The sequence below is a fragment of the Carassius auratus genome, unplaced genomic scaffold (genome assembly GCF_003368295.1).
Source record: "Carassius auratus strain Wakin unplaced genomic scaffold, ASM336829v1 scaf_tig00214282, whole genome shotgun sequence".
Lineage (NCBI taxonomy): Eukaryota > Metazoa > Chordata > Actinopteri > Cypriniformes > Cyprinidae > Carassius > Carassius auratus.
In genome coordinates, this window is record NW_020527593.1 from 1,235,281 (window position 1) to 1,379,459 (window position 144,179).

The 144,179-nt window shown below is 36.7% G+C and overlaps 2 protein-coding genes and 1 long non-coding RNA gene across 7 annotated transcripts in view; 1 reads left to right on the forward strand and 2 right to left on the reverse strand.

Annotated features, from left to right (window-relative positions):
• Positions 1-24,346: 24,346 nt before the first annotated feature.
• LOC113091757 (uncharacterized) lies at positions 24,347-25,128 on the reverse strand. Its single transcript, XR_003287431.1, has 3 exons — positions 25,001-25,128; positions 24,688-24,807; positions 24,347-24,538 (listed from the first exon to the last, which is right to left on the reverse strand). It is a non-coding gene; the product is annotated as an uncharacterized LOC113091757 (long non-coding RNA).
• Positions 25,129-25,227: 99 nt separating this feature from the next.
• On the forward strand, positions 25,228-109,445 carry LOC113091751 (PHD finger protein 14-like). 2 transcript variants are annotated; one of them, XM_026257380.1, is made up of 18 exons: positions 25,228-25,315; positions 25,922-26,032; positions 27,423-28,063; positions 29,293-29,434; positions 40,727-40,886; positions 41,661-41,772; positions 43,165-43,302; positions 46,639-46,785; positions 46,885-47,155; positions 48,188-48,294; positions 51,911-52,006; positions 57,987-58,093; positions 58,284-58,415; positions 59,414-59,576; positions 64,178-64,234; positions 64,422-64,543; positions 90,354-90,471; positions 109,139-109,445. In XM_026257380.1, coding segments are annotated over exons 1-18 (2,697 nt in total). In that variant the 5' UTR covers positions 25,228-25,314; the 3' UTR covers positions 109,211-109,445. The 2 variants fall into 2 exon arrangements, with proteins under 2 accessions (XP_026113165.1, XP_026113166.1); XM_026257381.1 differs by lacking the exons at positions 90,354-90,471; positions 109,139-109,445 and adding an exon at positions 65,217-66,112.
• Positions 109,446-133,816: 24,371 nt separating this feature from the next.
• LOC113091750 (stromal membrane-associated protein 2-like) overlaps positions 133,817-144,179 on the reverse strand; it is an 18,737-nt gene continuing 8,374 nt past the window's right edge. For 3 of the 4 annotated variants that reach the window (XM_026257377.1, XM_026257376.1, XM_026257378.1), the window contains exons 3-11: positions 140,791-140,924; positions 140,634-140,719; positions 140,460-140,538; positions 140,300-140,359; positions 137,623-137,695; positions 137,423-137,544; positions 137,125-137,296; positions 136,757-137,025; positions 135,201-135,336 (exon numbers count right to left, since the gene is read on the reverse strand). In XM_026257377.1, the coding sequence (XP_026113162.1) occupies positions 135,211-135,336; positions 136,757-137,025; positions 137,125-137,296; positions 137,423-137,544; positions 137,623-137,695; positions 140,300-140,359; positions 140,460-140,538; positions 140,634-140,719; positions 140,791-140,924 (1,121 nt within the window). In that variant the 3' untranslated portion in view covers positions 135,201-135,210. Of the gene's footprint in view, positions 135,337-136,756; positions 137,026-137,124; positions 137,297-137,422; positions 137,545-137,622; positions 137,696-140,299; positions 140,360-140,459; positions 140,539-140,633; positions 140,720-140,790; positions 140,925-144,179 lie in introns of all 4 variants that reach the window. The other variant, XM_026257379.1, reaches the window with a different exon arrangement.

Below are 144,179 nucleotides of genomic sequence, written 5' to 3' on the forward strand. Positions count from 1 at the left end.
TGTTTGTGTACGTATAAAAATACATATACATAGTATCAAAAATGCAGGGTTGTTTCTATCTATCTATCTATCTATCTATCTATCTATCTATCTATCTATCTATCTATCTATCTATCTATCTATCTATCTATCTATCTATTTAACCGTCTGTCTGTCTGTCTGTCTGTCTGTCTATAAATTATGTTTAGTTTACTAAAATTATTAATTTATTTTTTCTAGCGTACGGTTCAAAAGTTCAAGATCAGAAAGATTGTTTAGAAATGATTGTTTATTCATCAAGAATGCATTAAATTGATTAAAAGTTATGGCATAATTGTACAAAAGATTCCTATTTCAGGAAAAAAAAACATATTTCCACAAAATATTAAGCAGCACAGCTGGTTTCAACATAGCAACAAATCATCATATTTAAACCATTTCGGAAGGGTCATCTGATGCAATATGTGTCATTTTTATTTGAACTGTAATTTATATAAAAATGAATACAATTATTAAATAACAGAAAGGACCAATGGTTCAAGATAAAAAAAAGAAAAGTCGATGAAAAGTTGCTACTGGTCAAAAAAGGTGTGGCACTTTTTGCAAGAAAAAAAAAGAAAGAAAGAAAAAAAAACTTTCACTTACACATTCAACTTTTTTTTATGGAGTCACAATAATGTTACATGTTCTCTTTAAAATTAATGTTTCCCAACACTGTTATCTCTATGATCCCTGTTTATTCCTTTTAAAAAAAGTTATAATGCATGTCAATGCCTTGAGCTTTCCATTTAAGATGAAGGCTGAATTAACTTTGAACATATTCCTGGTGGAGTAAGACTCTGGAACGGGATCCGGCTCAAAATGGAAGCTCAGCAAATGGAGGCACCAAAGCAGCATTACTCGCCAATTAATCACTGCTAATGAGATACGGGCCCTGAGGAATACAAGGAAAATCCAAATAAATGAATAGGAAGCAATGGAGAAGATTGTAAAATACTCATTTGCACCCCACCCACAAAAGACAACAATTCCCCTATCCAATCAGTGCCTGGGCTTTAAGAAATCAAACTCGCTTATCTAGGGAGGGATGCTCCTCTGACAAGCCTGTGATTGACTGAATGAATGCATTATCCATTGCTCAAAGAGATGCTCTGTTTCGTTCAACTTTTCCCAGGGTTGCTTGCCTGGGTCTGTGCATGTTTATGGCTGCCGAGGTTGTCCTGTTATGGATGACTTGGGCGTACGGTGGAGAAAGACTCCTTCAAACTGATGGAGGGTGTGCTGCTTATTTCAGCACAAATGTTCACCCCAAGAGCAGGCGTTTAGTATCTTAAACACAGGCCACGGTGTAGAGCATGTCAGCAGGGCACCTCTGATAGATCAATCTGGCTTTGCAAGATGAATTCAGTTCAGAATCTTTTTTGAGCGGCATGGTGAACCTTTCACCGCCCAGCAAGTGTATAAATAAAAATTATTGAGGCGTTCAAAGGGAGCACACTTGGGTGTGGTGTGTATATAAGTGTACTTATAAGCTAACTGAGACTTGTTATAGCACTTATATATCATTGCTCTTCTTGTTGTTTTTGATTGCTTCCACTGTCTTCATATGTAAGTCGCTTTGGATAAAAGCGTCTGCTAAATGAATAAATGTAAATGTAATGTAATGTAAGTGTACGACAAGTTGTATGTGCAACCTCTAGAATGAAAAAAAAAAAGAAAAAAAAGATTATTTACATACTATGAAAGCTTTTTATTAGCTTTTATAACAAGTTTTCAGGTTTTCATTTAGTTTACGTTTTAATACTTTAGTTATGCTATTATATTATATTAATTATATTATATTATATTATATTATATTATTAATTTATATTTATTTAAGTTAAAAAAATTTATATTAGTATTTCAATTTCTTTTATTTCAGTCAGATTCTCTGTCTAATATAACTTTTTCTGGAAAAAAATATATGTAATAGTTAACAATAAGGCTGAAAATATTTTTATACAATATAATATAATCATAATTTGATTATTGAAAGTTTCTAGAAAAAGTAGTAAATTGTATAAAATTTATTTACCTTTTATTTTATTTCCATATCGTTGCATCTCACTGTTTTTTGTGCCTTGTAGGGAGCATTTTCCATTGCACACCATCTAGCTATTTTTGAGAACAATGTATTTGTCCCTCATATATGGCTGCTTACTCATTATGTGTTGCTTGCTTAAATTCTTTTGACATTATTTGTAACATAATTAATCGCATCAAATGAAAGTGTTAAAATGACAGCCATAGTTGAATTGTAATTATATTTTTTTGATTTATAGAGTATTTGTGTTTCCTTCTAAATCTGCCCTTGTCGCTATCACACAATGTCTGCATGAGCAACATGTAAATCTTCCATACAGTGTCACTTCAGATTCAGTTCACGCACAGAGGGAAAAAAAAAACTCACAGCAGAGAGACGCTCTGATTACTACTCAGCCATAATCCTTTTTCTCTGATCTCTGCTGATTTTAGTTTAATATTTTATCAGGGGAATTATTCAAATACAAGGTGGAAATCACTTCTCTGCCTGCAGGCATTTGAAGTGAAGTTTGGAGGGAACGAGGGTGGGTGGGAGATAAATCGGAGCAAAGTGCTTATATGGCCCCCGAGGTTTTTCCTCCCTGATGTTTCCTTCCACGTCAGCCGGACATCTCGGACACTCGAGGTTATTTCCCCTCCTGCCCTGTTAATTTACTTGTGGGTGGCGTGTGTTTTGCCATGGCTAAAATCTCGCTTTTGAGCTTCAGCAACCCGCCCCTCAGGCCACCCAGTCTCTCCCCCCGATCCGGGGTGTTTGCTGATAGCGGCATGATAGCTGCCATGCCTTGAATTTCATTCCAGGATCACATCTTTCCAGCAGAGGAACAGGGGCTGTTAAATCATCTCTGATAATCAGCTAAAGCAGTCTAGCATGCCAACCATTCACAGAATAGTTCCTTATTCTATAAAGCTTCCTGCATGTGTGATGGGATGTTGGTTGTTGTTGGTCTATGTATCTTGTTAATTTATACACAAAGTCATAAAGGCAATATGAAATAATAAAAGTTAAGCTCAATCGACAGCATTTCTGGAACAATGTTGATTACCAAAAACTAGAATTTATAATTAGACTAGAATTTAGTTACAACTGGGGCCAGTTTTTGGAGGATTCTAAAGCATAAATGTAAAGTTTATAATTTTATAAAAGCACATCCATGCTTCTGTAAAAAAAAAAAATGTGTGTATTATTTAATTGTTTTAATTATTTTTTATGGTAATTTTAGGGTTTTGATGGTCATTATCATGGGAAGAAAGTTAAGCTTACACAGAAAAGGTTAGTAATTCATTTATTTATTTTTATTTATTTATTTATTTATTTTTTACTAAAATCACATTTATATCTTGTGGCTATACTACTGGAGCAGATCAAATTTCAATGTGTACAGCCCTTTTCAATTCCATTGTGTACCACAATTTATTTCCTTATTTTGAATGCAACATCATGCCATAAGGGTTTAATTTATGCACCATTAGTGTCACCAAATTTGTCCTATTTCCTTTTTAATGCCACTATATGACTTCAGACAAGAAGAAATAACAAAGAAATGTAATGCATGTATTGTATGGATCACTTTTATAATATGTGAGTTTGCATCTTTTTTAAAAGTGCGGGATCTTTATTTCTCCTTTTCTTATCGGCAGAACATTCTACAAAACATATCCTTTTGTGTTCCACTGGAGAAAGAAACCCATACAGGTTTGAAACAACATGATGGTGAGTAAATAAGGACTGAATCTTCATTTGTGGGTGAACAAGTCATTAAAAACATTGAAATCATTACACTTTCGGCATCAAATTTGTGTACATACACCTGATAAACACCTTAAAGAATTAGATGTACTGTGTTTATCATAAATGTTGCACAAGTGATGTGTTAAAGAGAATAAAAATGCCATCTCCCTGATAAAAATGCATATAAATAGGCAAGTAACGTGCGTATGACATCAAGACACATGATGACTCAGATAACTCTTCCACCCATAATGCTATGGTGAATCTGTATTGGGGAATGTTTGGCTGGAAATCAAGGTCCAGAATACAACCTCAGCCTTTCATCCAGGACTAGCTTTGTGTAAGTGCCAGCCTGCGGGTTCACACTCTGGGAACAGTCACTTGGAGACCCGCTGTCAACACAAACACAACACAAAGACTCTCAAACCGCCTTCAGTCTGACAATGTGCAGCTTTAAGCTCTCTGCCAGCTACCTGACTGGGGTGGTGGATGCCAGCAGAAGAGCTTAAGTACAGGCTTCAGAATAGGTTTACCACCAATATCTGTATTTACCCCAGTTTTCCAGATGCTGGCATAAACAAATAACAACTTTTTTATAATGGAAGATACATATTCTCTTTATATAAAAGCTGTGTACAACGTTTGTTCTGCAGCAGTATTGAGAAAACAATAAATGATATCACACAGGTTTCCCAAATACTCATACTCCCATCTGTTGGTTGAGCCAGTGTTGTTATACTGTCCTATACGGTGCAAAAACGATGCATCAGTTTAATTACTATTCTATATTAAAGGGTTAGTTCACCCAATAACCAAATTATGTCATTAATAACTCACCCTCATGTCATTCCAAACCAGTAAGACCTCCGTTCATCTTCGGGACACAGTTAAGATATTTTAGATTTGGTCAGAGAGCTCTCAGTCCCTCCATTGAAACTGTGTGCATGGTATACTGTCCATGTCCAGAAAGGTAATAAAAACATCTTTAATGAAGTCCATGTGACATCAGAGGGTCAGTTAGAATTTTTTGAAGCACCGAAAATACATTTTGGTCCAAAAATAGCAAAAACTATGACATTTTTCAGCATTATCTTCCGGGTCTGTTGTGAGCGCGTTCACTGCAGTGTAGTGATATCCAGTTCACGAACGAATCATTCGATGTAACCGGATCTTCTTGAACCAGTTCACCAAATCGAACTGAATCGTTTGAAACAGTTCGCATCTCCAATAAGCAATAATCCACAAATGACTTAAGCGGTTAACTTTTTTTAATGTGGCTGACTCTCAGTTCAAACAAACCAATATCCCGGAGTAATTCATGCACTCAAACAGTACACTGACTGAACTGCTGTGAAGAGAGAACTGAAGATGAACACAGAGCCGAGACAGATAATGAACAAAAGACTGACTCGTTCTTGATTTGATTCAAATCAAATTCATTCAAATAAATGCTATAATAATTAATTCAAATAAATTCATTCAAAAAGAATGCTAGAGCTGCGAGCTGCTACTGACAATTGTTTTTTGTTTTTGTTTTTTTACCCTTCCAGTCAAATATTTCACTATAAACTTCATAAACCGCTTTAAAGGGATAGTTCAACTTCATTAGCTGGTCCCCATTGATTTGCATAGTGTGCTTTTTTTCCATACTATGGAAGTCATTGGGGACCAGCAACTGAAGGTGAACTATCCCTTTAAGTTGTCAATGATGGCAATGGTATAAGCGGGATTATTCAAGACTAATTGTGCAATGAACAATTTTAATGCATCCTACTTCACGTTCTCCCTTACTTTTTTTTAAGCTTTTCCTACTTTGCTTTTTATATATATATATATATATATATATATATATATATATATATATATATATATATATATATATATATATATATATATATATATATAAACAACAATTGAGATCTTTTATTTATTTATTTATTTTTATTTTTTAATTACAAATATTACAAATGTATTTAATATTTTACATCTATATACATCTATAACATCTTTATATTTGCACTCTGCCATTTGGTGTAGGATTTGTTTTTTTTTTAAGTATGGGATAGTGGGTAGTGTTGTCTCAAATAGAACATTTAATACTTTTTACTGCAGTACACCAAATCATTTGCCATCTTCCATTTCATGAAAATGGTATTCAAAAATCAAAACACACCCGGTTTGTTGTTACTAGCTGTAGCATGATTAGCCCCTTCCACTACACAGGAGAGCAGTGACTTCTGAGTAAAAGAAAAAAAAAAAATCAGGACAGTACATTGCACATTTTCAGTGTGAAATAGTACAGAATAATACATATTAGGATGCTTTTGATGGAGCGAAATCTGTTCACTTCATCTCAAAGACAGTATGCATGCATTTAAAATGGTGTTTCTAGTCAACCAGAAGAGGCTAGCTGGGCCAGGCTAACCAGCTAAATCTTATCACTGGGTTAAAAAATTAATATAAAAAAACATAATATACTATTGTCTTACTCATGGTTATCTCTGTATACTTAGCTAGGAAAATAACTTATTTAACATCCACAAAATTACACACATCACCTTTAATTTGAACATTGTCTGATACATTCACTTTTTTATCGTTAGCTTTGGTTAAAGGAGCTACAATTACATATCAGAGCTTCGGCTGAACTATTCTTATGAGTTTGTGTTTTGATCGCAGCAGTCCCCATTTCTTTGCTCTAATGTACAGTGCCCTCTGCAGGCAATTTGTAACCCTCAAATTTGACGGAACTGGCAACATTTTCAATTCCTTTTGAACACAGTATGCACATAATAGCCCCTCAACACACACACACACACATAGAAATACATGTATAAACATAATGAACATGGATTAATGCTTTTTGTATTGTACATTTGACATGACAGACACTAACACAAACACACAGACTCGCGCATCCACTCCTCCTAAAAATGTAAACGCCACTCAGAACGCGCAGAGCCTGAATTTTAAGCAGACAGATGCATGCTAATTAATCATACAAACGAATGTCTCGTACACCAACAAGATGTTTTCCCTGTGCCTTTTCTCTTGGTATGGCAAATAACAGGCCTGCTTGCCATGCAGCTAGACACTTTGTCAAACAAATATGATGAAACAAAACTAATGACGTGTAAATTGTTTATGATGTTCTGTGCAATGAGCAGCCCTAGCATGTGTGTGTGTGTAAGAGAGGGTAATCACTGCCATCAGCTTGACATAATCAGGAGGAAATGAATATGAGTATATTTCACAGCACACTTTGAGCCAAACAGCGATCTGGGGGCCTGTGATGGATGCAGGGCAATTCGAATGATGTGAGTTATTGTTCGTGTATATTTTCCCCTGTGAAGTATAGACCAAATGTGGACGTATGAAATGTATTGGAGTGAAACATGTACGTAATGTACTGGCATGTGTAAATGAAACATGTTCTCTGATTTTACTATAACAGTGCAGTTTAAGAAATGATGAATGCTTTGACAACATTGTATGTAGGCGTATAAATTACAGTCAAAGTGAAATACTGGAAATTAACATCTACAATAAAAACAATTTGAAGAATTTCATTGAAAAATCATTGGAAAATACTATATAATCACTTACGCTTATGCTTATGCTTCAAATGTACTTTAAATATAAACGTATTTTGGGTACACTTTGTTTTACGATGTCCTTGTTACAGTGTAATTATACAGTACTTACTTCTGAGTAATATTAATTAACTGCATGTACTTACAATATATAGTAGTTAGGGTTAAAATGAGGTTTTGGTTTAGGATTATTTGCATGTAATTATGCCTAATTTATTATTAGTATGATATGCACATGCAATGTGTAACAAGGACACTGAAAAATAGATTACCTAAATGTTTCATGCCACCAACTTGTCACATATATATTCATCTATTCAATACAAAAGTAAAACAGTCATTGCAACTCATTTCTCAGATGATTGAGATTATTGTTCAGTGCTGTAAGTAATGCATGCTAACTACATCATTGGCAGGTGTGTGTAAAAGGAGATTTTCATGCATCAAATTGAAAACGCACACTTCAGCTCTCCAGCAGACAGACAGTGGCACAGCCAGCAGTTCAGGCAGTCTGCAGTGTCTTCTGTATAAGGGGAATGCAGTGTGCCTGCTGGGCTGTCACACACCAGCCAAACCGAGGCAGAACCAACCCTAATTCAACACACTGAAGCAATGCATCGTTCTGCTGAATCCTCTGTTAGATGCGTGCAGGTGCAACACAAATCCATATACATATAATATTTATTTTATGATGTACATCATTTAAAATAATTGTATAATATTTAATAATCATATAAATGTTTAATATATAGGATATTATTATATATAATCAGTTTATTTATTTTGTTCAAGATTCAAGTTTGAAAATCTCCCATTTGACTCAACATTCACCATACAAGATTTAAATGACAGTGATTGTCTGTATACAGAATTGCGGTTGATCCTCTTTCTTGCGTCTATTTCCATACTGACTTTTGATTGCGGTATTCTTAATAAACCATTTAGAGCTGCCCAAATGGCTCTGTTATTTCATTTGTGTAGAATTAAAGCCAGAACCTAAAAGAACCTAAAACATCAACTCTGTTGTAGTGCTTCCTTATGAGAACTTTTAGTTCCCTCAGGTAAAGTTAAAATAGTATTATTACTGAAACAGACAAAACTGCAGTCTGATTCTTATGATTTGTGGCAAAATCATTGCCTTTTGGGAATAATGGGGATATACATATTTATAACCAAATAAACTACAACAGATACATACATCAAAACAAACAAAGACTACTAATACAAATTTTATCCATTTGTGATATGGCTGTTTATTGCCCATTTTAGTCCACTTTGCACTATGCATAATGTAGAGCATTGAAATCATAAATAAAATAACTATGTTAATTTAATGTAAGGTAATGTATGGTAATTTCACTGTAAATCAGGTTTCAGCTCTACTTGGCTCTGATAGTACATGCAACGTTTGAACCAGAAAAAAAAATACAAATAAAATTCTTGACACAATCTCACCATGCAAAAGATGGATTTCGCTCTCTAGGAAACAAATGAACAAAAGAGAGCATTCAATATGTAATTACCTGTCAGACACCATTGAAGGGAATTCAATATGCACCTGTGACACTTCCGGCGTAATGTGATGGAAATAAGTGTTTGTTTTGGTAGGTGGAGGGGGAGGTATGGGTTTGTGTATGTGTGCATGAAGTTTAGTGATTTGTTGGTGCCAGAGAAACTGCATCTAGTTGTTCATTATGACCAACCATAGAAGGAAATGAAGGCATGGGGAGATGTTTCGTTTCATGGACCAAAGGCATTGTTTGTGACACTTAAATTTATCTCAGACATTTCAAAATATCTCTCTCTCTCTCCCTCTCTCTCTCTCTCTCTCTCTCTCTCTCCTTGTAATGGTTGTGTGAGTCTCACTCAGTATTTCTCATTCTTATTAACTGCATGGGTGCAATTTATTTTCCTCTCAGGCAACAGAGGTGGTTGGGAATGTGGGAGACTCTGGTCGACGCTGATAAGCCCACGCTTACATACAGGCCTGCAGGAGAGACCAGATTTACCAGGAAGACAATGTCCACTAGGTCACATATGTGAGCTTACACATGGACACATGAATGGAGTAATTTACTGCACCAACACAGATAAACTTAAGTAAACAGATAAACAGACTAACACATGCTTACTGTATATAGGAGCCAAACGTTATTCAACATATCACCTACACATGCAAATAACATCATATAATACATACAAGCAATTGAACTTGCCACCAGACCCACAAAACAGTTGACCAAAAAATAATTTACTTGTTCTATAAGGTGGCCATATGTGCATATGTTCATTAGATAGTTGGGAAGAAACTTAAAAAAAGCCATTATTTATTAATATAAAATCCTGTCCAGGGGTGCGTTTCCCAAAACCATAGTTACTAACTAAGTTAGCAACTTTGTTGGTTGCAATGCAATTTCCCATTGCTAGTTAGCAACAGGTTAGCAACTATGATTTTGGGAAACACACCCCTGGACAGGATTTTATATTGCCTAAATAAAACATCAAAAGTAGATTGACCAATAACATGCAGGTATTGTTTATAATCGACCCATCGTGGAACGTGAGAACGTGAGCTCTCCAGAGAACGGTTAAAGCAATGCAAATATTCGCACGTGTTCGTTTGTTCGTTCGTTTGACTTGAAGTGTCACTGCGAGCAGATCGTTCATACAGTATTGTTCAAAATAATAGCAGTACAATGTGACTAACCAGAATATTCAAGGTTTTTCGTATATTTTTTATTGCTACGTGGCAAACAAGTTACCAGTAGGTTCAGTAGATTCTCAGAAAACAAATGAGACCCAGCATTCATGATATGCACGCTCTTAAGGCTGTGTAATTGGGCAATTAGTTGAATTAGTTGAAAGGGGTGTGTTCAAAAAAATAGCAGTGTGGCATTCAATCACTGAGGTCATCAATTTTGTGAAGAAACAGGTGTGAATCAAGTGGCCCCTATTTAAGGATGAAGCCAACACTTGTTGAACATGCATTTGAAAGCTGAGGAAAATGGGTCGTTCAAGACATTGTTCAGAAGAACAGCGTACTTTGATTAAAAAGTTGATTAGAGAGGGGAAAACCTATAAAGAGGTGCAAAAAATGATAGGCTGTTCAGCTAAAATGATCTCCAATGCCTTAAAATGGAGAGCAAAACCAGAGAGACGTGGAAGAAAACGGAAGACAACCATCAAAATGGATAGAAGAATAACCAGAATGGCAAAGGCTCAGCCAATGATCACCTCCAGGATGATCAAAGACAGTCTGGAGTTACCTGTAAGTACTGTGACAGTTAGAAGACGTCTGTGTGAAGCTAATCTATTTTCAAGAATCCCCCGCAAAGTCCCTCTGTTAAAAAAAGGCATGTGCAGAAGAGGTTACAATTTGCCAAAGAACACATCAACTGGCCTAAAGAGAAATGGAGGAACATTTTGTGGACTGATGAGAGTAAAATTGTTCTTTTTGGGTCCAAGGGCCACAGGCAGTTTGTGAGACGACCCCCAAACTCTGAATTCAAGCCACAGTACACCGTGAAGACAGTGAAGCATGGAGGTGCAAGCATCATGATATGGGCATGTTTCTCCTACTATGGTGTTGGGCCTATTTATCGCATACCAGGGATCATGGATCAGTTTGCATATGTTAAAATACTTGAAGAGGTCATGTTGCCCTATGCTGAAGAGGACATGCCCTTGAAATGGTTATTTCAACAAGACAATGACCCAAAACACACTAGTAAACGGGCAAAGTCTTGGTTCCAAACCAACAAAATTAATGTTATGGAGTGGCCAGCCCAATCTCCAGACCTTAATCCAATTGAGAACTTGTGGGGTGATATCAAAAATGCTGTTTCTGAAGCAAAACCAAGAAATGTGAATGAATTGTGGAATGTTGTTAAAGAATCATGGAGTGGAATAACAGCTGAGAGGTGCCACAAGTTGGTTGACTCCATGCCACACAGATGTCAAGCAGTTTTAAAAAACTGTGGTCATACAACTAAATATTAGTTTAGTGATTCACAGGATTGCTAAATCCCAGAAAAAAAAAATGTTTGTACAAAATAGTTTTGAGTTTGTACAGTCAAAGGTAGACACTGCTATTTTTTTGAACACACCCCTTTCAACTAATTGCCCAATTGCACAGCCTTAAGAGCGTGCATATCATGAATGCTGGGTCTTGTTTGTTTTCTGAGAATCTACTGAACCTACTGGTAACTTGTTTGCCACGTAGCAATAAAAAATATACTAAAAACCTTGATTATTCTGGTTAGTCACATTGTACTGCTATTATTTTGAACAATACTGTATAACTAGATAGTAAAGTTTGTTTTCAAACTTTAAGTTGGCTTGAAAAAGCCTGGCCAGAAAGTTAGAAAAATGTAGAAAGTTTGAAAAGCTTAAAAAGTTTTAAAAATGTAAAAGTTTGAAAAGTTAAGAAGTTTAAAAAAGAAAGTGATTAACATATTACTAGCATTATAAGCAAGTGACTACCATGTCGTTAGCATGATTAGTAAAGTTGTTAACATGTTTCTAGCATGTTGAGAGCATGATTTTAGCATGATTAGCATTTTGCTAGCATGTTTCTAGCATGTGACTAGCATGTTTCTAGCATGATTAGCATGTTGCTAGCATGTCGCTAACATTTTGCTAGCATGATTAGCATGTTGCTAGCATGTTTGTAGCATGATTAGCATGTTGATAACATGTTTCTAGCATGATTAGCATGTGGCTAGCATGTTGTTAGCATGTTTCGAGCATGATTAGCATGTTGCTAGTATGTCGCTAACATTTTGCTAGCATGATTAGCATGTTGCTAGCATGTTTGTAGCATGATTAGCATGTTGTTAACATTTTAGTAGCATGATTAGCATGTGGCTAGCATGTCTCTAGCATGATTTTCATGTTGCTAGCATTTTATTAACATGATTAGCAAGTGACTAGCATGTCGTTAGCATGTTTGTAGCATGATTAGCATTTTGCTAGCATTTTGCTAGCATGATTAGCATGTTGTTAGCATTCCACTAGCATGTTTGTAGAATGATTAGCATGTTGTTAACATTTCGTTAGCATTTTGTTAGCATGATTAGCATGTTGCTAATATGTTTGTAGCATGATTAGCATGTTGCTAGCATGTCGCTAGCATGTTTGTAGCATTATTAGCATTTTGCTAACATGTTTCTAGTATGATTAGCATGTTGCTAGCATGTTGCTAGCATTTTTGTAGCATGATTAGCATGTTGTTAGCATGTAACTAACATTTTGCTAGCATGATTAGCATGTTGCTAGCATGTTTCTAGCATGATTAGCATGTTGCTAGCATGTTTCTAGCATGATTAGCATGTGGCTAGCATGTTGTTAGCATGTTTCTAGCATGATTAGCATGTTGCTAGCATGTCGCTAACATTTTGCTAGCATGATTAGCATGTTGCTAGCATGTTTGTAGCATGATTAGCATGTTGCTAACATGTTTCTAGCATGATTAGCATGTGGCTAGCATGTCTCTAGCATGTTGTTAGCATGTTTCTAGCATGATTAACATGTTGCTAGCATGTCGCTAACATTTTGCTAGCATGATTAGCATTTTGCTAGCATGTAACTAACATTTTGCTAGCATGATTAGCATGTTGCTAGCATGTTTCTAGCATGATTAGCATGTTGCTAGCATGTTTCTAGCATGATTAGCATGTGGCTAGCATGTTGTTAGCATGTTTCTAGCATGATTAGCATGTTGCTAGCATGTCGCTAACATTTTGCTAGCATGATTAGCATGTTGCTAGCATGTTTGTAGCATGATTAGCATGTTGCTAACATGTTTCTAGCATGATTAGCATGTGGCTAGCATGTCTCTAGCATGTTGTTAGCATGTTTCTAGCATGATTAGCATGTTGCTAGCATGTCGCTAACATTTTGCTAGCATGATTAGCATGTTGCTAGCATGTTTGTAGCATGATTAGCATGTTGCTAACATGTTTCTAGCATGATTAGCATGTGGCTAGCATGTCTCTAGCATGTTGTTAGCATGTTTCTAGCATGATTAGCATGTTGCTAGCATGTCGCTAACATTTTGCTAGCATGATTAGCATGTTGCTAGCATGTTTGTAGCATGATTAGCATGTTGTAAACATTTTAGTAGCATGATTAGCATGTGGCTAGCATGTCTCTAGCATGATTTTCATGTTGCTAGCATTTTATTAACATGATTAGCAAGTGACTAGCATGTCGTTAGCATGTTTGTAGCATGATTAGCATGTTGCTAGTATGTCTCTAGCATGTTTTTAGAATGATTAGTATACAACTAGCATGTTGCTAGCATGATTAAAATGTGACTAGCATGTGGCTAGCATGGCTAGCAAGTGACTAACATGTTTCTATGCTAATCCAGGTAAAACCAGTTGATTAAGTTAGAAACCAGCTAAGACCAGCGTGACAGTGGCCAAAACTACTTTAAAACCATGTTAAAAGCATGTTTTTGACATGATTATCAAGTTACTAACATGTTGTTAACATGTTTCTATGATAATCGAGCTAAAACCAGTTGATTCAGTTAGAAACCAGCTAAGACCAGCTTGACAGTGGCCAAAACCACTTTAAACCATGTTAGAAGTATGTTTCTAGTCTGATTAGCAAGTTACTAGCATGTTATTAACATGTTTCTATGATAATCTAGTTAAAACCAGTTGATTCAGTAAAGAAAACCACCTAAAACCAGCTAAGACCAGCTAAAGCCAGCTTGACAGTGGCCAAAACCACTTTAAACCATGTTAGAAGTATGTTTCTAGTCTGATTATCAAGTTACTAACATGTTGTTAACATGTTTCTATGATAATCTAGCTAAAACCAGTTGATTCAGTAAAGAAAACCACCTAAAACCAGCTAAGACCAGCTAAAGCCAGCTTGACAGTGGCCAAAACCACTTTAAACCATGTTAGAAGTATGTTTCTAGACTGATTAGCAAATTACTAACATGTTGTTAATATGTTTTTATGATAATCTAGCTAAAACCAGTTGATTCATTAAAGAAAACCACCTAAAACCAGCTAAGACCAGCTAAAGCCAGCTTGACAGTGGCCAAAACCACTTTAAACCATGTTAGAAGTATGTTTCTAGTCTGATTAGCAAGTTACTAACATGGTATTAACATGTTTCTATGATAATCTAGCTAAAACCAGTTGATTCAGTAAAGAAAACCACCTAAAACCAGCTAAGACCAGCTAAGGCCAGCGTGACAGTGGCCAAAACCACTTTAAAACTTGTTAGAAGTATGTTTCTAGTCTGATTAGTGAGTAACTAGCATGTTGTTAGCATGTTTCTATAAGAATCTGGCAAAAACCAGCTAAAAACAGTGGATTCAGTAAAAACCAGCTAAAACCCAGCTAAGACCAGCGTGAGAGTGGTCAAAACCACTTAAAAACCAGTTTGGGAGACTAGCCAAAACAACTGATCAGCTTAGGCTGGTTTTAGCTGTATTCTCAGTAGAGAGTTTTTAAGGTTTGCCCTGGTAGTAGACAGCTTAAATATATTATAAGCCTTATTTTTCAAAAGTTTGTACCCCCGCAATGAAAGTCTATGGGATTTAAGGTGGTTTTGGTAGTCTGGTTTACGAAAACCATAAGCAGAATCAGTTAGAAAAGATATAGCAACCCGAGTCAGACCAGTCTGAAGGTCTGACCCGAGTTTGGTGGTTCTAGCTTGAAAGCTCTAGGAGGAGATAGTGTTTAAAATTTGGCTCAGAAGAATAATAATAATAATAAGATTAAATAGTAGATCAGTAAGTTGGCTTTTTCAAGCCAACTTAATGAAGTAATAAATAATGACATATGTTTAATAAATAATGGCTTTTTTTAAGTTTCTTCCCAACTATCAAAAGCTGTATTAAATGAGATATAATCAGGGGATAGTAATTAAATATGTGCTGCTTGGTGAGCAACTAGCATTAAAGAGAAAGTTTCAGAGCTGTAAAAATATGTAATGATATTCCTGCCTAGTTGCTTGTTTGTGTTTATGTCTAGGAGCCGAGCAAAGCAGCAGGACGATAAGGGAGAAAAACGACAGTGCACACTGTGGAGTCAAGAGCACAGAGACGTCTATAAACTAAAAGAAGCACTGCACTGTCGGAATATGACAGCCAATCCATCAGGGAAATGGAAGCTCTGTCTACTGCACCAAGGAGAGAGTGGCCAGGACTTTTATATTAATAGTCACACATTTTTAAGGGGAAATTGAAAGTTGTCAGACATATGCTTTTCAGTCTCTCTGTTGATCATCCAAGCCGAATATGATTGAAACATCAAAGCATACAAAGTAGGAAGGTTGTAGGCTAATGTATGGAAGAGCATAAATGGATGATTTTGTAAAATGTAACATTAATACAAACAAATTGGGCTACACAATTAATTGAAATAAAACGGAATCAGCTATATTAAAAATTATTCAGTCAAAGGTTATATAATTAAAGAAGTATAGTTTGTACTGCATGTTTCAGAGTAAAGAAGCTCATAATGCTGTGTTTTCAGAACGTTTCAATTCACAGTGAATGCTGCTTCTCACAAACTCCATCTCTGTGAGTTTAACATGTTTGGGAACGTAATAGGTTCGCTTTATTTACATTTGTATAATATCTGACATTTTGGTGGCCATTATGTTATAGAAGTTCACCAATATTCCATCAAAATTACAGCTGTAGGGTTTGACATGTTCAAAGCTTGAGGGTTTAAACGTTTGAAAAGGAATTGATTATAATGCATTATTAATATAATATTTTATCTGTTTACTTGCATGTTGTGTTACCATTAACAAACATCAGAGAACCTTGAACATGCAAATGTGTCAGTAAATTATTGAAACATTAACACTAGGATCTCTGATGGCACTTCAAGTGAATAATTTATCTCTAAATGGTTTGCCTGACACACAATTTTTGGAACCCCTCACTTAGAGATAATGAAGGGATGATACTAATTGAATATAATGGAATAATGTGGAACAGTTTTTTTTTTTGGTTATAGCATTAGAGTTGTTTCTTTGATCTAGCCAGGGACAACGTGGTCCCAGGATACAACTGTTAAAGATAAAATGCATGGGAACGTGTTGATTATGGTCTAGACAGGGTCAGTAAGAAATAAGAATGTCAGGATGTTTTCTTAATTTTGTCAAGAGACACCCACCATGGTAAATGGTTGCTACCTCAGATATGAATCATCAAATTGAATCAAAACTTCCATAAAGAACATGAGGGTTTTGAATTTTTACATTTGCGAAGAAGAAAATGGAAATGATCATTGAGGATACAAAAATTGAATATAAAATGTAACTTCAAAGAGGGAACACAGTGTATCTAATTCAAAGAATAGCAGAGGGAAATAGGCAGGAGAGGCAGTTGATTAAAGCAGAATATCTCCTCGTGTGGAAATGTTTGGCAGACTTTTGAGAATGCACGTTAAAGAGAAGTACCCCGAGGCTCGGGACAAAATATGTTACATGGACGTGTGGTCATCCTTTCATCTGTGCATGGCCAGCGAGACCTACGCTATTAACCTCATCAAATCTAGCATGGCCTGCAAGTCAAATATTATGCCATGTCCTGAGGAATGTTTCCCACTCTTCTTTTTGGACAATAACTGATCCCACATGAAAAGGGAGTTTAACTTTGAAGTAACTGCTAGCAATTGTAAAAGCTGTTGCAAAGAAGAGTCACATTAAGCTGACTGCCAATTAGCAGAAGGAGGCCTGAAAATTTGCATCATGGCATGGGAGCCATTAGGTCCAGTGACTGCCTCGTGTAATCTCATAAAAAGGAATATGTGATTACATTTTGCACATTTAGGTGCAGACAAAACACATATATTTTCTGTTTCAAATGTCAAATTCAAACGGCACGACCAATGAAGTCCAGTTTCCAAATGAATAACTCCTATAAGGCAGTTCTTTTATATTGAATCAAAAACATACAGCGTGAACCAAGAACATTTCTAGCCTTTCATAAGTACTTGGGCACAGGCCCCCCCATCAAAAGGGCTGTTTTAGATACACTGTATAGATATAAATGGTCATTAACTGGAGTACAGACTGTGTTGTTCACAAACTGAATGGTGCAATAAAGAGTAGCATACCATTGCAAATGATTCAGTGTGTCAATGATTCACTGTCTGCATTAATCAAACTGAATTGCAAAGCATTTTAGACCTTTTTACAAACTTTTCACCAGTCATTAGTTCTGATCCTAAAAAGCTGATAGAAAACACAAGAAGAGTAGAAAAACACAACATGACTGCTTAATCATTATCAAGGAAAATAATCAGGTCGCTATATGGTAAACTTCACCATCAAGGATTTATCAATAACATTTCTAGGCCCTTAACATGAAAAGTTAAGTCCAATTCCAGAGTGGATGTATCTTATCAGTCAGTTCTTTTAAGTGAATCAAAACCTGTGGTGCAAGCAGTGAAGTCTGAATCCAGAGCGAATGACTCCTATGAGTCGGTTCTTTCTGTGGATCACAGACACTTATGAATCAGCTAGTTTAACTGTGACACATACTGCAAATCAATGAAATTACTGACTGTTCAATGAAAGTGGATGCAAATGTGTTTTGTCATTGATATTTTTTTAAATGCAATGTCAACACATTTAGTTCTTCATGCTGCTTTAAATGTAATACATTTGAACAATCCAAATTTCAACACTTTTACTTTTGCTTTCCAAATATTAATTCCTCAAGAGCTTCTTAAAAGAACCATTGAAGAACTGATCCTCAAACATCATTAAACTTTATGGCTTTTTTGAATGATAGCTCTACACCTTAATAAGCTCTTCATATATTGCTAAAGATTTCAGTTATTTTGTCCATCTTTTGTAGTAATGTGCAATTGCAAAATAGCATAAATACAATCATACTTCTGCAAAAGAGGTTTTTGAAAGTAGTTAAGATATCCTGCTATTAATTCAAAAATATTCTGCTGTCAGATGCCAGAGCAGAAATTTACCAGACTGCATGAGCTGCTCTAATCCATACAGAGAAAGTGAATGAGGATCAGAGGGTTTCAAGCTCGAAAAAGGCATGATAAATGTACCTTATGACTCATTCACCATTTTCCACATCTTCTGAAGCCACATGGTAGCTCAGTGTGAGAAACAAAAGGTGAGTTAATGATGACAGAATTGTCATTTTCGGGTGATCTATTCTTCTAATGGCTTTGTTTTGCTTGGATGAGCTCCACGCTAATCATTTCAACAGCTTTCATAAGAATATTTCATAACTTCTTTTTGTCAATTAATTTCAAGCATTTCAGTTTCCAATTGAATAAAGGATTGTGCATTGCCATAGATTGTCTCTTTCAAAAGGAGTAAATAATCATATCTAAAATGACAATTAAATTAGCGCAGCACTGCACAAGGAGGGTGACATTAAGATAACACAGAGATAACATCTCCACATGGGAGCAATGTGTTTGTAATCAAATTCACTCAATTTCAGCCACACGCTCCAGCAGAAGAGTTCGCGAGGAAAAGCAATGGGCACCTCAGCAAGATAAACGGTGGCCAAGGTTGTATGATTTACACCATATGAATGGATAAATATTTCAATTTAAATGCAAAACATTAAACTGGCAGAGGCAGTCGATCAATGAAGGCATTCTGTAACATACTTCTTTAGGGTTCATAAATAATAGCCCATGCAATTACTCCTATTCAAATGAGGTTTTAAAGCTGGTGTGGCACAGCACGTCTTTATAGTAATGTTTTGATTTCCTAAACCTTGTGTTATTCTTGGATTTTAGTGTATTTGCTTCTGTCTTTTGCCTCATCAAGCTGACAGATATCTCCAGCAAGATAGTTTCTCAAGATCTTCATGCGGCTCTTCTGTGAGTTTCTCCATTTACGGCCTCTCGGTCCATCACCGATATCGTCTCTACATACTGAAAAATGCTGTATGCAAACTCTGTAATGAAGGTATATTTTCTGATAAAAGATGTTCTGTCATGTTAAATGTATATTTATCATTTGAAAGAGTCTCTCGAGTCCCCATCTAGCTAAAAAAAAACATTCTCAGAACATTTGGTTTTTAGTAACATTCTCTAAACGTTAGTACACAAACTTTGTTTATACATTGTTTATGGAACATTTTTCTGAAACATGATATTTTTAATTGCTACTATTTACCAGTTTCAGAGGGTTCTGAAAAAGTAGCATTTTGATAATCTTTGCAAAATAATAAAATGGAATGTTCCCCTTAATGTTGTCTTTTACATTAACATAACATTTAAAAGAAAACTGGATGTTTCGAACGTTCAGAGAACATTCTGAAATAAAGTTTTCATTCAATTCGATTCAATTTTAAGTTTATTTGTTTAGCGCTTTTTTATGATACAAAGCAACTTTACAGAAAATTACGTTTCTACAATATTCAGTAGTAGGTTATAAATGGTGACTGTCTATTTGTGTGCATATGACATGATTTTTCTGAAAAATGAATACAAGACTTAGTCAGCCAGACAATGAACATTATCAACAGCAATTATTATATGATGCAATCACACTTGTAGCAATATTTGTTAGTTCTGTTTGTTGATTCAGGGTTAGCATCATCTGAGGTCCTCTGAGGGTCAGCATCATCTCTTCTCAGGTGTTCTGGATCCAGACTGGAGCTTGTGTAAATCCTAGTTACCATAGGATGTAAATCCTGTGGCAAAACAGAGAAACAAATAGAGACATAATTAGCATAGCTGCTGTTCCAACAAAGTAAATTAATCAGTTTAACTCAAGCCAAAGAATAAGAAAGCGCATTTGATCAGCTGCAAGTGCAGTCACAATTTAAGAGATGCATTATTCGGATGCTTGGCGAAAGAGATGCGTTTTTAATCTAGATTTAAACAGAGAGAGTGTGTGTCTGAACCTCAAACATTATCAGGAAGGGTATTTCAGAGTTTGGGAGCCACATGTGAAAAAGCTCTACCTCCTTTAGTGGACTTTGCTGTCATAGGAATTACCAAAATTCCAGTGTTTTCAAATTCAAATTCAAAAAAATTCTAAAAAGCTTTATTGTCTATCCCCACAGGGGTAGAAAATTGTCTTTAGACAAGAGGCTCAACAAACAATATACAACTATCAATACACAGCTAACAACAATACAATACAACAGACAACCACACAATTTAAGATAACCTTATTTCCTATTTAAAATGTCAACGGCCGTTGGTATAAAAGACTTCTTATATTTGGCCTTTTTCGCCAAAGGTACTTTAAATCGTCTACCAGACGGAAGTAAATCAAATGAGCTGTGCAGAGGATGGGCAGAGTCTGTCACAAAAGCAGATGCTTTCCTTTTTACTGCCACAATATAAAGATTAGACAGGGTTACTTGTTTCTCATTTTTGCATTTAACAGAAAGAGAGTTATACCAGGATACAATGTTGAAAGTAAGCACAGATTCGATAAAGGATTTATACACCACAATCAGAATATCTTTTTCCACATTAAAGCTCCTCAATTTCCTCAATAAGCCTAGATGTTGATATGCCTTCTTAAAGACACTTTCTGAGTGCTTGTCAAATTTAAACTGGGAGTCAATTTCTGTACCCAGATATTTAAAAGATATCTGTTTTGAGACCTTAGGGAGTATAAGGCTAGTTAGGTACGCAGGAGATAAACCATTTAGGGCCTTATAGGTAAGTAATGATAATTTGTAACTGATACGGAACTTAATAGGCAGGCAATGCAGATTAAAGATTGGGGTAATATGATCATATTTTATTGACCTGGTAAGGATTCTAGCTGCAGCATTTTGGACTACCTATAGCTTGTTTATTGAAGATTCAGGACAACCACCTAGAAGTGCATTACAATAGTCCAGTCTAGAGGTCATGAATTCATGAACTAGCTTTTCTGCATCAGAAAAAGGTAACATGTTTCGTAGCTTGGCAATGTTTCTAAGATGGAATAATGCAGTTTTTGTAACATGGGAAAGATTCGAAATAGGCCTATAATTTGCTAGTTCACTAGGATCTAGTTTTGGTTTCTTAATAAGAGGCTTAATAACCGCCAGCTTAAATTGTTTTGAGACGTGACCTAAAGATAACGCCGAGTTAATGATATTGAGAAGCGGTTCTTCGGCTACAGGTAACAACTCTTTCAGTAATTTAGTGGGTACAGAATCTAATAAACATGTTGTTGGTTTATATACAGTGATAAGTTTATTTAGCTCTTCCTGTCCTATAGTTGTGAAACACTGCAGTTTATCTTTGGGTGCGATGGATGAAACTGAAATGTTAGACGCTGTAGAATCTCCATTCGCTATTGTATTTCTAATGTTATCTATTTTATCAGTGAAGAAATTCATGAAGTCATTACTATTAAACCTTGGTGGAATATTTGAATCAGGTGGCGTCTGGTAATTTGTTAATTTAGCCACTGTGCTAAATAAAAAAATTGGATTGTTTTGGTTATTTTCTATGAGTTTGTGGATATGCTCTGCCCTGTTAGTTTTAAGAGCCTGTCTATGGCTGGACATTTCCACGCATTTCTAAAACCCTCCAAGTTAGTTTTTCTCCATTTGCATTCAAGACTACGATTTTCTTTATTGAGGGAGTGAGTATTACTGTTATACCATGGCACAGTATGTTTTTCTGTAACCTATTTCAATTTGATGGGGGCAACAGCTTCTAATGTATTACTGCGTGCCTTGCTGCTAAGGAAGTAGCAGAAGTAGCGTGTTGGTCCCGTAGGCGGCTTTAGCAGATGTTAGCTGTACAAAAAGTTAATTTTATTTAGTTTTTTTAGTATGTATGCTGTCCAGTGATGCCGGGAAGAGCATGTTGTGTGGTTGGCTGTTTTAACAACAACACAAAACTACAGGCCTGGAATAAAACCGTTTGTGAAATTCACGAACCTTTGTTGCACATTGACTGCCCATGTTTACGGCCATATGGATTACACAGAGTTCCTGGTCGAGCGGAGGAGTATTTATTGTTTGAATTTCGTAATACAATTGACAGAATCTGAGAGCCGAGATTTAAGTATATATATAAGTAACCTGCTCTGTCTAATCTGTCGTTCTCCGTGTCCTCTTTGCTTTGCGATTTTTCTGTCCGTGAGAAAATGGATGTGTGGCACGAGAGCATGTGAAAAGTGTCGACTGCATGTGTCTCACATTTTATTACATTTGTATTAGTTGTTTGAAGAGTTAAAAAAAAAAAAAATCTGTTTGTCTTAACGCAATTACAATCGGCAAGTCGGTCGGACTAAAATGGGAAAAAAATTATTAATTGGGTCGGGTTGGGTTATTGGCAAACAAGAATATTTTTAAGGATGGCCTAATAGTTATTTGAAACTTGTGAAGCTTGTGAACATATTAGCAACACAGCTACTAATGACAGCATTTGGTTTTACTGTTGTCATCAATTAATACACTTCTTAATTACATTACATATTTTTACATTATTCCATTATGTTGTCAATAAATTACCTTTATCAGTAAGTTTTGGTCACTGCCTGACATCTACCCAATGTTCCCTTTCACCAGACATTTTCTTTAATGAGCAGGATCCGCTTTCATTGAAATGTCATTAGAGGGCACCGGCAAGTGTCACATCGTCACACTTCGCAGTAATGGCGGCAGGCAAGATGGCGGCGCCCATAGAGTTTGCAGCGGATTTGTGTATAGAAACGGAAATGATGGTGTATAAAATTTATTTTTTTTAGATAAAAAAAATAGTCAATAAAAAGATTATAGTGTCAATTTTGGAGTTTGTGCTCAAGAAACATTTCTGATTATTATCAATGTCGAAAACGCTGCTGAATATTTTTGTTGAAACCAATTTTAGGATTTTTCTTTCTTTCTTTTTATTTTTTTTGGATTTTATGTTTTATGTTATGTTTTATGTATATATATATATATATATATATATATATATATATATATATATATATATATATATATATATATATATATATATATATATATATATATATATATACACAGTATATGCTTACTGACAGATATGTGCTGCTGCACAATCATACCCCTTGGCTAATATGAAGCATTCATTTCATTTTTGGCAGTATCACATGTCATCTACAATGGAAAAGGCTGGCAATAAAATGGTGACAGTGATGATGATGCTTATAATGATATCCGAAAAGTGTTTTGATGCCAAGGGATAAAAACTGTGGCTTTCCAGCACAATACAGTGCTATTTGTCATCGGCAAGGACAGTCGTAATCATCCTTTGCGCGTGCCTTTCCCCATCAGTCTTCCCCTCGCTGTGTATCAGGATCAATCTAGGCTCATTTATTTTAATCGTCTCCTGTTTGCTAAAATGGCAAAGTCAACAGAGGACGACAGAAACAAGTCTCACTCTCAAAACAAGCCAAAAACAGACATTCATGGTCTTGTGACCTTGTTCTTATAATTCTGTAAACATGAGAGTTTTAATACTTGTTAACCTTCAGTGTGCCCTTATGTATATAAATAAAATTTAGTTTGTTTGTTTGTTTTAGAAAAAGTTGAAGATAATTCACAAGAACTTAATTTAATAAATATAATATTTGAACTACAAGACAGACTCAACACTCTCAGAAAATAAAGTACATAATTGTACCTTTAGATGCACAATGGCTTGTCACTGGGGATGTTCCCTCAAGGGTACAGCTTTTGTACCCTTGGCATTTGGGCTTGGCTTCGGAACTTATATGTACATTTTTGACCCTCAAAAAGGTACATACATGTACCTTGAGTTCCAATAATAAGGCCTATATGGGTTACATTAGTGTAGATTGTACCTTGGGGGACAGAAATGGACTCCTACTGTACCCCTATTTCTGACAGTGTACCATAATTATTTAATAAAGACACATCTTACATTGAAAACCAGAGTGACCCATCAAAAGGTTACATACAAGTGTAACATTTGTCAAAAAAGAAATCCAATAAATTGAACTCTGAAACACTGAACACTTAGTGTCAAGTAATTTTAATTCAAAGCAAGCTCATGAAATAGCATACAGATTTGTATGGCAACAGTAAAATAGAGGAAACAGTGAAATAGATAAATAAACAAACAAAATCTGATAGAGAGAGATGAAACTCTATTTACTTGATTTTGTGGTAGTGGTTCTTGGTGTAAAAAACAGTCAATATCCAGGGTAGCATCAACATTGTATGGACCTGAAGGGATTGTGAATTACAGGAAATCTAAATGATAATCATCAGTGTTACCTCTGTGATGCCTTTTACAACCGTTACAGTATATAAACATCACAGTGACTGAAGAAATAGCTCAGCCAAAAGTGAAAATTTGTTGAAAATGTACTCACACATCCAAGATGTAGTTGCGTTTGTTTCTCCAATCGGAACAAAATTGGAGAAATGTATCATTCCATCACTGGCTCACCATTGGATTTTCTGTAGTGAATGGGTGCCGTCAGATTGAGAGTCTAAACAGTTTATAAAAACACTGACAATATATAAACAAGCACTGTTTACAAGAAAAAAATAAATAAAATAAAAACCTTTTTGGAAGACTCATTATGGATTATGGACTCTAGATATGTAACGTAAATGTAAACATTCACTATGATGGCTTTGTCCATTATTTTTAGCGTTATTTTTTATTACAAATAAATATACCTTTAAAATGTGTTCAATGACAAGCTACGACGCCAAATGTAAACAACACGATCATGGAAATTCATTTGGTGAAAAAAAGGCAATGGCTATGTCTTCAAACTCTTTGCTCTGGCGTCGGTAAATTTATGCGTCTCACTGCTCATCTCACTGATGCGGCGGTTGCTATGGCTTCCAACTCCTACTCTGCGTGCGCTCAACGTCAGTACAATGTGTACACGTCATACACAAAACCGTATACGTACTACGTAGAAGATGAGTTGAAGCAGCGTTCGCCGTACCTTTGTCCAAGCTATCCAAACGCGAAAATCCCATAAAGTGAGTAAACCTCGCAATAATGTTGTACATTTTGAAAGAGGAAAGATAACGCAACAGAATCGCCATTAGATATGACAGCGTGTGGTGTGAAATGAAAGAAATAGGCGTTAATAGGTAGAATGAGGCTACTGCTGCTTTAGCTCACTGGCTAACCGATGTGAAGTTCCACTCTCCATCATCCAGCTGTACAAACACATAATCTCACACACATTCAAATAAATATCTGCAGTTTTACACATTTTCCACCTCATGTTTTTATATAGCACAGTGCGTCTTCGTAATTGTAGGAAATCTCGTAGCTTCTGTAACGTTAGCCAGCTTAATAAAATAAACTGACACTCATACTTTGTGTGCCGCATGTGAGTTTTTGTTTTTTGTTTGTATTTATGCAGTGCAGCTCTGTGACAGTTAACTAGATAAATACACTTTTGTTGCAAAAATGGCTCATTTTCAACTCATTCTGCACTGCGAAGGATACTTGCAGATGTGAAGACAAGTATTTACAATCATTTAGTAATTTTTAATTGTTTTAGATGATAGTATTGTACTTTTATATGTGTTATTTTAGTGTTGCATTTATTTCAGTGGTGTTCTTTCTTTATCTAGTGGATCGGGGGTCGAAGCGGCGTCAGGTGAAGCCTTTGGCTGACTCTTTGCTGGATGCTCTGGATTATGACAGCTCAGATGACAGTGATTTTGAAGTTGGAGATGCTTCGGGTAAAAAAAAATACAAATCTCAAAACCTCTTTTTGCCACATTGATGTAAGTGTTTGTTATGCTGAAAATGTCCAAAATTGGTACTGTGGATTAAGTGGATCTGTAAAATAATGGCAAGTCTCCTACAGTTGAAATATTCAAAACATGACTGATGGTTTACATTTATATTTATACTGTAGACGGCCATTTTAGACTTGGCCTCTGCATTGGTTTTCTCACCTGTCATGAAAACAGCTGCTGAGGTGGAGATGAGACCTTCATCACCACGTGCGTCACTGTTTTTTTTCCCTGGCTGTTGATTAGAACTCACATAGGCAATGGCTCCATATCACCATGACAGACTGGAGGTTAACGCAAAAAGCTACCCTATCAAGCTGCTGTCAACAAAAGTGCAGACATATCTGCAACCTGATAATGAAATTCTAACACTTTGACCCCTTTGGCTCTTGACGTTTTGCTGCATATATACATTTCTGGTAGGAAATGGCATGCAGTGTCAAATTATTTTATAGACAATATATCATTATCATAGGCTGTATAAAATTATACAGATGTATTAATTTCTAACCAAACATACATAGTTCATGATGGTGTTAAATGCATGGCGCTTCACAAAGCCTTCTGTTAACGTTACATTGAATTATGAGTTTTCATGGTTATTCACTTAAATTTAAGAAGATTAAACCCTCAGATTAATATTCCCTCAGATGTGTTCAAGATTAATTTGCAATTCAACATTCAGCAAAGTTATAGTGATATCTCCTGGCAATAAATATGAGCTGAATGTAAATGAGAAGTTTAGATTTTTACTATAAATTTAATATTTATATTAAATATTATATTAATATTTAATATAATATAATTATATTTATATACATATACACATACAAATTAAAGAAAACAATTTACAACAAATAATCATTGAGTGAAATTTAAAGCTGTGACAGTCTTTTCTTTAAATAAATAATTTATATATATATATATATATATATATATATATATATATATATATATATATATATTCATTTTAAGTGTTACTTTATCGACTTGCATGTATCTCTTTCATTTTCATCTTTATCTGCCAGCTAAAAATACATAATCTTGCTTATGATGTACTGAAAGGATATAGTACATTTTAATTTAAGAATATGTTTCAAACTTTTGGGTTTTGGAAATAGAAATGTTTTTCTTTTCTTTTCTTTTTAAATACCATTAATTTTAAACCATTCATAAATTGTCGATCCATTGTACATGAAACACTTGAATTGAAACTTGAGCTTCCACTGTCAGAAAAGTCTATTTTTGGCATCACATCTGAAGTATGTTATATTCTGCCCCCCCACCCCAAAAAAACATAAATGTAAAATAATCTCACATACTTTTGTATCAGGTTCAGAAGGCACTGGCAATGGAAGTGATGAGGAGGGTTCAAAGGACAGCGCTGCAGGTTCTGAGAGTGACTTTGACGGTGTTGGCTCAGCCGATGAAGAGGGCGTAGATGATGAAGAGGCCAAAGAATTTAATGAAGACACTGAAGAAGAAGAGAAACCCAAGGATCCGTCTTTTTCAGAGGAGACCAGCAGCAAAGAAGCGGGTGGAACCTCCAAGAATCGCAAAAAAGGAGACAAATCATCAGATACAGAACCAAATGGTACTGGCACCGCAGAGGAAGGCTCAGCAGAGCCAAAAAAATGGAACCTACGGCGGAACCGGCCCATGCTGGACTTCACTACAATGGAAGAGCTAAACGAAATGGATGATTATGACAGTGAGGATGACAATGACTGGAGGCCCACACAAGGAAAAAAGAAAGGCAAGGCATCATCTGGGAAGGAGAAAGAAGGGAGTCAGGAAGAGGAGGACGGGGGTAGTGATGAAGAGGACAATGAGGATGATGAGAACGAGACCAGTAGTAGTGATAGTGAGGAAGAAGGGAATAAATCAAAGAGGAAAGAAGGCAAGAGCACAGGGGCGTTTGATGAGGAGGAGACCAATGACAGCCACAGCACATCCCATGGGAAGGGCAATGAGGTACATTCTCCTCTGACATTGCACTACAGTTTACATTTTTGGATTCAACAAGAAATGTTTTTGAAAGGAATTCATACTTCCATTCAGCAACGGTGCATTAAATTGATACAAAGTGACAGTAAAGATATTTATAATGTTGCAAAATATGTATATCTTTCTTTTGATCAAAGAATCAATAAAAAAATGTCACTGTTTTCACAAACTAATTAAGCAGCACAATAATTGTAATGTATGTTACTTGAGCAGCGAATCAGCTTATCAGAATGTTTTCAGAAGGACATGTGACACTAAAGACAGGAGTAATGGCTTTGCTATCACATGAATAGCATAATATATATATATATAGTTTTTTTATGTATAAAATAGAAAACAGAAAAAAGTAGTGCAATATTTTTCCATAATATTACTGTTTTAATGAAGTAATTACATTTGTTTTCAATGAAGAATCCTACCAACCCTAAACTTTTGAAATTAAAACTATTATCTTTACTCATTCATTCTCAAAACATACATTTTATATTCTTCAGAATGCTCAATTTAATCTACTTTCTACACACTACATGGACTTTATCTTATGTATTTATTAAATATATTTTTGCTGGAGTCTTCCAAGTATTTTCTCATTCATGTTTGTTCAAATATTTACTCATACTGTAATTGTCATAACTCATACTTCATGCTTATTGTTAAGATTTTAATACATTCCACCTTTCAACTTATTCAAACAACTTCACAAAGTACAATTCAGATTTGATTCAGTAATAAACAAGCCCTCTGTCTCCATCACTTACTGAAAACTGGTATGCGTGTGCCCTATTTTTCACATTGAGTGCAGACAAAATCAAATAGCTGATCTATCCACTTGTTGAAATTTGTCCAAAAGTTCAGTTGTATGAAATCAATTTGAATTTAGGAATACACAAGCAATCAGATAATCCAGTCATTGGCTCACATTCCATCAGACTGTTGATACAAAAGAACAATTCTTGTGAACGGGCTTATCTGAGAACTTCAGTTTATAGGATTGGATAATCTTCCAATCTCAGAGTTGGATTAGAACAGAAGCTTTTTAGTGGCTTTACTTGTTGGTTATTCCACACTGGTCCAAATATATTATTTTTTTTTTTCCCCAGAGGAAGATATTTGGACTGTGTTAGTGGACACTAGACTTAACAGTTGTAGTATTCCTAACTGGAGTTGGATTGCTAAATTATCCATTGCTTCCTCAGGACTCTCTGTTGGAACGGCCCCAGACCTGGAGCTCCCAGCGGATGGAGCATATCCTTATCTGCTGTGTGTGTCTGGGAGACAACAGCGAAGATGCGGATGAGATCATCCAGTGTGACAACTGTGGCGTGACCGTGCATGAAGGTAAAATCCCAAACTCTGCAGCCTGCCACCAAAAAAAAAAACAAAAAAAAAAAAACTCAGCTCAAATATTGATCTCAAATGTTTGCAGAAAGTTTTGAAAAATGGGTTTTAAAATATATTTCAATATTCAGTTCCTCCTTTCCCAGCACAAATCTCTAACTTGTACAAAAAAAAAAACGTTAAAGGTGCACTCACATTTTGCACATGTAAGTTTTTTTTTTTCTATAGAAATGTGTAGCAATTTTCAGAAATATAATGTATATGCATATGATAAGAATACTCCAGTCTTGTCAGTCTTTTAGAAAAAGCTCACGTTGATATCAAATGATAAGCCATGTCATGCAATTCATGCACATCATGCAACTGCGTTACTAATAATAATCAGAATTATTAGTTATTAGTCAACCACTGGCTCTGCACCAATATACTTAAACTCTTTAGTTCAGACTTATGTGGATCTGCAAATCATTTGCCATCGTCCTCAGTCATCTCTTCTTACACCGTGTCTACACCGGACTCGACAGTTGTTGTGTGGCGCCGTGCCACATTAGCTAATGACTTTAGACTGGACGGACTAAGTGACCATTGAAAATCATTAGAAATTTGTGTCAGCACGTCATAAATAGGACGCGGCATCAGTTTACTGTCAGGGATCTGTGGTGTCACTCATTCAAAGTGAGTGAAGTGAAGTGACATTCAGCCAAGTATGGTGACCCATACTCAGAATTTGTGCTCTGCATTTAACCCATCCGAAATGCACACACACAGAGCAGTGAACACACACACACACACACACACACACACACACACTGTGAGCACACACCCGGAGCAGTGGGCAGCCATTCATGCCGCAGCGCCCGGGGAGCAGTTGGGGGTTCGATGCCTTGCTCAAGGGCACCTAAGTCATGGTATTGAAGGTGGAGAGAGAGCTGATCATGTACTCCCCCCACCCACAATTCCGTCCGGCCCGAGACTAGAACTCACAACCCTTCGATTGGGAGTCCAACCCTCTAACCATTAGGCCACGACTTCCCCTTTTTCTTCATTGTAGACAGCATCACTGATTATACTGAGTTCTATTGACTGATCTATATATGATGAATCTCTATTATAGATCAGTGGTTCTATAGTATTTTGTCACGTCCCCCCACGCCGCTCGCATCCGGTGTAGACACGGTGTTATGAATTGTTTGTTGTTTTCCCTTATAAGGATTTGCGCTTCGAGGACACCTCCCCCAATAGCCACACCATACTAACTCTAACCCCTTCATTTTAGGTAGTTAATTTTTAGTAAGAAAAAAATAAAAGCTCAAGCAACAGTTCCTCTCAAGTTTGTAGGGAAGCTCGTCTCATTGTATGCCATACGCTTTCAGTGCGCTTGTACACTAGATTGCATTGTAAAGCCTGAGGAGAATAAACACAGAACGGAGAGTGATCATCATCCCACATTATTAGCTTGTTGGAAACAAAAATCAATTACGCTTTAAACTTGTAGCTGCGGCTGTCTCATTCAGACAGGCCCGCTTAACACCAACCGGGCAGGCTGGATCAATATGTCACCGCTAATTTTCAATTACTCACTGATTTGTTTCTTTAATTATTTATTTACTGCATGTTTTTGCGCTGATGTTCTGTTGATTTGCAGAAGCATTCTAAGGTAGTTCTACACGGGGAAAAAAAAAAGCTAGTAGAAGACTGTTCTGCTTGAATGCATTGAGATTTTATGAGATTCAGTTTTGTGCACATATTTTAGCTATGATTGGAAATAACCTTTAATGAATCTGATTTAAAGAACTAATCAAAAACATTTGGCTAGTCACATCTCTAAATGTTCAAATTATGTAAAAAAGAAAATTTAATTAACGTAACTTCATCTCATGACGAGTGTACATTATTAAAGTTGCAATGAAATGACACATTGTGATGTACAACAGAGGGTTACAGATTGAGGAAAAAAAGAGAGAAGTATGGGGGGCTTGGTTCTGTCAGTTGGTTCTTGATTGGATGAAGACCGATTTACTGTAAATGGGAGCTTGTAATTGATTTTAAGAAAAGACATGGTTTAAGTGGACTGAATGATTGGAGATATCTAGTAGGCATCACCAGAAAAGTCTGATGTTCAGTCTGATACAGCAAAAGTTAAAAAATAAAATAATGATAGATATTCTGAAAATAGATTTTTAGTTTTATGTGGTGTGACCGTCCCAAAGGATGAGGATTGTTCAGAGTGAATTAAAAGGTTGCTGGCTCAAGCTGTTGTGCCCTTGAGCAACAAGCTTAATCTCCAGAGAGATTGTCTTTGGAACAAGTAAGTCACTTTGGATTAAAGCTCTTAAAGATCTTTTAAATGGCTACTACTTACCTGCTTGCTTATCAGATTTCATCTAGTGAGGACACAATAGTTAATTACATCTTCAGAGCATGTGCCTGTTCGTCCTTTCAGATCAGGCACATATCAATAAGGGGTTTAAGCATTGGCAAACAAAGAATATATGCACTCAGTTTACTAAAACATGCCTTAGGTTTCCCCTATGTGTATTGCAATAGTAATTTACTTTATGCTAGTTGATTCTTGATGAATGTCTCAGTGGATTTTTGAAAACTGCAATGGATCTGAGAAGGGTGAATCTGATGATGAAATTCCTGGGAATTCTCGAATTCAAAGGGAAAATTAAGAGATTATATTTTGTACAAAGAGAATCATTTTGATGACCATTAAGATTCAGCACAAAATTGAAATTGCTATTGTGGAAAGAAAGATTGTATCAATGTAATGAAAATCATTCTGTTTTTTATGCAAAATATAAAGTACTGTTTAAAATTTTGGGGTGAAAAAGTAAAAGTTGTGTGCTTTTGAAATGTCCCTTAGGCTCACCAGGGCTTTATTTATCAAAAATACAGTAGAAATAGTAATATTGTATGATATTATTGTCATGTGAAGTATTTTAATGATATTTGATTGTTAATTTATTTTAATAAATATTATTAATAAAATCTTATATTTACACTTTTATTTTAAAATGTAATTAATTCCTGTAATGGCAAAACTTACTTTTCAGCAGCCAAGCAGCTATTACTCCAGTCTTCAGTGTCATCAGAAATTGTTCTAATATGCTAATTTGCTCGAGAAACATTTATTGTCAGATTTGTTGATGAATAGAAAGCTAAAACTATAATAATATTAATAATAAAAAAAAAAAAAAAAAAAAAAAAAACTTTTGAAATGTTTTAAATGTCTTTGTGTGTGTGTGTCTGTGTATTAGGGAGCATGAGAAATGGCATTTCTAAACAGCTGTTTGTATCAAGCAATTTTGTCATTTTTCAAAGAAAGGAAAAAGTTACATTTTAGGAGCCATTGGGTAGGGTCATTTTTAGTCTGAAGATGTCAGTGGTGTTATCTAAGTCAAATAAGCTGCACTCTCAAACTGATAGCATGTCTTAGTTAGAAGATGGTTAAATCAGTCACTGGCTCTGCCACCCTGGTTAGATGACACATACAACAACAGTGAGGGATCCATTCCAAGCTAACATGCTTTCTCGCGCGCGCACACATACACATACACACACACACACACTCACACACTCACTCCTCCCCCTTTAGTGTCAGCTAAAACAAGCTACTTCATAACCTAGCGCCGCTGAATCAGAGGGCAACCTTGAAGCATCCAGGAGTCTTTACTGGGCCAAGAGCAGTGTTGCAGTGTCAGCGCTCAGAGCCACACACTTCTCAGATTCATACACACACAAAGTCTCTTGCTCTCCTCTTCAGGAGTGAAATAGAAAGTATAAAATGCAGTAAGGCCTATGTAGCAGTCCTCCTCCTCTCACTCTCTTCTTCTTGTTTTGTCAGTCCTGTTGTGGGAGTATTTGAGGACTTTTAAAAGTGGCATGATCAATACTTCACATCATGGTACCATTAATTTAATAGTAAAGAAGACACGTATCATGCTGTAGCTGCTTTGTACTTGCCTTTTCATGCATTTTTTTGTTGTTGTTTTATTTATTTTTTTATATACCACATAATGATATTATAATTATTCCAATAAGAAAGATACATTTGGATTCAGAAGAATTTGGTATAATGATAAGAATTTGGTATTATTGGTTATATACACTCACCTAAAGGATTATTAGGAACACCATACTAAAACTGTGTTTGACCCCCTTTTGCCTTCAGAACTGCCTTAATTCTACGTGGCATTGATTCAACAGGGTGCTGAAAGCATTCTTTAGAAATGTTGGCCCATATTGATGATAGCATCTTGCAGTTGATGGAGATTTGTGGGATGCACATCCAGGACACGAAGCTCCCGTTCCACCACATCCCAAAGATGCTCTATTGGGTTGAGATCTGGTGACTGTGGATGCCATTTTATTACAGTGGACTCCGTGTCATGTTCAATAAACCAATTTGAAATGATTCAAGCTTTGTGACATGGTGCATTATCATGCTGGAAGTAGCCATCAGAGGATGGGTACATGGTGATCATAAAGGGATGGACATGGTCAGAAACAATGCTCAGGTAGGCCGTGGCATTTAAACGATGCCTAATTGGCACTAAGAAAGAAAACATCGCCCACACCATTACACCACGACCAGCAGCCTGCACAGTGGTAACAAGGCATGATGGATCCATGTTCTCAATCTGTTAAAGCCAAATTCTGACTCTGTCATCTGAATGTCTCAACAGAAATCATCAGAGACTCATCAGACCAGGCAACACTTTTCCAGTCTTCAACTGTCCAATTTTGTTGAGCTCATGCAAATTGTAGCCTCTTTTTCTATTTGTAGTGGAGATGAGTGGTACCCAGTGGGGTTTTCTGCAATTGTAGCCCATCAGCCTCAAGGTTGTGCGTGTTGTGGCTTCACAAATGCTTTGCTGCATACCTCAGTTGTAATGAGTGGTTATTTCAGTCAAAGTTGTCTTCTATCAGCTTGAATCAGTTGGCCCATTCTCCTCTAGCACCAACAAGGCATTTTTGCCCACTTGACTGCCGCATACTAGATGTTTTTCCCTTTCACACCATTCTTTGTAAACCCTAGAAATGGTTGTGCGTGAAAATCCCAGTAACTGAGCAGATTGTGAAATACTCAGACCGGCCCATCTGGCACCAACAACCATGCCACGCTCAAAATTGCTTAAATCACCTTTCTTTCCCATTCTGGCATTCAGTTTGGAGTTCAGGAGATTGTCTTGACCAGGACCACATCCCTAAATGCATTGAAGCAACTGCCATGTGATTGGTTGATGAGATAATTGCATCGTAATTTTTTTTATTTTATTTTTTTTTTACTGCCCAGCAATCAAGTCATTATTTTTAAGCTCAATGATTGTCAAAGATTGTGAAAGTAAAGTGATTGTAATATTTTGAAGATGGCAATAATAAGGAAGTAGGTAAGAGAGTATTGTGAGCCTTGCCATTTTCTCTGTATAATCTTACATCCTGCATTTAGTAATATGGTAAATACTTAAGTGCTGTTATTCAAATGCTTTATATATAGGTAAGGTTAGAGGAAAGGTAAGCCAAAAAAAAAAAATAATGTTCACCTACTGTCATGTTGTTTCAAACCTGCATGGCTTTTCTTTCTTTCTTTGAAACACACAAAAAATATATATATTGTACAATGTTGGTAACCAAATGAAGTGTTTGGTGACCAGTGATATCCATTATATGGACCAAAAACACTCTTGTGTTCCATAAAAAAGAAATACAGATTTGACAAAAAAAAAAAAAAAATTCTGGCTGAACTATCCCTAGTCACCAGTCTAACTGATCCAATATCTACTTGAATGATATTTTCCTATAGATCATATCAGTACAGAGAGTGGCAGCAGCTTCCAAGGGGTTGGACAGCTGTTTTAGAGCAAAATTCTTGACCTGGGTTAGTCGCTTGCCACCTGCTAGTACCAGCTGCTCCATGGTACCAGTATTCCCAGTGGGAGAGGGCATGATTGGTCCAGGAGGTGGGGCGGCCCTCATGGCTGACTGTGTCACAGATGCTCGCTTGATATTTGTGCACTAGTTTGAAAAGGTGACCTTTAGACAAGTGCCACTGAATAAGGTGCAGTTTCTGTAATGCTCTTCACATTCAGACCATCATCCCAGACCAGGGATCGGTCATTCTTTCCTCATGTCAGCTATTTTGGGTCAGCCGTAGAGCTTTTGAAAAGCATTGAAAAGACTTATTTTCTACAGTCTGGCGCAGTAAAAAATGGGATGTCACGTCTCAAACTGTGGGGTGCATGGGTGGCTGCTGAAACAAAGGATTTAGATTCTAATCTGCCTATTTACAGAGCCAAAGTTCAAATGGCAGTTTTGCTTAACGTTGCAGTATTTGGATAACTCCACTCGGCAGCAAGATTTGGAAATGTTCTTGGTAAGGGTCCAGGAAAAATTGAATGATAAAGTATTGGAGCAATGGGGCCACAAGAGCAGCACCGAAGATAAGAGACAAGCTGTCATCCTTAGATGCACACAAGTGTCTCACAGCTTGACTCTGAACTCGGCAGTCTGTGGAGGCTTTGACCTCGCATATGGCCTCGCATAAACTTTAAAGGGAAAGACTCTATCAGAGAAAAGTGATGGAGACTCATCTTCAATAAGAGCAGAGAGCAATACCGGAGCCTCTTGGTTCCAGTAGTTGACACTTTGTTCCCGTCTGAGCTCAAACTAGCGCTCGCACAATGCTTTTGATTAGCATCTAACTCTAATGCGCTCAATTTGCACGCTCGTCATTACCCGAGAAGTGTTAAAAGAGGTGCTCCTCACCATACTTGGTCTGGTCTGCAATGGCTATTCAAGCTAATTATGAATCCTTGTTTTCCGCCTCCTACTTGTTTGTTGTTTTTATGTCCTTTAGTAGTTCATTAAAACAAAAAGAGGAATTTTCCCGGCTGTGTTGTAATGGTCGACACTGTCATTCAGTGGAGTGAGTTTATTAAAACCGTTCCCCAGTAAAAAGCATCACATCGTTCACTAATGGCTTTGCACTCATTGGAACACCAATTACCAAGCTGCTGGTATTGATTTCAGTAAGACCCTAATGAGTTCTGGACCGTAAAGTTAATTATTTCCCCAAACAAGTGCAATTAATTTAAGTTGGTTACTTGCTTAAATGCCTTTTTTTTTCTTTTGATCAAATTTAGTCCTCATAGGATTTTTATTTTGTATTTTTTTTTATGTTATCTTCTGCTTTGTCTCACTTAGTCTTGAGTAAGTTTTCAGTTAAGTCCAACTTGCATATCCAATATGCTCGTTTCATATTTACTAAAATAAGCATGTGTCCATTAGGGGTGTAATAATGCACTGATGCATTTTAATCATTCTAAATACTTAATGTTGAATGTTATAATGACTATCATTTTCACTGAATTATTTGTTCATTATGTTATCCATATCTATTTAATTCCTGACGTATATTCATTTGTAAAATAATGTGAAACTTAAGGACGATGAATTCAACCAGACTGATGCGTCATGTTACTCTCCTGTACGCACACAATTGTTGAATAAAAGTCCTTATTTTTGTTTTCTTTGCACACAGAAAGTATTATTTTAGTTTCATAACGTTACGGTTGAACCACACTGACTGTTTTAACAACGTCTTTACTACCTTACTGGACTTGAAAATGTTAGTTACATTGCCGTCTATGCAGGGTCAGAAAGCTCTTGGATTTCATCAAAAATATCATAATTTAATACGACGGACAAATGTTTTACGGTTTTGGGACAACATGAGGGTGAGTGATTAATGAAAGAATGTTATTTTTTGGGTGAATTATCCCTTTAAAACTTGGTCTAGTGCAAACCAGACAAAAACAAATGATCGGAGACTAGTCTGTCTTGTGCTTTAAGCTTTGTATTTTGATACAGGAATAATGGCTTTGTTTTTCCCATTTATTTCATGTTGTGTTATGACAGTTTTTGTGATGGGTCTATGTTTTGGGAACACTGTGAGAGGCTTTGTGTGCTGAACTGCCTCGTTTTATAAATAGGCTTCTCATCAGAAGTTAAACAGATTTGCTTGAAGGTATTTGCTGTGTGGAGTGTAGCAGGATGCATTGAAACCCCTTTGCAGTTTGTATTTTCACACTGGTGCAGAAGAGAAGAGCTTCACAGAAGAGCTCACATTATCCTTTTGTACAGATGGGTAATTGCTAAATTATTTCAGGTTAAGTATTTTGCTCAAGGTTAAAAACATGTTTCTCCCTTGCTCTGTTTGATCTTCCAGTCCTCAGAATATAAGTGCTGTTCTCTTGCTTCCTGTCGAAGTTTCAGCTTGCCTTCATGGAGGATTGTATGATGCAAGGCATGTGACCCTAGGCTGGGTTGTGGCAGTCTCTGCCTCAGGTGGTGTGCCTGTGGGTTTACAAGGTACCAAAGTGTTAAAATGACACTTTAGGCCTAGTGGTTCTTGGCTGGAGTAAGCTGTTCTTGGAATGAGTCGCAATGTCTCAAAATAGTCAAACTGAGAATATCTAACCATCTGTGTGACCTGAAGGTAAAGTTTAATTGGTTGGTGCTGGAGGATAATTATTCAAAACACAGAATTCAGATCGCATCTAAATCACTAAAATTAATCCTTTTTAAAGTCTTAAAGTTGTCCAGGTAAAGTCCTGACTTGAATCCATTGGAAAGGATGTGAAGAGGACCTAAAAACATTGTACCATTGTGTTCTTTAGAAATTCTGTTAACCCCGGGGTGTTTCAGCGATGGTTGTTCCTTCACTTATAGACCTGTATAGTTTGATTTAGTTTAAATAAAAGTTATCTGTTTGTAAAAATATTGTAAAGGAATGAAAGTCTGGAAATGTTATTTTTTTATAATATGCAGAAGGAAAGTATGTAATGTGTTCAATAGCTAGGCTACATGCAGGAGTAGTGAAAACAATTTGGACTTTCATTGACTATTGGTACAAAACAGTTAAAACACAGCTGAATAAAACCAATTTATTAAGCAAATTCAAGCCTTTGTTCTTAAAAAGGTGCCTTGCTGCATCCCATTGGTTTCATCCCAGCTTCACAGAATACAAGTATTCAATTAAAATGTTATCTGGTTTGATAGAAACTAGAATTTTTTTTTCTTTTTTTTTCCACTTGCATGTGTTTAATTTTATTTCTTTTCACTCGCCTCTTAATGAGGAAATTATTTATTCCATGCATTGCTGGTTATGAAAATCATGGTATTGTTTTGTGTAAGAGAGAGTGCTGGTTTTCAAAAGGCTTTTTTTTAGTAACTGTGAATCTGTTTTGCTGGTTTACATCAAGGCAGTTGCCGTTCGTAGCTTTTACCTCATCTTTTTTCCCCTCTCTCTATTTCTCCTTTACCATGTCTGTGGGCTCTAATTGGCCCTATTCATTCCTGTGCCCCCCGACCCGCTTCTGTTGTTCCTCTCTGTGCTCCTGCTTTGCATGCTGACTTGGCTAATATCTGAGCCATTGAAGAAATCTACACTTCATCCTGGATGAAAAATGTTAGCATTTAGGGAAGAAACAGAGTGAATATAATTGAAATACATCGCTGCGGTGAACGTTAACTCATTAATCATTTGACAAAGACAGAAAGAGTCAAAGGACATCATATTAAAGGAATGTTCTGGTTTCAATATGGATTAAAAATTGTAATTATTAATTACCCCTGGAAATAATGTTTTTTTTTTTTTTTTTTTTAATAGAATAAACAGAACAGAGTTGGGCAATACACTTTAAAATATTGTTTATAGCCACAAGTATAGCATAGCCACACAATTTCTTTTTTTTTTTTTTTTTTTGGTTGTGTGCCAAACCTCCATTAAATCTTAAAAGTGTTCCTCTTGATTTTGTCACCACCGTTCCCCAGGTCGCTCTTTAACTGCCAAGCTCCTCATTTCTGACAAGGATAATCTTCTCCTCAGGGATTATGACACTGTTCTATAGTCATCACTTTTTCCCAGTTTAGCTCATATTAGCCAGCGCCCTCTGGCTTAGCAGGTCCAGCTTTGTATCTGAGTTCAAAAGGAACATCTGAGATTTGCCTGACGGTTCAGCAGTAAGTCCATTAAACCAGCAAACTGATCATTGCGAGCTCCAGCCCTATGGTTCAAAGCCCAGTCAGAAGTATGCACCCAACTGTTGCCAGCAGTGTTCCCATAATACCTTTCTTTAAGAAAATAAACGTCAGGCTGGGCTTCATAATGGGACCCATTACAACTTGGTTCAAAAAGACTGCATGGTGAGAACATGAAAGCCTAATATTTGTTTCCACTGGTGAGAGATGCTGTGTGGTTTTCACATCCACTTAGGTTACCTTTGACCAGGACGATTCTGGCAAACATAAATTGTCCAGCTCAACATATTTTACTTTACGAAATTGCACACCTAAATTGTTCCCCTTAGCTTTAATACCGACCACTCCCAAGTTCTGCTGTGTTTATCACTACAGCCTGCTGGTTGGAACTCAGAGAAAAGCCATGCTTAAGCATTCACTGCACATTTTGCTGTTTGGGGCTTTTGTGGTGAGTATGCAAAGTACCCAAACTTTTATTTGCTTGTCTCTCTCTCCATTTCTCCAATGCCCGGGGGCTGGGTTTGCTGTATTAGGAACAGGAACGTTATCTCTGCAGTGTTGAGAAGGAGCCTATTGCTGCACTTTGGTGGCAAGGAGCACGTTTGCTGAGTGTAATAGGCGTCATGGTAACCTGATCAGCACAGTAATTGTCTTGGCAACCTGAGGAAATTAAGGGGAAAGCATTTGAAATGCTTTTGCTGGCCCAGTGCCTCCATCTTTGACTTGTGATGCTAGCATTTGATCAAATGGCCTTATTATTAGCTTTGTCTGGAAAAAGTTTAGCTACAAAGGCATTCTGTGCTCTAGATGCCTTTTTTTTCTTTTGTCTTATTGATGCTTCCATGGTGAAGTCATTATTGCTATTTCAAAACAGCCTCGACTATGCCAACCAGTTAACATTACGTTGTATCTTGACATTTAATTTAAGAAAATTTTGAGGAAAGAAAAAAGAAACAAACAAACTATATTTAGTTTATCAATACATCAGAACAGTTCTATTTTTAAATAAATCTATTCATCAAAGAGTCCTTGAATAAATAAATAAATAAATATTAAGAGGCACACATGTTTTCAATATTTGAACATTTGTATATGCATATTTATGCATGTACTTCACAGATTCAGTGTTTGCGATTGGGTTATTTTGCAACAACCGTACAAGAAGAACTGAGCCCTCAGTAAAATTAAATACTCAACATTAATTTCATTCATTCAGATTGATATTTATTTATTTTTCTCTCTCAGGTTGTTATGGTGTCGATGGTGAAAGTGACTCGATCATGAGCTCGGCCTCGGAGAACTCGACAGAACCGTGGTTCTGTGACGCGTGCAAGAATGGCGTCACGCCCAGCTGCGAGCTCTGTCCCAGTCAGGACGGCATCTTCAAAGAAACTGATGCGGGGAGGTGAGTTTTAACCGATGCTCGGTCTGATATTACATTTATTATCATTAGCACGCTCATTAAAGGCACAGCCATCCCCGTCACACCTTTCCTTGTTTGAGTTACTCCATTAATCGTTGTATATCCATTTAAAGTTTTATGCCAACCTCTGAGCTAAGATTCTGGAAAAATGCCAAATAAGTGAAATACTTGAAGAGGCGCAGGCATGTGCAGGATGAGTGAAGGAGAGAAGAAGTGGTGGATTTGGCTAGGAGGGAGGGATGGGGCTGAGAGAGAGGGAGCGGAAGAGGAAGAGACAGTCGTCTGAAGCGTGAAGACTCAAGCCACGTTATCACTGATAGTGCTCCTCAGCCCGCCTGCACCCAAATTTACTACTTCACTAGAGCATGAAAAACACAGCAAATTAAAGTGTGGAGCGTGCGCTTACCAAAGATGGATATCTTTATATTGGACTTCGGATTCTCCTTCCTAAAGTCTGCATTTGAAATTCTGTCACACCAAATGGCCAAGTTAAGGGTACATTTGGACCTGTAACTTGAGTATTTCCTCTTCTCAATGGCTTAAGGATTAAAGTAGTTATTGAAGGAATAGTGAATAGTAGTCCATTAACTAGATGCTGCTTTGTTCTGCTAACAATGGACCTGTGAATTAATGCTATTACAATCATATGATTTGTTATTCAGTCCATGAATTGAATAAGGAACTGGCCTTATACTATGAAAACTGTAAAATTAGATATTATGGATGAATGCTCAACTTTGCTTTGTTCTGCTGAAGGTGGGTGCACGTGGTGTGTGCCCTTTATGTTCCAGGGGTCGCATTTGGAGATATTGACAAGCTGCGGCCTGTGACACTCACAGAGATGAACTACTCAAAGTATGGAGCAAAGGCAAGTATCCGAAGTTACTAATGACGTACAGTTAAAAAAATGTATTAAAATAACAATAACCAGCTAATCAAGGTCTTCAGGATCACTTGAAAAGTCAGAGGGCTGTGGGTCCCCAGGAGCAGGGTTTGAAGACCTATACTGAACATTTATGTAATTTCTTTCTTCTGCTGCAAAATACACCATACTGTGAAATTCTAAAATGTTATGAAATATACATAACACTTACACTCACCATGACTGCATTTATTTGAATAGAAATACAGTAAAAACAGAACTTTAAGTTGTAGTAATATTTTTATATTTTGCAACTTAAAACTATTTTAATGGTTATGTGATATTAGGGTAAGCTGTCTTCAGTGTCAAATGATCTTTCAGAAATCATTCTAATATGCTGATTTAGTGCTGAAGAAATATTCTGAAACATTCAAGAAACCTAGTAGCTGTTTTTCAAACATTTTTTAAAAAAAGTCCTAAAGAACAGCTTTCATTTGAAATGGAAATGTTTCGTAACATTATAAATGAGTTCACTGACACTTTTGATCAATTTAATCCACCCTTGCTGAATAAAAGTATGAATTAATATTTATATAAATAAGAAACTTCACTGGTAGTGTATTTGTATGGTAGTGTAGGTTTCACTGTATAATATGTACACATTTTTATTAAGAAAACAGAAATGAACATGAAATGAAAACAATCAATAAAATCACGGATTAATTCATGCATCCTAGATATTATTCAAACAAATTTAAATTGCTTAAAAAAAAACTTTTTTTTTGACACTATTTTAAAAACTAAATAAATTCCTGATAAAAAATGTGAAGTGCTGACTTCCTTCTTTGAGCAAAGGGCGTCTTTCACTTCCCTCCCAAGAATTTCTGTCGACTGTAGACATTTTGACATTTACTCTATCTGACATTATTTTATGTGTCAGTAAGTCAGAAGAGGTTCCTTTTACTGGGAAGCAAATTGCTTTAGAAGCACCTGAAAGGCTTTCTTTAATGGTTTGTGCTGTACATGTGAAAAGAAATTACTCCTAGAGAAAGCCTATTATTATTTTAATTTTGAACTCCGTAATTGGAGAAAGTCAAATGGGCTTTTAGAGACTCAGTGTCCACCTTATCTTTAACATAGAACTATACAGTAAATGAATGTGGGATTGTTATAAAGGTGGTTAAAGATATTTGTTCCATATCCAAGCCTTGTTACACAATCAGCTTTCAGTTTACCTTTCTTTCTTGACTGTAAAAATAGAAATAATCCCCAATCTCTAGTAGGAAAGTAATAATATGTGAAGTCAACAAATGCTCAAAAGTTTTCCGTCATTTTTTTCTTAGTACTTAAGTTTTCTGTCATTTGCTGTTGTCACAATAGCCTGTTAATGGTTTACAGGAGTGCAGTTTGTGCGAGGATGCACGCTTTGCTCGCACAGGTGTTTGCATCAGCTGTGATGCTGGAATGTGCCGCTCGTTCTTCCACGTTACATGTGCTCAACGAGAAGGGCTGCTGTCTGAAGCTGCTGCAGAAGAGGCAAGTGTGTGCTCATCCTCTTTGATCTGAGTTATTTGATGTTTTTCTCCAACTTCCCCACAGTCGCGCTGTTGTGATGCCAGATTCTTAATGTTTAGTGGCATGCTTTTAACATTCCAGCTCTCATTCACCATTTTCAAAAAAAAAAAAAAAAAAAAAAAGTATTTATTTATTTATTTATTAATTATATGTATATTTTTTTTCTCAAATCCATTTAAACACAAATACTGATTTTTGTTTTTTACTTCATACCCACATTTGTTCGATTCTATTGGACTGTGCTTTTTTTTTTTTTTTTTTTATTATATTCTGGATATTTCTTTTTACGGTTATGAAAATGGATGAAGACTGGGTTTTCCAAGCTCTAAAATAACAAAATCATCATGAAGATGTCATAAAAATGTACCATTTGACTTGTATGCGGTAGGAAAGTTTCTCAAAAAATTTGGAGAATTTTAGCCATACCACAACTGCTCCCCAGTGGATACTCTGCAGTGAATGGGTGCCGTTAGAATGAGAGTCAGAACAGCTGATAAAAACATTACAATAATCCTCAAGTAATCCACACTACTCCAGTCCATCAATTTACATCTTGTGCAAATGTCTTGATGGATAGTGATGTGAGAGGACAACAGCGGATGGACTTTTTCACAGGAGGAAGCATTATTATGTATAACAGACTGTCCTTTTGGCCAGAATCAACAGTCTAAAATGAATTGTTTCTTACAAACATGCAGTTTCTGGCTTCTAAAGATGTTAATTGATGGACTGGAGTCGTGCAGGTTACTTGTGGATTATGTCACTTTTTTATCAGCTGTTTTCTCTAATTCGAATGGCACCCATTCACTGCAGAGGATTCACTGGTGAGCAAGGTATGGCATTCTAAATCTCTCCACATCTGTTCCAGTGAAACAAACTCATCTACATCTGAGATGGCCTGAGGGAGAGTATGTTTTTTGGTGAACTGTACCTTTAGGAAGATACCGATTCTCTGTCAACACCTTTTTCACATGCACGTTTGATCTTTATTAAATGCTGGAGTTTATCTAACTGATACCTGTAAGCGTAGAAAGAGGGCTCAGAGCACGAGGTCATCCAGTTGAATAAATTCCCAGCCCAGGCCAAGCTCACAGATGATCAGCCTCGTGGTTAAAATATGCAGTCCATATTAGAGAAGCATATGATGGTGGTGTTCAGCGCAGATAAACACTGGCGAAAAGTGCCTACTCACTGCAATCCACTTAATCCAGTCAGCTGTGCAAAGCGCCTCATATCAACAGGTGAGTGGGCTGATAGCATCCAGCGAGACACCTTAAGCCTAAATGATTCTGTGGATGACAGAAAATGGTTGTGCTTCTATCTGCCCTCAAGGGAGGGGGGTGGAATGTTATGCTTGTGAAGAGGAGATGTGAGCTCAGCTAGAGAAACTTGCTGCTAACGTCTCAGCTGCAGAGATTTGAAACTGCTGAAATAGGCTGTCATTGTCTAAGGTTCCCTCCCCTTCCATAGAAGGCTGTTTCTGAGAAAGGCAGAACTTCAGTGCCTTTCCATTCCTGGAAAAATCCCACCAGCCTCACATCAGTCATTGTCTTGCCCCCCAGCATCAGCTCCCACATTCTCTGCAAAATGTACTTGTCCTTTTAAAGGGAGGGGAATTTTTACAGGCCGTTTGTGAATGGCTATTTATCACAGCTATCAGGGAATGCGCAGGCACCGATGGACTATAAAAATCTGGAGAATTTGGCATCATTATCCCAACAGTGAGAAAGCATGAACCTGTATTTCAGAAGATACTCCCGTTTCTCCTATAATCAAAATGTACATTAGAATTATCTGGTGTCTGAGCACACAAGCCCCTGCAACAATAGTCACGTTAACAATAATGAGGTATTTGAAGATGAAGGGAAAGATCTTGAAATAACCTTAATCAAATCGCTGAGAGATTGTTCTTAAGGACTTCAGCCCTTCTCTCACCTTCCTCCAAGTTGTGTAAATTTTAAGAAGTAGATTAAACACTGTGTATTGCACCACATCCAATGTTTTGTTTTTACATGCTTTCAGACGACACGTTAGATAGACATCAGTAGATTTTTTTAATAATACTGACTTTGCAAGACATCTGCGTCTTTTGATCAACAGAACTGCTTTTCTTGTGTTTGTTGTTATTTCGGGTGTCTTTCTGTTTATTGGTTATTTGAGGAATTGCCGAATTAACAATCAGTCTCGAACACACAGGTTGACCAGTGTTTGTTTAGAGCAGGGTCTTCAGCAGGAGCGAATTGATCCACAGCCATACTGAAGAGGGTCTGCTAATTATGTTACATTTTATTCAAAAAAACGAAATTAAAGGGATACTCCATCCCAAAATGAATTTTTTGTCATTAATCACTTACCCCCATGTCGTTCCAAACCCCGTAAAGGCTTTGTTTTTGTCTTCGGAACACAATTTAAGATATTTTGGATGAAAACCGGTAGGCTTGAGACGGTCCCATACACTGCCAATAAATAACAGTGTCAAGGTCCAGGAAAGTATGTAAAGCATTGTCAGAATAGTCCATCTGCCATCATTGATTCAACTGTAACGTTATGAAGCGACGAGAATACCTTTTGTACACATTGCCAAAATGGCGCTATGTTTATTTGGAGAGACATTGTTGAATAAAGTCATTATTTTAGTTTTCTTTGTGTACAAAAAAGTATTCTCATTGCTTCATAACGTTACGTTTGAATCTTTACGGACTATTCTGACGATGCTTTTTCATACTTTCCTGGACCTTGACACTGTTATTTATTTGACATTCTATGGGACAAGCCTACCAGTTTTCATCCAAAACATCTTGATTTGTGTTCCGAACACGAATGAAGCTTTTATGGGTTTGGAACGAAATAATAAAAAAAACCCTGAAAAATCTGACTCCAAACTTTTGATAGGTATCATAAATTATGAAAATGCATTAATATGATGCTCTAAACTTGATGTTATAGGCCAGGCTGATCATCAGTTTTATATAATAAAATGTAACATCGCTTTATTTACCAAAGGGTACTTGGTAAGAAAACAATTAGTTTTGAGAGGCTGTGTTTCTGTATATACTCTATATACTGTGTCATTTGTCAAGCAGTCTATTAGCTTGCTGCCTTAAAACAGATTTGTGTTTATCACCATTTTACAATGGCTTTGTATTGTATGCATTTCATCCAGTCAGAATTTTAATTGGACCCGTCCATTTTATATTGTTAATAAAACATAATATAAAAGAGATTATTAATGACGTCATTCATGACTAATTTTTCTTTATGCCTGTATTTAAAGTCATGATCCACTTATACCCACAGGACATTGCCGATCCATTCTTTGCCTACTGCAAGCAGCATGCAGACCGCTTTGACAGGAAATGGAAAAGGAAGAATTACCTGGCCCTGCAGTCCTACTGCAAAGTGTCTTTGCAGGAAAGGGAGAAGCAGCTCACACCTGAATCTCAGGTCCGCTTTACTCTGAGGCAGACATTGCCTTCCATACATCAGACAGTCAAGATCAGTCATCATTAGTTTTTGAATGCCTGTGATTTTCCCAACCTCTAGGCTCGAATAACCACGCGGCTTCAGCAGTACAGAGCGAAAGCAGAGCTGTCTCGAAACACTCGGCCGCAGGCGTGGGTGCCCCGAGAGAAGCTTCCCCGGCCGCTCACCTCTAGTGCTTCAGCCATCCGTAAGCTGATGCGTAAAGCCGAGCTCATGGGTATCAGCACAGACATCTTCCCTGTGGACACATCCGATACCAGCGCAAGCGTGGACGGACGGCGTAAACATAAGCAGCCTGCCCTCACGGCAGACTTCGTTAACTACTACCTAGGTAGGTGGTTTGGAACAGTACTCAAATTTCACAGTTCTGTATTCCAATTTTGGTACCACAGCGAAACCTAGTTTAACTAATATAAAGTAGTTCACACAAAACATATGACAGAAATGTACTAATGTAAAAACACTGCAGTCTTCACTATATAGATGAATGCTTTTTTAAACAAACATTATTCGGTCAGCAGCGCGGAGTGATTTTCTCTTTGTCTTTTGTTGCTTGATTATCATTTATTATACAGACAGCAGCAGCTACATTATGGCCTAATGCACACATCCAATGTACTGATACACATGGGGATTCTTTCTCAACTATTGACTTTCACTTTAAAAAAATAAACTACATTGTTTGAGGATACCTGCAAAGAGGAGCATTTTGTTATAGTTTATTGTGTGTGTGTGTGTGTTTGTTCAAGCATATAAAGATGTGAAAGAGAACTCTTATTTGTCACAGCTCTCTTTTGCTCCTTTTTGCACTTGAAATATTTAAAATCACTTGAAAGATTAAATTTGGCAAGACTTAAAAACATGTCACAATTTTGTCAGCTGTCCACAGTGTCTTTGACGCTGGTAACACATCAGGTCTACGAGATATTTTTTGAGGTTCAGCATTTATCTACCCAGTTATAATAATATGTTTTGCTGCTGTTTTTTTATTTTATTTTTTTGGCTAAAACAAGCATTGATGGATTTGTAGCACATGACTTACTGTCCCTAACATACATGAATCTGCCTGAAACAGAACAGCAGGCAGTTCAGACAGTGAGCGCAAGACATGCATCCCGCTCTGTAGCCTTGCAGCTAGGCACATGCCCTCCAAATGAGTGATGTAAAGAGCAGATGTGTGGAGTAACCTTGGGCACACACTCCATTAGGTTCCAGCAGGAGGCCTTATCCTCTATCAGCACACTTTTTCTCTTAACATTGCTCTTTTTTTTGTACTTTCTCCCTCAATCTTCCTTTGATATACTTTTTTCTGTACTCTGATAGCAATCTCAGTATCGATTTGTTTGTGTCTGTTGGTATTCAGAGCGGAACATGAGGATGATTCAGATCCAGGATAATATCGTGGAGCAGAAGAACCTTAAAGACAAGCTGGAGAGTGAGCAGGAGAAACTGCACGTGGAGTACAACAAGGTCCGTCTACTGTTGACACTCCAGGCTCTCACTAGCATCTGTTTAGTACAATAGCTCTTGTCCGTAGTCGCACATTTGTTTTGGCCATTGGTGCTTAAGCAGAGGCACACACACCAGAAAATAATGCTGGAATATTAATCCAAGAAGCATGTGAAAAAAAGCTCCTGAACAGCTACTAAATAATACCAATTATTATTTACTATTCAACTGTGAAAGTCTCCTTTCAAGCTACTTTGTTAAACCAACTGCAGAGAAGAAAAAAAAAAGCAGGAATCTTGTATAACGCATGGTTATTTTTGTTAGCAAAAAATTAGATAATGAAAACTAGAAGTGAATATATTTGCTAACTAAAAATTTTACAGAAGACTGAAAATGAAAGTGAAGTTACAAATGGAAATGGTAACGGTGTCATTTTAGTATTATTTGTATATTATTGTAGTATTTATCAATAATTTGAATTAATAATTTGACACTTGTTTTTAATTTTCATTTTAACTTTAATTGAAATTTTAGTTTTTTTTTTTAAACAAAAACATTGAACAATTAACAAAAGCAAAAAAAACACTGATCTTCCACTGATGCAAAAAAGAAAGAGTATGAAGAAAGGAAATTTAAAAACATGGTGCAAACCAACCAACTAAAGTTCCAAAAAAAACTAACCATAAAAATACAAATATATCTATGAACAATTAAACTAACAAAAATGTAAATGCTAATTAAAAAAAAAAAAAAAAAAAAAAAAAAAATATATGTATGTATGTATGTATGTATGTATGTATGTATGTATATATATATATATATATATATATATATATATATATATATATATATATATATTAGGGGTGTAACGATACGCGTATTCGTATTGAACCGTTCGGTACGACGCTTTCGGTTCGGTACGAGGTACGCATTATGTATACCGAACGGTTCGTTGGAGTAATTAATTATATTTGAAAAAAAAAAAAAAGAGAGAGAGAGAGAAATATAATGATAGGCGTTCAACAAGGTAGCCCAATAACCCAAACAACGTAACAGGCAACGCCCCTGACACTCCCGAAGAAGAAAAAAACACCATCTTATATGTTTATGTTAGGCTACTCAGCAGGCGCTCGCTCACTCAGTACGCGCTGAAGGCTCGTTGCAAAATAGCCAATGCGTTTAACAGACTAGAAATGAGAAGATCCTCCAATAACCAACAGGTCTGGTGTTTGGGTGCACTTTGGATTCCCTTTAAGCTATAATGGTGATGGCAAGAGAGTGGTGGATAAAAAAACAACGGTATGTCGCATCTGCAACATGACAGGGTACACCAGCGGGAATAAAAAAAAAAAAAAAAAAACACCAGCGGGAATATCTGGGATATATGCGTCAGTACTATCTGGGAAAAGACGAAAAAAAGGAGAAACATGCACGCAGCAAACTATCCCTGCATCATTTAGACACTATAGCTTACAGGGAATCCAACCCAAACACCAGACCTGTTGGTTATTTTAGGATCTTATATTTCTGGTCTGTTAAAGGCATTCGACATTTTGCAACGAGCCTTCAGCGCGTGCTGAGTGAGCGAGCGCCTTAGGGGCCGTTCACATATCGTGCCTAAAAACGCATGGAAAACGCTAAGCGCGTCTTTCTCCTCCTTTCCAAAGCGCTTGGGCAGAAGCGCTCATGAGGCGTCTGTCTTTGCTAAGCAACAATGACGTGCTCTCTCCATGAGACGCGGAAATTTCAGCGAAGGATAAATGGATTTGCAGCTTTAAAAATCGCTTGCAGTAGCTCTGCTACTAAATTTATTTCAAAATTGCAATCCATATACAACTATGATCAGCTGATCCTTCATCTTGGCTGAGCTCTCAACGTTGTTACGGGAAAGGATGAAGCTGATTGGTTAGTTCTTGTCACATGACCCGCGGTGCGCTTGCGGCATTCTGAAAAGTTGAGATGTTTTTACATTTTGCTGTATCTAAAACGTATCGAACCGAACCGAACCGAACCGTGACATCAGTGTATCGTATCGAACCGAACCGTGAATTTTGTGAACCGTTACACCCCTAATATATATATATATATATAATAGTAATAATAATAAATTACAATTACATGTTCAAAACCCCTGGTATAACAGCAACTAATGTTCTGTGCTGTTTTATTTATTTGCCTCTTACCCTAAATCCTCTTAAACATGATCTCGTGAAGCAGATTTGTGTAGATGGTGTTTTCTCATCTGGCCCAATGAGGAAAAAAGCGATGAAAGGGAGGAGAGAAAGTTGGAGTTAATGTGGCGTCCAGTCTTTCTGCACCACATGTATTAAGCGGTATTAATGGAGTGTGTGTTGTTAATTACGGCACTCAACATGCATTAGCACGACGTCGGCCTCAGAAAGAGATCCCGATGAAAATCAACATCTGTGGAAAGCTGACTGCTTATTCACAAAAGTTGTGTCTAAGGCAGGGCCTGAGTCATTTGGAAATTATGTCTAATAATCCTTAATTACATAGTATGCTACATAGTTGGTTTGATTGTTTGGTTTGATATTTTTAACATCGAATTTTTGATAACTGCAGTGCATTTGCGTCACCAATAAGAACAAGCTAATGTGTTAGGTGTTTATCACAGTAGCTAGGTGATGACTCCACAATACATTTTCTGTTACAGATATGAGTAATTTTATACAACAGTAATAGTATATCTCAATATATTGTTGTTTGTGCTTTTTATTTTTTATTATAACATAACCATGTAATATTTACAACATTTTTTGCATATGCCATTAAATATTCAACTAGAAACTGAAACATTTCCACCTCCAATGGAACACAACAGAACATATTTTAAACATTTTTTTTTTTTTTGTGTGTGTGTTTACAATGAAAGTAAATGGGGCCCAAAAAGCCCAGTTTTCTTAAAAATATCAGAAAAATGTAATGATAGAATCATATAATTTTTGGGTGAACTGTAGAAAGTGCCACTGTACATATAGGCTTGAGCTTTGTTATTAATACAATTTTTGTAAACACCATTAAAATGAATGATATGTAACTATATAAATAATTGCATTATAATGTGTTAGTCCCTATGAGCTGTCAGTATTAATCTGGAGTGTGTGCTAGAGAGGAGCCGGTTTTAAATGTTAGCTCAAGCTCCACGTGGAGCCTCATCTTCACAGACAGTGGCGATAAGGGGCGGCTCTCTGTAGTTTCATTTCACATACCCATAATAACCTTCCACTGTTTCCTCTCATCATCGTCTTTATCAAATGCCTGCATGACGCTTATCTACTTTCTTGAGCTGAGAGTGCCCCTAAACGGCAAAATGGCACAACTCTGTGTATGTGTGTGTGTTTGTGAAAGAGACAGATGCAGATGCAAGAAGTGCAATGCTGTATTTCGCATGGGTGGGTTTTGATGTGTAACATCTGATGTTTGCCTAAAATCAATCAGTCAATTTTGTAACACCCTGTAAGCGTATGCATGTATTGGCCATTCAGATTTGTGTACACCTTTAAATTTGTACACATTAGTCCGTCCGTGTGTGTGTGTGTGTGCTGATAGACTGAGCTGCCCGACTTGTCCTTCTCTTATCTTATCTCTCGCCTTGCTGCGGTTTTATCTGCCACAGCTGTGCGAGTCTCTGGAGGACCTGCAGAATGTCAATGGCCAGTTGAGGACCGAGGGCCAAGCCATATGGAGCATGATGGGGGGGATCCTTGGACAGGTATGGCTTACCTTCAACCGCCTCATCTTTTCTCTCCCCTTTCCATCTTCATTCTGTCTCTGTCCACCCCATCCCATCCTTGATCCAGCTGTACGCCTCATCTATCACAGCTCCAGTGAGCTTACAGCCCACCCTGATACAAACCGCTTCCTTCAAGCACACTGATTAGATTGGGATGGGCACATTTGTTACACTTTCATATTTCTGAATTCCACTTCAAACCCATGCAAATCAAGGTTTGTTTCTTCTTCTTCTTTTTTTTTTGTTTTTTAAGTTTACTGTAACTATTTCCTACACTCTCAGTAACCTTTAGATTGAAGATACTGTTTTTGTTACTTTAAGTCTTCTGTATGTAAATGCATACATAGTGTGTTGTTCAGAGAATTTGTCTCTATTTAATTTACATATATATATATTTGCATTTTTAAAGTGATTTTAATATCTTATAGTGGATAATAAATAAAACAATATTTTTTTTTAAATTGATTGATTTATTTGTTTTTGTTTATACTCTTTGAACAAGATTTTGTTCCCTGCCCCTTTTTAGTTAAACTACATACGCTAAATATTTATTTCAGCAACGACACATTAAATTGATCAAAATGGAAGTAAACAGTTACAATGGTACAACTGATTGTATTTATTTATTTTATACTGTTATAAATTTCAAATGCTAAACTAAAAAAATAAAATAAACAAAAACAAACATGATTTTAACAAAAATATTAAGCAGCACAACCTTTTCAGTATTTATAATAATACAAAATGTTTCTTGAGCAGCAAATCAGCTTATTTGAATGATTACTGAAGAATCATGTGGCACTGAAGACCGGAGTAATGGCCTATAAATTCACCTCAGAAAATGTATTCTCTTAACGTGAAAGCAGCTACTCTGAAATGACATGTAATAATTGGCTAATGTTTTCAGTTTAACTATTGGCAAAGTGCACTCCATCATTTGTGTTTGTGACATCAAAAGCATAGTCTTAGCCTCAGACGTCACGTCCATAGACCGTTGGCTGAAAGTCTAATGCATATGGAACAGAAAAAGTGGAAACACTTCAGGAGTTTTGAAGACGTCAATTTATTGGTTGAATTATACAGGATTTCCGTGAGACGTGTGTTGTATTGTTTAACGTTCTGCCTAGAAACAAAGATACCATGACGCCGAACCCCCTCACAAAAAAAAGACGCCGAACCCCCTCACAAAAAAAAGAAAGCTATCGTGTTTACAATGGTGGCAATGAGCACTTATCAGGATCAACTAAATGCTGGATTTTCAAAGTGTGTGAAATATTTAAAGTTCGTGGCATAGAATTTTTAACATACTGTAACGTCTGAGAGTTTTACACACCTGTCTATTATTATGGTGACATTTCCATGCCCCGAAACATGTCGGTCAAACGGCCTCATGGGCGTGGTCCAGTGTCACATGTGGTTGCCGCAACCCCCAACCGGGACACGTCAAAACAGTATATGTTGAGGGGCAAAGCATTTCCATCAGACACTTGAAACATTTGGCCAATCACAGCGCACTGGATAGCTGGACAATCACAGCACACCTCACTTTTCAGAACGATGAGCCTTGTAAAAATCTACGTGTTTCAGAAGGCGGGGTATAGAGGAGAAACAATAATGTACATTGTGGAAAATAATGGGTTTTTTAAAACCTTAAACCACAAAAACATTTATTACACCAAATACACAAAATAATGTTCTTTTTAGCAACATCATATGACACCTTTAATAGGCATTAATGTTGTAAATTTATGTCTGCAGAGTACATCTGGCTCGTGTTTTGAGAGCTTGTGCATTATAGCTAATTAACCTTTCTTTAATTAAGTGTCAAGTGATTTGAGTCGACATCTTTTTGGCTAATAGATATCTTTCACAGGTTTTCTCTGTGTTTTGGACATTTTGGGTACCGAGTCATGTCATGTGGATCTAGCGAGAGGAGCATATTGTTTGCAGAATTCGTTTTTGACTTCAAAGGGGAAAGAGAGCAAAATATCTTCTCCCAGGATTTTTTGCACCCGGGTAATGAGCTGTGATTGAAAGGAATCTAGATTGTAGGCAGCACCCCCACAGGGTAGACTGCGTTGAGGTAATTCTCTTCACTGTAATGGGCCTCTTGTTTGCGAAATTCTTTCATTTGCGCTAACTGATTGACCTGTCATCGGCCATGCACTCAGACCTGACTCTGTAGCTAAAAGCTGCAAACCTCTCCCCTGCTCACTATGGCAACCACATCACCAAAGTGCATCGCCATGGGTGATGGTCACTTAATGAGTGGGAAAATGTGAAGTCTGAAATGTTCTGTAGATCTCTCATTTTGTCTAAATAACAGTCTGTTCTTAGAATACCATTTAGCAGGATATGCGCAGAAACAAAAAATGTCTTTGGCAACAGCAACCGTGAAAGGAATTGTTAGGATTGTGGGTTTTAAAACAATCAAAAAGTTTGTCAAAAAGTTTATCCTCTTTGTCGGAGTGAAACATTGCTCAATTTCATGCATATTCTGCATGTGTAGAATTTGTGTAGTGGTAAAAAGCCCAAGCTGAAAGGCCAGAGACACACACTTACAGCATGGCTTCAGAGTGAGAGCTTGTCACTGAGGAGGTACGCCAGTCATCTGTGTTTTGTCACCTTTTTAATCAATATGTTACACCCAGGAAGAGTGAATTTGATGAGATGCCTGCCTGGAATAAAGAGGAGACTCCACAATTCCTTGTGATAACCTAAAACCGCAACAATCTGAACTGCCGCTTTCATCGTTATCTCACTTTTGAGATAGCGTCATTTAAAAGGCGCCCATTTGTATGCACCCATGCACACTTGTTTAAAACTTAATTTGCACTGAATAACCAGTTACCCGGCTTAGAGAGTGTGTAAGATGGTTAATTAAAAGGATCTCTTAAAATGTCCTCTTGGCAGATAAATGCCGCAATAATAGAGCGAGAAGGTAGAAGGAGGCGAGGAGAGCCGAGTGGTCTGGAAAAGAGTGAGCCATTGAATCTGCAATGATGGTCATAAATCACATAATTAGAAAACCCGCACCGCTCAAGTAGCAACATCAGTCAAGGAGCCCTGCTCCTTTGTGTCATCTATCTACTACATTTTCGTTCCCTATCAGTCATTGGCGTCTGCACATAACCCTCATATTATTGATGATCTCAGGAGAGGGTCTTGTCTCTCGTGCCACCCTGGATGAGGGAGGACTCTCACTAGTGCACTTTGAAAAGGGTATGAGAACGTCTTTTGTAGCAGAAGGATCTTATGACTGTTGCAAACTTGTATGCAGCAAGTAATTTGTTGTCATAAAATTATCTTCTAAATTTTAATAATACTATACCTTTTGTTGTTACCTTACAGCATTAAATTACAGAAAATTAATGTTGTTTTTGCTGATGGTATGATGCCTAATTGGACAATTTTCTCTTGTATGAGCAACACAATCTGTATCTTAGTTTTATTTCATTTTTTTTGCAAAGATTTTATACTTTTATGTCCTTTAGTTGCTTTAACAATGATATCAAACCCCTCTCGACCCCTCTCACAGTACCATTGGGATTCTTCACAATCTCTGCAAGACTGCAAAGTCTGCCTTGCTCCCTCAGCAGATGGCCAACCACCTGCTCAACTGTTTTGTGAGGTGTTTTTTTTTTTTTTTTTTTTTTTTGATCTTAGACAAACACCTTACTCCAAAAAATATTCCCACTGAAATAGTGTGGAGAGGCGGGACTGTCCACAGTAACCCAAAGCTTACCAGACGTCAGACCTGACATCTCCTGGCTCAGCTCTCCTGCCTGTTATAATGCCTGTGGTGCAGTCACCATGGGCAAACTGAACTGAGCTCACTCAGATTAGAAAGCCTCTGGAGAGAAGCTGCTATGTGTTGCTGTGCAACCAGATCCTATTAGATTTTTTTTTTTTTTTTTTTTTCAAATTAACCCAGATAGAAAAGATGAAGCTCAGATGTATAGACAGAAAATATAAAACTTTTTTTTTTTTTTTTTTTTTTCTGGCCACTATCCCCTCTCCAAACCCATCAAAGGATCTCTAGTAGTAACATTATTAGAAGCTTGTAATTGAACTTATTTACATTATATTACTGTTATAGATAACTCATAAAATGTGTTGCTTTGTGAAATGAAAATCACACAGTCACCTCCTCTAGGTGTCTGTAAGATCTAGCGCACCCTTTCTTTAATTTCCCTTTAGATATAAATGCAAAGTGATATTGTCACTAAAAATAAACATCAGTGTACTGGCTAAACTGTCAAGTGACTTTGTTTGGCCAAAAAAAAAAATCATATTGAGTTTATAGTGTATTTTTCCTTGTATTTGCACAATTAAAGGGGTGAGGGTGCTTTATGTGATGCATCATAACCATGATCAAAGCTATTAGCTTGATTAATTTGATTCATTTTGAGCATCACAGAGTGCTGTATCAAAATATATTCATAGAAAGTTGACTGGTAGGAAAAGGTTCACAAGCAACAGGGATGACCACAGCCTTGGGAAGATTGTTAGAAAAAAGCTGATTCAAGAACTTGGGAGAGCTTCACAAGAACTGGACTGAAGCTGGAGTCAGCACATCATGAGTCACCACACTCAGACATCTTCAGGAAAAGGGCTACACCTGTCACATTCCTAGAACCAAACTACAAAAAAAAAAAAAAAAACGTCAGAGGCATTTCACCTGGGGTCTGGAGTCTGGATGAAGACGGAGAGGCACAGAATCCAAGCTGCATGAAGTCCAGTGTGAAGTTTCCAAAGTCAGTGATGATTTGGGTGCTGTGACTTCTGCTGGTGTTGGTCCATTGTGTTTTATCAAGTCCAACGTCAATGCAGCCATCTACCAGGAGATTTTGGAGCACTTTATGCTTCCATCTGCTGACAAGCTTTATGGAGATGCTGATTTCATTTTGCAGCAGAACTTTAGCACCTGCCCACAGTGCCAAAACCACTTCCCAGTGGTTTGCTGACCATGATATAACTGTGCTTGATTGGCCATCCAACATGCCTGACTTGAACCTCACAGATAATTTATGAAGTATTGTGAAGAGGAAGATTAGTAACATCTGACAAACGATACAGAGAAGCTGAAGGCCACTATCAAAGCAACCTGGGCTTCAATAACACCTCAGCAGTGCCACAGGCTGATCGCCTCCATGCCACGCTGCATTGAAGCAGTAATTTGTGCAAAAGGAGCCACAACCAAGTATTGAGTGCATAATAAAACCTGCTTAAGAGATCTTAAACTTTTCTGTTTTTTAAATCTTTTTTTTTTCATTTATCTTTAAGAAAATATTAAATTTTTTTGACATACTTAAATTTTTATTTTCCTAAGCTGTAAGTCATAACCATCAGAATAAAAAAATAAAAATAATAATAATAAAAAAAAAACTCTTGAAATATTTCAGTTTGTGTGCAATGAATCTAGAATATAAGAATATATATATATATATATATATATATATATATATATATATATATATATATATATATATAATACATTTTTTTTTCAATTACAAGAATAAAAAAAACTTTTCCATAATATTCAAATTTTTTTTTAAATGCACCTGTAGAGGGGAAGACAGAAAATCCTTCACACAACATTGACATATATATATATATATATATATATATATATATATATATATATATATATATATATATATATATATATATATATAATAAACAAGCAAACATTTTCAAAATGCTTAGGGGACAAAATATTTTTGATTGAACAGTAATGATGTAAATCGAAAATGTTGTTCTTGCTCTGAGCACTTTTTTGTTTCTCTTAATTTAATCTTTTTTCGAGGGGTATCTCCATTTGCATTCCAAGATCACATCAACTGTATAGCACTGCCCTGAAAAAAAAAAAAGAAGGTCTAGTTTAATATTATGCTTTTTGTTTGTTAATAAATAATTTTCAGATGTAGTGAATTTCAGTGCTCTGCTTTATTTACAGAAACTGAACTCTCCTGCTGTTCTGAAAGCTCCCAAAGAGAGAAAGCCGAGCAAGAAAGAGGGAGGTTCTCCAGGGAAGGCATCAAACCTCCCAGCTATGCTCTACAGGTTAGCTTGCAGCCGTTAAAGGGTGCCAGCACTGTGCCCGGCATCAGTCATGACATGGCCTAGAGTTCATAAATGATTCACTGAAAGAGAGAAAAATGTGCAAAAAGATACCTTTCCTTAAAAATTAATAAAAAAATTTGTAAATGTGGTTGTGTACTGTAAATAAGAAACAATGTTGTGTTCTGTGCAGCTGTGGGATCTGTAAGAAAAACCAAGACCAGCATCTTTTATTGCTGTGTGACACCTGTAAGCTGCATTACCACCTGGGCTGTCTGGACCCGCCTCTCACACGCATGCCGAAGAAGACCAAAAACAGCTACTGGTGAGATCACGAATGGCAGATGGAATTAAAATGTGGTCAAACTAACTTCTGGAAGTGCTGACATTTCTTGAGCAGGGTTGCTAATATTCATGACCAGCTTATAATTGTAAAAAGGTAACACTTAAACTAAGTTAATAAAAACACGAAAATTAAAGACTCATTTGTAAAAAATATTTAGAAAATATTGAATTATTTACTTGCTTGTCATTAGAAAACACAAACCAACATCAGAAATCAAATTACTAAAATATCAATTGTTGAAATATTAGCTTCAAATCTTCATCTCACCCAATTTTAGGAATCCCTGCTCATGATGAAACAACTAAACGATTTATAAGCAATTCTTTTTTTTTTTTTTTATGAGCTTTTAGTGTAGCAAAAAATTTTATCCAATTGCATGCTAATAAATAAATCAGATTTATATGTGGGTCAGGGAGCATGATTAATTGCAGGAATTGTATCACATTTTGTGTTATAATTAATTACTAAATTAACAAGTTCACAGCTCTATTTTTTTTAAGTATCTATAGCAAAATATAGATGCTGTTTCAAATGCTAAGTGCAGTATTCCACTTGCAGTGCTTCATGTTCACTTTCATAAGGTAATACTAACTGTCACTTTGAAAATGTATGTGGAGCTTCACGGTTGCGCGTGGTGAGCGTTTGTGTTTTGTTTATTTGTCACACTGAGCCCAATGCTTTCACTGCTGATTCAATTAATTCATTAAATCCATGAATAAGAAAGTGCTGGATGGAAATTAGAAAGCATTTGAAAGATAAAATTGTCGGGGGAGGGGCCCAAAACACACCTAATTACTGGCAACTGCCTGCCCCTGAGTCGGTAATACTGCACATTGAATACGACACATCTGCTTCCGATAAAAGCCACTCTCTCATCCCAAAGATTTCTCCATATTGACAAATCAATAAGGTCAAATGAAGGCAAAGTAATTCCTGACTCCTTTGTCTTTATCTCTCTTTTACGCTTCCTTTCCCAGGCAGTGCTCTGAGTGCGACCAGGCCAGCAGTGATGAGGCTGACTTCGCCATGGAGACGTTACCAGATGGAACCAAAAGGTCCAGGAGGCAGATCAAGGGGCCAATCAAATTTATCCCTCAAGAAATGAGCCCAGAGCCCAAGAAGCTTCAAGTGAGAGGGACTGTGAGTATGAGTGTATCATAATGGTTCACTAATGACAAACTTGAAAACTTCAAAAATACTTGAAAGAAGGCTCCTAATACCCCTTTTCCACCAACACAAAGTCAGCGCTGGTGTCAATTCTGCTGCGTTTCACAGATTTCTACTAATGATAAAGGTAGTTTTCTAACCAAGAACCACTAGTGCATCACATAATCAGTTATGTGTTCGTTCAGCTCTTAAGTCAGTGAAAACATGGCTGAGAGAAACCTACAACTCTTTTGGAAAATGTTGTTGGAAAATGGGAATTATTTGGTTCAAGGGACTCAGTCTACTAGTGCATTTTAAGTTTCGTCTAGCTTTCTCTGATTGGTGGTTTAACTCTAGTTTTTGTCTTAGGTGAAACTTTCATTCACTGATTTGAAATGGATTCTTTGCTCCTCATATCACTTAAAGTAGATATTTGACTTGTTCTTTAGTCTCTTGAGCTTTTGCAGAGGTTATCGGTGAAGGTCACAAAAGCTAGCATTATTGATTACTTTGAAATGGACAACCGAAACACTTTATCATCTTTAATTACTTAATAAAATCACCTTGAAACTGCTACAGCCGTAATTAAGCCATCAGTAAAAAAAAAAAAAACACTGGAACTGCTCCCTAGCGTTTCAGTTTTAATGGAACATTAGCATTTAGAATTGTTTCTAAGATGTCTTGCTGACTACTCCATACAAAGGCAGGTCCTATGGAAGATAGCTCAGCCTCAGAAGGGAATGATTTGGAACACTCTTTAACACTTTACTGTGTTATGTCTTGCTTGCCTTAAAATTATTCAAATACATTAGACATTAGCATGTTGCTAAACTGACAGCAGGATATTAAAGACTGGTATAGGTATCAAGATTTACCAAGTTCACTCAATGGGAGGAAGTGTAACACACATTTTGGCAGAATAAGTCCCACCATAAATAAAAGAGCCAGATGCCAATAGGTAAGGTCATTGCTTCATTGCAGCTGCTATTAGAAGTTCCTGGTTTCCATAGAAACAGTCTGAGTTTTTAGACGCACACTGGACTGAACAAGCAAGTATAGACTTTTTAAATGATATCTGAGAATAAATAAAAAATGTTTAATTCTCCATGCATCCAGAAATTTTGCATGAGGGATAAAGATTCCCCCCCTCAGATTTCACAACGGGTTCAAGTTGGTCTCACATATTTGTAGCACTGACCAACGGAAAACTGCTGTATGAGCTGTTCTTCACACATCGCTACACAATAATAGACAATAGACTTTTTTGCCAAGTGTGTATTATTGTTAGCTCGCCTTTGATGTCTTAAAATACTGCCTTTGTAGGCAGCTCACTGTTAACAGAGTGAATATTTTGTCTGTTAAATGATCAGACTTGTACATGCACTACCTCTAGCTGTTGAGGCAGAGTGCCACATTGAAGTGTGAGGGTAGGTGTGTGTGTGTCTTCTCAGACTTGAGATAGGGCTTGTCTTTCAGGCTCTCCATGGCTTCCACTTATCACTGTCCAGCATTCTCTGATCCTGCGATAGCACTCCGGCAGCCCGGCTCCCTTAAGGAAGACAAAAGATATGCATCAGAGAAAAGACATGCTCTCCTGGCCTCCTTCATTTAGTCTTTTTCATCCTTTTGTTTTAAAGCTTAGTCAATAAACCTTTCCCTGACAGTTTTTTTTTTTTTTTTTTTTTATCGAATTAGAAAGTAAGGAACAAGTTTAGATTGCTTCTGCAGCACTGCAGCCACTCACCTTGGCTGCTAAAATAGCTCACACAAAGGTAAAAGGAATGACTTCAGGGTGAGATTTTGTTTTCTGTATTTACGTGTGAGTGTGGGCTTGGGTATACCAGGAAGGGTTAATTTGTTTTCCCTTTAGTCTATGAGACGCGTGCCCAGAAGTCAGGCGAAGGCTTCAGTGGAGAGCAGCTGGATTTAAAGGCTTTAATTTTTCTCTCTCTTCTGTAGCTCCGGCTAAACTCTACCAGATAAAGCTGAAGGAGCTCTGCTTTGCATTTTTAATGCCCTTAACCAGCCGATGTGGCGGTGGCAAGCCCTTGTAAAGCTTTGTTCTGATTTATCACGGCCAGCTAATCGACCCCCCGCCATCCCTCTGTTCAGAAGCCAGTGGTGTTCGGCTTCACTAATGTGCCGCACTTTTCTGCGGCCGCTGAATACCGGCCCTCCTGCACAACTGAAATGGCTCTCATGAATGACACACACTGAGATTTTTTCTAGACTCTGTCATTGGCAAGACTGAGGGCATTGGAAATCTTTTTTTTGTAAGTATTAAACTATTGATGCATAACTCACCATTGGTGATACAGTCATGCATGATACTTCAAGTTTTGGTGTACTTAAAAGAGAGGTGTACTATTACTTTTCTAAGCAATCAGAATTTATTTTATTTTACTTTTTATTATTTGTATGTTTTCATCTTTTGCCTCTGTGCTCTTTAGGCCAACTAGTCCTATAGGTTTTTGTTTTTTGTAGCAAACTATTTTTTGTCTGATGAATCACCTTATAATTTACTTGCATATCCTGGATTTTAAGCCATTAGTCCTTTTTGACTTACCGCAGTAGGCTACTCTGTTACTCTCCCTATGTATGCACCAATAGTTTTTCCAATCATGTGGGAACTGATTCAGTGTTTTTAAAGATGCAACATTGCAAGATCCTTAATTAAAAAGCAGGGTTTTTTTAAAAAGCAGAGTCGTCTTGACTGTCCTTCTCCAAGTGTAGATTACTGTTTACGTCAGTCCTTCACAACGTTTACAGTTCTTTACCGTTACATGGAGGATCTCTGTGTGGAGGACCACTGATCTATCCTTTAATAGATTACCTTAATCAAGTCTGCCATAATAAAGGAATAATGAAATAAATGAGTGCCTTTGTTTGGTGCCACCATCGAGGGAGAAGTGGCAGTGGCATTTAAGTGCCAGTTGGCAGTGTGGAAGCAGTTAGCATTTATAATGATAAGTGTTCCATCTGCTGTGTGGTGGCAAGCCAAAGGCGACAGATGGAATTGTTTTCACAATCTGTTTAAATATGTTGTCGTTTTTTTTTTCTTTTCTTTTTAAAAAGACCCAGCTTGGCACACTCATGTGCCTGTTCGTATCAAGGTGGAGACGTTTGATTCGACTCGTGCAACGCTGCTGTTGTTTTTTTTTCTTGTGTTTATCAGCCACTGATGGAGATGAAGAGTTGATCTGCCGATGGTAGACACGAAAAACTGTACAAAAAATGTCTCTAAGTGAACAGGAGAGGACTCGGTGGAGAATGAGTTTGGATACTCAATTTTGGATCATGGCACACACAAAAATCCAATTTAAGAGCCAGGATTGACCCAATTGCGGAATGGCCTTATATCTGGATAGAGAGGGGAATGGGTTGGGGCTCCGGTCTGGGCTCTAAACAAAGGGATTGAATCCCTCTATGACACACAAGGGAGAGCCGGAATGAATGAGAGATTTGGATTAGAGAGGAGCACCACTGTTTGACATCTGTAGCTGCTACAGTGAGCCGCAAGTCACCAGCTGCTCTGCGGGAGCTGTTTACTCGAGGAGAGCGAACTTTGTTCTGTTCAGCTTACTGCCACATGGCTTGAACAACATCACATCGCAATCCAACTCAGCAGCTTTTCAGATTTCATTTTACTTTCATACTTTTTTTTTTTTTTTTTTCTTGTAATGAAGCCCTGAAGCGCAAAGTTAAGGACTTTTGGAAACATTTATAATTCATTATATCAGCTTATCAGTTATTTTACTTTGACCTACGTCTGGATATGCCTTCTTCCCTACTATAAAAGTGTGTTAGAATTTGTAATATTGATAAAAACCCATAATGCAACAGACTACATACTTATTTAAATTGCAGCTTTTGATTAGATTTTTACGATTTGATAAGATATTTCAAACACTGTTATTTCAGATTTTTTAGCCACTGTTATTTTGATTGATAATGCAGTCCCTTCCTTTACATTAATGTTGTATTATTTATTTATTTATTTATTTATTTATTTATATATTTTTTTGTCAGCTAATGAACCCCTGCAGTTTCCTCATTTAATGAACCTGTTCTGCATCATTATTATTGGCACGAGGCAGCACAAAAGAACTAAATAGTTCATGCAAGCTCGTATCACATGGCACTGCACAGTTACGCCTGTCATTTTATTTTTCTTGTGGAAAATAACTTGCATAACCATTACGTAAGATCTCCTTATTATATTACTGACCAGCTAGACATTTGTAGATTGTCTTATAAATCTTAATTTAAACATTATGTATAAGATTTTACTGACATTCTAAAATGGCGGATAATTATTATTATTATTTTTTTTAATGGCAATGAATTTCCAAAAATAATGGAAACAATAATAGGAAACGATGTTAAGTAAAGTAAAAAAAACAACTGACTTGTTTCTCAGTCGATTTTTAAGTGAAAATCCATTTGAATTGATTATTTTAAATTATTTTAAATACCCAATTCAAATTCCGATCAGAAGAATTCTTCAGAATTAAAAAACCATCTTAAATACAATAATCTGACTGCGTTGTTCAGTGTGCTGTATTATGACCAAGTTCTATTTTCCCTTTGACCAGAGAACCAGAGGCCAGAAGAGGAAGAGAATGTCCATCTGCGAAGAGGAGAAGATCGAGGTGAGCTTTCACTTCCTCGCCCTGCACTCCTTCATCTCCTTCATCTACCTCTAATATTTAGAGAGCGTGATGAAAGAAGACAGCTTGTGTATGTTTACACAGCAATCTCAGCCCTCTCCACTCTCCAGCTTCATTCAAACACACACACACACACGGCGGTCGTCTCTAATAGCTTGCGTTTCCATAGGAACCGTCACCGCGGGAGCGCAGACAGAGGCAGTCGACTCTGCAGAAAAAGCCCAAAGCTGATGACACGCGGACCGAGTGCACCACTTGCAAGGGCCCTGGTGACAATGAAAACCTAGTGAGGTGGGTAAAGCTTGTGCGATGCAGGATTCTGAAGCATCTGCGCACGCAAGAGTATTTGATCTGGCTGGGGTGGGGTGGTGGGGGATATATTCACCTCGTGATTAAAGTTCAGGCTTCATTATAAAGACTCTGCCATGCATGTGTATGTGGGAGGTAGCGCTGGCTCCACAGGGCCTTCTCTATTTGGCTGCCGCATGTATTTGCTCACTTGGTTTGGCAGTAATGAGCTGTCTGATTTACTGTCACCACTTGGCCTCCGGTATGAGGTTGCGGTTCCTCCGAACAGGATTATTTTAACGTAACCGTCAGATCCAGATCAATTATCCTGTCTTTTCAACACCTCCTCGTCATGCTTTTTTAATGCCGCAACCTTGTTATGTTTTGCCAAAAAAAAATATGCAAGCATGACTAAGAGACTTTTAATTGACGCTCTCATAATAGACATGCCAAACAGTCGCCACTTCCGTCACATCACGATTTGACATAAAGCTGTTTCGGGGTAATTGGAAAGTGGCCTGTCAAAAGTGCTTCAAATGCTTTTACAATGCAAAGTAGGAGATGTGCAATGTTTTGTACCGTCATGCAAAGCGGCTTGTTTGGGTTCGCTGCCGTTTGGCCTCAGATGTGGTGTGGGGTGTGTTGCCCTGACTCTTTCTATCTTTGCCTTGAACAGGTTGTGAGAGCCGGGCACCACCTCCTTCCCTAGAAAAGGACAGATGAGAGAGAGACAGGGAGAGAGAGAGAGAGAGAGGGAAATTAACTCGTTTGAAGAGCGGCGTTGGGGTCAGGGAGGAGTCGCAGATGGCCGCCTCCGACCGTCACCTTCGACCGTCCCTTCTGCCCAAAGCGGACCGTGCCATGGACTTGATCATGGTTAAACGACGGTCCAGCGAACATTTTCTGAAAGAACGAAAAGACTATCATATGTGGACTAACATGAAATTGAATCAGTTTGCACTGGGAGGGAGACATCAACCCTCATTGGACACTATAAAAGGACTTTATATGGACAGAATACTCAGTTAGCCAGTTTGGAGCCACATACTCATCCATAGGGTTGTTATTTGTGGAATACACGAAGCGTGATGCTGGTTTTGGGCCTTTTGCTCTGTGGATAAAGCCAGATTCCGGGCTGTTTCACCATCTTTGTAAGGGTTTTGCTGTCATCTGGCCCTCTTTGTGCCTCCTGGACTCTTTTTTTGCTCTCGCTTTTCCATTGGCTCTAAAACCGTGCACCCCTCGTTCGATCAGCTGTGTTTATTGGGTCAGATGTGCTTCTGAAAGCTAATTGTGTCTTCTGTCTAGCTTCTTATGATGAATGTTTTTGTTTCTTGACTCTGCTCTATTTGGCCTGTGATATGTGAATTATATGGTTAAAAGTGATTTGATGATAGAAGTTAGAATCAATAGAATAGTTTTTTAAAGCATTTACATTTTTTACTAGTTGTGGTAGCGTAATATAGCTCAATATGATAATATGCATACTTAAACTTATAGTTATTCCCTTTGTACCATATTACTGATATGGGGTGAATCTCACAAAAACATATCCATGTATATTTCAAAAATTTTTTTTTTATATTTTGACATTAATTTTATGATATTTAAGCAGGTTTTCCATCTCTGCATTTTATTATATTTATTTTACTTACTTTTTTTATACAATATGCAATGCAATAGTTTTTACTTTATTACTGTACCTTTATTTACTTTTTGATATATGGATGTTTTACAATTTAAATAATTATTATTTTTGCCTTATGTTAATGTCAATTGGAAGAAATAATGTATACAAATTGTCATGAAACTTTTTATGTTTAATTTTGATGTCACTAATATTATACATAATATTGCGTTGTGAACGTAGGCTGTATTGGTGTTTTGGCTTGCATCTGCTTTGACAGTCTTGCTGTTTTATGCTGTGCAATGGCAAAAATAAATCCTAACACACTGAAAAAGGCTACATTCCCAAACCCTGCATCCCATTCCCTAGTTTCACAGTATATTGCACTAATGACAGTGTAGCTACTTGATTCCTAGCAGGATGGCTGAAAGGGGACATGAGGCCCTAAGTTCCCACTTTGATGGTATCCTGTGGTTTCTATCTTAATACCATTGGGAACAGCCTCATGCCTTCTCAAACTGCTTATTTGCACCGGACCAGACACAACACTTCCTTCCCTGGGATTTACACATCTTTCTCTCTCTGGATGTCTTCAGCTGCCCTTTAACCTCTCACCCCACGGTATCTTCAGCCACAGCTTTATCTCTCTCTTCTACAGCTGTCTAACCTAGCTCACAGCTTACTGTGTGTGTAAGTGTTTGTCTGGGTACATACTGCATCTGCTTTGCCGAGATAATGCTGCAAGATGGAGCCTTTTAGATTACAGTTTGCCTGTTATGTCATGTGATGTCAGTTTAGCGAAGTATTGAGCTCTTTTTGTGTGTTTTATTTTTAATTTTTTCAGTCATAAGCCGTGCTGCAGTATTTTATTTTTTATTTTTTTTGGAATTGAAAAGTTTATCTGTACTTGAATTATTATTATTTTTTTCCGTACTTGATGTATTTAATGTAAATATTTGACATGGTAATTTATTTCTTAGACATTCCCCACAGTTAATGTGTTAATGTGACTTGAGCAGAGATTATGGCATTGAATTGGTGACTGTTCGTGTCTTGTGTATATGCAGTGATTTTGTTACCAGGCATCATTTCACGCAAGTGTGGTCTTGGGACAAAGTCCTTGCTTCATGCGAGCCTTAATAAACTTTTTCACCACATTGCCATAATGATGAATGAGTCTCAGTTAGCCCGGCTAATGAATTGTGCAGGTTGTCTGTTGTTTATCACTAGAGAAGTGTCTGGTTCTGCCAGTCTTCATTGGCATCAAGTCTAGTCCGATCTTCAGCTTATTCTGACCAGAACTGCCCATTATTAGGCAGAAACCCATTGTTTAAATTTCTATAGTATAGAAAACATATTACAACAAATAATATAATGTATCTAACAACTATATTATACCCATTACCTTCCTCTTAAAAATAAATGCATTGTGTTCTTGTAGCTCAAGTGGTAGAGCATTGTGTTAACAAACACAAGGTTAGGGGTTCGAATCCCAGAGAACACATGTTAGGAGAAAATTGTTAGCTTGAATGCAGTGTAAGTCGCTTTGGATAAAAGCGTCAGCTAAATATATAAAAAATCGAATAAAATGCAGATAAATAGATAAAACAACAAAAATAATAGTAATAAAAACAATGGCAGTTAATGGCAATTCTTCCACATAGACAAAATGACAGGTTTAACATGATTGGTCCGTTCCAAATATAGCATCTGCAGTAGGGAATATAACCAGTGTTTGATAGGACGGTCATGTTGAGCTTTTTATCATTGAACTAAAAGTTTCTCTTGCAGCAGTCGAGATATTTCCAGTATTTCTCATTTAGAGGAAATTGAGAGTTATCATTCAGCAATAACAGAACAGGATCTTTGGGAAAAATGAAGGGCAGTGAGCTTGTACAAAACATCAAGCATCATATCCCAAAAATGTTTCATGTCTGGACAGTCCCAAAGCACATGCATCAAAGTGTCCAGGCAGCCTGGCCCACACAAATTACCCATAAACCCATAACTTTTTGTATGCGTGTGGTTAAATATCTCCTGTGGATCATTTTAAAATGGATAAATTGATGATTAGGGTTTGTGGATGCTTGAAATGTATTCTCCTCCACTGTCTCCCTTTCAATTTTTCTATGGAGTCAATTCTGATGACTGAACTATTACTTTTGTTTTTTATGATTTGAGAAACAAAGGTAAAAATAAGAAAGTGTTTCTTTGTTTGGCGCGTTAGGAATTCATTTCACTAGTTAGATGATCTGTACCCCAATTTCCATACATGCCAACTTTTAATTACAATTAAACCAACCAATCAGAGCTTGTTTTATTTTCTGGGTCATTTAGTGATGGGTAAATCTGACTGATAAGCCAGGCTGGCAAATTGAGTGGTATATGACTTTCTTTTTTTTCAGGTTTTTTTTTTTTTTTTTTTTTTTTTCAGGTTTTTTTTTTTTATTCGCTACAGTTTTGCTAATAGTGTTTGAAACACAGGCTTACCAGAGTTCACAGTTTACTTCCATTTCAATTTGTGTTTTTAGCCATTCCAGTTTTTTAAATAAATAAATCAATAAAATAGCGATGTTCATAATATACAATACCAAGTTTATTAAAAAGCTAGATTTGGAAACAAATTAGAGCAGAGAACAAATGCAGAGAAGCACATTTTACAATGCTGTGCATGTGATTTACTTTAAATTGTGTGATGCACCAGCTTAACATCTGCTGGTAAGATACTACATCAGCCTTCAGAAACACTTTTTGATCAGCAACCAATTAGAACTGCCAATTTCAGTCAGTTTGTTCCAATATGCATCAGACAGTTAGTGAACAGGCTTTGAATGTGAATGAAAAACAGTCATACTTCTGAGTTGATGTAATTCTCTCTCTTTTGCGGTTTTCTCCTATTGTTTTTCCTTCTCTTTATTTCTGTTATCCCGTTTAGCACATCTCATCTGCTCACACTTGCACACTCTTCCTGTCTCTCTCCCTCTTTTCCACCAGCCATCTCTCTTCCCCGTGCCAAGCCCAGCTGTACAAAGAGCGAGAGGAAGGGAGAGAGAGGAGAGGCTTTCATGGGGAAATCTAGTTAGCAGCATAACAAAAAGCCCAGTGTTTCTGTTAGTAAGCAAATAGCATTTGTGCTTATACAACAGTGGCGACGGTGGCGGGAACGAGCTGCATCCCTGTGGCCTGAGCCCACCAAAGCTCTGAGCCTCTTATTATGGACCTGGAAAGATAGAATCAGTTTGGCATGACCAAATCCTGAGAACTCCAATTCCTCATACTCAGTCCAGTGGTCTGGTACGAGGGGTCCAACGGGACCATCGGTTCTGGTCTGAACCCGGGGAGCAGAAAAATATGAAGGAGGATGTTCTTGAAGAGCAGTAACCTTTCGATGATGAGCGCCTTCCCTATTACAGAGCTGACACGGGATTCAGGGAGAGATGATTTAATGGTGGCCTTTTGTTTTTGCTGACTTCACCTCTTTTATTTTTTCCTTTTGCACTCCCCTCACTATTAAAACCCGAGCGGCAGAGCTGCAGAGTGTTGGAAGAGTGGCCAAGCAGCTGAAATCTATTACGCTATAGCTTCTACGGTGTCTTTTATGCCAGCCTGTTCACTGCAGTGTGTTTGTGCACGGCTGGTCTTCTGGATCGAGCACCTCCCCCTCTTTGTGCATTTGCTAGATGACTTACGCAGCTCAGAGGTGTCTAACTAATTAGCAAAAGCATGGTAGAAACCAGTGAACTGCATTGCTGCCTGGAATTGATCCAGAGCTGAGGTGCCGTAGGACACGGTAGCAAAAACAGCCAAACTTCCCTTCCAAATTCAGAATCAACACCATTTCAATTCTTCAAAGGAATGCTGTGGGTTTAATATACTGTAAAGTACTATAATACAGAACAGAATCTGCTATTATTCAGATTTTTTTTTTTTTTTTTTTTTGTCCAAACAATTTTTCTAATGTATAAATTTGATATGAATTTTTATTTTTATTTTAGTAAAATGTGTTGTTTTTTTAATATATATTTTTAAATGGTTAAAAGTAATATTCTGTGTTTGTATGTCCCCATTTACTTCCATTGCAAGTACCTCACTACAAGCTAGATTTTGGGCAAAAAGAGTCAAATGGATTTATTTTTTTTTTTTCCTGGGAATTAACTTCATGCCACATTTCCCGTTAAGCTTAACTTGCACTGAATCTGGAATGTTTTTATTTTTATTTATTTATTTATTTACATTTTTCAGCATCATTCAAAGCAGCAAACGGACCCTCCCTCAACAGTTAGAGGCAATAATGTGCAGAAGTTGACACATCATGGCCCCCTGCTGTCTACTCAGAGAAACACAATGCGTCCTTTAGGTGGCTGGGGCCGCTCGAAGTTAGCATCCCGGACGGCTGACCTGGCTTTGAGTCCGAGACTAAATGAATGAGTGAGCCGTGTGGTAATGAGATAATAAAAAGGGGTTACTTTGTCAGTGCTTCAGCCATAAGCCCATTCATTGCCCCTCTTCCTTGTAAAACAAAGGCCTCTTAATAATACCATCCCCACCTCAACAGTAAATCAAAAAGGAGGAGGCTCACAAAGGCTTATAATCTGCTCCCTCAATAGAAGAGATTCACAAAAAGCCACGGGGGCACTTTATCACGGCCGGCAGTCAATGGCCAAGTGTCTTGTGTCATATTGATCCCTGTCACGTGGTAGCTCTCCAAGTAATTGCGCTGGACCCATGTGATAAATTTGCTGCATTTGTACCAGCCATGTAGGTGAGAGTAGTGGGTCGAAGAACGAAAGCGTTGCAATGGGAGTCTTGTGTATGCAGGAACACTTTGGATCCAAGTAATTCCAAGAAATTGCCAATTTATCGCTCTATCAAAATGATAGAATGCAATCTTCTGCTGTGCACGTGCAAGACAAAGAACTCTTTCAGACGTCTTGAGGTTTACTTGGTGTTTTGGTTACTGTTATACACATCGCTATTGTTCAAGAGATTTGTGTTTCTGCCACCCAAGCGTTTTCATGGGGAAACTGTGGATATTGCTCTCGCTCACAGGAAGTTAATCCACAAAAGGGCCAGTCAAAATTACCATGCAGATTAATCCCTTAACACAAAACCTTTAATTAAAGTGTTCAAACATTTAGGAAGTAATCCGGTCTTTATTTTGGTATAAAAGGAGTGTTTTAGCTGTAGCTTATCAGGAATAACGATCCTTGTTTGTTGGCTTTTTTTTTTTTTATACTTTGTTTTTTATGATAGTTCTAGATTCAAATTACATTTTGTTAGATCCTCATGTATGAAGGCGTATGAAGGCAAGTATTCTTCATACTTTTAAACAAACTCCTAAGATGTGCATCCAGCATCATTTGTGTGGACATGATACCTGAAACCATGCAGCTTGTTGCAGAGGGCGTGCTATTACTTTTCTATGCAATCAAACTTCAGCTTTTTCCTTAGAGGATGATGAAATAGGTGCCAAAAAAAAAAAAAGATCCCATAGATACTGCTGGTGGATTGACCCGAGCCGGGACCAGTATATCAGACTCAGAGGCTTGTCTTTAAGATTGTTGCTTTTTATTATTAATATTTTACCATTGTTACTTTTTTACTATATACACTGCCTTTCAAAAGGGTTTAAATTATTTAAATTATGAAATGATATAGTAAAACTGTAATGTTGTGACATACTACACTTTAAATAACTGTTTTCCATTTGAAAATATTTGTGTTTATTTTTTATAATTTATTCCAGATACCTTCCATAATCTTTCAGAAATCATACTTTACAGTCACTTTTGATATATTTAATTGCATTCTTCCTGAATAAACGTGTAATTTTCTTTAAATAAATAAAAATGTAATCTTAAAATAAATCCAAACATTTGAATGGTATTTACTGTTAACTTTGTTTTACTGGCTTCCAGTGAAACCTGCTTCATTAGGGCTCAAGCCCGAAGGGGCGAAGAGCCCTATTGTTCTTCTAAGGATTATTAGGGCTCAAGCCCAAAGGGCGAGAGGCCTATTGTTTTCCTTAGGATTATTAGGGCTCAAGCCCAAAGGGCGAGAGGCCTATTGTTTTCCTTAGGATTATTTTTTATTATTATTATTATTATTATTATTATTATTATTATTTTTTTCCAACGTCTCGGGGGCTTTTGGGGCCCTTAACGTGCTTAAAAAGTCTTGAAAATTGGCACACAGATTGGAACCTGCGGCCATTAGGGCCGGGCAGAGACTGATACACGGGCGTGGCACAGGGGCTCTACAGCGCCCCCTGGAATATGGAGGGCCATATATCATACATTCTTGCTCGTAGACGTATGAAACTCGGTACACATATAAATCTCATCAATCCAAACAACTTTTGTATTGCATATCATAGGCTCCGCCCAACAGGAAGTTGGCTATTTAGGGTTTAGTATTCAAATTTTTCGTCAAAGTTGTGGGGGCTTTTGGGGTCCTTAACATACTCAAAAACTCTTGAAAATTTGCGCACACTTTGGAATCTGTGGCCTTTAGGAGCCTGCAGAGGCTGGGACCCGGGCGTGGCACAGGGGCTCTACGGCGCCCCCTGGAACACAGTCAAAAATTTTGATGTATAGCTCACACATACTTGCACATATTCATATGAAACTCAGTACACATATAGATCTCATCGTGCCGAACAACTTTCGTATTGCATGTCATAGGCTCCACCCAACAGGAAGTCAGCTATTTAGAGTTATGTAAAAAGCGCATGCTCTGGAATTTGAAATACTTGTCATAGGATTTTTTCTCGATTGCCGCCAAACTCGGTCAACATGATCTCAAGACACTGGGGATGAAAAATTGCCAGGGGATTTTTGATATCTCGAAAGGTTTGCTCGTGGCGAGGCGTTGAAATTATGGCGAGAAATTAGAAACAGGAAGTGTCTAATACCATCCACATACATTTCCTGATTTTAATCAAACTTCATCAGATTATTCGTTGTATGATGTCGATCGCATATATGTGACTATTAGGAGTCAAAGTTATAGCGCCACCAACTGGCAGAAGGAAGTGTGTCATTTTCAAAATGATTTGAATTCAGCATCTTATTATTACTCGATTTGCTTCAAACTTCATCAGAATAATGTTAAAACACAGCTGATATAAATCTGCAAGGGGGATATTGATATCTAAAAAATTGTTGCCGTGGCAACATGTCAAACTGGAATACTTCTCAGGTGATTTTGAGGCAAATAACATACTTAGAATTTCACAAAACTCTGAACACACATCAGTATTTCTGATAGGAACTTAAATTGTGAATGGATTTTGGATAGCTTGAATGGTTTTGCCGTGGTGATTTTTTTAAATGACCTTACAAAGGGAATCATTATTGTATTTTTAAATTGCAGCTTCCAAACACGTCAAATAATTTTTTCATACAGATGAAAAAGTCATTCTGAGGAAATATGCATAGTTTCACGACTTTACAACACTGTATGGATAACAGAAAATTAAAAAAACTGTCAGACATCTCATCTCACTCTGTCCCTCTGTTTGAGTGTGTGTGCTTAGACTTCCATTGTCTGAGAGAAATAGCGCCCCTACAGGTTCAATTCCCGGACTTTTACTTTCACTTTTAAATCGGTTAAAAATACAAAATACTTAGATTTAATTCACACTGACAAGCTAAACCAACATATCTGATTATTACCGGTTCAGGGCTCATGGATAAATTATTTCTGGCCAGAGATACGTGAGAAATAGGAGAGATGAATCACTGCTGTGATCACGAGCGTCTGGAGTAAAGAGCTCAGAGAAAACGAATTTATTCCTGTTTTAAAGCTTTTAAAAATAAATTATTACAGCGATATCACACAATCAACCAATTAGAACACACCAAGAGCTAAATTAAGATGTTTTTGAACTGTTTGTGTGAAAATGAAATATTTGCAGCTGCCTATCTGAAATCACCGCCTCCGATCAGCGCGTACAGTGTCCAGCTCAAAACAAACGAATTTATTCTTGTTTAAGAGCTTTTTTAAATAAAATATTACCACAAATGCACACAATAAACCCATTGTAACACAACAAGAGCTAAATGCAGGTGTTTGTGACCTGTTTAAGTGTGCAAGACTATTTGAAAGCGCGACTGGCAGAATAACATATCTCTGGAGCTGCAGGATTCTGGCTTTCGTCGTACGAACGAACACATCACGGACAAGATTATTTCAAAACACATAATAGCTTGGCGACTATAAACGAAAACAGCCACGTGAACATAAACTGGATCTACTGGATTTGAATATTAAAGTGACCACATTTACCACTTGTTTCTGTCTTCAATTTTAATCTATATAAAAAAGGAAACTCATTCGACTTGGCTGCTTTTTTAATGTGTGCGTATTTATTTATTTATCTTTTTATACATTTTGTATAATTTCATAGTTTGTGTATTACAATTATAAAAACAAAAATAAAATTAGCCACTCACATAGAAATAGCTTAGGCCTTAACCTTTTTCTGACAGTTTTAGGGATTTTTAAAAATCCTAAAAAAACCTTATTTGTGCTGCAAATAATAATTTCAAACTCATTTGATACTGACCTATGACATCCTGTGACATTATATTTATTTTAATTTACATAATCTCATGGATGTAACAGTAAATCTGTTCAGCTCACAGATCAATACTAAGCTGTAATGCAAGCAGAACTTTCACAAATGCTTATGAGTCATTTAAGGATTTGATAACACTGTAAAATAATGTCTAATTTGTTAACATTAGCAAATTCATTGATAACACTTTATAATAACTGCACTCATTATTAAATAGTCAGTTCATGCTTTATAAAGCCTTGTCCCAATATCAATAGTCAGTAGTAAGCAGTTTATAAATACAGCTATAAATAGCTTGTCCTTGGTTTATAAGCACATTTATTAAAAATGAGAGTAAGTTATCTTCCTATGAAAAATAAAAGATAAAAATAAACAAACAACAACACAGATTGATACAGAACTCAGAAATTTTATTGTGGATTTATGATAAAGCCTGCAAATGAATTCATACTCCTCCTCATACTACTCCATACTCCTTTTTCAACATTATGCCTATATACTGAGATGTTAAATTGTGAATGGGTTTAGGATAGCTTAAATGGTGTTGCCATAGAGATTTATTAAAGTAACATAAAAAAAATACAATAGTTATTTTACTATATCTTTACAATTTTTCATTCTAAATCTTCATAATTTTTTATATAAGTAGAAGTCCTCATTTGAAGGAAGCACAGTAAGTTTCATAGCTTTATCACTTTCAAGAGCCAGCATAAAATTAAAACTATCATAACATATAAATCAAGCTTGCAATTCTTAGTACCAATAATGGCCACCAGATGAAGCTATAGGATCACTTTTAAATAATTATTGTAGAAACAAGTATGATTTAAATCATTTATAGAAATCTTTCAAAGAAAAATAATATGAATTTTATGTATTTTACTGATAAAATGACCCTCACTTTATTAGAATAACAAGCCGAAGTATTGTGAACTGTATATTAAGAATAATTCTTCATAGGCTTTATGGACAGATACGTTTTGAGTGACTCTTGAAGGATCAGCACCACATCCTCTTTTACCACTGTTTAAAGAATGTATCTTACAGAACAGGTGCGGATGAATTTTGAATAGCTTGAATGGTTTTGTCGTGGTGATTTTTTTAAATAACAGTAAAAAAGTAACCAGTAAATGTCTTTTATTTTTTTAAGTACAGCTTCTAAACACTTCAAAAAAATGTACACATAGAATTTTTTACAGAACTGCCACTTTCCTGGAGTCTCAGAATTACAATGTGTCAGGTTCTGAGAAATCAAAGATTCCAAAAAATGATTTAATTAGAATACCATGAAGTATTGTGAAATACTATATATTAAGACTTTATATATAGGCTTTATGAACCGATTAGAGTGACTCGTGAAGGACCAGCACCACCTCCTCTTGTCTGATGGTTTGAGGAATATATCTTCCAGAATCCGGGATTAAGATTTAGGAGCTCATTTTTATTCCACCTCCTTTCCTGAAAGTCTGTCTTGCAGAACTGACTAAAAATTAATCTTCACATTAATTCCTAATTATTTTGCAATTATTTTTGTCAGTTTTTCTTGACCTGTTTTTTTTTTTTTCTTCTTCTTTTCTGACCTCATGACCCAGTCAGCATTTTTGTACAATGGTCAAGTCTTAACTTATCCATTTCTGTATTGCATTTGTGTTTGATATTTCTCATGGGTATTTCATAATTTTCGACTTTGAGTTAAAACAGTTTGAGTTAAAACTCTTTTTTAGTGCATTTCATCTGTAAAAGAAAACATGCCTAATAATTCTGCACATGAATATAAGGAGTTTTTCTCTTCCAGCTTTCCTGGACTATTGTATAGCACTCATAAATGATTAAATAAAAAATAATGGTAGTTATTAAGATTGATATGGTTTGGGATTGGTAAAATGTGCTTGGAAAAAAATCACAATAAAACAATGTTTTAATGTTTAAGTTTGGAATATTAACTGACATGAATGAATGCTATATAAATATTGTTCATGTTAACATAATGTTTATAAATGAAATCTTATCGTAAAGTGTTACTAAAGTTATATATATATATATATATTGTTCTGTGAATGTGATTTTAAAGTCTAGATGATTCGGATTAACCCTTTAACCGCCATATCCTTTAAAACCTCACTGCCAGAGGGATATTGTGAATGCATGTGCCCGCTGGACACAGTTTACCTGATGCCACCGGGGTGGCGATGGCATTGGTGGCTTGAGCCCGCCATCGCTGCTTGCAGCTATATTTTTTTATTATTATTATTATTATTATTTTTTTCCAACGTCTCGGGGGCTTTTGGGGCCCTTAACGTGCTTAAAAAGTCTTGAAAATTGGCACACAGATTGGAACCTGCGGCCATTAGGGCCGGGCAGAGACTGATACACGGGCGTGGCACAGGGGCTCTACAGCGCCCCCTGGAATATGGAGGGCCATATATCATACATTCTTGCTCGTAGACGTATGAAACTCGGTACACATATAAATCTCATCAATCCAAACAACTTTTGTATTGCATGTCATAGGCTCCGCCCAACAGGAAGTTGGCTATTTAGGGTTTAGTATTCAAATTTTTCGTCAAAGTTGTGGGGGCTTTTGGGGTCCTTAACATACTCAAAAACTCTTGAAAATTTGCGCACACTTTGGAATCTGTGGCCTTTAGGAGCCTGCAGAGGCTGGGACCCGGGCGTGGCACAGGGGCTCTACGGCGCCCCCTGGAACACAGTCAAAAATTTTGATGTATAGCTCACACATACTTGCACATATTCATATGAAACTCAGTACACATATAGATCTCATCGTGCCGAACAACTTTCGTATTGCATGTCATAGGCTCCACCCAACAGGAAGTCAGCTATTTAGAGTTATGTAAAAAGCGCATGCTCTGGAATTTGAAATACTTGTCATAGGATTTTTTCTCGATTGCCGCCAAACTCGGTCAACATGATCTCAAGACACTGGGGATGAAAAATTGCCAGGGGATTTTTGATATCTCGAACGGTTTGCTCGTGGCGAGGCGTTGAAATTATGGCGAGAAATGAGAAACAGGAAGTGTCTAATACCGTCCACATACATTTCCTGATTTTAATCAAACTTCATCAGATTATTCGTTGTATGATGTCGATCGCATATATGTGACTATTAGGAGTCAAAGTTATAGCGCCACCAACTGGCAGAAGGAAGTGTGTCATTTTCAAAATGATTTGAATTCAGCATCTTATTATTACTCGATTTGCTTCAAACTTCATCAGAATAATGTTAAAACACAGCCGATATAAATCTGCAAGGGGGATATTGATATCTAAAAAATTGTTGGCGTGGCAACATGTCAAACTGGAATACTTCTCAGGTGATTTTGAGGCAAATAACATACTTAGAATTTCACAAAACTCTGAACACACATCAGTATTTCTGATAGGAACTTAAATTGTGAATGGATTTTGGATAGCTTGAATGGTTTTGCCGTGGTGATTTTTTTAAATGACCTTACAAAGGGAATCATTATTGTATTTTTTAAATTGCAGCTTCCAAACACGTCAAAGAATTTTTTCATACAGATGATAAAGTCATTCTGAGGAAATATGCATAGTTTCACGACTTTACAACACTGTATGGATAACAGAAAATTAAAAAAACTTTCAGACATCTCATCTCACTCTGTCCCTCTGTTTGAGTATATGTGCTTCAGACTTCCATTGTCTGAGAGAAATTGCGCCTCTACAGGTGCAATTCCCGGACTTTTACTTTCACTTTTAAATCGGTTAAAAATACAAACAAATACTTAGATTTAATTCACACTGACAAGCTAAACCAACATATCTGATTATTACCGGTTCAGGGCTCATGGATAAATTATTTCTGGCCAGAGATACGTGAGAAATAGGAGAGATGAATCACCGCTGTGACCACGAGCGTCTGGAGTAAAGAGCTCAGAAAAAACGAATTTATTCCTGTTTTAAAGCTTTTAAAAATAAATTATTACAGCGATATCACACAATCAACCAATTAGAACACACCAAGAGCTAAATTAAGATGTTTTTGAACTGTTTGTGTGAAAATGAAATATTTGCAGCTGCCTATCTGAAATCACCGCCTCCGATCAGCGCGTACAGTGTCCAGCTCAAAACAAACGAATTTATTCTTGTTTAAGAGCTTTTTTAAATAAAATATTACCACAAATGCACACAATAAACCCATTGTAACACAACAAGAGCTAAATGCAGGTGTTTGTGACCTGTTTAAGTGTGCAAGACTATTTGAAAGCGCGACTGGCAGAATAACATATCTCTCGAGCTGCAGGATTCTGGCTTTCGTCGTACGAACGAACACATCACGGACAAGATTATTTCAAAACACATAATAGCTTGGCGACTATAAACGAAAACAGCCACGTGAACATAAACTGTTGAGAAATATATCTGAAGTGGATCTACTGGATTTTAATATTAAGTGACCGCATATACCAGCTGCTTCTGTCTTCAATTTTAATCTATATAAAAAATGAAATTCATTCATCTTGGCTGCTTTTTAATGTGTGTACGTATTTATTTATTTATTTATTATTTTGCTCTAACAAGAATGAATCTATATTTAATTAAATCAATTACATTTTATTTTACATTTGATTTGTCCATATCTGCATCTAAACGCCTAAAAACCTAAAACATGCTCTATTATACTATTGTTAGCAATTTCTTTATCGTCCAATTTATCTGGTGTACACACTTTTATTTTCATAATAAACTTGTTTGTTAGATTATACACAGTTACAGTGGTCTATAATAAATATTAACAGGTTTTATTCAAGCTGTTTAGAATGATTGCAGTAGGCTAATTTTTTTTAATGTAAATCCAAAAAAAAAAAAAAAAAAAAAAAAAAAAAAAAAAAAAAAACATTGGAAAACAATGACTGTTGTACTTTTTTATACATTTTGTATAATTTCATAGTTTATGCATTATAGTTATAAAACAAATAAATGTAGCCACTCACATAGAAATCTTAGGCCTTATCCTTTTCTGACAGTTTTAGGGATTTTTAAAAATCCTAAAAAACCCTAATTTGTGCTGCAAATAATAATTTCAAACTCAAAAAGTAAATAGTCAGTTCATGCTTTATAAAGCCTTGTCCCAATATTAATAGTCAGTAGTAAGCAGTTCATAAATACAGCTATAAATAGCTTGTTTTTGGTTTATAAGCACATTTATTAAAAAGGAGAGTAAAGGATCAGTTATCTTCCTATGAAAAATAAAAGATAAAAATAAACAAACAACAACACAGATTGATACAGAACAGAAAAATAAATTTTATTGTGGATTTATGATAAAATCAGCCTGTAAATGAATTCATACTCCTCCTCATACTACTCCATACTCCTTTTTCAACATGATGCCAATATACTGAGATGTTAAATTGTGAATGGGTTTAGGATAGCTTAAATGGTGTTGCCATAGAGATTTATTAAAGTAACATAAAAAATACAATAGTTATTTTACTATATCTTTAAAATTTTTCATTCTAACTCTTCATAATTTTTTATATAAGTAGAAGTCCTCATTTGAAGGAAGCACAGTAAGTTTCATAGCTTTATCCTTTTCAAGAGCCAGCATAAAATTAAAACTATCATAACTTATAAATCAAGCTTGCAATTCTTAGTACCAATAATGGCCACCAGAGAGAGCTATAGGATTACTTTTAAATAATTATTGTAGAAACGAGTATGATTTAAATAATTTATAGAAATCTTTCAAATAAAATAATATGTATTTTAGGAATTTTACTGATAAAATGACCCTCACTTAATTAGAATAACAAGCTGAAGTATTGTGAACTGTATATTAAGAATAATTCTTTATAGGCTTTATGGACAGATACGTTTTGAGTGACTCTTGAAGGTTCAGCACCACATCCTCTTTTACCACTGTTTAAAGAATTAATCTTACAGAACAGGTGTGAATGAATTTGGGATAGCTTGAATGGTTTTGTCGTGGTGATTTTTTGAAATAATAGTAAAAAAGGAACCAGTAAATGTCTTTTTATTTTTTTAAAGTGCAGCTTCTAAACACTTCAAAAAAAATGTACACATAGAAGACAATTCATTCTGAGGCATATTTCCTCAGAATGACTGGTCTCATGACAATAGTTTCATGACTATACAACACTATATGGATGATAGAAAATTAAAAAACTATCATACATCTGATGTCACTCTGTCCCTCTGTCACTGTAGGTAATGTGTGTGTGTGTGTTAAGTGAATTAGGTGTGAAACTATCAGGGTGCATTTAGTCTCCAGCGCCAACATTTTACAGAACTGCCACTTTCCTGGAGTCTCCAGAATTACTCGGTGTCAGGCTCTGAGAGACTTAAGATTCCAAAAAATGATTTAATTAGAATACCATGAAGTATTGTGAAATACTATATATTAAGGCTTTATATATAGGCTTTATGAACAGATTAAAGAGACTCGTGAAGGACCAGCACCACCTCCTCTTGTTCGATGGTTTGAGGATTAAGATTTAGGAGCTCATTTTTATTCCACCTCCTTTCCTGAAAGTCTGTCTTGCAGAATTGACTAAAAATTAATCTTCACATTATTTCCTAATTATTTTGCAATTCTTTTTGTTAGTTCTTCTTGACCTGTTTTTCTCTTCCAGCTTTCCTGGACTATTGTATAGCACTCATAAATGATTAAATAAAAAATAATGGTAGTTATTAAGATTGATATGGTTTGGAATTGGTAAAATGTGCTTGGAAAAAAATCACAATAAAACAATGTTTTAATGTTTAAGTTTTGAATATTAACTGACATGAATGAATGCTATATAAATATTGTTCATGTTAACATAATGTTTATGAATGGAATCTTATTGTAAAGTGTTACTAAAGTTATATATATATATATATTGTTCTGTGAATGTGATTTTAAAGTCTAGATGATTCGGATTAACCCTTTAACTGCCATATCCTTTAAAACCTCACTGCCAGAGGGATATTGTGAATGCATGTGCCCACTGGGCACAGTTTACCTGATCCCACCGGGGTGGCGATGGCACTGGTGGCTTGAGCCCGCCATCGCTGCTTGCAGCTATATTTCTTCTTATTATTATTTTTTTTATTTTTTATTAAACCTTCCGGGGGGTTTTAGGGGCCTTAACATGCTCAAAAACTCTTGAAAATTGGCACACACATTGGAATCTGCGGCCATCAGGACGCTGCTGAGGCTGGGACCCGGGCGTGGCACAGGGACTCTACAGCGCCCCCTGGAACACCTTCAGAAATCTTGAACCATAGCTCACACACACTTGCATGTATTTATATGAAACTCGGTACACTTATAGATCTCATTAAGCCGAACAACTTTCACACTTTATGTCTTAGGCTCCGCCCAACAGGAAGTCAACTATTCAGGGCTGTTTAAAAAAAGCATGCTCTGGAATTTGAAATACTCCTCTGAGGATTTCAACCCGTTCGTCACGAAACTCGGTGAACATGATCTCAAGACATTGGGGATGAAAAATTGCGAGGGGATTTTTGATATCTCGAACGGTTTGCCCGTGGTGAGGCGTTGAAATTATGGCGAGAAATGAGAAACAGGAAATGTCTAATAACGTCCACATACATTTCCTGAATTTGATCAAACTTCATTGGTTTGTTCGTTGTATGATACAGATCGTATATATGTGACTATTAAGAGTCAACGTTATAGCGCCACCAACTGGCAGCAGGAAGTGAGTCATTTTCAAAATGTTTAGAATTTAGCATCTTATTTTTACTCGATTTCCTTAAAACTTCATCAGAATAATGACAAAACACGGCCGATGTAAATCTGTTGTGGGGATATTGATATCTAATATGGCGTTGCCATGGCAACGTGTCAAACTTGAATGTTCTGTTATGGTGAGTTTGAGGCAGACAACAAGCTCAGACTTACATGAAACTCAAAATACATATCGGTATTATTGATAGCTAGAAAATGGCAAAAGCTTTTAAAAGGGCGTGAAGGAGGCACGCTATAGCGCCACCTTTTGTCAAAAGTGGGGGGGTTAGTTTTAGCTACAGACACAAAACTTGGTACATAAATTGTTCTAATCAAGACGGACAACTTTCTAATTCACAGTCATAAGCTACGATCAACAGGAAGTCGGCTATTTTGATTTGAATGTGTATTTTTGAGATTTTACAGTTGTGAATTAATGCATACTCCTCACAGGGGAAGTACACTATACACACCAAACTTTGTCTACATGAAGAAAAACCATTGAGGAACTTAAATTGCGAACGGATTTTGGTTAGCTTGAACGGTTTTGTCGTGGTGAATTTTTGAAATGACAGTAAAAAGGGAAACATTAATTGTCTTGTATGTTTAAATTGCAGCTTCCAAACACTTCAAAGCATTTTTTTATACAAAGATCAAATCATTCTGAGGAAATATGCATAGTTTCACGACTTTACAACACTGTATGGATAAAAGAAAATTAAAAAACTGTCAGACTTCTCAACTGACATGATCTCACTCTGGCCACCCTGTCTGTGTGAGGGAAGTGAGGGGGAGAGGGAGGGGGAGTGTGAGGGGGTTGGTGACTGTGACAGTGTGTGTGGACTGTAGGGAGGGGCTGTCTGGCAGAGAGAGAGAGAGGGAGACCTAATCATCCCTTTAATAATCAGGAAAAAAAAAAATTGTATTTTAAATTGTTATTGTTTTTGTTGTTGCTAATGGTGGTGTTTTTTCCTTACATTACAGGTTAAGAAATCTCTTAAGGCCTTATCCTTTTCTGTCAGTTTTAAGGATTTAACAACATCCTAAGAACCCTAATTTGTGCTGCAAAAAATAATTTCAAACTCATTTGATACTGACCTATGACAACCTGTGACGTGACATGACATTTATTAATCTCATGGATGTAACAGTAAAACTCTTCAACTGACAGATAAAGCTGCAATGCAAGCAAAACTATTTCACAAATGCTTATAGGTCATTAAAATCATTACAAAACACTAATACATTATTTAAGGATTTGGTAACACTGTAAAATAATGTCTAATTTGTTAACATTATGCAGTATAACATAGTATGCAGCCTTCGTAGGGCACCAACTCCCAGAGGGGGCACCATCCCAGTTGCTCAAAAAACAAAAAAAACAAAAAAACATGCGCCATTCTCCCATCCACACTCGCGACCGCTCACACCTCATGTTTGCGGCTGAATGTTCGTAATTGATGGATGGACATCTATGCCTGGGTATAGGACATCAGCAATCCGGCACAGAGAAAAGAAAACTAAAGAAAATAAAACAGGCATAAAGTTGTCTTGACATTGGACTTTCTAGAGTCTCAAATTTAGGATCGGTCTCTAAAGTTACATGTGATATTGTTATACACTTTTCTAACGTCAGTAGCATTTGAAGAGAATGACTTACAGTCATAAAAACAACTGTAATTGTTCATCTAGGTGACAGCTATAATGCACAATTAAATTGAATGTTTGATATTTATTACAACAAACTGTAAGTCATATGTAAATTATGCTACTTTTTCACATGGGCTCAAATGCAAATTTGAAGCTCAATAGCATTTGAGAAGAAAGACTTGCAGTCACAAAACAATTGTAATGTGTTCATATAGGTGTCAGCTACAATGCACACCTTATACATTTTTTATAAATATTAAAATAAAGTGTTACTAAAGTTATATATATTGTTCTGTGTATGTGATTTCAAAGTCTAGATTGGTCGGATTAACCCTTTAACTGCCGCATCCCTTAAAACTGATTGTCAGAGGGTTACTGTAAATGCTTATGCCCGCTGGGCACAGTTATCCTGATGCCACCGGGGTGGCGTTGCACTGATGGCTTGAGCCCGACATCGCTGCTTGCAGCTATATTTTACTTTAATCCCTTTAACTTCCAAATATTTCTGTAAACTTGTTAGTTTATTCCATCAAATAATAAATAGCAAGAGCTATTCTGCTTTTTTAGGCTCAGTAAATGTTTAACAATTTGCATTTTATCCTGCTTTTATATTTTGGCGAATGTCTGTAGTTCAGGACTGATCAGTTTATTCTGATCCTCTCAAACAAGGCCACGCTATCATTTAATGAGAACTGATATTCATCTCCAGAGTGAAGTTTCTGTTGTGCCCCTTCGCTATCTCTTTTCCAATTGGGCCTAAATATTCCAAGAATTATTCTGATGTTGGTGATTGCCCATATCTTTGCAAGATGATTGCATTAATAACGGTCTGTAAAACTGCAGCCGAGAGCCAATTTAACTAAAATATGTCCTCTTTGCTTTATCCAGGGAGATTTAGAATCGTACATTATGGTGTTAAAACATCCTTTGATTAAATGGAGTTGTCTTGTGTTATCTCTCCAATCACCGGGCTGTGTAGACGAATGCCCCTGCCCTGAACCTGGCTGACCGGATCAGTCTTTAAATGGAGCGTCGGGCTGAAATAGAGTTCTTAGTGCTCGGATGAGAAGAGATCAAGCAACAGAGCCACCGGGCTTTCAGCCTGCACCGAGAAACCAGCGAGATGACGAGGGAGGGTGGCTGAGCATGCCAGGGGGTCTCTAAGAACTCCTCTCAGAGATTAAACCGTAGATGAAAGAGGATACGCATCGCTAGCCCAGAGCAACATGTGTCACAGACAAAAGCAATCAATCGTGGTTTTCCCCTCACCTCACATCCCAATGAGATTACATCAATCAATAGACTCTCTTATGAGTGATTGGATTCTGTCCGAGATCGGATGAGGAGAGAAACGAGCAGCTCAATTTTCCCAATGATTAAAGCAGGCCCAAATTGCTTTGATAACATCAAGGACTTTGTGACGGGGTCCAGAAGGGCAGTGTGCGGAGCAGATAGATGTTGGCGCCTGCGTGTTGCAGGAAAGGGGATGACGCGTCACCTCATGGAGCAGAGACTCTTCAGAAACTTCTCACATAGTGCTAGTGGAGTGGTGCTTTGTTATTAGTACAGCACAAGACTTTCATTCGGAAGTACAAAGTAGAATTTGATCACTTCTCTGCTGTAGAAGAATCATGCTGGCTTTCTATTATCCATTCATTTCAAATCCCAAATCAGTGGTTCTCAACTGGCTTTGAAGATTTTATGTTGAACATCAAATAGCAACTCAACATAGTACTGGTATATGTGTGTGTGTTTATATGTTAACATAAATATGAGTCTTTACATTCTGTCTTCATTTAAAAACAGATATTTAAGTCTTTATTTAGGTCTTTATACTGTCACTTTGATCTTTTTAATGCATCCTTTTGGAATAAAAGTATTGTAATAATTTTTGCTTTAGATAATTTTATGGGAAATCATTTCCCTCTCTCTAATCCTATAAAATGTTCTGTCTTAAATACATGATTCATGAAGAATTTGGTTCCAAACCACCAACATTGTTGTGTATTTTCATCAGTTTCAAAATTAAAAATAACTTTCATATTGATTCAATGGATTTATTGCATTGAAAAAAGGTATGGGTTTATTGCATTTTGGGGGGAAAAATAAAAAATTGTGTAATAAATATTTGAAAATCAAAACCTGGATTAGATTTTTTTTTTTATGTTATTATAACCTAAAGATGCTATATATATATATATATATATATATATATATATGAAAGTTTGAAACAGAAAATAGTGGTTTTCATCTTTGCCACTTTCTTGGAAAAGAAAACACATTTTTAATCAAATTAGTCCAAATGGATTTATTGCATTTTAGAACCAAACTCTTCATAAGATTATAATCTAATTATAATTTAACTATAGTTTATTTGCATTTAGCATTGTTGTGTTCCTGCTGTTCTTGATCCATCAGGAAAGAACTGCAATTGAATGTCAGGTTATGATCCACTGTCAAACAGTTTTCTGCTGGAACAAGATGCCAACACAAAATGTACAAAATGCAACCAAAACCCAAAGAAGCGATATTAGAAAGTATATAAATATAGTAGATTTGTTCTCAGTCCACACAAAGACTTACTAATGTATTTCTTTATTCTGCTGCAAATGAAAAAGACATTGAAAGTATATATATATATTCATTTTGAAAGGTTACTTCCTGTTGAACCGCCTATGATGATTGGCCATTGTCAATTTGAATTCTAATTAATCACTGGGCCGTCTGTCTGCCTGGGTTTGCATCACTGAGCAGTGTTTTAATTCAAAGATGTTAAACCGTGATACACAGCAAATGCTACAAAAGGTTCATTAAGGCAAAGTAATTAAAGAAGTAAATGGCGAATTGGGTCGTGCTCCGCTAATAAAACGCAAGCCTCCCGTGGCTGCCGCAGGTCCTAAACTTTCCCCCCGCAGAAAGCCAGAGGAGTCTTTCACTATTTCTTTATTTGCCTGAGCGAGGGATTCATATGAAATCAATCGGCAACTGTGTGCAACAATAGCCGCGTGCTCATTAGAGTAGCACACACGCACTCCTGGTCATTTGTCTTCTTTTCACAAGGAAGCCTGGAGGTGATTTAAATTCCCCTTCCTGTGCAGATATGCCTGCTCAGCCCCTCTATGTGTGTGTGTGTGTGTGTTTGAGAGCACCACTCTGGGTTTGTACTGGTGTCCTGGCCTCACAAAAGAATGTGCATTTGTGGTTACGTTTGTAATTGTAGTTGTCATCTTGCTCTTTGATTTCATTGTCTGTCTCTTGTTTGTTTTTTAACCTTGATAATATTGCAGTAAAACTTTCAGGATAATTGTTACTCGTGTTGCTTTAATGATTTTCTTTTAAAAAGTATTAAATGCAAGTTAAGCGTAATGGGGAGCATTTGAGGCATACAGTTTATTAGCACCAAAATTCATATCCACTTGAACCTCCTTTGTTTAAAAAATAAAAAAGGGAAATAACGAGACACTTGGGCTACAACCAGTCACTTGCAATGGAAGTGAATGGGACTGATCCAAAAGAAATAGCCAATAGTACAGTCACAAGATACAAACAGTATGTTTACATTGTTTTGCAACCCTGTAAGCATGTAAATGGTGTAAAAACTGAATGTAGTAAAAAAAAAAATTTCAGCAGTTGTGTGTGTGTGTGTGTAGGTTTACATGTATTGTATAGTTAAAAATATATTTAAAATAATATATAAATTATAATACACTGTAAATCATTCCCATTTACATCATTGCAAGTTCCTCAATATATTTTTTCTTGCTTTATTTATTTATTTTTATTATTTATTTTATTGATTGATGAGTAAAAATTACTTCTTGTGGCAAACTATGCCACTAATACATATTTTGAACTCTTTAATAGGAAGAAAAATTATTTAACAGATCTAGATTAGAATAGGTTATTAGATTAATATATATATATATATATATTATGCTTAAAAACCAAATGCTTCATACAGTCTTATGCAAGACTACTTCATGTTAGCTGTCTGGCTCATTTAACAGCTCTTTATGGACAAATTAATAAAACACAAGGGCATTTGTTTGGATATGGGCAAAAATTTGGGAATCTTTCCATAGCAAGATATTTTTCACCCTTTACCCACTCTCAATCTCTTCAGATGAGGATCGTTTAACGGAGGCAGCTTTGAGTTGACAGTCTGTTGCCGAGGGCAAGCCATTTTCTCATTGCTCTGTCACAATAAATATATGGATTAGAAACATGAAGAAATGGCGCATGCTGAGGGACAAGCAGTGTGCATCTTTAAATGAGCTTGTGAATCTACTGCTGCTACAGTCTCATGTTGGATGAACTGATGAAGTGTGTGTTTAAGGCAAATTTACACGCTTTTATTTATTTCTTTCTTATGCAACTGGCATTTAACAGACCAGTGTTTTGTGTTTTTAGGATTAGGATTTATTATATATATATATATATATATATATATATATATATATATATATATATATATATATATATATATATATATATATATATCAGGGTTGTTATAATAACCGCAGGTGAAAGTTGACTCATTCCCATTTGCTCTCTTTGGACTTGAGAAGTTTATTTGGTTGCTTGATCAGACACAGTGTGAAATGTGTTGTGTGGATATGAGCAGAAAGCATCATTGTTGTCCTTTTGATGTTCAGTCAGACTCTAAATGGCATGTAAACCTTTTGAACATCAATATGTGCTAGTTTTTGGTGTTTCTGCCATCATATTTCCTTAATAAATGAGCCTAATAAAGCAGAGTGCATTTGACCTTTTTTGCATTTTCTCAGTGATATGCAGTACTAATGACCAGAAAACTACACTAATGTGCTGTACAATATGCTGTGTTATAGTCGTCCGGTGTTGACAGAAGGTGTGCATGTGTATTCGGCATGAGTCTCTTTGCTCATTAGCACTGAGCCGCATCCTCATCCAGTCCTTTAATTAGCATTTGAAGTCTGTGATGGGCCTGAGTTTGAAAAGGGCTTCCATGTCGCACAGCATCACATTCAGTGACACCAAGAACAACCCTGCCTCCACTAAAGTCTCAGTGTTCCCACTCGTTCACCTGGCAGAAAACAAAGAAAAATATGGCACCTGTTCCTGTCTTTTTCTATCGCCTCATCCTGCGTACTCGCTGATAAGAACGCCGCGTCCCCTGTCCCGTAATGGAGACGAGGATTGGGAATGGGGATTGGGCCTGTTGACCTCCCCGGCTCTTATCGGCTTTATCTGATTTACATTGCCAAATCTGAATCTTCTATATTGATTACAACATAATTACTTAATTATGGCCAGGAAGGAGAGGAGAGCATGGACTGCAAGGTGAAGGGCACCTGGGTTCTCCGAAGATACACCTTTATGAATGTTAAATGAGAACTTAATGCACTGTGTTTCTTACAATAGTCTTATGAATGGAGATATAGTTAATGTGTTTTGACAGCTGTCATTTCAGCATGTTAATTCATTAATTAATTCAAAACGTAATAAAAAGATGCATTTGTTGGTGCTGCTTATTTTTGTAGACTGTTTCATTATTTGATGAAAAGAACTTCCTTCATGAAATAGAACTTTTATACCATTATAAAAGTTTTTTTATATATGGACCTTGGCTTTTTTTTTTTTTTTTTTTTTTTTTTTTTTAAATGTGTCCTTGCAGAATAAAAGTACTCATCATGTAATATAACACAATAGCCCCAAATTCTTCTGAGGATGTTGCATTTTGTTTTGAGTAGCAATATCCAGTACAGCTCTTTGTACGGCTGCTGAATAGCGTAATAATAGAAGCAAGATGGAGGTCTTTTACAGTTTATGTAAAATCGGACACAACCTGGAGATGGCTGTTGAGCAGACCTATAACTAAGGACAGAATCTCAGTGTCTTTCTTGACACCTTGACTCTGGAATAAAAATCTTACAGAGATTTATCGGCAGGATGAGCTGAAACTCATTTCAGCAGGACCAATCGAGCAGCGTGTTTTATGATGGCTGTACAAGGCCGTGTGAGAGGTTGTGTGCCAATGTGTTTTGAATCTATTAAGCATCTGTTACCTGACAGCAAATGGCTCTGTCACTATCTATCATACCTGCCTGGTTAGGGCCATACTGGCCTCTTGGCAGGGTATAAAAGAAGACTGCATGTGTGTGAGTGTGCGCCGGCACTGCAGCTGCATTTTAATGTATTCTCACTGCTAATATGCTGCCCGTTTTCCTCATAGGTGTGATGAGTGTCGGCTCTGTTACCACTTCGGCTGTCTGGACCCTCCCCTGAAGAAGTCACCCAAACAAACTGGCTATGGATGGATCTGTCAGGAATGTGACACCTCTTCATCAAAGGTGAGAGTCAACAAAATCCCCCCTTCCTTTCTCTACCCTCTCCAGTCGTATTCTTATATTTTCCCAGCATTCCAGCTGCATTGTGGTACATGGATTGAGCCAAAAATGTTTGGGAAAAGTTTGTTTCAGTTTATCATAGTCGCCTACCTAGACATGATTTTGTGGCACTTCGTTATATGGGCACTTCCAAGAAGTTCTGAAATGTAGACAGCTAAATTATAGTCTTTTCTTTGGTATTTGGTTTTCACCTATGCCTATGCCTAATGGTTTATTTATTTATTTATTTATTTTTTGAGGTGTCGTTGTTACAGTGCAATTATAAAAAAAAAAAAAAAAAACTGAGTAATATTAATATTAAACAACGTACTTATTTTAGGGTTACTTTCTTGGTATTATGCAGAATTTACTGTTATACTATAGTATAGTACTCTTATTTTCTATAGTAAGTGCATGTAAAATGTCTAATAAGAACACTGTGAAATAAAGTTCTCTGTAGCATTTCTTTACAGAAGGAAAGAAAGAAAGAAAGAAAGAAAGAAAGAAAGAAAGAAAGAAAGAAAGAAAAATATTTACTGCACATCCTAAAAATACACTAACAGGGCTTATCTACGTCTTGACTTTGTTAATTACAAATAAAAGCTAAGTTGATGTTGTTTGAAGATGCAAAAGCAAGTGATAGCTGTAATAGTGAAAGCCAAAGACTGTTTTAAATCCTAAAAACCTTCCTCACACATCAGCTGTTTCCTGTTCCTAAAAGCTACAGTTTAGCTGTGCAGTTCACTTAGACTTAGACTTAGACTTAGTTTTTGGAAATTGACAAGTGCATTCACGTTTCCCCAAACATTTCATTTCTATTTCTCATTGAATTACAGTGCAATCAAAGGCAGTTTGTGTCTTCTTGGAAACCTAATTAAGTTAATAAAGGCATCTGCTTTTCAATGTATCTTTAAATGGACAGTCCTGCTAGCGGCATGGAAAATGGGGTTAATTGATGCTTACTGAAGAGAAACTAAAAGATGTGAAATATGATGGTGGTCTCACTGCATGGCAGAATGAGTAACATTAAATTATTGCTCAGGATTAAAATGAAAAGGTTAGAGCAGAGAGCATGATAAAAGAATGAGAAATCTAGGCACTGCCAAAGACTCTATACTATATATGTACACAAATCTTAGCCCTGGAGATGCTTAGAGGAATGGTGCTTCTATGCTAATAATGGTTATGTGAATAACATGTTACATCTTCTAACCATCTTGGCTGTGATTTAAAGGGGTCATATGATGCAATTTAAAGTTTTCCTTTCTATTTGGAGTGTTATAGGCTGTTCGAGCATAGATAAGATCCCTGAAATTGCAAAGACTAAAGTCTCAATCCCAAAGAGATATCCTTTATAAAAGTTAAGACTTGTCCACACCCTCCTAAAATGCCTCATTTAAACACATCCCCACATGTCTATGTCATGATGTGGGAAGACTTGCATAACACCACCCAAATGTTCACAAAAGAAAGAAAGAAACTGTTCGCAAAGAAAAAAGGCTTTATTTTTGATTCTCGCTGTAGTATTGTTGCAGACGAGGCCATGTTGTGGAGATGCTGTGTGTTTCGTTGTGAAAGCGAAAATACTTTTTTAGGCCTTCCAAAAGAGGACAGGACTAGAAATCAGTGGTTAAGTTGTATTTACAACACTGTTCCAGAAAAGTTAAAATCAAATATTCAGATGTCTGCAGCACATTTTATGGAGGACTGTTTGTAGCCTACGATGCTGTGCACAAATGCTGTTTCTATAAAGAAGGGCAATTCCAACTTTGCATGGACAGTCTGGCACTTCTGACTCAAAGCCTGTAAGTACATTTTCATATTTAAAGAATTTGCCAATGATGATTCAAACACGAGTTTTGAGCAGTTTAGAGTAGCGCTTGTTGTTTTTTGTTCCTCCGATCACAAATGCAGACATGGTTTTGTTTATGCGGCGCAATATGCAGTGTGGAAAAAGACAGTATAAGTCTTTATAAACAGTAATTATGTCCCCACTGGAATCAACAAATGCCTCGCTTGTTTTTTTTGTCTCATCGCAGCAGGACACGGCATCACTGTATGATAAGGGGCATAACATCTCCATCACACGCTTGAGGTATTTGGCCAATCACAAAGCACTGGACAATCTGCATACACTTTGCTTTTCAGAACGATGAGCTTTGTAAAAATCAATGCGTTTCAGAAAAGCGGTGCATAGACAAGCAACAATAATGTACAGTATGTGGAAAATAATGTGTTTTTGAACCTTGTTGAATTAATGTTCTAGTGGTTTCATCTGACATTCCATCTCTCATTACTGCAGCCAAAAGGGTCTGCTTTTGTTTGGCGCCACTGGGTCACGTGCATGAAAACAAAACATAGCAGAGCAGGAAAAGGAGAGGAGGAGCAATGTGTGCATAAGATTTGTGAAAAGAGCGGCATATATAAACACAAACATTTCTACTCTTTGCTGAAGCGGGAGCAATGTACTAAGCATAGAAGAGAGAAACTTAACCTAAAGTATCAATCTCATCTAGCTGACTGTACCAATACCAATGTTGGTATTGATACTATCGATATTAGGATTGATCTGCCAACCCCTTACTGTAGGCATAAAACAAATATCTGCAAAAATTGAACTGGCTTGAATGGCTTTACTGCAGAGCAATTACTGTATGCGAAAAAACTGAAACTGAAAAAGACTGTGAATGAGGAGTCGATTCCCCTTGATGGAACTCTCGATACCCAACACCTCGTAATCTATTCTTTTTGGAATTGATTCCCAGCCCTATCTGCATGACGACGACGGCCATGGTGAGTGCGTCTTCTGCCTGGGTAAACCCCACGCTGAAGCGGCGCTCACCAAGACCTCATGCTGCTCCTAACGCTCAAAACCGCTCTGTTACTTGCTCTAGCATTGGTCAAGTGTGTTGGCGATTTACAGGCCCTCTCAGTGAGCCCTGTACTGGGTTATTGAAAAAAGGCTTCAGTATCGAGGAAAAAAGGAGCTTTTCCCCCATACGCAGTACTCGTTCTGTATCTCAGAGAACCGAGGTTACATTATGGGTGGTTAAATTTGCGGCCCGGCACTGACCAATCTATCAGTCCCGGGGGGATACCGACGTGCGGAGGGTGGCATTCAAGAGGGCTCCTTGAGCTGAAGGGATCCCCTGAATTTGGTGAGATATTCGCCGGGTTGACGCGATAGTGACACCAGTCAACACTTTCACTTTAGTAGCGATGTCTCTTTTTCAGGTAGCATTCAAACGTTGTCTTATTCAACCGGAAGTCCCCTGTGAAGAGGACATAACATGAAATTCCGACATGATTGCAGTTCCAAGGGAACGTTCATGTTACAATCAAAGGGGATTAAATTGTGCAAGACATACATTTATATTGTATTTATTTACAGAGGTATATTACAGTATGTCACACTTCACACTTCTCTAGTAAGTTTAGTCTGTGTGTGAAGACAAAGGAGCACAAATCTGTGAATGAATGTTTCGAAGTGAAATAAACTTCAACAGAATAAAATTGAATGGAATTTAATTTATTTAAAGTTTAATAAACTTCTAATTTTGATGTTAGACTCATTTTGGATAATACAGTTTATTGTTAAATTTATAGTTCGTATATCAGGAAGGGGGAAGTGGGAAGTGGGAACCGGCGAACATTTAAACATAAAACTTTAATAAATAAACACAAAACTAAAGTAAAAACAGCAGCCCCTCATGGATGACTGCCACATAAAACAACAACATAAAATCCAGGCCTGGTTCTCTCTCTTCTAACACTTTCATCACTCCTTTTATCGTTCCAGAGCTTCTCCATAGAACTGGAGACTGGTGAGTGATGCAGGTGTCGCTCATTATAATTTACTCCACATGTCCCACTCGTCACAGTAGTGTTTAATTACCCACCATATTCCTACCTAAAATTAACATCTGCACTGGACAAAATATTTAGCACTGCATTTTATGTTTAACTTATATATTAAATATACGTATACATCCTAAAATATGAAATAAATACCATAGAAAGTGTTTTTTTTTTCTTTGCCAGAAATGCCGACACATTGTTACAACACTAATTTTATGTTTAAAAACAAATTACAAGTATACTGTTTGTGTTTCTTGAAAATTATTGCTTCAATTAATGTTTTGCAATATAGAACCTTATAATTCCAAGTTGGAGAATCTTTTCTTTTTTTAGAATTATGTGGTTCTTTGCATTTGACTTGCTCCTAAAATCCCACTTTTTGCAAAAACCTTGAAGCTCAATGTCTTAAAACCACTCAGATGGAACCTCATAATTCCAAGGTGGTGTTTTGGTTGAACAATCGTCAACTGTTAATGTAGACTGACCCCTGCAAGAGAAAGTCAGGGTAAAGGGTAGAAGTCTTTTGGCTGTGGCTGCCATTTGAAACATAATTAATTCCATTATGAGAATCAAAGAGCACTCTAGAGATGAACTCTGCGTTTAAGTACTTTAAGTTCTATAAACTGCCGCTGTGTACCTCTTTGCCTGCGGTAGGGTCGAATGTTTTTTAAAATGGCATCTTAAAATCCAGCCAGCTTCATCTGTAATTCTCTTCCTTGGAAGGATTATGAGGGGTCAACATTAAAGAGGAACGGTGCTTTGGTTTTGCTGCAGCGAAATGAAGAAATAGCGGTTTAGAAGTGTGGAACTGAAGAGGCGATTTGTTATCCATTCCAGCCTTGACTTCTAGATGTGAGCAGGGCGCATTGGTGAGAATCGAGAGGTTCCCACCTTGTGGAGCCAACTTCTTTTTCAGCCTCTCAATCAAAACACAGGACCCATTGACAGGCCCACTACCACTGTAGATCCCAAACTCTTATACTACATAGGGACCAATCAATGAGTGCTGCACGTTGATTGCAGGGTACGAGACAGTCTTCGGCTTGCTGTGAGGTTATCTGTCTCTCAGTGCATTTCTCTCACTCATTGCCTTTTTTAAAGGTCACCATAAATGGGTTTTTGCCTCCAAGGTCTTGTTTAATAAAAAAATGTGTTTCTCAGTGGATGATTTGTTGCGTCGAGACGTTTGTGTTATTAAATCACTTAATTGCGTTTGCCTTTTCCTCCCTTGCATAAAATGTTTCTGAGAAAAAGCTCAGTTTCATTAGTTTACGAGCATGCAGGCGAAGAGGGCCGATGCTGGTATCAGTTCCTACGTGGCCTGGCAATTAAAGCTTTATTAGTAAGAGTTGAGTTCATTACGAAGGCCGTGTATTTCCCAGCCTGCACACGTCAGATAACCTCCCAACCAACGAAGGCCACATCCCTCTACTGTCACTTCAGAGCCATGCCGAATTGATCCGGGTAATAAAATGACAGGCCTGCCACAATATACGGATAGCCTTTAGTTGGAGAGCCCGTTAGGTGGTGGAGGGAGGCTTGTTTGAGCTTTATTTACACCCGCGTGTCACCGTGGCTCACCCAGCAGATCTGTGGTGTGTTGGCATTGAAATGCCATTAGGCACACACAGCTCATGCAGGAATGCCTAATGGACAGCTTTGGTGGATTGCTAATTTAGTCACTATCTAGACTTAGGGTCAAAAGTCTCTTACTGCAGCAATTACAACATTTACAGAAATGTATTTGTGGGCTAGCAGGCTGAGTTGAAGTATGCTACTTTTTGAGGTTTAAACTGAACTATTTTAATTTTTTAAGACTTGTTTATCTATGAGACATTTTATGCAAGGATAAAAATAATTTTTTGCTTCTTTAATTATTTTTTTTTTGCTTTATTTAAAAAAAAAAAAAATTATCGCAGCTTTGTATTTTGCATCCATTCCAAATATAAGTTAAAGTTAACCTAATCCATTGTGGTTTGGACATTTTGAAGAAACTTGATGAGAAAAGTAAATGTTGGAATTAACTGTATTTTATGTGCTTTTGATCAAGATCAAATCAAGCTCTGATTTCCATATTTATTTATTTTTTTGTTTGTTTTATTATTATTTAGAACCATATATTATTGGGTTACAATTGCTGTAAAAAATAAATAAATAAAATAAGCGTTTTATTGCAAGTATGTGTAAATAAACAGTGTGTTGAATTTAGCTTTGCTTAGTGAATACAAAATAAATTAAAAATCATTAAGAAATTAATCATGTCAGACTCACACGTAAAATCTTAGTCAATTAAAAAGCTTTATTTCATTAAATATACATGAATAAATTGTTTTCTCACAAAGAATGATTGAATTAAACCAAAAGGGAAAAAAATGGTGATGTAACTTAATTGATTTCATTTTTATTGATTGATTGTAAATGCTTAAAAAAATATTAAAATAAAAAATAATTAACAGTTTAGAAAGAAAACATTTTTTTTTTTTTTTTATTCTTTGGGGTACAATAGCTTGTATCTTATTTACCTCTAAAAGGTTCATAGTATCTTGTACATATTAGGGTTAGGGTTAGGGTTGTTTTTCTTACAGTGTAGGTTCAGACCTTTTGAAAAAAACTGTCATTTGTTTTGAGCATTTTGACCAGCCTGATGCAGCACCAGCCTCAAGCAAATAGTTTGGGTTAGGAGGCGGGACTGTGGTTGCTGTCCAATGGATGAGAAGCAAAGTATTTGAGAAATCTGTTTGAAAACTGTCTTTAATTTTGCAGTTCAATGAAGTAACACTAGTAGTGAAAAAATTTGCTTTAATATTTGATGTGATGTCAGGTTCTTGGGATGATTATCTTCCAAGAGCAGTTGTCAGTCAGTGTCTCGACAGACTGACCTGCTAAACACCCTTATTAAGTTAGTCTTATTAACTTAAGTCACACATTTCCATGGAATGAAATTAGTAAGGGATATTAAAGACCGTTACTTATCAAAACATTTTATTGCCACCCGAAAAGATCAAGAACAAAATCACAAGCTTAACATAAGCAATTGCTTTTCTACTGGTTGAAAAGTTTGTAGCTAGTCTCCTTCAGTTTACCTTCTTGCAATGTTTTTAAGGCCAGTTAAATAAGTGTTCAATGGGGCTCTGAGAGGTCAGACATAAATAGGGTGAATTATTGTAGCTGTGCAGTCAAAGATGCAGTCTGGACCAAAGGTTAGCTTTTCAAGAAAAGGTAGCATGATCCTGAAATTGGTTACCTTGCACCCCTGCTTGCCGGTGAGTTGGATGAAGAGTGTTGAGACGTAGGGAAAATCAATGCACTGGAGTCACGTCCATCACCTAAACAAGGCAGGGTAGAAGCCTCATGTCCTTTCAGGGGCCAATTTACAGAGTAAACAGGACCCTGGAGATGGCATGGCAAATTTCAGCTGTCCCGTTGGTCACTCTCTTAGCACTTAGTGGGTTTTATTAACTCACAATGTCTCTGCAATACACACAGTGTGGACTTGTAAAACCCTTCAGTGATGTAGAGGCTTTATGATTTGGTAAAATGGCCCAATTTACCACTGAAACCATGAACCTTTCAAATCCGTTCCAGGTGTCATTTTTTGAAGTGACTGCAGCTTGGTTCATTGCTCATGTTTGCTGAACTTTAGACTGCTTGCTTTTATGCTCTGAGATCTCAGTGTACAATTTGTTTTAAAAGGGTGTCACGACACAACTAATGATACATTGGAGTTAAAGGATAGATCACCCAGAAATTAACATTCTGTCATTATTTACTCACCCTCAAGTTGTTCCAAACCTATATGAATTTCTTTCTTCTGTTCAACACAAAATATTATATTTCGAAGCATGTGGGTAACCAAACTGTTACTGGTCCTCATTGACTTTCATAGTATTTTTTTCCTGAACTATGGAAGCCATTGGGGACCACCAACAGACATAATTTTCATTTGTGGTGAACAACCCCTTTCAGTGTACTTGTTTAGTGAGAAAAGTTGCTCCCAGACAGATGAGTATAATAACCCATGATACATTATTTAAAATGATGCATTTCTTATCTCTTGAATTTAATTGGCTGAGTGGCTTTACAGAAGGCAATAATTCATCCAACCAATTCAAACATATAACACATTGATTCATTTAGGAATAAAACAGATGACAGTCTTTATAATTGAGTCCTTGAATCATTCACTGAATTGATTTGATTTGTGCAATCACACTAATTTGTTCATTAAGGCAACAAATTACTGTCTTTGAGTGAGTCCTTCGATTCTATTCATTCAGATACATAGATTAATTTAGGAATTATATTAAGTCTTTATAAGTGATTTCTTGAATCATTAACTAAATTAATTTGTTTAAAATTACTGATCAGATCAGAAACAAAACAAGTGACTGCCTTTACAAATGCATCACCAAAACATTAACTCAAAACAATTTGTTTTAAAACTGCAAATGATTCATTGACTTGCTCATAAAGACAGTCGGTTTATTTGAAACCACAGATTCATTCAGATTTATTTTTGTTATGTAATTTGTTCAAATGGTGCATTATTTGGAGAATTTGGCAAACCTGTTTGGTAGCAGTCATTATTTTTAACGCCAAAAGGTGTGATTTCTTTCTTGGTTCTTTGAAACAAGTAGGTGACACGAGAAGTAGCAAACAACAACAAGAGGGTAGGAAGAGGAGGCTGTTCTCCCCTTCACATGCATTATACAGGACCAGGAATTGCCTTATCACACTTCTTAAATGTGACATTGAACATGATAATACTGTACAACCCTCGGACCTCTGTGCTTCTCAGAATTGTCCTGGACCATGAGTGCATATGCACTGCCTTATTTAATTTGGCTGTATTTGATGGGACATCCACCCAGTATCTGCTAACACAGTAAAACTCTGTAATAACTATAGGGATGTCTCCACACCTGCACACACACTAACAGATCTGTTAAAAAATTGATTTTCTCATACTCCCATATACACATGGCACACTGTTTAACAAATACAGCCTTAGTATTACTGTGTGATGCTATAAATCACATTAATGGGGATCAGCTGACTGCATACTGTTCTTAACAAAAAGGACACACACACAGTCAGTCTTAAGGTCTTAAGTTCCTAAAAAAAAGCTGTTATCAATTACAACTTACTTTCATATTATTTCTTACCTTTGTAATCATTGCACACATTTCATGTATATTATGTGTGTGTGTATATATATATATATATATATATATTAGGGGTGTAACAATACGCGTATTCGTATTGAACCGTTCATTGGACTAATTAATTATATTTGAAAAAAAAAAAAAGAGAGAAATATAATGATATGTGTTCAACAAGGTAGCCCGATAACCCAAACGACGTAACAGGCAACGCCCCTGACACCCCCGAAGAAGAAAAAAAACACCAACTTATATGTTTATGTTAGGCTACTCAGTCAGGTGCTCGCTCACTCAGTACACGCTGAAGGCTCGTTGCAAAATGGCCAATGCGTTAAACAGACCAGAAATAGAAGATCCTCCAATAACCAACAGATCTGGTGTTTGGGTGCACTTTGGATTCCCTTTAAGCTATAATGGTGATGGCAAGAGAGTGGTGGATAAAACAACGGTATGTCGCATCTGCTACATGACAATAGTGTACACCAGCGGGAATACAAAAAAAAGAAAAGAAACACCAGCGGGAACACTTGAAACATGTCAACTCATTTACGCAGACATCACCTTATTGTGTCAGTATCTGGGAAAAGACGAAAAAAAAGGAGAAACATACAAGCAACATATTATCCCAGCAGCATTTAGACCGACATTTCCAACTGATTCAAACAGGGCAAAAGACATCACCGCGGCGATCGGTAGGCTTGATTTACGTTATAGCCACGGATATGAGACCTTGCTATTTACCATTCATTCTGTCATCACCATTATAGCTTACAGGGAATCCAAAGTGCACTCAAAATACCAGACCTGTTGGTTATTGGAGGATCTTCTATTTCTGGTCTGTTAAATGCATTAGACATTTTGCAACGAGCCTTCATCGCATACTTAGTGAGCGAGCGGCTTAGGGGCCATTCACATATCGTGCTTAAAAACGCATGGAAAATGCTAGGCGCGTCTTTCTCCTCCTTTCCAAAGCGCTCGGGCAGAAGCGCCCCTAAGGCGTCTGCCTTTGCTAAGCAACAATGACGTGCTCTCTCCATGAGACGCGGAAATTTCAGCAAAGGATAAATGGATTTGCAGCTCTAAATATCGCTTGCAGTAGCTCTGCTACTAAATTTATTTCAAAATTACAATCCATATACAACTATGATCAGCTGTTCCTTCATCTTGGCTGAGCTTTCAACGTTGTTAAGGGAAAGGATGAAGCTGATTGGTTAGTTCTTGTCACATGACCCGCGGTGCTCTTGCGGAATTCTGAAAAATTGAGATGTTTTTACATTTTGCCGTATCTAAAACGTACCGAACCGAACCGTGACATCAGTGTATCGTATCGAACCGAACCGTGAATTTTGTGAACCGTTACACCCCTAATATATATATATATATATATATATATATATATATATATATATATATATATTACACTTACCAGACACTTCATTAGGTACACCTGTTCAATTTCTTGGTAATACAATTTACTAATCAGCCAATCACATGGCAGCAACTCAATGCATTTAGGCATTTAGATGTGGTGAAGACGACTTGCTGAAGTTCAAACCGAGCATCAGAGTGGGGAAGAAAGGGGGTTTAAGTGACCTTGAACATGGAATGGTTGTTAGTGCCAGACGGGCTGGTCTGAGTATTTCAAAAACTGCTGATCTCCTGGGATTTTCACACACAAACATCTCTAGGAATTACAGAGAATGATCCGAAAAATAAAAAATATATATATCCAATGAGCGGCAGTTGTGTGCACAAATGTTTCCAACACCTTATTTGAATCTTTGCCACGAAGAATTAAGGCAGTTCTGAAGGCAAAAGTGGGTCCAACCCGATACTAGCAAGATATATCTAATAAAGTGGCCAGTGGATGTGTGTGTATATATGCGTGTATACACACACACACACACACACATACATATGCTTTTATTGTTTATCTTATTTATTTAAGTAGATGATTGTGGTTTTTTTTTTTTAAGACCTTCTTTTTACCAGCATGGACTTTGTCAGTTGATTCACACAAGCCACTGTGCAGGTGCAGATGCATCTTATCTATTTTCACTTGCGAGTGCATGTTTTAGTTGCTACTTTATTAGCGTGCTATTTATTGCTTCTGCTTTTATGATGGATGTTGTTTAGCTTTTAGTTCGCTATCCATTCATTTGCTGGAAGCCTCCATCCATGCATGTAGCCATGTCACCAATTTTCTTGCAGAATTTGAGCACTTACATTTATTTGTGATTTACTATTTCACCTGAAATTGGAAATGGAGAGAAAGTAGCTCCTCTTTTCCGTATACCACACCTCCTCCTCGCAGCATTGGCTCTTATCAGATGCAAACAAAAAAAAACAAAAAAAAAGAAAAGGGAAAAAAAGAGAACAAAATATCTGGCTTGAGCATTTTACTGCTGATTTAATTTGCCATCTCTTGGTAAGTTCACCTCAGTATCTGTCACACCTCACTAAAATGAAAATCCATTCTCTAGGAAAAAAGGTAGATTAATGAATGCCCTTTGTAATAAATGAAAATGGGAAGCGCAAATATGCATAGTCATGAAATTTAATTGTGCTTTCTGGTGATTGGGTTTTGCTGGGAGTGGGTGTGTGAGAGAAAACGGCGATAGGGCCAGAGGTGGCTCAATGTAGCGCATAACGCACAGCTTCAGCTGCCTAATGAAGCAAGTGTTTATGACTGACTGCAATTGTGTCATGTCTACTACACTGAAACACACACCTTGAGTATGTGCTCTTAGACCACCATCACACTCATTTTGTTTACTCATGTAGATTTGTTTACTCGTATCAACTAGTTGTCAAGTCTCCTTTATTTATATAGCGCTGTAATAAACAAATCTCCATATTCATCGGGAAGAAGGAGGCGGGAACCGGCGCACAATCAAAAGCATTTTAATAATTCATAAATAAATACAAAACGGCGCACCAGCCCCTCACGGACGACTGGTGCGCACAAATAAAAGCCAAAACATAAAATAATGTCCCAGGCCTGGTCCTCTCTCGTCCTTCACGGTCGTCGCTCCAGTTTTATATCCTTCCATCTCCTACGTGGGACTCGATACTAGCGGTGGGGCTCAGGTGTAGCTCATCTCCAATCACTACACCTGGCCTCACTCCTCGTTCCCACGCCTCTCGGCCCCGCCCCACTCGCCACATACCCCATCGCCCCTCGCAGGCCGGGGGGTACTCCCGAGACTGCGCTCTACTCCCCCCCCCCCTTCCCTCCGGGGGAGACCGCTCACGGGGACCTGCGGGAACCTGGGGGTAGGACAGACGAGGCGAGAGAAAAGGAGATGGAAGGAGGAGCGACAGGGACGAGAGAGGGGAGAGAGGAAAAAAAAAAAAAAAAAAAAAACAAATCCGGTTCCCAGACGCACTGCTGCTCGGCCCTCCACCGGCTGGGTGATCTCCTCCGCGGTGCCTGGCGGTGGCACTGGACGGCCCTCGGCGGACGGCACGACACTCCTCCGCCGCCCGGTGGACGGCGACGGCTCCTCCGATTTTGGGCAGCGGCAGGAGTCCCCCGTTCCCTGCCCCTCCGGATTCCGTCACGGAGGCGGCAGGCTCCGGCCCCCTGGCGAACGGCGCCGACTCCTCCGCTCCCTCACGGACGGCAGCCGCCCCTCCTTGTCGTGGGCGGTCGGCAGCGAGCTCGCCCGTCCCCGGCAACTCGCTCCAGCCCACCGCCTCGAGCGTCCATGGCGGCACATACCTCGCCTGCTCGAGGGCACCGCGGATTCACCACAGCGGCGAGGGATCTTCAGCAGCGCGTCCCTCCTTCTCCCGGGTTTCGGCACCACTGTAATAAACAAATCTCCATATTCATCGGGAAGAAGGAGGCGGGAACCGGCGCACAATCAAAAAGCATTTTAATAATTCATAAATAAATACAAAACAGCGCACCAGCCCCTCACGGACGACTGGTGCGCACAAATAAAAGCCAAAACATAAAATAATGTCCCAGGCCTGGTCCTCTCTCGTCCTTCACGGTCGTCGCTCCAGTTTTATATCCTTCCATCTCCTACGTGGGACTCGATACTAGCGGTGGGGCTCAGGTGTAGCTCATCTCCAATCACTACACCTGGCCTCACTCCTCGTTCCCACGCCTCTCGGCCCCGCCCCACTCGCCACAAGCGCTTTTAACAATACAGATTGTGTCAAAGCAGCTTCACAGTATCAAAATAGGAAAATAGTGTTTCAGTTCAAAGGGACAATAGTAAACACTCAATCACTGACCTTTTCCTGGACTGTGCCCAGTTTGTGGAATGACCTCCCAATCTCAATGAGTCTTTACTCATTTTCAAGAAACATCTAAAGACTCATCTTTTTCGTCTGTGCTTAACCAACTATTAGGACTTTTCTTGTATTTCATATTTAAAAAAAAGAAAATAAAAAATCCCTAGCTATGCGTTCTGCACAAGACTAACTGAGGCTTTGTCATGGCACTTGTACAGTATGCTGTATGTTCTCATTTGTAAATCGCTTTGGATAAAAAATGGAGAAAAAAACCTTGGGAGAAACCAGGCTCAGTCAGAGGGCCAGTCCTCCTCCGTCCAGATGAACCAGCAGGTTGATCCATGCTGTAGCAAAGTTAGATTGTGTTGTATAAACCCAGACATAGAAGATTTTTATGAAAACAGACACATAAACAGAATCTTCTGAAACTGCATTTATCTGAGGCAAAATACAGTAAAACAGTAATACTGTAAAATAATATTACAATTGTAAATGTAAGATATACATGTATAAAATGGATTTTCAGAAGGTATTACTCTATCACATGATCCTTCAGGATTTAAATGCTGATTTGGTGTACAAGAAACATTCAAGAGCTGTATATTAATTTTGGTCATAAAGCTGTAATCTAATTGGCTGATTTAGGGACTTCTCTTAGTTTGCCTAGAAACAAAGTGTGTTTATATGGTACCAGGTGGATACATATGCTTTTGAGAGTTAAATAATCATTCCTTATTCTTTCTTTCTTTTTAAAAGGTTAGTGCCATTAAACCTTTTAAAAATATTACATTGTATGGATGCTGTTTTGTTGATCTAATAACAATACAAAAGTTGATCAAACAAAATATTAAGTTGTTTTATTTGAGGCACTCAAACAGTTTAATTATATAATCAATGAGATAATCTGTATCAACCGCTTTAAAATGTCCTGTAGGTGAAATAGTCTGATTATTTCAGAAAATGCCAATAAATGGCTTGTAAAAAATAAAAAAAAGTAACTTGAAATTCCAGTCTCCCTGGCTGAGTACAGCTTTTTCAAATTACATTGACTGGTAAATATTTTTCCACCATCTCTATGAAGGGGTAATGAGGAATCCTGTGGCCTGATAGCACTCTTGCTATCTCTCTCTCTCTTGCGTCTGCCTGAAGACACCCATTGGTTTGAGCCACAGCGTTTCATTTTCTCTAGATGTCTCTCCTGCTTTCTTACATGCTGCGTGTTTTCATCTTCGTTGTGGGACATCAATTTGTCTTCCACAGAGCATGCGGGATTGTAGATGCACGCCGGCACCCATCAAACGGGGGGAGGCCGGAAAGCTGTTTCTTTCCTTAACAACTCGTTAAAGCCATATATACATGCACAAATAAATACAAAGAAAGCAGAAAACATGATAAAGGACTAAGTCATACTAATTAGCCCGCTAATTCTTTGAGGACTGTGCCAGCTTGATAAAGGATGCTAAAGCTTATTAAAGTAAAAGCAGCGTTGTATGATTTTAATTCTTTTTATGTATTTTTTTTTATTATTTTTTTTTTCAGCACAGCTTTATTTTAATCCCACTTTATGAAGTTTTCTGCATGTAGTGTGGGTGGTGGAAAGAAAAAAAAGAATGGGCTTTGATTGTGGCGCTGTAAGGCAGCAGGGGTTTCCGACTAACACACCACAGGCCTTTATTGCCACCTAGGGTCCAGACTGCGCTCTTGCTTTTCTTCCGTCTTTGCATGCTTTGACTCTCCCTTATGCCTCTAGCTCACTCACTATTTCACATGAGCTTTTTTAATTTTATAATCTAAAATGAAGAATGTGACATTTCATTATACATGTAAAAGCAGTGGCCAGAGGACTGGCTGCTGCATGGAGAGTGAATGGCAGAATGAAGGCTCTAGCTTTCCCTGGAGGAGAGTGATGGAGATATCCCACAAAGCTGCAGCCTGTCAGTGTGATCGGCCCACAGTGGGCCAGCATCTCCAGCATGTCCCTGCCTCGCAAAGAAAATGCCACACTGTCAGCAAAATGATTGTCCTGTTTTAAAAGAAGAAGATTTGAAATCGAAGCTTTATAGAGTGAAGAACGTCATATTTATTTATTATTTTTATTTTTTACATATTGCAGTTTTCAGCAAAAGTGTTTCATCTGGTTGGGCATGGACGATATGTGTGAGTTCTGTTCTTTTATGTCATATTGCTGTGCTTCTCAAACTTTCCATATACTTTAAATCAGAACAGGAAGAACCACCTAATACTGACAATGTTCCCCCCTTTTTTCAGTATTATATACTGCCTATGTCTCAGTTTGCATTTGATCTTAAAACTCTTACAGACCTGGCTACATATGACATAAAATATACTCAAAATTGAGAGCTGTTGTCAGTGTAAATGTTCTCAAGTTGAATGCGCTGGTCGCAATAACATTGAAATCAGTGCAATTTCAGTGCAACTGAAAAACATTGCTTAAGTTCGTAACTCTTGACTATTATTTATTATTGCAGTAATGATGTACATTATATAAATAGCTGAAATATATATATATATATATATATATATATATATATATATATATATATATATATATATATATATATATATATATATATATATATTTATATATATATATATATATATATTTATATATATACTGTATATATATATATATACACACACACACATATATACATTTGAGCAATATATATATATTATATATTGTTCAAATGTTTGGGGTAAGATGCTAATAAAAATTAATGAATACAGTTCTCCGTGGAATGAAATCAGTAAGGGAAATTAAAAACCATTAGATGGTGTATAAACTAAATATCAGAATATTAGAATGATTTCTGATGGATCATGTGACACTTCAGACTGTAGTAATGATGCAGAAGATTCATTTTAAAATAGAAAACAGTTATTTTAAGTTATAAATATTACGGATTTAAGTGTATTTCTGATCAAATAAATGCATCCTTGCTGAGCATAAGATATTTATTTTAAAAACAAAAAGTCTCATCAACCTCAAACTTATAAATGGTAGTTTTTTTTATTTGTTTGTTTGTTTGTTTGTTTACTGGTGAGCTCCCTGTGTAGCTGGTGTCTCAAGAACAAGCAACCAAGAAGTATCCAAGAGCCCTGATTTCACCCTGCCCCAGGACAAACACTAAATCACAAATGGGCCATGACATGTGGCTCAACGAGTAAGCGTTTGAGTCCATGTGTGTCCGTGGGAGTGTGGAGAAGCTCAATCGAGGCACTCCATGAGATTTTTAGCATGCACCGGACCGCCCTCCCCTCTTGTACCCCTTTTAAGTGCTGACTGTTCTGATGATAATGTATGGCACCAGAAGTAATTGGAAAATTGGCAGGCTTGTCAGAGAGATTTGGTGGATGGCACCGGCTGATCCGGCAGCAAGGTTCAGGAGGTGTCGTCCCACCATGAGATTTATATCATCACACGGGCCGGCAATGGCAGAGTGCCCAGAGTTCAGGAAAAAGTTACTAATTTTTCATAGAGGCCTGGCTGCATATCAAAAGTCATCCATAGACAGAGACAAGACCCATATGAGAGCGACATTGCTGAATAAAGCAAAGCTGTCTGCTTAGATTAACTGCTCTTGAAGCCACATATTGGACATGCATCACAAAACTGATGTTTGTATGTCTGTAAATTAAGCTGGCCTGAAGTAGTTTTCCTTATATTGTGCACAAACTTCATTACAAAGCTATTACCGTATTTTCCGGACTATAAGTCACACTTTTTTTTCATAGTTTGGCTGGTCCTGCGACTTATAGTCAGGTGTGACTTATTCATCAAAATTAATTTGACATGAACCGAGAGAAATGAACCAAGAGAAAACATTATCGTCTCCAGCCACGAGAGGGCGCTCTATACTCTATACTGCTGCTCAGTGCTCCTGTAGTCTACACTGAAATCATAGAGCACCCTCTCGTGGCTGGAGATGGTAATGTTTTCTCTTGGTTCTTGGTTCTAAATAAATGCGACTTATAGTCCAGTGCGACTTATATATGTTTTTTTTTTTTTTTCTCATCATGACGTATTTTTGGACTGATGTGACTTAGGTGCGACTTATAGTTCGAAAAATACGGTACTATTTAATGAATAGGTTATTATCATGTAATTGCTATGTTGTTATGATAGTCTTGCATTTGCTTCTATAAATTTATTAAAGGGTTAGTTCACCCAAAAATGAAAAATAGTCTGTTTTACTCACCCCCGAGGCATCCAAGGTGTATACAACTTTTTTTTTTTTTTTTTTTTTTTTTTTTTTGACGAATACAGTCAGAGTTATATTAAAAATGTTCTTTGATTTTTTCAAGCTCTATCATTTCAGTCAGTGGGTGTTGAATTGATTCAGTCCATCTATTTCAGCCTTATTTTCATTTTTGGGTGAACTAACACTTTAAGAGCTTTGGAGGACAATATAGGTACTTTTAAAGTTGTCTGAAAAATTATACAGCCCTAAAGTAATTTTCTATATATTGAGAACCTTTCATTATAAAGTTATTACTATGCAATTACAAGATAACTATTACTATTATAATAAGATTTGTTCCTATAAATGTATTAAGAGCTTTAAGAAACAATAGATGTTTTTAATGAGATGTCGTCATTGTTTTGTACTCTTGATGCTTTCTGTAATTAAAGCCATGAATCATCATGTGCTTCTCAGCTGTTTTGAGTGTAGTGTGTGGTCGGGGCTCTGCCATCACACATGGCTGTGCGTAGATGTGTTTATTAACCTTTGGAGGAGGGGATAATTGCAACTGTCAGACTCACTTAAAAGCTGAGATGGCCGTCATTTCCTGTTTGTCGTCTTCTCTAAATTTGCAGTTTGTGTAAGTGACTCTGGCGTGACGTTTACTCTTTGTTGTAGAGGCATTGAAATTACCATTATTCAGAGTTAAGCGTAACATGTCAAAATAGTTTACAACCTTGCTTCATAGTGATTTTCTATGTTATACACAAACACACACACACATCCAAATTAGATAAAGCAAATGTATGCAATAGCCTAGCAAGGTTTCTTCTTTTTTTTCACAAAAAAAAAAAAAAAAAAATCAGTTAAAACAAGACATGACTTAAGGTGTAGACACTTACTTTGTTGTTTGCGTAATTCAAACTAAAAGAACATTATTATCAGGGATGGCTTGATCCCACTTTTTCATCTAATGATACTGCTGATACCCTAGATTTTATTTCAGTTTATTTTGGATTATTAGTCAAATATCTGACTATTCAAGCTGAATCATTTATGAACTTCTTAAGAAGTTTTTTTTTATTATTATTATTATTAATTTTTTTTTTTTACATAAAATGTTCTTTTCCCTTAATAGAATAATTTTGTATCTTGCAGGAGGAAGAACCACAAGAGGTTGAGGATGAGTCTTTGAAAGAGGAAGGGACTGAGCGGGAGATCCCAGACTGAAAAACTCTCAATATTACCTCACGTGAAGTAATTGTCTTGTCTACACAGCCATTACCTCATTTCCTGCTGAATAGCGGGATGCAAAATAGCATTCAAAAATTAAATCAACAGACGTGAACTGCCACTGCTTCACCAGACTGAAATTTTCCTCCTTAGTGAACCAGAAAAATTATTAAATGACCACAACTACCAGCTTGAAAAAAGTCAATGCTGTGTCTCTACATATATATATATATTTTTTTTTTTTTCAAATATGTAGGGAATTGTACAGACTGATCAAAAAAATGCAGCTGATCATGATCTGAATATGAGCCTGTTTTTAAATGTAATTTTTCATACACTAATTTACATTTCCCATGAATCATGGATGTGAATATAATAATTGTATTCTTCACGCAGTGTTTCTGATTATATTTTTTTATACACATACAGAGACTGCACATTTGTCCTGTCCCGCCAAAATCCTCTTTGTCTATCAGCTTTATAATAATTGCTTTTGTTTTTGTTTCATATTTTTAAACACTAATGCATTATACACATATGAACTTGCAGTAAAACCGACAGTGGCTTGTGTTATATGAATCATTATTTCCTGATATACGAGCAAAGTCTATTTTATTATTTTTTTACAAATCTCATTTTTATAAATGCGGTATATTCAAGAACATATTTTATCATTTACAGTGTTGTTGTCCGCGCTCATGTTTGGGGCTATCCTCAGTTTTTAACACTATTTTAGTGTAAAAATAGTGGTACAATTATTCTGCCTCAGTGCTTGAGTTCAAGACAAGTCTGTTTTTAGGTACTTAAAAAAATGTGACCTTCGTAATAAACAATACTTGTGAATTTATTATTATTATTTCTGTTATTGATGCTAAACGCAACAGTACCATAACTATTCAGATATCAGTCAAGACAAAGGGCACTCAAGATCTCAATAAAGAGCCATTCTCAGGGACTGAATAGCACTTTTCACAAATAGGGTATAGAAAAAATCACTTTGGATGAACATTAAATTACAAGAAAAAAAAATTGTTTCAAGAAAAAGTTCAAATTAAATGTTGAGAATAAACATATTTATATAAAAAAGTTGTTTTGCAAAAAAAAATAAAAAAATAATAATAATCTTATATATAATATTATTCAGTAAGATTATGTCTATGAATGAAATGACTATTTTATGCCTCAGTTTTATAATGGATATCATTATTGGACATCGCTAAATATCATTCACTACAGTGAACTGGATATCAATTTAATAGCTAATATCAGAATTATGGTACTACATGATTTGAATTCCTTGGACAGGCCACAATCTTCATTTTAAGGGGCAAGCGAATGTGTTTAAATATGGCTACTTTAAATGTAATATTAATTTTATGTTCGATAGAAGTTTATTCTATTGGTTCGCAAAAAAAAAAAAAAAAAAAAAAAAAGTAGTACATTAAATTGGTAATGGGACTTCAAAGCGTACCACAATCTTAGAAAGTGATGAAGATGTTTCTCAGATCTTATAAAATATCACGGAGTGTAATGATTTGATAATGGAAGCATTACTTTCATCACTCAATGATAGATGAGTTCAAAGCTTTTTCTCAAGGGCTTAGTGATGCTTGCCAGTGGGCAAACCAACATGTCTTTTTCCAACTCTGTCGTGTCTGTTACTCACTGTGCACAAGTCATTTAACCATTCTCTCACACCACAGGAGCAAGAGAAGAAGATAAATGCAGTTTTATCCTAGCATCTCACTGCCTCACAAAGCTTCTCACCCTGTCAGGGAATCTGGCTTGCATTCTGACATTAATGCATCGAGGGGTGTAATTCCAATTTGTTCCAAAGTAACGATTAATTTGCCCATTTCAGGGCCATGCAGGAGGGACCCCTGTAAGGCCACTGAACCATGAAAGACATTATCTGAAGGGCTTGGTTTCTTTTTTCTTTTTTGTGATGTTAAAGGATTTTGTGTTGCACTGGTGATTGATGCACATTGATGACACTTCACTGCAACCGTTCATGACAGACCCCCTGAAGTTGAGCGCTCAGCATGCAGCATGCGGAGTGTGTCATTAGGGTTGTAATAACGGCAGTGGGTGCGCTTACGTCAGAATGGCCTTCTTGTTCAAGACCCCCATGGTCCGATCCACAATCTGATTACAACCTCTGAATAATAAAGAGGACTGTCATAGTGACTTCATGTTCAGCGCTTTGCTCAGCTAGCATATGCTTTAGCCGTGAAAGCTCAAAAACTACCATCTGTAAGAGCATATGATGAGATAGGTTATGAAAAGTTAATATGAATGCAAGCTGAAAAAGTGTTGCCATCATGATAGCCTGAACCAAGGAGGTCTAAAATCAAGCCAGATGTTTCCAATCATTTCAATATTAGCTGCTTGGCAAGTGCAGGACTTATAACTCTGCGATTTCACTGATAAAAATAATAATTTTTTTTTTATATATATATATATATATATATATATATATATATATATATATATATATATATATATATATATATATATATATATATATATTAAAATGAAATCGTTAAAGGTGCAATGTGTAATATTTACAAAGATCTATTTACACAAATGCAATATAATATGTATAACTTTGTTTTCAGAGGTGTATAAAGGCCTTTCTTAATGAACCGTTATGTTTTATTACCTTAGATTGAGCTATTTTTATCTACATACACCACGGGTCCCCTTACATGGGACAAACTGATCTACAGAGTGCATTTCATCACTTTGTTGTTTTTGCTAATAAAACACTGACACAATGATGAACGAGTACACCATTTGTCTTTACCAGAGTCAGCCACCGTAGCTTCTGTAAAAGGAGAGGTGAGCGGGGGACTGAGCAGTCGGTTGCAATTCGCAACCTCACTGCTAGATGCCGCTAAAAATTACGCAGTGCACCTTTAAGTTCTGCTTGCAAAAATTTTACTGTCTAGTGCCGCGTTTACAATGAAATTACCTGGAACAATTGTACCAGGAATTTTTTTTCCCTGTGACTATTTCCCCCCCTAGACCTATTGCTTTCTGTGTTTTCCACCACAGTCTAAAGTTCCGGGAAGATTAGGTGAAATGGTCTGGTGACGTAGATCTGCACTAATTTCTCAATACAAAGTACGCTGATTTTGGTCTTGCATCCTTAGTAGTTCAGACTTTGCGCATTCGACTCGGCGCAAATCTGGTAATTCTGCAAACAGCAGTGTACTTGATAACATCAGTTAAAGGGGGGGGTGAAATGCTTGTTTTCACTCAATATCCTGTTAATCTTGAGTACCTATAGAGTAGTACTGCTTCCTTCATAACTCCAAAAAGTCTTTAGTTTTATTATATTCATAAGAGAAAGATAGTCTGTACCGATTTTTCCCGGAAAAACACGAGCGCCTGGAGGCGTGACGTGTGGGCGGAGCTAAAGAATCACGAGCCCGAATAGGCTTTTGCTTTGAGAGCATTTGGAAGCTGTGACATTACCGTGAGGGAAAAACCATCATCCAAAACAAACCATGGCTAACAGTCAGATTCAGCCGTTTATTTATGATCCATAATCAGATCCAGAGGCTGAAACTGAACGAAAGCAGCAGCAGCAACGACTCGCTCCGAGCGGGGCTCGAACCCGGGTCTCGACATGGGAGGGGACGCACTAGCAAGGAGGCAGAGATATTTGAAGCAGTTTTACTCACCGCCTGCGGTTCCAACACACGATCATGACCCTTTTTCGTTGCGATTGCATCATCCTTAAGAAATAAACGATACGCAAATCCGTCGTCAAACTGGGCGTCAAACAAATCTTCGAAATGCAGGGAACAAACACAAACACTTGCACAACTCTGTTGATGCTCTGTAAAAATAAACTTCATCCACTGGTCCCTTAATGATGTTTTTTCTTTGGTAATCTGTGCAGGGTTGTCTTGCCCTGGCAACCAAAAACACACTCCTTTTGTGACATTTCGTGACGCTCTCGCTCTGATCAGTGAAGTCTGTTGTGCTCTCAGTGCTGAACGTTAAACAGCTACACAGATTCACAGCAGAGATGGTGAGTCAGGAGCAATCCGATGAAAAGTTGGCATTTTCAAGGTGAAGATATAAGCACTACTTCAAATTCATTGTGGTCAAAGGCAAGAACGTGCATGTAATGTGTACATGTGATGTGTGACACCCATCTACAAAGCTAGTGGCCAAAAACACTTTTCTTACAAAGATTATACTAGAAGTTTAGTATAAAACTCTTGCTGTCTGTTGACGTGCAATAAATATTAAAAGTTATGTATCTGTCTGTTCTACTCATTTCAACTGACTTGTGAAAACTGCAAAAAAAAAAAAAAGTACAAAATCTCTGACATGTAGCAACTTTTTTTTGTTGTTGTTGTTTTTTTTTTTTTTACAGTAACGAAATAGTAGCTTTCCCTGGTAACGAGTTACTTTTATTATAGAGTAATTCAGTTACTAACTCAGTTACTTTTTGGAAAAAGTAGTGAGTAACTATAACTAATTACTTTTTTAAAGTAACGTTCCCAACACTGCTAATGAATATATGTTAACCTGCCATATATATATATATATACTGTATTTTCCGGATTATAAGTCGCACTTCTTTCATAGTTTGGCTGGTCCTGCGACTTATTTATCAAAATTTATTTGACATGAACCAAGAGAAATGAACTAAGAGAAATGAACCAAGACAAAACACTACCGTCTCCAGCCGTGAGAGGGCGCTCTATGCTGCTCACTGCCCTCTCGCTGTAGATGGTAATGTTTTCTCTTGGTTCTAAATAAATGCGAAATATAGTCCAGTGCGACTTATATATGTTTTTTTATTTTTATTTTAAATATATATATATATATATATATATACTAAATTAAAATAGATATATTAAATGTACTTGTCCCTTTTTTTTAAAAAAACATGTAACTTAACACATTTTAATATACTATATATTTTTTATTTACAATTTTATGAGGCTTAACACTTCTATGTTCAATAACATGACATCTTTATGGCATTTATTTTTTTATAGAAATTTTAAATGCAAAAAAAAAAGGGTATCTCTGGCTAAGCATAAATGTTTTTGTCTAACCTCTTCTTTTAAATACCCATCATACTGGGATGGAAAAGGGCTTAAACTATATATAATATATATATATATATATATATATATATATATATATATATATATATATATATATATATATATAAATCAAGTTTTATACACAGAAACACAAAGTTTCCACATTGAAGTGAGCAGTCACCTGCTAATCACTTTGATCTTTGCTCTGATGGCCTCCACATCATTCTCAGTCTGCTTATAATAATTCCGCTGTTTGCAGAGGGAATTAATTAAGTAAACAGGCAGCACAACATTTCGATCAGAGCTCTGAATATGCTCTCGCTACATGTCCCTGTTTTTTAATTGCTTTAAATAATTCTTAAAATAACATCACCTTGGTATATAAGCGCTGTGGGTGACCTTTTTCCAGACTGTAGTGCTGTGACATAGTCATTTTCCAGCCCTTAATGTACTCAGAGAGTACTCTATTCAGGGAGGATCGTTCACGTGGTGCTAATCTCTACCTCTCAACACCTTGTTCCACAGGAAGTCATTAGGAGAGGGGGGTCTTAAAAGGGTTCCTGACACACTGGAGTTAGACATGTTAATAACTCATTTCAAACCTATTGTGAGAAATGCTGCATCGAAGATGTCAGTGTAAAATGTAATGAGATTTTCTGTTCTTTAAGGTTTGTAGAGGTTCGGCCTTACATTAAGAAGGTTCTCTCTGTTAAATTAAGCAAACATGACAGCAATGGGAGTGTTTTTAAGGTATTATGTAATTGTTGCCTTATAGATTACATCAGTGCTATGTATCAATGTTATTAGGATATCAGTGCATCAATGTCTTTAGAACATGTCGGGCATTCAAGTTGGAAACATAACACAGAAGAAATGAAACACTAAAGAATTATATTGTGAACAATATACCTATATAAATTGAAATGTATGCATTTAGCAGACGCTTTTATCCAAAGCGACTTACAGTGCATTCACATTTACATTTACATTTAATCATTTAGCAGACGCTTTTATCCAAAGCGACTTACAAATGAGAACAATAGAAGCAGTCAGGTCAACAGGAGAACAACAACAGTATACAAGTGCCATGACAAGTCTCAGTTAGTCTAGTATAGAACGCATAGCCAGTTTTTTTTTTTTTTTTCTTTTTTTTTTAATTAAATGAACAAAGACAAGAAAATGAAAAGTACTGGTGTTAGTAGGTTAAGTGCAGGCGAAAAAGATGAGTCTTCAGACGTTTCTTGAAAATTAGTAAAGACTCAGCTGTACGAATTGGGATTGGGAGGTCATTCCACCAGCTGGGCACAGTCCAGGAAAATTGCTTTAAATTGCATTCAGGCTAACATGTTTTACCTAACGTGTTCTGTGGGAATCGAACCCACAACCTTGTGTTGCTAAAATCATGCTCTACCACTTGAGCCACAGGAACACATCTGAAATAAAAATTATGAAAATTACACAGCTCTATCACATATTTATGCACTATATTTAAAGGGGGGGTGAAATGCTATTTCATGCATACTGAGTTTTTTATACTGTTAAAGAGTTGGATTCCCATGCTAAACATGGACAAAGTTTAAAAAATTAAGTTGTATGTTTGAAGGAGTATTTTTGTTCTAAAAATACTACTTCTGGTTTGTCACAAGTTTCGGAAAGCTTTTTTTTTTTTTTTTGAGTATGGATCTGTGTGTCGTTAGATGGAGCGGAATTTCCTTATATGGGTCCTAAGGGCACTTCTCCCGGAAGAGTGCGCGCTCCCGTATAGCAGAGCACAGACATTCACTGATCAGAGCGAGAGCGAAAATTCACCGAAGCACAGCAGACCAACAAAAAAAAAACAGAATTAAGGGACCAGTGGATGGAGTTTATTTTTACAGAGCATCAACGGAGTTGTGCAAGTGTTTTTGTTTGTTCTCTGCATTTCGAAGATGCTTGTTTTACAAACAAGGCCCAGTTTGACGCCGGATTTGCATATCGTTTATTTCTTAAGGATAATGCAGTCGCAACGAAAAAGGGTCACGATCGTGTGTTGGAACCGCAGGCGGGTGAGTAAAACGGCTTCAAATATCTCTGTGTTGTTAACTTAGCTATCGGCACGTAAGCACATCAATTAAACAACAAGCAAAGTTGTCATCAAACTCCACTTTCCACATGTACACCTTAAAAAAAAAAAAAAAAAAAAAAAGACGACATAAAGTGGAACTTAGTCATTTTTCAAAACCGCTAAGCAAATATATACAGTTTCAATACATTCCACATAGAGACGTCGTTGCTGATGCTACTCTTGTTAAATTTCAGCCTCTGGATCTGATTCTGGATCATAAATAAACGGCTGAATCTGACTGTTAGCCATGGTTTGTTTTGGATGATGTTTTTTCCTCATGGTAATGTCACATCTTCCAAACGCTCTCAACACAAACGCCTACTGGCGCTCGTGATTCTTTAGCTCCGCCCACACGTCACGCCTCCAGGCGCTCAGGTTTTTCCAGGAAGAAACTGTACAGACTTTCTCTTATGAATATAATAAAACTAAAGACTTTTTGGAGTTATGAAGGAAGCAGTACTACTCTATAGGTACTCAAGATTAAACAGGATATTGAGTGAAAACGAGCATTTCGCCCCCCCTTTAAATGAACAGTTCACCCAAAAATGTAAATTTGCTGAAAATGTACTTACCCTCAGGCCATTAAAAGATGTTTCATGCATCACTTGCTCAACACTGGATCCTCTGCAGTGAATGGGTGCAATCATAATGAAAGTCCAAACAGCTGAGAAAAACATTATAATAATCAAAACGTAATCCACACGTTTAAAATTAATTTAATTAATAAAAATAAAAATGTTTTTGTGAGAAACAAATCCACTGCTTCCGGACAAAATATGAATCCACAATCCTAATCAAACCCTTAAACTGGAGTGATCATTTAACTTGCCATGTATAAGCGTCCCATACATCTTGTCTGTAAAAATTACTGAACTACAGCATGTCAAATTTGCAAAAATAAATAAATAAATTGCAAAGTCATTTACATTCACTACAGATTTCCACTTGCTGATGTCTATATCCAGATTATATCATACATATCATTTCAAGACTCCATACATTATAGGTCAATGTTTTCTAAATGTTTCTACGATGTTTATGTGGCCACTTGTAAATACAAATCTGCTTGGTCATGAATGTGTTTGTAACTCATGATTACTATATTTCTGACCTCCCTTAAATAATAAATCCAAAGTTCTACTCTTTAGTCAACTTTAATCAAATATTACTTTTTTACCATTTTTTTTAACATTAACTTTGTATGTTTTTTTTTTCCAAATGAATAATGCTTAAACACTTTTTTGACTTTTTTATTTATCTATTTATTTTGACTTTTTCATCACTTTTCACATATCACCTCTACATTGAGAAGATCACAAGCACACTCATTAAAAGTCACATAGACAGAAATTAAACGTGTCCTCTTTTCATCTTTGCCAATCTGCCTGTTTGTGGTGTAAATTAGTTTGCTGTCAGTGTTGACTGCTGACCTGAAGGGAAAAAAATCCTGTGGAAATCTGAGTCAATGAAAATATTCAGATCGGCCGATCCTTTCATCTAAGACACTTTATGCTCCAGCCAGTGGCTATCATTATACTCAAAACTGGCTTTTTGTATTTAAATAGCCTAAGAAATCTATATACCATTCAAAAGCAATGAGTAAATATTTTAAATGCCTGCATTTATTTGGTCAATATTACATGTATTACTCTAGTCTTCAGAGAAATCATTAGTATGCCGATTATCAATATTGATATTTGGTGAGTTGTGTAAACTGTAATATTTATAATAATAATAATAATAATAACAAAGGTTCGAAATAATATGGTATAACATTATAAATGTCTTCAAAGTAAAAAAAAAAAAAAAACGTAGTATATGTAAAATATTGAACATTATTTCTACTCCTCTAGTTTGGGTTTTCAGTTCTTAAACCGTATGTGAATATTTACATCTCCCAAATCAATTGATGTAAAATACATTGATGCTTTCAAAGAGTCACATATGAACTGAATTAATCAATGAGGTCACTGCTGGGGTCACTTATAAATGCCTTTTTGAAGTAATTTGTGTGGTCATCAATAAAGCAACTGATGATGTCATCTCTGAGTCTCTGACATCAACACATCTCTCTCATCACTGCTAATGAAAATTAAATTTTTCATTTAATTTATGGACAACTATTATCCATAAACACTGCATGATGAGACCAAGTAAGAATACTTGCAAAGACATATTGCCCTCTTAGATGAGGCAATAATAGAATGAGGTCATCATAAAGACACAGGTAAGGTTATCAATGAAGTTTTTATAATAGGAATATAGGATTCTGAATGGTCAATCATGATATTTTGCATTTAAATATTTTGCAAAGTGTTCTAAACTTTTACATATTAAAATATGACAATATTAAAGGGTTAGTTCGCCCAAATAGCAAAATTATGTAATTAATAACTTACCCTCATGTTGTTCCAAACCCGTAAGACCTCCGTTTATCTTTGAAACACAGTCTAAGGCCCAATCCCAATTCTATTTATACCCCTTCCCCTACCCCTACCCCTTCCCTGTGTCCCTTGAAACAGAGTGTCAAGGGGTAGGGGAGAAAATATTCCCCTAAGGATTGGGACACCACTACTATGAGATTCAGTTCTCTCTTCACAGCCGTCAGTCAGTGTACTGTTTGAGTAAATGAATTACTCCGGGATATTGGTTTATTTGAACTCAGAGGGAGTGTCAGCCATATTAAAGTTAACAGCTTAAGTCATTTGTGGATTAATGCTTATTGCAGATGCGAATCGTTTAAACCGATTCAGTTCGAGTTGGTGAACTGGTTCAAGAAGATCCGGTGACATCGAATGATTCGTTCATGAACCAGATATCACAAACTGCTGTGTTTTGAACTCTCTCACAACAGAAATGGAAGAGAAGACAATGCTGAATAAAGTCATCGTTTTTGCTATTTTTGGACCAAAATATATTTTCGATGCTTCAAAATATTCTAACTGACCCTCTGATGTCACATGGACTACTTTGATGATGTTTTTATTACTTTTCTGGACATGGACAGTAGACCGTACACACAGTTTCAATGGAAGGACAGAAAGCTCTCGGACTAAATCTAAAATATCTTAAACTGTGTCCAGAAGATAAAAGGAGGTCTTACGGGTTTGGAACAACATGAGGGTAAGTTATTAATTACATAATTTTGCTTTTTGGGTGAACTAATCCTTTAACAGCTCCTATTGCAATGTCAGAAGGTCATTTGTAAGGTTTACATCAGTCAGATAGGATTATTAAATAATAACATTGTAGCAGTAAAGTATCTCCTCAAATCATGACCCTGACTCTATTTCTGAGTCACTTGCAGTCAAGATGGCAAGGTTTCCGCTGTCCTTGGTCCCTGTAAAATTTACACCCATATAAAAAGGTAAATACCCTGCGAAGTCTTACTGATATAAGCTACTGATGGTCTCCCTATTACAGTTTTATGGACTGTGTAATTTAGATGGACCCAGCATGGCTTCCTATAACTCCCTTTGCTCCTCCCAGTCCTCTGCCCTGTCTCTACAGAATGCTGATCTTAAATGCATCATCTCTTATGACGTTACACACAGTTTAAAGATAACATGCAGGAAGTCCTTAATCGTGTGATAAACAAAATGGAATTTACTGTTCAATCTTAAATGAAAGAATTACATTTTCTAGAATTTCCAACTGTATATATATAAAGGCACTTTTAACTGTACTGGATTTATTTGTATAGCATCAGTTCTCTGCAGTCGCATCAGACTTCAGATAACAGGCCTTTATACAGTGGCATCTCATGACATAGAGGCAAATGTTGTTGTTGTTATGAGAGTTATTATGCAAGATAAACCATTATCTAAAATCGAATGAACCTAGCATGAAAAACAGATAGTTTTAAAGACATCACATCTCTGTGACCCCGTCACACCTCAGAGTCCATGACCTTCTCAACTTTTCAGATTAAAATTGATTCAGCAGTGAAATTTTCACAATCTGTTGAATTAATATGACTTTCCCATTACAAATAAATAAATAATAATAATAATAATAATAATAATAATTTTTGCTGCAAATTTTGTTGCTTAGCCATATGTTATATATATATATATATATATATATATATATATATATATATATATATATATATATATATATATATATATATATATTAAGAAATACTAAGTGACTTAATGTTAGCTAGATAACAATAACCTATATTTTAAACATGCCCCAGAATTTGTTAAATATGCAAGAAAAACCCACACTTTTAACAAAAAAATGGCAACTGTCATATGAAATCAGTAGAAAATAGTATATTTAATTTGATCTCTTAAAATCAACATTTCCTAAAGTTCCTTTTCTCATTGAAAATTGGAGAAATGCAAAAAAAAAAAATAATAATAATAATAATAATAATTGTGGAAAGCACCATACAGATGTAACAAGTCCTGTTGAGGACAGATTGAAAAGGAGTTTTTTACTGTGTGATTAGTCAATAATGATGGTCAGTCATTGGCTAATAGGCTGCCTATCATTGTTTCGAGGTAGAAATAATGTATCCTAGTGTCTCAAGCAACTGTCTCTCAAGACTCCTTCATTTTAGCCTCTTTAAGGCCATAGCTGACAGTGCAGTGACACAAGTAAACCACTCAAGGAGACAACTTCGTTCAAGAGAACTTAAACCTTTTACAAAAGGCACAAACAACACACAAAATTCAGGACAAAAAAAAAAAAAAAAAAATCTCTAAGTTATAGCTATGGTATTTTACAATGATTGATCTGATTTATATTGTAAATAAAACAGTGTCAAATATGAAAAATCAGGATGATAAAATGTAACATTTTAAGGACAAACATTCTTATGCAAGTGTATGAGTAAATTTTATTAGTTCGTTTTAGTCAGATTTTATTTTTATTTTCAGTCTGGTTTTAAAACTTGATTTGAATTGCTAATTTTATGCAAAGATACAGTCTTAGACAAAACAAGAAAATCACTAACCCTAACACTAAAGCAACAAACTGAGGCTGTATGCTGCTGCTTATCTTTAAGCTGAGAGCCACTCACTTTATGCAGAGATGCTATCCCACTGAGCTCACAATGTGTTGCAAATGCCTGATCTAATATCTTTACCGCATAGATTGTAATATTAGGCTACTTGCCTCTCATGCTTTTCCTCCTCATCATCTAGTGAGGGGAACATCACTACTTGGGGAGGCATGTAGTGAAGATACCTAATCTGTCAATAAGAGAGCCTACATTTTCATTATTTCAAGATTGTAAGAACCGGATAGTAGCATTCAGGGGTGTCACTTTTTAACTCACTACAGGGTTTCCATATGTGGTCCAGGTACAGCAAAAAGGGTTCCAGGGTGTTAATGTAAAATTAAAAAGAAAAGGTTAATAGTACTTTTAAATCTTTCTGTTAAAAAAAAAAAAAAAAAAAAAAATATATATATATATATATATATATATATATATATATATATATATATATATATATATATATATATATATATATATATATATATATATTAGGCAGCATAACTGTTTTGCACAATAAATGTTCAACAAATAATAAATGTTTCTTGAACACCAAATCAGCATTTGTGAAGGATCATGTGACACTAAGCCTGGAGTAACAGCCTGGAGTACATTACAAAAATAAATTAAAATTAGTGCTGTCAAAATTAGCGCGTTAACGCATTCGATTAATTTGAAATATTTAACGCGTTAAAAAAAATAACGCAATTAACGCGGTTGCAGTTTTTTTTATTTCCAGTTGTGGCCTATGTGTGTTCAACGTGCAAAGAAATATGGATAAGACCAAGGAAGGACTTTTAGACGGAAAGTTTCAGTATAAAACTCTGCCGGATTACTCTTCAGTCTGCCACAAGAAACATTACTCTTCATTCAGTCTGCCACAAGAAACAGCAACATTAAAATCATGAACTCAAATGTCATTGTTTAAAAAAAAAAAAAAAAAACAATGACTGTAACAGTGCGTAAATCAGACCTTTCTGTAACGCAAACGTTAATAAGCTTAAACGAAAATAATGAAATAATTGTGTAGCGGAGTATTTTTTGTACACAGTGCCGCGAACTGTCAATCACTCCTGTGCGCGTGCATCACTGTCCTCCTCGCAGCTGCAGCAACTTGCGCTCTCTCTCTTCATCAAGCTTTAAAACAAAAAGGGAACAAAAAGATCATATTGTCTTTGTGCATAGGCTATAGATTAATTAGATAAATGAATATCTAAATTTGTGCCTTGCCGTCTACTGTATTTGTTTAGAACTTAGAAAAAAGATGCTGCAGCCAATGAACAGCCAGCGGGGGCTGCAGGACGACTCAACCTCCGCAGACAGTTTTTAATGTTTATCAGACAATAAATACTCAAGATTTTGCTTTAGTGTAACTCACAACGAGTTTCACACACCTTCTCCGGCCACGTTGAGTTGTTGACACTTAACAGTGGGAAAAGCGACACATGCGCTATTCACTTGTATAACTTGAATGGGTGAATGGGTAATGTAGTTTCTGCTCTGGGTGGGATGAATTAGGAAGCTTGCATTGTGAAGGGCGCTCTGAAAATCGGAAGTGCAGGTAAAAGATTAAAACCTCTATTAAAACAGATGTCCAGATGAGCGCTAAAAGCACGTTCTGGGCGCACGGAGAGGTGGCGGTACGCTCAAGAGCTATATTTGGAAGTGGCGGTACTGAGTACTGGTGCTTACCGGCCCACTTAAAGCACTGGCAATGACTATACTTTGGAATTTTTTTGCAGTCCACTTAGAATTCAACATGGAAATCATTTTTGTTTTTTATTGGCATTGATTGTTTTGAAATTCAAATGGTACTTACATGCCTGTGTTTTTATTTCTGTAATAAATATGGCTTTCAAGCCAACAGTTAATTTGGAGGATATTGATGGTTTATTGCAGGTATGTTGTTTACATGAGAAAATCTGTGTTACAAGTTAAACAAAAATTCCAATAAACAATCATATTTTGAATTTAAATAGTTTCTTTGTCTTGAGTTTACATTAATTATTTACATTTTGCATTTACATATCCAAAAAGTTTCAGTCTTTTAATTGCGATTAATCTCGATTAATCGCGATTAATTTAAAAAAATTGTGCGATTAATTAGTTAATTTTTTTTAATCGATTGACAGCACTAATTAAAATATATTAAAATAGAAAGGAGCTACTTTAAATGTAATATTTCACAGTATTACTGGTTTTACTGTATTTTTGATCAAATAAATTCATCATCGGTGAGGACAAGATACTCAAAAAAAAAAAAAAAACGACCCTAAAAGTTGTAATAGTTTTATTATGGCAGTCAGTGATCAACATGCACTTAAAGGGGTGGTTGACTTTTTTTTTCTTTCTAGGCTTGATTGTGTTTGTTTGTTGTTGTCTCATACTTTTGGGTACGCTGTTATTAAAAAAAAAAAACTGCTTCTGATAGCTTTTAATATACGGTTTTATTCTAGCTTTGATACAGTACAGCAACTGTATGCATGTCCATGTATAAAGCTTCTCATTGTTTTGTGAAAATAAGTATATAAATGGAACAGGTTGTTGGAGCTGATCTGACGATCTGAATGAGAGGGAGACACAGAAAGAGATGGATTGAGAGAGAACAGGACTGAAAACCGCTGCTTTAAAACATTGGTTTTGAAACTTGTGAATCCATTAGAATCGTTAGAAGACAGAATTGCGATTCCCTAGTTTTCTCTTCCTCTTCTCATAAACAGCACAATATGGCCACAATATGGTGTTCCAGGGGGCGGGGTTTATCTGGGTTTGTGACATAACAGACCCAGGAAGAAGTTCGTTGTAGTCCCTTACCAGCCATTTTTGTAGGCATTAAACTGCCAGAATTTTAAAAGATATCTCCATTGGCATTGAACTTTCAGCACTGCGACTTTGCAGATATTGTTTATGATCTAACCGCAACATTACACACTAACTAACGTAAAGTGAAATCGCAATCAACCACCCCTTTAAATAAATTTGCTTTAAAGTTGAATTCAAAACCCACCTGGCTTAAAAATTTAAGGGGAATTACTTTTTCTAGCTACGTCTGTTGGTAACTCGTTCGTGCGTGTGCATGTCCCACCTAGATGAAATGCATTATGCGTACAATTGCAGATATTATGAGCAGTGAGATGTTGAAATGTTTCCCAAGACTCTTCAGGTCTATATTTGCAGGAAGGCTCCATTATTAAATGGCCGCAGTATTCTAGTGCTCCACATGACCTGCCAAGGATAAAGAATCTGTTTACTGTAAATTGCACTCCACTTCCCCCCAAATACCATCTGCCACTTAGAAGGCCGCTCTGTTAGCGCTGGCTAAAAATAGACATTCTGATTGGCTCCTAAAGGTAAAAGGTCCCACATCACCCAAAATGCTTCTGGATTTGATGGATAACCCAAATTAACATTGGCAAGGGGACACCATCATTGAAGCCGACTCCATTCAATTGGAGTGAAACTCAAATTAGGTGATTTTGTTATTCAGGATGAACAGGAATACAGAAGATAAGCAAATGACAGAAAGAGAATTTCAAATACGAAAGCAACTTTTTTTATATTGTTATCTCCACAGCACTCTCTAGGGTGGGTTTGCCTGCCCAGCCACCTGCAATTGGCTTATCCTGCTTTCTCTCTAGCTCTGTCACTGTGATTTGCCAGTTTGGTGATATGAGGAGACAGAAGTGCTGCTTCTTTGTCTCTTTGTGTTTGACTTTATGGGCTCTGGTAAAGTGTAACAGAGAGCAGAAATGCTGAGGGTGATTCAAACATTGTGGCTCCCTCCTGCTGTGCAGTAATGGCACAAAGCATTTATGGGTGAAGTGAGTGCGCTGCAGTCTTCTCATTTCCTAGGAGACTGACTCTCCTACAACATCCATTTACACTTGTCATACTGACTATTTCAATAAACACCCACAAACAAAGTCTGTAGGTGTAGCCATGTTGGCAACTGAGTGGAAGAACTCAATATTTTCAATGGGGTTGCCAATGGAAAAAGGATTGCATGGGTGAAAGAAAAAAAACAGTTATCTATGCTGCTACTACTTATCCAATTTCCAAGACATAATGGACAAAAACCAAATGCCCCATTCACAACGTACAACAATAACATATTTTTAAAGCATTCACCTCTGTCCAAAACAACAGAACTTTAAAATAAGACGAGCACAATTCTTACAAGATAAAGCAGACTTCTGTTGCATCTATAATCATCTGCAGATGGCAGCCATAACTTTGACATGGAGATTTATTTAAAGGTCACCAGTGGATTTACAAGAGCCGTTAATGGTGCCACTGCATTTGAGTGAATTGGCCGATCTGTCAGAGAGAGGCTTGTATACGAGTCGTTGGTTGCCCACTCCTGTCCTGCCAGTGCACAGAGCTCTTTCCAGTGGCCTTAAAAGTCCACAACTGCTCCGATTCATCAAAGAATTAGCAGGAATGTGACGGCTCTATTGAGGTGCTCTTAACTGATCCAGGTGCAGATAGCAAGAGGGGGCACGTAAGGTGTTCAAATTAGCAGGTATCTTGATATGACAATAGTTGAAACAATAGTATATCAGCACTGGATGATAAAACTAAGCACAAATGGAATATATACACTTCCGTTCTAAAAAGGTTTTAGTCTGTAAGATTTATATCTTACACCCCCCACACAGACGCTCTGGTTAGTGTGATAGCATCATGTCGAGGAGACAGTGTGTTTTTAATTGTAAAGGCAAGTTTGTTTTATTGTCACTGCCAAAGAATGAAGATCAGAAGAACCAATGGCTAAAATTCAGTACAACAAATCCCTTTTGTTGTGTTCACAACAATTCACTGATGACTGCTTTTCTAATCTCGGTGAGTTCAAGACGGGATTTTCAAAGCGTTTGGCCATTAAAGAGGGTTAATTACCAACTTTATTTGGACCAACAAGCATCTCCGAATCACAACGCGAAGTATGATTATGAAGTTATGTGTCTGTTTTCTCCCGAGCGTCTTATCAGTATGTGTGCTGTCTGCAGCCTTTCTCTGCGCTGATCGTCATGTACAAACACGTCATTAAAATGAAGTGTAACTCCGTGAATACTCAACGAAGAGACGAGAGAGAGATATCTATAGAAAGCTTGACATGTCTACTTTAAAACTAAACAAGTGCTGCCGAATATTCTGTGATAAAGTAATCCATATGAAAACAACGCAATGTCCGTTTTTCACGTCTCCCTTCACTATATCTAATGTGACCACGTCCCCCGCGCTGAACGCGCTATTCAGATTCAAACTGAAGCGCGCGGCTTGAATACACCCACACAGAAGAAAAAGCAGCAACACTGTTCAAGTTTTTTATTTTACTGTTTGCTTCGCGGTGAGAGGAATAAGACATATTTCACCCCAAAAAGATGCTAACACATTGTTTACCGTGAAGTTGTGTGTGGAACAACCAATCAAAACTGACTATGTCAGTTGACCAATCAGAACACAGTATGCTACCGAAAGGTGGGGTTTAAGGAAACTGAATCTTTTGAACAGCTTCGCGTGAACCGTTTGGAGATCTCTGAGAATTGAGGTAATTTTTATTATAATAAAAATTTTATTGTAATATGAATTATATTTTGACAAAATGACAATGTTTTTTAACCTTGGATGGATTTAAACCTATTGTAAAGGACTTATAAACAGTGATAGGAAGCTTAGAATTTTCATCTTACTGGCTCTTTAATAAAATGCTTAGATGAAGTTACATTTTGGCTATTACTGAGTTACTGAGGTGATTGTTTCTGGGCCCTCTGACAATGCTTCAAGCTTAGATCTGGGTAGTTTATCAGTGTTTAAATCTTCACATGTACGGAACCTGAGAGCTTTGCTAGATGAGTACATAAACCTTGATAAACATATCTCCTCTGTAATAATTTCTAGTTTTTATCAACATTCTATCAAAAATCAAACCTTTCTTAAATCATAAAACTTTAGAGATGGCTGTTCATGCTTTTATCACCTCAAGCTTAGATTACTGCAATTCACTATACTGTGGTATTTCGAAGTCAGCAATTGATCGCCTTCAACTCAAATGCTGCTGCCAGATTCCTTTATAATAGCTGCAAAATTGCGCTCACAATTTATTTTAAAATTATTTTATTTGTATATAAATCTTTACATGATCTAGCCCCTATTTATTTATCTGAATTACTATACCCATACTCCGTCATGACACTTTAGATCCATTGATCAGAATCTTCTTCTAGTCCCACATTCCAGACTTAAAGGAAGAGGGGCTCAAACTTTTTCAGTGGTTGGGCCGCGGCTGTGGAATAGCCTCCATTTAGAGATTAGACTTTTCTATCCTAAAAACATATCGGTTTTGTTTGGCTTGCAAATAATTTTCTATTATGGTCTTTGCTTAGTCTTTTATGGATTTACACTTCGTTTCTCATGTGTTATTAATATTTAATATATGTACTTATTTTATTATTAGGGTGAGACCCTGTTTAATTGTGTAGTGTTGATTTTTATATTATTTTAACCATTTTGAATTTCTGTACAGTACTTTTGTCAGCCGCATGACCGTTTAATACGTGCTATATAAACTTGAAACTGTGATGTAAAGCTGACTTGTCAAATGATCCTTCAGAAATCATTATAATATGTTGATTTGCCACTCAAGAAACATGTATTATTATTATCAATGGTGAAAACATTAAGCAGCTTAATATTTTTGTGGAAACTTTTCTAAATTTTTGCAGGATTCTTCGATAAATAGAAAAATCTAAATAGCAGTGAATATAAATCTTGTGTAAAATTATAAATGTCTTTAATGTCACTTTAGATCAATTTAATTCATCATTGATGAAAAAAAATTGATGACTTATATCATAAGACATACCACTGACCTATGATATGTAATTTGACACAAATTGAAAAGCTTGAGTAAAAAAGGAAATGTGTTTGAAGTAAAAAAAAAAAAAAAAAAAACATTCTGGTACTCTTCTAAACCTAATTTAAAATCCTCACATTAAATAAAATCACAGCATGTACAGTAGTTCTTGTTCTAGCTGTCACCTCAGAAAGTCATGGTAAACATCTTACTTAGAAGTCATTCACTTGTGCCTCAAATAGGTTATTACAGTTTCTTAAATGTGTATTCTCAAAGGATTTACATTATGTACTAGCACTAGCACAGTTCTCTTAATTTAACAAAGTTATCTATAGCCTGCAAACCAATTAAATTGTGTAGTGCTTTTTTTAAATCTTAATCAACCGTTGCAGTGAAACAGTGTTTCCATCCGTGGAAACAGCTCTTCGGAGCACATGCACACAAAAGAAAGTATGTGCGCAAGACTTCCCAGGTCTTAAAAATGCCAAAGCGCAGTTGCCTTAATGCACACTAAATCCACACAAAGTGTATTCCATCATGCATCATGCATCGTTTTCTTACAATAAATCGCAGAAACTTTTCCAGTATGTTAAATATGAATAATAATGAGATATTACATATAATTTGGTAATACTTTTTTTTTTTGCACATTTAATTGGTGCAAAGATGAGTATGATACTTTAGATGTGTCTTTTTGCTACAACATTTACTACTACTTTTTATATAATATAAATCGAAAGCACCACGGTTAATAAATTATGTGATCTCTTATAGGGATTTAGAAGGCTAATTTTAAGATGCAAAGTATTGTATCTTAAAAAAGTCTTATAGTGCTGTTGACCTTTTTTTTTCAGTGACCAGAGTTAACTATTAAACGATATACTGTAGTGTCAGTAAGGACCTGAAGATCATATTATAAGCAAGTAATATTTTAAAATGAAAGCAGTACTGTTCAGAGAAAGGGAGGCAGTTTGTGGGACTTGAAGTATTAGCATCCTCTGGAACTCAGACGGTTGGCTGTCAGCACCTCATTGCAATGGTGGGTCTTGTGTTGGATGATTCTGCTTGACTGGCACGCAAAGCTCATCACTCTCACATCTGAAGTGCCCATGATAAGGCTTCATTACCATAAGTTTAGTTTGTCCTATTGAGGTGGGCCGTCTGAAACAAAGGCCAGTTGATTATTTTGCTTGATCATTGTACCATTCAAAACGACCGACTGCAAAAGGAAGAGAAACAATGCTTTCCCAGAGGATCCCATGGGTTGATATGCATACAGTAGCAGGACTGGTGACACTGACGCGAGATCAGTGCGGTCAGGCCTGACAGTACACCCATGGGACGCACAAGAGCTCCGAGACACTGAATCTGAGGCTGTCAAGGCTGTCTATAGGTTTGAATGTCTTCAGTCCATCGAGGATTTTGCATTTCAGCAGCCCGTCACTGTCAAACAGTAGCCTATTTATATATATCATACTATATGTATGGACCATAAAAGCATTATGTATCAAATATTATACAAAATATAAAAAAAATGCATACTGTCTTCCAAATTGACTGAAGGTTCAACCGGGTTTTAAACCGTTCATTTAAAATAAATAAACAAAAATCTAACTTTGCAGGGTTAACTGTGTCTGCTTGAAAAGGATGTAATACAACCACTTCTAAGCAATGATTTCACGGTAGTATATGTTGGACCAGAGTTGTTTGCATCAAGGATTATGCGACATGAAAATGGCCATTGAATGCAACAATAGCAACACGTAAAACGAGAGAAAAAATGGGATTACATGTGGTTTTCTGCCCCTTAATGTGATTTTCTTGATGACAGTTTTACCTTTTTATGCACTTCAGTGAGGAGTGGCGAGGTTGGGATTAAAGAGAATGTATTTTGCCTCAAAAGCCGATTAGCCTGATTTGAAACCGAGCCAAATTGAGTCTATTCTCATCTCATTCACAAAGACTGGACAACAAAACGTGAAATAATCCGAGCGAGGCTTTGTGCTACATTCTTTCTGTTTTCAGATTACAGCAGAACAGATTTTCATAAACCCTCAATACATTCAACACCTTAAAAGGAAAATTATTCAGAGACGTTTCACTATTGATGTTAAATTCCCGTTGCATTTACAGAACTTAAATTATAACAGGGAATTTGTTGCAAAACGTTCAGCCTCAGTTAGGTAATTAAAGATGTCCTTCAAGTCTCTCAAACATTGTAGAAATGTGTAAAATGAAAAACTTCCAGGCCTCCCCGGTTATATCAGTTGATCTTGACTGCCATCTGGTGTTTTAACAGGACACTTTACTCAAATTCTAGGCAACTGCTAAACTTACAGGTATTTCTTTAGACATCTCAACGAACTTTGACCTTCACATTTCCTTTCTGGGTGTAGCATGTGTTCAGCACCCCTGCTAAATGGACGGCAAACTCCAACCTTTTATCAAATTCACATTATGTGTGACAACTGATGTGCAACTATGAAATATTATAATTTTATATATTTTTTAATTTTCTTGTGTTTATGAGTTAATTGTGGCAAATATGACCTACTTGTGGATGTTAATGATTATTAATATTTTAGTAGACAAGTAAAGGAACTGTCATATTAAAAATCTCTTATTTCCGGCCCCTGGTTTTGGTATGGTAAAGGAAAAAGCAAAAAGTGTACCAACTGTACCCTACCTCCGAAATTCTTCTCAGGAAAACGTGATTAATCCTTTGCTATTGTTCATGTCTTCTTCTGGTATTAATGGCGGTTGGCAGTCTAACTTGAATGGTGCATTCAAACCCATATTGTTCATTTTCCCAATCGCTACTCAAAACTAGCCTAAGCATTTTTCGAGAGGGGTCCCCGCGTTTCGGGATAAAATACACGTTTTTGGTGGGGTACCCCTGGTAAAATTTGCATTCCAGGAACAGGAACAGATATTAAAGTAGCTCAGGTCCATCCATTGTGTCAATTTTGCACTCTTGGTATTTCAGAGTAACCCCTACAATGCTTTGCACTTTTTTTTCTTTTTTTGTTTTTGAATGAATGATTTGTATAGTAGTGTAGGATCCACAAAAAAAATAAAAAAAAAATAAAAAAAATGTCCTTGTAATTTTGCTTCCAATGACGCGGTCAAAGTGTGACTATATATTTATTACCATTTAAGTTTAATGAATGAAGTCCACTTTTTTATGGTTACATAGCGACTGCCATAAAAGTCATCAACCATTCAGATGAAGCAATGATTTTTAAAAATTGCAAACTTTTTTTTGGTCTAAAATAACCAAACAATACCAGATAAGGAAGCATATGGATAGCGACATTCATATTGAAATATAATATGCAAAATGGCAATGTAAGAGGACAATGCATTTCTGTATTTAAAATTTACATTTGCCATTTTCTACACTAGTTTTAATAGGCTATTAAATACATATACTAGTGTAAGAAATGACAAATGTAAATTCTAGAATGCAATTTTAATTTTGCACTAAACGTTGCACATACTGTATGCATGAGAAAATATAAATTTAAATACAGAAATACATTGCCAGTTTACATACTGCATTGCCATTTTGCTTATTACATTTCAAAATTAATATTGCTACCCATATGCTTACATTTGAAAGCTAAATGGATGACAAACTCCAACCTTTATCAATTTCCAACTAGCAGATTTCACCAAGTACATCCCAATCAACCAATCAGATTTGAGGAACAACTTTACAGGTAGGCAAATGTCAGTTTTAGGCTTACAAGTGTTAGGTGTTTCTACACCCCTGATATTATGGATAAATTACCCTGGTGGTTGTTGTGCAAGTTGAAACTCACTGTAACAACAAAACTACCTTCTTACACTAATAAATACATTCAGGTACATACTCTCCATCATTACTCTTAATAAAACACTTCATTTTGGAAGTTTGGAATATGTGTGAATTACTTATGTATTTGTTGCATTTGTGCCATTAAAGAAAATATACTATGTAATCACATCACTTAATTGCAGTCAAAATGTTTATTTCTCATCTTATTTCACATTCAAGCCTTTGTAATGCATGTCTGAAAATTACCTTAAATACAAACTTTGCAAGTAATCCACATTACACATTTACTGTGAGCCACAATGATGGGATCACTTCAGCATAACAGAAACTTACGTGATGTTACATCCTCAGGTGAGAGTTCACAGAGGAAGAACGTTCTAGACAACGTCATGTGGGCATGATGATGTTATAGCACCGTTTTAACCAAAAGGAGTGATGAAAACCATTACACAGCTGCTGGGAGTCTCTTCCTTGAATTTGCAAGCATCTGTGGAAACAAGTCCTCCATATTCCAAAAAATGAGATGCATACTATAAAACCAGTAATGGATCTTTTAACATTTACCGCTAGCTTAAAACAAAAGCATTCATTTCATGTGATCTATACAAATGTGCACTATGTAGCAGTTGCATTTTGTAGAAGACCTCTAGAATGATTGCTTCTTTATGGATTACCTATGTGCCAATGTATCATAATAAGGCAAATTTTAAACCGACCCCATATTGCTTTACATAGAGCAGGGGTGTCAAACTCAAATCCTGGAGAGCCGGAGACTTTTTTTTTTTTTTTTAATCCTGCTCCAACACACAAACCATGTTGTTTTCAAATAAGCCTGAAGGACATTATTAGCTGAATCAGGTGTTTATATTTAGGATTGAATCTAAACTCTGAAGTGCTCTGACCCTCCAGAAATTTGACACTCCCGACACAGAGCACTACAACATTCTTCTTTAAATGACCTAATCCAAATCACTCAAACCAGACAGATACATTCAAGTTGAAAGCAGATCCACCTGGAGAGATCAATCAAATCAACTGCAATACTTTTCAGCCCACTGATATGGCATCAGTCTGAACGTCCAGTGATTGCTCTCTTGGATTGTCTAGCATGCACACAAAATGAATGTTGTCTAATCAAACTTTCTCAATGAACGAATCATGCATACAAGCTGCTATCATAAAGTGCCATTATAGCAGTAGTTTTAAAGTAAAGTTAAAACCTTGGATATATAAAGGGTTATAAATCTTGTTATATCACAAATATGATATTTACAGGTTCACGTGTGCTTAAATATGAGAAAGGAATGGTCCCATTTAATTTAAAAAAAAACAAAAAAAAACAAAACCTAAAAATTGCAGTGCAGAGTAAAATTTTGACTTTTTGCAGAAGAAAAAGAAGAAAAAAAAACCTTCAGAAAAAAAATGGCGGGATACAAACACCACTATACATCACTGATGATCACTTATTGGCCAGTAGAGATCAGTGATGTGCAAGACCACAGTGACAGTGTCATTTCAGATCACACATTTACCAAAGGTTTGACAAACATAAGGAATAATATTAGCAAACAATTCTTCACATTCAGGGCTACAGTGAAAAACACGGCAACCAAATAATGTAAAATGTAGAGAAGCCTAGTGCAATGAACTCCTTTACAAATCACATACACTGTCATACATTGAGGGGCAGAATATTTTGAGAGTCTCTATGGCTATGAAAGATAAAAACATCACTTGCAAATAAACATTAAAACCCAGACATGTTTAATGCATGTACAACTGCTTAACCCTGAAAAAAAAAAATACTTTGTTTAAACTGGTCTTGTTGGCATTCCAGTGAGCCAGGCCAAGCAGGTGATGGCTGAACCCAGTAAACCTGAACAGCAAACCAGCTAAGGGTGTGTGTGTGTTTTTCAGCATGTTTTAAAGGGCTCCGGTTTGAAATAAGATTAACAGTGAACCTCATCACATTTGGTTTCACTAAAGTAGACATTGGGCTCAAACAAACAGTGAGCAAAGTCAATAAAACCCCAAACCCCAAGACTGCTTTGAATGAACTTCACACAGTGACCATGGCAAATTCTGCTCTCCAGGCAGCAGTCAGAGGGAAACATTCATACGTTCTTGGTCCATACTGCAGCCTCAGTGTCAAAAAGTTCAGTTCTCTTCACCAGTAGTGACCCTGCACTCAGTAATGAGGAGAAAAGCAGTGCACAATACAATCAATGGTGCCATTACACTCTTGAGGTCAAACTGCAATGTTCTGAAACGACAAACAGCAGCATGGATCCATCTAGAATGTATCATTCCAAAGACCAATGATGACTGCGGAGCGTTAATAAATCTTTGGCTGAATGTAAATGTCCTGCTATGAGATGGACGTGAGAACTCTTATCTTCCCAAGCCTTTATTTCTCCTGAGTTGAGAGCAAGTGTGAGAGAAAGCAAAGTCAAAGTGGCTTAGTTGTACCCTGTGCGTTAAAAAGACGACCATACAAGAGTATCGTTGCAGAACCTGACACAAAATGGACATTTTCTTCAGCAGTATCAAAGTTTAAGATCCTTATTAACAAAAAATGGTAACTAAAATGGCTTAAAATGTTCATTTATGACTACAAACAAGCTTCTGATGAGATGTACTGCATATAGACTGTTACATACATATCTATATGATAAATTGTTTCTGAAATGAAGCAAGCTTTTTTAACTGAAACTAAAGGTGCTGTTGCATTAGCATACTGTACATTTTTGGCAAAACACTATGGGCCAAAAAGGTTAATTGTATATTTTCAACAGTGAAGTATGAAGCACAGCTCACACAAAAGTCACTTTCATACCAAGCAGGTTTCTGTTGGTCAGTGGGGCAAATTCAAAAGTAAAGCTGTGAAACGTGTAACATTCAGCTGAGAAGTGAATGACACTTCTATTCTCTCTCTGAGTATGTGACTGTTTGAAGGCAAGCATGAGAATCTGGCTCTGAGAATGAGGGAGGTAGAGGCTGTGCTTCGGTTGCGTTCATCTACTCGAGTCTCCAAAGTGTTTGCTCCTACAATCTGTTTCCCTTCTACTGTCAGTCAGTCGTGGCGCCAACCAAGCCCAACCAATTCAGACATGCTGAACCACTCTCTCTCTATGACATCACTTCCACTCTTGTGACCCGAGCACTGGATTTGAACCGGGAGCAGCCGCCCCACCCATGGGCTGCCCGTACCCCATCATGTTATTGGCACCATAGAAATTCATTCCTGCCATGTGTTGAGTCATCTGTGAGAGAGACAACAGAAACCGTCGTTACAGGCAATTAAAAGAAAATAATGGTGACCCTTTCATTTTGTTAACTCTTATGCTAAACCTGTGTGATTTTGTTGTTGTTGTTGTTTTCTCAGAGGAAGGCAAAAAGATAATCATTTTACCAGTTGCTTTTGGCAAAACAGAACCAAACTGAAGCTTTCAAGGAAGAAGATTGTCACAGCATCATGTTTCACAGGGAACTAACAAACTTCAAAAAGAGTGAAAAAGTATAATAAAAGCATCATAAAAGTGCATCTGCATCTTCATAAGCCACACTACAGCTTCATGTGAGGAACAGATGAAATTTAAAATCACTGAAATATGTTAGGAGTCATAAGAGTAAAAACAATACTGTTTAAAAGTTTAAGGTCGATAATAAAGGACTTACTAAGGCTGCAATTATCATAAATCACAAATACAGTAAATACAGCAATATCTGTGAATTATTATGACATTTTAAAATAACTGCTTTCTATTTTAATATATTTTCAAATGCAACTTATTCCTGTGATGACAAAGCTGTGCTCCGATTTCCTATTATTATTATTAATGTTGAAAGTTAATTTGCTCAATATTTTTGTGTAAACATTTTTTTTACTATGAATAGAAAGTTCAAAAGAACAGCATTTATTTGAAATAGAAAAGTTTTGTAACATTATACATTTTATAACATTATAGTAGGCTTGCAATATAGCAAATGAGTTCTGGATACTCTTATTGTGCTTTCCATTCATGATAAATATATGGAAAAAAAAAAACGGTACATTCTTCAAAATATCTTCTTTTGTGTTTCACAGAAGAAAGTAAGTCACACTCGTCTGGAACAACACAAGGCTGAGTAAATGATGACAGAATCAGAATTTCACATTTTTAAATCTTTCTAAGGTGATTTCTTGCAATAACAAACAAAATGGATTTCATTTGAATTAAACATACCGTATTTTTCGGACTATTAGTTGCACCTGAGTATAAGTCGCATCAGTCCAAAAATACGTCATGATGAGGAAAAAAAACAAGTCGCACTGGACTAAGTCGCATTTATTTAGAACCAAGAGAAAACATTACCGTGTACAGCCGCAAGAGGGCGCTCTATGTTTTCAGTGTAGGCTACAGGAGCACTGAGCAGCAAAGAGTGCCCTCTTGCGGCTGGAGACGGTAATGTTTTCTCTTAGTTCATTTCTCTTGGTTCATGTCAAATTAATTTTGATAAATAAATCGCACCTGACTATTAGTCGCAGGACCAGCCAAACTATGAAAAAAAGTGTGACTTATAGTCCGGAAAATATGGTACATAAAAACATTTTTGGGCTATCACTGTGAAAAAAAAAAAAAAAAAAAAAAACTAAATGCAGTTTCAAGTCAGCATGATAATTGTGCTGTGGGTGCTTGTTACCTGGCTGATGTTCCACTGCAGCTGTTGGGTCTGCTGTGCTCCATACGCCTGCTGAGGAACTGCTGCCATGTTTCCCATCATGCCATTCTGCATTCCCATTACGCCCCCCTGCACCCCTGCCATGTACGGAGGAGCAGTATGTCCCAGTATGTTCATCTGTGGTGCCATCATAGGCCCCATCATGCCCTGCTGGGCACCCAGGGCCTGGTATTGGCCGTACCCTGCAGCAGGGACATAGCCCATCTGGGTTGCTCCCATATACATGCCAGCTAAAACAGAAAGAGACAAACCAGCATAAACAGTACAAAGCAATAGAAAACAACATGCAAGTGACTTCAAAAATGACTTTATCCGGAAACTAATCTCACCATGAGCAGCCATGTTTGTTTGTGGTGCGGTACTGCCATACAATGACAAGATTGAGTCCTTGGACAGCTTTTTTCCACTGTCCTCACTTTTGGAGGGGGGATCCAGGAACAGGCTGAGGTTTTCGGGCATTGATGCTGCTACCCGTCCAGTGGGCATGGACCCTGAGCTAGGCTACAGTGGGAAAAAACAAAAACAAGACACAAACTACTTGGTTTACATGCATTGTATCACTCAAAAGGTGGATCCAAGATAGTCAAAGAATGAAGTGAAAACTCTGGGCTGTCTGAAAATCTTTACCGTGCTCCTGGAAGAGTTGGAGGTGCTGACGGTGGCAGGCAGAGAGCTGAAGAGGTCGAGGGCAGGACTGAGTTCAGTGCTTGGTTTGCCATTGGATAAGGGAGCTTGAGGAGCAGGGGCATCTGGGAAAGAGATTTTCAACATTAAGCATCTCTATTGTGACTTCACTGATATGTATGGTGTGTTTGTTAGCTTCTCACCTAGTCCCAGTAAGTCATTAACAGATTGTGACTGTTTTGGACTGTTTTTGAATTGTTTCGACTCGTCTTTTTTCTGTGAGACAAACAAACATACTCATGCATTAATGATCAAAACACCATTTTGTTATTTAAATAAAAGTCGTTCAGTCAAGACAACAATTTAACGGTCAACGGTTATGAGTATGAGTATGCAGCATAAGGTTAGAACAAAACATAAAAGTTTATTCAAGTAACATTAACTAAAATTTTAATCATAATTTGAAAACCACTTCAATAGGACTTCAAATTAATTAGGGTGCTTTCACACTTGGTTTGATTGCCTGGTCTTAACCAGAGTTCAATTGCTTTTCTTTTTTTTTTTTTTTTGGTACAAAACCATGGTATGCTTGTGTGATCAGAGTGGCAGCTGTTTACCCAGTTACTATGCACAGGATGGCAAAATTAATTATATTTTAATAAAATTACATTTTTGTACTTTGGATTTTGAACATTGATTAATTTCTAAAGCGCCAACACAGAACGACACGTGTCTATAGGTGCTGGTCATATAATTAGAATATCATGCGTTCCTGTAGCTCAAATGGTAGAGCATTGCTTTAGCAAGCGCGAGGTTGGGGGATCGTATCCCAGGGAACACATGTTAGGAAAAACTGTTAGCCTGAATGCAGTGTAAGTCGCTTTCGATAAAAGCGTCTGCTAAATGCATAAATTAAAATTTAATTTAATTATAATAAAAAATTATATTTATTTCACTAATTCCATTCAAAAAGTGAAACTTGTATATCATATTATAGATGATTGATTAATATTATAGTATAATTAATTACACAAAGACTGATATATTTCAAATGTTTATTTCTTTTAATTTCGATGTTTATGACTGACAACTAAAATCCCTAATTCAGTATCTAAGAAAAATTGAATATTGTGAAAAGGTTCAATATTGAAGACACCTGGTGCCACACTCTAATCAGCTAATTAACTCAAAACACCTGCAAAGCCTTTAAATGGTCTCTCAGTCTAGTTCTGTAGGCTACACCATCACAGGGAAGACTGCTGACTTGACAGTTGTCCAAAAGACGACCTCTGACACTTTGCACAAGGAGGGCCAGACACAAAAGGTTAATTGCAAAAGAGGCTGGCTGTTCACAGAGCTCAGTGTCCAAGCACATTAATAGAGAGGCTAAGGGAAGGAAAAGATGTGTTAGAATAAAAGTGTACAAGCAATAGGGAAAACCGCACCCTGGAGAGGATTGTGAACAAAACCCAGTCAAAAATGTGGGGGAGATTCACAAAGAGTGGACTGCAGCTGGAGTCAGTGCTTCTAGAACCACTACACATAGACGTACTGTATGCAAGACATGGGTTTCAGCTGTCACATTCCTTTTGTCAACTGTCAAGCCACTCTTAAACAACAGACAGCGTCAGAAGACAAAAAGGACTGGACTGCTGCTGAGTGCTCCAAAGTTTTGTTCTCTGATGAAAGTAAATGTTGCATTTCCTTTGGATATCAGGGTCCCAGAGTCTGGAGGAAGAAAGGAGAGGCACACAATAAACATTGCTTGAGGTCCAGTGTAAAGTTTCCACAGTCAGTGATGGTTTAGGGTGCCATGTCATCTGCTGGTGTTGGTCCACTGTGTTTCGTGAGGTCCAAGGTCAACCCAGCCGTATACCAGGAAGTTTTAGAGCACTTCATGCTTCCTGCTGCTGACCAACTTTATGGAGATGCAGATTTCATTTTCCAACAGGACTTGGCACCTGCACAGTGTCAAAGCTTCCAGTACCTGGTTTAAGGACCATGGTATCCCTGTTCTTAATTAATAGAAAATCTATGGGGTATTGTGAAGAGGAAGATGCGATATGCCAGACCAAAGAATGCAGAAGAGCTGAAGGCCAATATCAGAGCAACTTGGGCTCTCATAACACCTGAGCAGTGCCACAGACTGATCGACTCTATGCCGCACAGCATTGCTGCAGTAATTCAAAAATTAAAATAAATAAACATTTGAAATATATCAGTCTGTGCATAATGAATGAATATAATATACAATTTTCACATTTTGAGTGGAATAAGTGAAATAAATCAACTTTTTGATGATACTCTAATTATATGACCAGCACCTGTATTTGTCATGACTATAATGCAAAGGTTCAAAAGAATGCCAGAGTCAATACATTCTCTCTGCTGCAGAGCATCAGTCGTGCTTTTCAGGAAAGCGAATGACACAAACACTTAAATACACTGTTTGACCAATTCATAAGGCATTAATAACGGTTCGCTTCTGTGATTACGATTGCATTCACATCAGAAGCCAACTGCACCAGTTTGCATGAACCATACCACAGAACAGCCTTTTTAGGGGGACTCTGGTACGGTCCACAGATGCGCAAACAAGAAAACAGCGTTCACATCATCCAAACGAACCAAACTCTGGAGGTCAAATGAACCCAGGTACGCACCAAAAGTACTAGTGTGAAAGCTCCCTTAAGTTCCAATTCTAATCTAAATTAAAATGATACAAATCTAATGTTTTTTTTTTTTTTTTTGCATTAATATCAATATTCCCAGTTTATATTAATACAAATTCTGAAAAGCAGCAGCTGCCATAAATACGATTACTGATACTATACGATACACTATACCGAAAAGCTCAATTTCACAAACGCTTAAACCCACCAGCTTCATCTTTTTAAAAACAACAGGAGCTTCTTTTGTTACTGTCTCACTCTTTTCTTTCTAAAAAAAAAAAGGAAAGACAATTTATTTTATTCTTTCACAAAATCAAAGTAATAAACAATTACAATGAGAATTTTCATTCCAAGATCTCATGACTTACCCTGAAAGACTGGATGTTAATGCATTTATCCATATATTTCTTCTTATCATATTTGTCACGGATAAAAATCTCAGCAGCTCTATAAGATGTAGCTTAAGGAAACCTTTAACATGAGGGGAGAATAAGCATAAACACGCATGCACACACATACTATATATAAGCGCTAATGGATACTGATCTGTCTCTGGGCGCTGGAAGCACTCTGGTAAAAAGGCCTCATATAGTCGCCGAGCTTTGGCATTCCCCATCTCCTGAACAGACTGAGCACAACACATCTATATCCATCAGCAATATACATAAATCATACATAAACAGGGCCCATAAAGCTTACCTGTATCTGCTCATGAGTCCACTGGTCCAGGTTTATGGATTTAACTCGTGATATGTGCACGCCAAGATTCCGATGGATTCCCGCACAGCGGATACAAATGAAGATTCCAAGATTCCAGGATGCCCATCTGGGACCTGATGGGCATAGAAAATAATAATTTAAGAAATCAGATATGCAATTAGGATAACAGTTAAATTTTTCAGGAATATGAAACGATAATAATAATGAAATAACTAATACTGAAATGACACTTTATACAGATGGAAAATGGAAACGTGTAACATTCAGCTGGAAAGTATTTTATTACATCTTTAAAAACTTTCATTTTATCAATCATTGTGGAAGAGCAATTCATTTCCCTGAATTCTCTCATTTATTCAAAATATTATATATATATATATATATATATATATATATATATATATATATATATATATATATATATATATATATATCTCTTGAGCAGCAAATCAGAATATTAGAATGATTCTGAAGGATCATGTGACACTGAAGTCATGATGCTGAAAATTCAGTGTCATGCAAATTACATTTTAAAATGTTAAATTATGATAATGTCACAGAATTTGACACACACAAATATATTTTTTCAATTATACAATTGCAGATGGTGTCACATATCATTATGCTTTAAAATTCAACAAAGTCCTCTTTCCTGTCATCACAATTCAACTTCCTGTGAGATGTGGCCAAATTCTATGATAGGAAAGCGAGCCAGTTCTCAAAATCAGAATTCAGCACAACCCTGGCTGAAGCAATTGAATGAGTCAGTGAAGGAGGCAATGGGCAGAATAACACAAAAAGAAGGGAGCGAGAGATAGAGGGAGCCTGCTGAGGAATGATATTTACATTCTCCTGCTTGGCATTAGAAAAGTGAAAATAAGAAGCTTCACGCACTGCAATAACTAATCCAGTTTGGACAGTCATGTGGACACACTGGCACGATGCTCATAACACACACCCATCAGCCCCTGCAGCATCTGTAGTCCTTCCCACTGCTCTTAAATCATACGTGTATTAATACACACAGGAGTGTGTGTGTGTGTTTATATATATATATAACACACACACACACACACGAGTTATCCCCATTGTCTCCCACATTTTTTTCTAAAACATTATATAATGTTACTCCCCTGAGACATGAGCAAGCTTCAAAGACAATGCCAAAACAGATGTCTGAGCACAAGTATTGAGCTTTCCAATTAAAGTTATATCAGTTTTGGCCAATAGGTGGAAGCACCACATTAAGTTATAGTCCTGGCTGGTCTCCTGATGTGATGTCACAGAGGATTGTGTTGGCAACATTTCTGCTTAATTGCTTTGAGTTCTCTGAAACAAACAAACAGCATCCTGGGACGGTCATACCTGTGGTTCACACAGCGCACCTGCTGTGGTTATATTCATCTGAGTGGATCTAATTTGACACAAAATAGACAGTTTGCCTCTAACCTTCAGTAAGCATCAATTGCGGCAAACCCATGGGCCATTCGAACATTGAACACCTGCATGTTGCATACAAAAGTATAAAAAAAAAATAAAAAATAAAAAAAAAAAATATATATATATATATATGCTCCAATCAGATTGTGAGGATTGTGGGGAAGAAATAACTGGATTTGGAAAAGTTTGTTTTGCATTAAATAATAATAAAAAAATAATAATAATAATAATTATAAAATTATTATAATAAATTTTGATTGAGAGACTTGGTAGCAAGTAGGAAAGGGAACTATAAAGTAATTTTAATGATTCTGTTTTTTTGCAATTGAATGAATGATTCTATTAATAGTTTTACTTAAAAAAAAAAAAAAAAAAAAAAAAAAAAAAAAAAAAAACTTATTCAGCAAGAATGAACTAAATTGATCAAAAGTGATAGTTAAATATTAGTAATATTTATTTTTCAAATAAATTCAGTTCCTTTGAACTTTCTATTTATCAGAAATTTATCAATTTTTAACAAATACCAGAAAACGGGATCACATAACACCTTTATTGATATCCCTTCACTGGCTACCTGTTAGATACAGAATACAATATAAGGTGTTGATGTTTGTTTTTAAAGCACTACATGATCAAGCTCCTGAGTACATAAAAGAAATAAATAAATAAAAATAAAAAATAAGCAGCACAACTGTTTCCAACAGTAATGTTTCTTTGCACCAAATCAGCATATTAATGATTTCGAAGGATCATGTGACACTGGAGACTGCTGCTGAAAATTGTATTTTGCCATCGCAGGAATAATTACGTACAAAAATATAAAACATTAATATAGAAAACAGTTATTTTAAATGATTACAAATTTGTAAAAATGTAATTGACAAAATATGTTTATTTTTGACTACACATATTATCATAATATGTTAGAGTATGTTATAGCATGTGCTTGATCCATAAAAAAGTTATGTATGTGAAATAAACTAACAAAATCACAACTGAACTTCTGATTGAGCCGAATTTTATTGATTGAACTAGTCTATTATTGTTATTTTCTGGCGATTATCTACTGCTATTTCAGATTCACTCACCACTACACTGTTACATAAAACAAATAAATGTTTGCTGGGTGCTTTAGATGCTGTTCAGACGGTCTCTTCCTGTCTAAGTGGGGGAAGTGGACCAGACTGAATTCAGGAAAATCAAATGGAGAGGTTAGACGAGACCACCTAACCTTGTTTGTTTAAAAATTGCTTTGTACCAAAAAAGCTCAGAAAGCATAAATCCAATCATGAAATCTGAGCTCTGATATTTACGGTGCTATATGTGCTCATTTGGCCCTTAATGGAGCACTAGGGCTTTGGTTTCCGTCTGCACTCTGCTCACGGTCACACTCACATCTGTGATTTGGCATTGGCTCTAATGTGAGTTGGCCCTGTGCCAGAGGAAGGGGATATTCCCTACAGGATGCATACTGCTTTACTGCAGCTGTATAAAAGACAATTTTCATGAGCGTGTGTGTGCTGTCGGCCTCTTTAGATTACCTATTCATCCCCCACCTACAAATATCCCTCCTCTCTCTCTCTCTCTCTCTCTTTCTGTCTGTCTCCTGCTGAACCCGCCTGCATGGCTAAGGGGTAATCAGCTTGAGTGGTATTACTGGAGGACGTCTGCTCAAGCACAGGGAGAGAGAGAGAGTGTTTTTGTGTGGGATGGAGGACAGACTGAAGAACATGTGTGGCTGTAATAAACGGTTGTGTGGAGTCAGGCAGGTTTCAGGGTGAATCACAAAAGAGATCATAACAGAACAGAGAGATTCCCACATGCAGATCACACTTAAGGCGGTCGCACACCGGACGAGAAGCGCCGCGTCGCGTCGCGCCACATGTAGGACAACTCGAGGTATCGCACACTGGACGCGCACATTCTAT

Bases quoted from the DNA above. Each gene is read 5' to 3' on its own strand.
- LOC113091751 (XM_026257380.1), top strand. The intron at 29,435-40,726 runs GTAAAATCCCAA...TTTCTCTCTCAG, and splicing joins TGGCGTGACCGTGCATGAAG to GTTGTTATGGTGTCGATGGT. The intron at 90,472-109,138 runs GTGAGAGTCAAC...TGTATCTTGCAG, and splicing joins GTGACACCTCTTCATCAAAG to GAGGAAGAACCACAAGAGGT.